This window comes from Sceloporus occidentalis, unplaced genomic scaffold (assembly GCF_023333645.1).
Source record: "Sceloporus occidentalis isolate IW3139 unplaced genomic scaffold, rSceOcc1.0.p SCAF_14, whole genome shotgun sequence".
In the NCBI taxonomy this organism is placed as follows: Eukaryota; Metazoa; Chordata; class Lepidosauria; order Squamata; family Phrynosomatidae; genus Sceloporus; species Sceloporus occidentalis.
Window position 1 is genome coordinate 16,268,028 of NW_028316994.1, and position 140,474 is coordinate 16,408,501.

Genomic DNA, 140,474 nt, shown 5'->3' on the forward strand with positions numbered 1-140,474 from the left:
ATTTGACAAATTAAGACAAGACAAAACCAGTTAAGATAATTTAGAACTATACAATACATGTGCAGATTTGAGCATGATCAATTTAGCTGCAAAGACTATTAAATAACCCCATTTTACTTGGTGCTATGATGATACCAGTGTTGGTGCTTTTCATGCCTGTATTGGGGAGGCTGTTCCAGAACTTAGGGGTCACAGAAAATTAAGTCCCATCCTATGCCCTCCCACAATGTATTGCCCTTCCCCAACTCCACACATACTGGTGGGACACAGAGGAAGGCCTCTTATCCAGCCCTGAGTCTTTGGAGGCATGTTTATGGAGGATTATTCCTTCAAGTATCAAGATCCCAATCTGTTTAGGGCTCTAAATGTCATCATCAGAACCATGAAATCAGACTAGAAGCATATTGACAGCCTGCTCAGCTAGCCAGTGTTCTGTATATTGCTTGTACCTTCAAATGGTCTAAGAAATAATTATCTTCATTAGTACTCCTAGTATTTGCTGAGTAACCTGTTCCCTCTCCCTCTTCATAGCTTGACATGGGAGAGGAAGAGGAAGTGAAAGTGGGTGAAGCATATGAGCCAAGGTTACCATCCGACTAAAGACAAGCACAGCATATGGCAGCCCCTCAAGGTCCACTGTTGAAACCAAAAGCTGCTTCTATAAGCATTTGTAGGGCTTCTCTTTTTGGAGCTGATTTTACTGAATGGAATTCAGCTATATGGAGGAAGAGAGGAGTACTTGTATTTATTTGCTTTAGGGTGTGTGTGCAAAATAACTGTTTTGGTGGCAAATATACACGCATACCTGTTAGCCTCTGACAGTGGAGTACCCTTACACCCTCCTTTCTCATCATCCCAATGCTGGTGGTCCTTAAAATCTAAATTTTAAAAAATCTAGCTATACACAGTATGAGGAGGAAAGGGGGACTGGGCATTTGGGGGACAAATGTCAGCACTGTTGCCAACAAATAGAAATCCCCTCTCTTTTCAAAGGTTGCCAGTTCTACAGTATTCTCTCTTTTTCCCCTCCCACCCTTCTCCAGGTCCTTTATCTGCTCAGCCAGATAAAACATAAAGAAGAAGCAGAGAAGAGACTTGAGACTTCCATTTCAGAACGGGAGCAGCAGCTCATGGAACGGCTCCGCTTCCAGGTAAAAGCACCACAATGTCAAGAAGCAGTGGTTCATTTTTAGTACCATCAAACCTCTGCAGGCTGCACCAGGGCTGATAGTGACAACCTTCTGGCCATGTTTTTGATTTTTCATAGTGTGGCATAAAATTATTGTCTGATTAAAAACATATAGTCATAAAATTAATGCAAATCAAATTGATTTTATTGCATTTTTTTATGATGGGAGTCACACAATCCTAAAATGTAAGGAAAACGTGTGTTTCGGCAGTTTATTAGGGGCATTTTAAAAAGAAAAACAAGTGGGGAGAGGGAGGGGAAATCAACATAATAATTAAACAAGTATACATTTTGTTTGCTCTGGTTTTGCATAGCATCAAGCAGTCTTAACACCCATTCTCATAAAAAGAACTAAGGAAAGGAAACTAAGACCAGGAATTAACGATGATCTGAATGTTACATAGTTTTTAGAAACCATGTTGGGTGGGGAGTAAATAAATGAGCACCTTGTCTTAGACATTTTACTCATCATTCTAAACTAAAATATTCCATAATCATTTTTCAAATTTTTCAAGAGAAAAAAAGCTGGAGGAGGAAAAGACTTACTCCATATTTTTATGGGCCTTTGAATCTTTATATCAGGGTTGGGGTGGTGGTGTTAAACAGTACTTACATACCAAAACATAGTTTACTTTTGGCTCCAAAACAATCATTTTGGGCTTATTAAAATAAGCATGGTCTGCATAGAACCCTGTTTCCCATCTCCTGCCCCAGTTCCACAGATCTACGGTTCCCACCCCTGCCCTCAACAAGGAAAGAAATCATTCTTTATTAGTAAAAAGTACCTGGATTTTTCTAGGGGAGGAGGCAGTGAACCAACCAGCTGAAATGCTGAATTTTATTTCTGAATTATTTAGAATGGAAACTAGAATGAAGTGGTTTCCCCAGCACCTCTGCTACTCCTTTCAGTCATTGAACAACTGGAAGCGTGGGTGGTGAGGGAGAAAAAATAGGCTTGTTAGACAAGTGGGGAAACATGCTCTTGCTATGCCTGTTTTGTCCCAAGAGTGATGCTACGGACTTTGGGTCTAGTAAGGCCTCTGGCTTCTAGGAACACAGCCTCAACAAAAGACTTGTCCACAGATTTCTCAAGTTTTCAAAAGCTTTACTGGTCATAAACACAAAAATATGAAACTGATCTCCTTTTTCTCAATAGTCCTTCTTAAATACCTTGCTCTCCTTGGTGGGTTTTATCTTTCTTCTTCTGTGGACTTATCTTTACTCTTCTGTGGACTTATCTTTGTCAAAGGAAAATACTCTCTCCAGGCCTGACTTGGCTGAAATCTTACTACACAACTGAAACTAGCTAGACTAGAGGGAGACAGCATAAGACCCTGGGATTTCCCACAATCCTTGTCTTTCTTAAAGCTGTAGATCTCTATTTTCCCTCTCAAACTGATAAACAGAAAGCCTAATATAATCTCAACTAAATATATGTCTCAACAGCATCAAAGATGCTCTGGAGGCATGACAATGCCATTATTTTCTTCCCTGGGGCTGTTAAATCAACATGTGATGTCAGCAGTCCAAAAACCGGCAACATTGAAACTCAATAAAATAAAAGAGACTAGTGTTTGATCAATATACCCTGGTATTTATACTTTTCAAAGTGATGGGTTAAAAAAATCCTAGGAACACAATCCAATGCCTAGAATTTTTTCTTCTGAAAGATGCATCTTAAGTGTTGGATTGCCCTTCTGTGAATAGGATGAAGAGCTGGCAAAGATGAAAGAAGTCTTTGAGAAAAACCAAGAGCTCTCTGAAGAACTTGATGCTGTCAAGCAGGTATGGTCGGAGGTTGCACCCATGGCCAGGGAAAGTGGCTTTGGTCCTCCCAGGAAGCTTATCTCATTCATTCATCTATCTACCTTCCCAATAGAAACTGAAGATTCTTCAAGCAGCCAGCGGCCAGAGGATCCGCAGCATTCAGCCGTCAGTCACAGACACACCAGAGTCCCCCTTTGATTATATTCCACCTAAGGTGGGTATTCTGTGTGGGCTGGAGCATAGTGGGAGCATCCTTGTTAATTTAATAGCAGATGTAAGCCCTGCAGATCTAGATGGGCTTGAATTACCAGCAGCCTTGGCTAGTATGGCTATAGGGAGCACACAACTCCCTTGTTGTCACAACTCTACTGGCAGCTGGTCTATCCCCAGGCGCAATTCAAAGTACTGGTGATGACTTATAAAGCCAGCTTGCATCCAGGCTATCTGAATGACTGTAAGATTGTAATGCTGAGCCCGTGATGTAATGGTTTGAGGATGAGAACGTGATCAAATTCTACAATTTAGGACTAGAGTTCGAATCTCCATTCAGCCATGGAAACCTTCTGGGTGGCCTTGGGCAAGTCATACTATCAGACTCAGGGAAAAGTAAAGGCAAACCCCCTCTGAACAGATCTTGCCAAGAAATTCTTGTGCTAGGGTCAACATAAGCTGGAAATGACTTGTAACACAAAAACCTACCTATATGGGCAGGCTCTATGAGCTTCAAGAGAAGTTATGCTCTGTCTCATTACCTTGCTGGGCATGTTTGGTGGAAACATGGGAGTAGAACTTCTCAGTGGCTGCTTCCAGACTTTGGAACTCCCTCCCTAGGCTGGCAAAGATGGCTCCCTCCTTGCTGTCTTTCAGCTTACAAGTGAAAATGTTCCTATTTTGTCAAGCCTTAAGAATTGACTATGATGGGCTTTTAATGGTGTGCTGTTTGTGAATGTTTTATATTCTGTCTTTTAATGAGTTTTAAATGCTTTTAATTCTGTAAACTTTGTTTTTTAAATAATTAGGAAGAGAACAAAGTGCTGCTATTTACTTATATAACATTCATATGTGAATGATTTAAATCTGTACATGTGTTATATATGTGTACATAATATATGTGTATTATGTACATACTAATTCCCAATATCGAGGAAAGGACAGGATATAAGCAAATATAACAATAGCAACATCATTGGGGGATAATGAGACTTGAAGTCCTGTATGTCGGGGACTGTATATCATCATCCCTGTTTTAAAGTGTGGTCATCCCTGATCACAAATTGCTGGACCAAATTAGGAAGATTTTGAATTCCTTGAGAGTTTGGCTTGATTCTTACTATGCACCTTTTCATCCTTGAGTAACTTCTCCCTGTCGCTCTCCCTAAATACCTCATCTGTTTGACTAGGCCAGTAGCTCTAAATACACTCTTCCTGCTAAGTTTCTGTGACTTTTAAAATATTCTGTGATTTGTATGAAGATGTCTTTATTTATTTTGGTCCTGGGTAGCCAAAGCCCCGCAGGCGAACTACTGCAAGGCCTACATCTACAACGGCTGTGGAAGACATATCATCGGAATCTGACGAATCGGAAGAAGAATCACAAGACACTGAGTGGATCCCAGGCAAAATCGCCAGAGGAATAAAAAAGACAGTTATAGGGGTATGACTTTGATGGCGGACGAAAATGACATTTTTAGGCTCTGCTGTACCTCTGAAATTACATGAGAAGCAAAGTGAAAAGGGAACTTTTACTACTGTTGTTATTTTGGACTGCAGTTCCTAGATTCCTCCAGCCAAAGTAACCATGCTGGCTGGGGATTCTGGGAGTTGCAGTCAAAAAAAGTCGCATTCTGAAAAAGACTGCATCGAGACAGCATTTCCAGTTAGCCATCTCATATATGAGCCACTGACCTCCTCTATGCGTTTCCCTATCCAATTTTATTTTTAACCACTCTCATATGGCCATTATTCCATCTTGTCTTGGTAAATTTGCGGACTTGGGTATGCCTTGAATGCCATTCAGTTGCCCTGGTCTAAACCACCTTCATGAATCTACAGGCCAGTCTCCCCCCCCCCCCCCCCACCTTGGTTTTGACAGAACTTTTCAAATTATCAGGAGTAGATGACACAGCACCAAAATTCTGAGAGAGGTCCAACAAGGGTCTTAAGTTGTTGAAAGGCCTCGCTGTTCCTGGCAAGGGAGCAGGAAGGTTTCACAGCCTGCCTGGCTCTCTAACACTCAGAAATAAACTGGGCAGATTAGCCCTTGCTCTTCCTATGTAGGCCTCTGGAAACACTGTTCTTTTAACATTTGATGCCAACACCATTGCTTTCATTTCAATACCCACCTCTTGGATTTCTGTGTGTCACCAGATTCTGTGCCAGTTAGCTAGGTTTCTTCATTCTGTGGCACAATCCACTATTTTAGGAATTGATGGTAGAAATGGAAAACTTGTTTGAAAGTGGTGGATCATAAAACTCCATCATATATTTACACTGGGGGTCCAGAAGGGCGAAGGCTGCTCCTTTTATTCTCTGGTGCCCAGTGGCAGCCAGATGGTGCCCAGACACACCTTCATTACCAATCAGTGGTTGTTTGAATCAGGGAAGGAGCAGATCCGTGCTCTACTGCTATTCCATCTGTAGCACAGCCAGGGAAAGTGGTTGCACAAGGAGGCACTAAATCCCTCCTGAAGGAAAACAGTGGCGTAACCTCCTTAGGGACTTCTGGTTTGAATCTTGGAAGGGAACAAACTACACAGGCTTTGGGACAATCTTTGACAGCATGCACGCATGCTTCTCTTCTCACGGCGCTCTCCTCTCCTAGTGCACCTGCAAAGGCCGCTGTGGAAACAAGCAGTGCGGCTGCCGGAAGCAAAAACTGCTCTGCTCTGAGGACTGCCGCTGTGAGTCTGAGAAGTGCCGGAACAGGGACCAGTGTATCTTGGTGAGTGGCCCCAGTGTAGCCTCCCTCTACAGTGCAGGAAAGATTCTGGATTAGCCTGTCCTGGCTCCTCATAGACCAGCCCTGTTAGGCCCCCCCACAACACCCTCTTTTAGCTTCCGCATTCATTGTAGAGTTAGACAAAGAAATGGAGAGTTGTTCTACCTGGAAGCTCTCAGTGGGATTGTGGCATTCAGAATGAGGCTCCTACCTTATTTGGGAACATGTGGTGTATAGCAAGTTGGCCTCTGCCACCAGGCAGATTGGTTTTGAAGTCCTTTTTAGCATCATGGCTAAACGTTAACACCTGCCCAGTGAGAGAGAAAGAGTTATTTTGAGGCTTCATGTGTTAAGTCCAGTTCAAAGAGAAATCCTACAGTGCTTCTGCAAAAATGTGGGGTTTTTGCAAACTCCAAGGGTGTCTGGGCATCAGTGGAGCAGCCAAGAGGAGATAATTCTTCATTTGAAGAACTCCTATATACACCTTTGTTTGTCTTTACATACCAGAGCAACAGGTAACGAATCTGATTACCACCATCCAAACTATCCTGTGTCCTTCTTTCCCACTCAGGAGGCGACACTTGTGGATGAGCAAATGGGAGATGACTTCAATCTAGAAGACCCCACGCTCGTGAAGGCAGGAGACACTTTCTTTGCGCCTCCAGCTGTCATTCCAACCAGGAAGGTAGGAGACTGATAGCCATGCAAGGAAGTGACTAGCCAATTCTGATAATTCCTTGGGACCTGGGGCTTTCATGAAACAGTTCTTAGTATCTTATGGGAAACAGAGGTGGGAAATTTAAAAAATGTTGAAGCCATGTGGGGGAGAAAAAAACTTTAATTTGGGGTTTTTATTGCAGAGAGGGATAATTTATATATACAAATTCATTTTCCTGTCAGTCTGAACCATATTTTGGAAAACAACTCGCAGTATTTGCAACCACCATTTGGGAGAGTTAATAGTCCAAGCTATGCTTTAATAATATGAAATGATTTGTTTGTAATTTAGTTTATGAAATTGTACTATTTGACATTTGTCAGATTTTAAAATATGACGGATCCTTCATTCTCTCCCCAGGCCTTGGGAGAAGCAATTGAGAAACAGCTTGAGAATAATGGCACTACTTCATTTGCCAATCTGAGTAACATAGATGTCGGGGAGAATTCACTGCCAGCCATTAAGAAGAGGAGGAAGCGTGTTCTGAGCAGCACCAGTGGCTTCTTCTCAGGCTGCACCCCAGTTAAAGAGGAGGGTTAATGAGCTGGAGACAGAGACTTGGTCCTGTAGATAAACCAGCCCAAGCCTTGCGTTAATATTTTTATGTATAGTTGCTGAATAAATAAAATTTGAAGAATATGAAATGTGCCTGGTTTCACTTAATGGTCCTTCATATTCCACTTGTTCAGAAACAGCCAGAATACATAAGATGTAGGGCTAGCCCCTTCTGAAACACTGAATTATCAACATAGCTTACTAGTTGTTTCAGAAAGCCAGTGTAGTGGTTTGAGTGTTGGACCGTGACTCTGGAGCCCAGGGTTCGAATCCCAGCTTGGTTATACAGATTCGCTCAGTGACTTTGGGTAAATCACACACTGAGCCTCAGGATGGGAATGGCAAACCCCCTCTGAAGAAACTTGCCAAGAAACCCCCATGTTCACCTTTGTTCTTGTGTACCTTCAAGCAATTTCTGACTTGTGGCAAACCTATCACGGGGTTTTCTTGACAAGATTAATCAGAGATGGTTTGCCCTTGCGTTCCCCTGAAGAAGCTGAGAGAGTGTGACTTGCCCAAGGTGATCCAGTGCGTTTCGCGGTCTCCAGAGCCCTAGTCCAACACAAACCACTACAGGTTGCCATAAATCAGAAATTATTTGAAGGCTCTCGATGTTGTTTCATCCTGGAGAGAAGTGACCAGTGGGGTCCCACAGGGCTCTGTCCTGGGCCCAGTGCTATTCAACATCTTTGTCAATGACTTGGATGACAGAATTGGGGGTATACTTGTCAAACTTGCAGATGACACCAAATTAGGAGTAGCTAATACTTCAGAAGACAGGCTCAAAATGACCTGAATAGAAAACGGCCAAAGCTAACAATGAACTTCAACAAGGAGAAATGTAAGGTACTGCACTTAGGGTGGAAAAATGAAGTGCACAGATATAGGATGGGGCACACCCGGCTGAACATGAAAGGGATGTGAAAGGGATCTAGGAGTCCAAGTAGACCACAAGTTGAACATGAGTCAACAGTGTGATGCGGCAGCTAGAAAGGCCAATGCAATTTTAGGCTGCATCAATAGAAGTATAGCGTCTAGATCAAGGGAAGTAATAGTCCCACTATTCTGCTCTGGCCAGGCTCCAGCTGGAATAGTGTGTCCAGTTCTGGGCATCACCATTTTAAAAGGTGTGAGAAACGAGTGTGTCCCAAGGAGGATGACTAAAATGGTGAAGGGTCTGGAAACCATGCCCTATGAGGAACGACTTAGGGAGCTGGGGATGTGTAGCCAGGAGAAGAGAAGCTTAGGAGGTGATATGAGAGCCCTGTTTAGCTCCAGGAAAAAGAGATTCCCCCTAAACATTAGGAACCTCATGGCAGTAAGGGCTGTTTGACAGTGGAACAAACTCCCTTGGATATTGTGGTGGAGTCTCCTTCCTTAGAGGTCTTTAAATAGAGACTGGATGGCCATCTGTCGGGGAAGCTTTGACAGAGTTCGTGCATGGCAGAATGGGGTTGGGCTGGATGACCCATGGAGGTCTCTTCCAACTCTAGGATTCTATGATATAAAGATCCAAGGGGGACATAGTACATTTGGTGCCAACTTAAGCCACATTTGTATATATGTGTCACCACCAGTATGCTGCCCAAAAAAGCTTCAGGTATTTTAAAAATGTTTTTGCATTTGAGTTTATTCTGACAACTCACTTTTGAGGTTTCAAATATATTCTGATCTGAAATCCCTTGGTTTGAACCAATACATCCCTGTAACTTTTGCTTTCATTTGTACATATTAGAATTACAATGTAGGACAACAACTACAATATTAACTATAGTACTGAATCTGGTCATCATATGACTCAATGGTCCCATCATCCTATTATTCATTTAACTTTCCTATTTATCGAGAGACCTATCTGGTTTCATTAATGAAAACATTTGTTCCTCTTCCTCTATTCTTAGTTCTGCAACTCCCATGTGGCTACGATGTACACTCTGAAAATGTTTTCATATGCACTGCAATGGTAGTTGTCATGTAATGAAAAACTTAGAAGTATCAGTTCTAACCTAAACAGATGTCAAACCTGTGATGATTTTTTAAATCAATGCTTCATTTCAGAGATACCATTAAACTAATGTTCTGAGTAGCAAGCATACTTTCTTTGGAGCTGATTCTATTATACGCAATATGGGAAAAGAGGTTCTCCAAAGGTCAATGAACTCCTTGGCTGGTATCTTACTACTCACACACATGCCTGTTAAGTCGCATTATAACTGCAGGGTGAATCATTTGCCACAGCACAACTGTGAAAGCACAACTCACAGCTGATGGAAGTGAACTGTGGATGTGAACAATGGCCCTGCAGGCTGAGGGATTCTGGGAATTCAAGTCCAAAAGAGCCATTTCCCTCAAGATCTGCCAGCACATGTCTTAATGGAGCACCATGCCACATCTCCAAGTTACAGACTGCATTTAATTCTCTTGCTCACATAATGTAAAAAAATCAGAGAAGATAAGCCAGCTGCACTCACAGTAGACCTGGCCTAGACTACTTCAAACATTTGGATAAAGGATATTTTTTTAAATGTGGGGAACAAACATCAAAAACTGAAGAAAGAATGCTTCTTATGACATATATAAGCAAAAAGGCTATTTATAACCTGGGATTTCCTCCTCTACAGACTAATCCAAAGACTTCACCTCATTCAAGTTTCAAATGACTATCCAACATAATGCATTGCAGGATTTCAGTTCTCAAATTCTTTAGGCCTTACATGGCCATTTCAGCCTTTCCCCATCCCCACTCTTTTCCTTTGAAGATTCCTTTAATGATCCACTTCTATACCAGGAGCAAATGGTAGAGATCTTCAAGAGCCGAGTCTGTTTTGCTCCCTGTCTGCAGGAGAGGTGATGGGTGAGATGTCCCAGTATTAACAGGGCCTTAACGGAGTGGCCCCCAAGGCTCAATCCTTATACACACAGTTCAGTCCAAAGTGTAAAAAAATTAAATAAAACTCTGGGCGCATGAATGTATAACAACAAGACATAATGTCCCTCTCTGTCTCACAAGTTGTCATAATCATCGTCATCCTCGTGCTTCCTTTTCAACACATTTGACTCGCCAGATGCACCCTGCGACTGCACCATGTTGGTGGTGATGAGGATGTTTTTGGATCCAATCAAGGATGGGTTGATCAGCACGTTCTGAACTGTCGGTGTGGTGGGAGTTGCTGGGAGGAAAAAAGAAGGGATGAGGGGAAGAAAGAGTTGATTCTGACTTTATACTGTAGCACAAGATTTGGAATCACAGAAGCAAAGCGGTGGAAGGGACCGTGAGGGTCATCTGTTCCAACCCCTTGCCATGCTGGAGTTCACAACTAGCCTTTCCCGAAAGATGGTCATCCAACCTCTGTCTAAACACCTCCAAAGAAGGAGCGTCTCCCACCCTCTGAGGCAGTCTAAGGATTTTCCTTCTGTCAGCTTTCTTCACTGTTGAGTTTTACAATCTCATCAATATTAAAGAGGAAGCCAGCTGAGCTCTTTTTAGTGTTACATCTAAAGAAATGAACCAGCTTTAGAACACAAATACAGCTGGCCCTCCTTATCTACAGATTTTTTTATGCATGGATTCAAGCATCCACAGCATGAAAATATATTTTTTAAAAAGTATAAATTCCAAATAGCAAACCTTGATTTTGCCATTTTATATAAGGGACACCATTTTGCTCTGTCATTGTAATTAATAGAACTTGAGCATCCATGGATTTTGTTATCCACGGGGGATCTTCAAACCAAACCCCAGGGGAAGAGAACCATTCAGTCTATTTTTCTCCCAAAGGACTTGGTGATACATGATGATGATCTGGAGTAAAATGAAAACGGTCGTCCAATACTCTTTCACACACTGCCACAAGGCAGCAGCTTGGAAAATGTTTTGGACTGCAACTCTCAGTGGGAAGTAGCTCTTTGATTTGAGAAGACTGATGTCTCACAGTCTAACTTGGACATACCTGACTTTACCGACGTTTGAGATGTGGGGATCTGTACTGTGAATCTTTGACCTGTCAGAGAAACAGGAGTCCCGACTTTTGCCGATACCGACACTGCCTGTGCCGAAGGAGTTCCTGAAATTCATACCATTCATGTTTAGTGTTAAAATTTACATTAGAGTCGCAGGGAGCATAGCAGAAGGACAGGAAAGAATACATTAAGTGCACACCCAAAACCACTTGAAATACCTTTCTGTCCAAAAGGGTGGATGTATAAAGTACTAGGGACAGTCTTTTGCATCAACCTAAGGAAAACTGGTAGAACAGTTCAATTTCTAGAGTACCAGTTCCTGAATCCTCTACCCAGCTAGATATGGTCCAAAACAGGAGGTTTTCCAAGCTTTGCAAGTGGCTGCCATTACTAACGGACGTCTCGGGGGCAACCCCAAATATAACTAGAACAAAATCCATTAACTTGCCTAAAGTGGGTGTGCTGGGACGGCTAGTGACAGCCCCGACACTGAGCCGTGGCACAGTTATCCTTCCAGCAGAGGAAGATACCTGGAAAGAAGGAACATTCCAGAAATATCCCATTATTATTATCAGCATTGTTATCATTGTTATAATCATCATTATTGTTAGCTTTTATTTATACAGTACTTTTAGCATATGTGGCACTTTAAAAGTAAAACAATAACAAAAAACAGCCCTGCCAAACACACTAAAAAGGAGTAATACAAATACAAAATTATGGAATACAACTGTAAAACAAATAATCCAGATAGAAATACAAAGAAATTAAATGTAATAAAATTATAAGGCAAGCTAACAAATACAGATAATCAAAACATAAAAGAGTATAAAACATATTAAACAGTATTTACATTCATTCAACAATACTGGTGTGTGTGTGTGTGTGTGTGTGTGTGTGTGTGAGAGAGAGAGAGAGAGAGAGAGAGAGAGAGAGAGAGAGAGAGAATAAAGAACACAAGAGTGCAAAGACAGATATTTGCTGTGCAAGATAATCCATTATGCATTTGGATGGAATACTTGGACATCACTACTTGTAAACCCAACAGTTTTCCATCATTCCAGCATTGTTAACATTCAGAAATGTTACCTTTTGGATTACAACCACCTGTATTGTATGGTGGGGTTATGGGAACTGTAATCCAAAATGGGTATTGTCTTGGCTGTAGACATTACGAATTAACTTAACAGGCTAGAATAAACTCCCCACTCCTGCGCAAAGATTGTTTGGATTTTGGATCTCTGCGCCAGTTTTTCTGTAATGTTGTGCTAAGAACAACAAGACAAGACAAGAGTTGAACAGGCCAACCTTTTGACCAAATCAAGACAGTAAGAAGATGAAGTCAGTTCTTTATGTCAACTGTTGGTTCACCTGAGTTACTATCCCTGCTGACAAAAGTGAACATTCTTACCTTTTTCTGTAAGGACTTCAGCCTATAATTTGGCGCTGTAAGGCAGTATCGGTCTGGTGGCAACCTTGGTCCAGAGTATGGTTTAATCAGAGGCAAAGGCGTTTGGTTTTTCTGTCTTGCAATATCTAGCAAAAACTTTTCCCAAAGAAAAAAAGACAACTGATTAATTAGCAACTCTTCTTTCCAAACCCTTGTCTAACAATGCCCTTCTAAGTACTAACACACAGTCAGAATGTTTCATTGTTCCTCTTTCTCTCTCTGTCTACTACACTTATTCCTTACCCTGCCATTCCTCCAAACCTGGTTAAAAGATGGCTGAGCAGGAGCCTGTCCAGATTGTCAGCTCCTCTGGACAGAGACCTATCTTTTCGGTTCATGAATCCTTTACAAAGAGCTGTTTTCAGAGATGGCCCTTTATAAATCCCAATATTTCTTCCCTTTCCTCCTTAATAACCAGAGCTTAGAAAAGTTACTTATTATCAATTGTTGGACTACAGCTTACAGATAGTACCATCAGTGGCCTACAAGTCACAGACACTGGCTGAGGAATTTAGGGCTTTGTTGTCCAAAAAAGAAGGACTATTTCCAAGATATGGAAAGTATCATTGTTTAAAAGGATCCAAACATACATCTCTGGGAGGAGGAGAGGTGAAGGACTGATCCGTCCGGCACTGAATGGCCAATCTCACATCATCAGCATCCACACTGGACTTCTTGGCATGACTGGAATAGATTTTGGCATCTTCTAAGATGGTCGTCACATACCCTTCAAAGAAATAAAACAGTCGGTTAGTTTGGCTGTCTGTTGAAGACACAGACCTCCAGAAAAGACAAGAACGTATTTAGCTCTAAGAGAGGCACAGTTTAGCAGGGGAGTGGATGGGTAATTGCACGGCAGGGGAATAGTGGCCGCATGCGCTTCCCTATTAATTCATTTCATTTATATCCCACCTTTCTCCTAAACTGTGACCTGGAGTGGCTTACAATATCCATTAAAACTAAACAGTTAAAACAATATGTGGGACAAAAGTTAAAACAGCATAAAACAACCAATCATTATTATTATTAAGCTTTAATCCAATTAAAACATGCATTTTAAACAACTAAAAGTACACACAGCACATATCACACAGCACACCCATTGAACATCCTACATCAGCTAGGTTAAAGGTTGGAGGTGCTCCAAATAGGAAGGGCTTTACCTGCTGGTGAAAAGAAAGCAGAGAAGGAGCCAAGTGAACTTTCCTGGGAAAGGATTTCCAGAACCTGGGAGCAACCACCAAGAAGGCCCCGGCTCCTCTGTCCTCACCAAACAAGCCTGGGAAGAAAGCCTTTTCCCAAAGAGTGCAACAACGGCCTACAATGACACATTTCTGGTGACACAGAATTTTGATTTACCAGTAGATTTTTGCCAGTCTTGGGCTGACTCTGTATTTTATTCTGTTTTCTTCTGCTCAGCGGGATCAGCCGGTTGTGGGGGCAAATCAGCCCAAACAACCACCATTTGCTGTGGTGGAGCCACACTGTACCATTGCAGCAGTCTGGCTATGTTCAAGAGATTTTTCACCCCAAAAAAGGAACCGAAAAAGCCTGGGGGTTGTCCAAGAGCTTTGAGGGTCTCAGCCACAGCTTGACAAGACACACGAAAGGAGCTGGAGGTTATACTTTCTCTATCTTGAGTCTAGCACAAAGCCAGGGAATGTGAAAGCTGCTGACCTCCACATCCCATTAGCCCTAAGCAGAGATTGGGGGGTGGGTTGCTTTTTGGACTACAACTCTCAGAATCCTCTTTCAGACCTATTGCATAAATATCCAGTCCTGGTGTACAGCACCAACCGTATTAATCTCAGTCTAAGCAAAGGGGACAGGGACGTTGCTGCTGGAGGTCTAGGAAAGGAAGAGGCAGCCAAGAGAATCAGAAATGGGACAGAGATGAGGAACTGTGGGGCTCTCTGGATGTGGATGGATTGCAACTCCCAGCAGCTTTGAAGTAACCAGCCATGTCTTCAATTTTAGGACCATGGTTTCTGAAGAATGCCATCTAAGTCTGGGCCCAACCACTTCCAAGAAGAATGGACTTCCTCTGGCATCCTACTCTTTCATGAAGCCTCAATCCTTGGAGAACAAAGCACTGAGAAACGTCCCTTTTTAATACTCAGGCCCATTTACCAGGAATCCAACCGGAAAGGAATCAAGGAGTTGCCCTCAGCACCCCAATGTCTTTTTAAGGTACAGCTGCTGTCAAGCATCCAAACCTGCAATGAGGAGCTGGAGGGTGTGGGCTATGAATGACAGACAGCCAAATGCACCAATAGACATATAGACATATAAGAAAGGACATGGCTAACTTACTGTATGCAAACTCCAGCATCTGGTTGATCACCCGCGGCTCATACTCAGTGATCCCCATGTCCTTCAGGATCTGTGCCATCACCTGTCCGTGGCAAAAGAGAAAAGGAAAGGTGTGCGGATCCAGCAGCGCTTCCTCCTGGACAGAAGGACGGGGTGCAGGAGGCCGTGGGTGCCCCCGAGGGCTGCCAAAGCAGAAGAGTGAATGGGAGACTCTTCCATGGGACCAAACTGGGCAGGTTCCAGGGCTGCCCAGGGCTCTGCCCCCCACAGGTCCCACACAAGCTGCCCTCTCTGGAGAGGGCCGTCCCCCACTTTCCTTCGCCTGGATAGCCTCCCCTTCGCAGCCTCACCTGGGCATCCTTTGGGGCGCTCTTGGGGGACGCCATTTTGGCTGCCTCCACCGCCGCCATGGTCCAGGAACTGCTGCGCGTCACTGCGCATGCGCGCCCACTTAGCGCCAAGCAGGAAGTGCACTGGAGCATGCGCAGAGAGGAGAGCGAAGCCACGGCCACTGCCCTTTCCCTGCTTTCTTCTGCCGCCCATCCGTTCGTTCGTTCATTCATTCATTCATTGAAGTGGCAGAAAGTGTTAGATAAATTACTTGGCTTACACTTTGAGATACTAAATTTCAATGGTTGCTTTTGACCCTTTCCTTCCCTCGCCCTTCTCACCTGAGGTAAAGCTTGGAAAAGTTACTTTTCCAGACTACAACGTTCAGAACCCACAGTGGCTGCAGGGATAGCTGGAGGATTCTGGGAGTTGTCGTCTGGAAAAGTAACTTTTGAAAGCCTCAACCCTTTCTATAGTCTCAGCTACAGTAGAAGTACAGAATCAACTGCTGACTGAGGAGTCGACACTTGTGTAAACCCCATTGATTCGATGGGTTTACTCTTGTGGGGGGACAATTCCCAGAATCCCCCAAGGATTTACAGTAAAGCCTGTTTATGTGCTGCGGAAATAATGCATACCATGGCTAGCTGTGTTGGCCATTTGTGAAGTACAATAACATCCAAAATCCACTAAATAGTGATGCCTTTTGGGGGGCCAGTCTAAACAATCTATATAACTTTAACTGCCATTGGCTCCATCCTTTGGAATCCTGGGAATTGTAGTTCGTTGTGGCACCAGAGCTCTCTGACAGAAAGTGCTAAATAATGTCTCACAAAACTACACTTCCCAGAATTCCCTTGCATTGAGCCAGGGCAGTTAAAGCGGTCTCAAACTGGATTATTCCTGCAGTGTGAATGGACCTTAGTCTAAGTGACTCTCGGGGCCTGGACGAAAGCAAAGACAAGGGGAAGAAGGGGAAAGGAGACAGATCTTGGGGGGAAAGTCATTTGGGGGCTGCAACTCCAACATAGCAGGGGATGCTGGGAGTTGTAGTCCATCCAGACTAAAATCACCGGCGAAGTGGGACGCAAAAGAAGGCACCTAAAAGGCTCTTAATTCTAGGAGACCATAATGAGGATATTTAAGGGGCATTTCCTTGCAACAACAACAACAACAATCCCAAATCCTTATTGAATAAAATTTGTTGCAGTGAATCAGTGAATAAAGAGATCAGAGGAAGCAAAGGAAAGTGTCCTTCTTCTCCTTTTTTATCCCCATAGGATCCTGCAGGCATAATAAGGGAAGAAATAGAAAACAGGGAATAAAAGGTGATCGTTGCATTGGCCGGGAATCGAACCCGGGCCTCCCGCGTGGCAGGCGAGAATTCTACCACTGAACCACCAATGCCTCCTTGGGAGCCTTCTTTCCCAAAGTCCCCATCTTCTCTTGGAAGAATGGCCTCGCTAGCTAAGGCTGCAATTATTATAATTACACTTATTCCTTGCAAAGTTCCAGCCTTGAGCCTTTCTGCCTCCAGATGCGCATTGGTGGTTCAGTGGTAGAATTCTCGCCTGCCACGCGGGAGGCCCGGGTTCGATTCCCGGCCAATGCAGCGCCTCCTTTTTATAAACCTTCTTAAGAAGGAGAAATGTTAATTTTATTATTAATCCTGCCTTTCCTTATTGCATCTTTGCAAAACATTCCTTTCCCAAGTAAGGTTTTATCACTGAGTGTCAGGCAGGGTGACCAGGTGTCCTCTTTTTCCAGGACAGTCCTCCATGCCCACCTCCTTCAGTCCAGGAGGAATTGCAAAATGTCCTCCAATTTGAGCAGGACTAAGAAGCATGAATTGGCATTTATATTAGTGACTAGGCGTCCTCCTTTGCCAAGACAGGTCCTCCATGTCCACCTTCTGTCCAGGAGAAATTGCAGAATGTCCTCCATTTTGAACATGACTCAGGAGCATGAATTTACTTTTACATTAGTATTTATAGCTGATATGTTATAATGCCCTACATTCCATCTGAATGTCCTACATTTTGTGGTGCCTTGTCCTCCTTGGCAGTTAGGACATGTGGTCACTCTGGTCAAAATGAACAATTCAACCCCCACCACCAGTTTCCCGTTGTTGTTGTTGTTGTTGTGTGCCTTCAAGTCATTTCCCACTTATGGTGACCCCAAGGTTTTCTATCATAGGGTTTTCTTGGCAAGATTCTTCAGATAGGGACCCGTGAGGCCGAGAGAGTGTGACTTGCCCAAAGTCAAGTGGGTTTCATGGCTACAGACCCCAAATTATCACATTTTAAAGAAACTCTGGAATTGTGTGATCATGTTAATTTCCGGGCTGGAGCCTACTGGAACCAGAAAAGAAAGCCATCCATTGAAGTAAACTATTTTGCAGCCCCATTGGTTTCAATGGGCCTGCTCTTAAGATAAAGGCTGCAACTACATTGGAGAAATAACCTGGTTTGGCACCGCTTTAACTGCCCTGGCTCAAGGCTATGGAATTCTGGGAGTTGGAGTTTGTTGTCGGGCCCAGAGCAGAGTCATTATGTTGTTGTTGCTGTTGTTGTTGTGGGCCTCTGAGTCATTTTGATGGTGACCCTAAGATCTGCCCTTCCCATGCCAAGTCTTCTTCTGATTTCTTGACCACGGTCTGCATTTTGATCATTAACCTTAGTTTAATGAATGGTTGGTGAGCCCAAAGAGAGTCATCTCCTCAACCGTTAGCCATCATCATTGCTCCATTTCTACAAAGCTTCCCTCTTCCGCTTTGCAGAAACAGCTGGATGTGGGGGGAAACTGGAATTCAGACTCATCTGAAAGATAAGAGAGCTGGGCTGAAATGAAAATGCAGGCACTGACCTTCACAGGCTGTTATCTCTCTTCCAAGCTGGGGATTTTGGCAAACAAACCACATTCCAGCCCAGTCTGCAAAGGTGGGATTTATGGGCAGCCAACCTCTCTGCAAAAAAGGCTTGTTGTAAAATTCTGATTCCAGAGACTGGGCTAAACATTACTAATAGTGGAAATCCTGCATCCAGTTTATGACAGCCGAAAAAGTCTTCCCTTAAGGATCTCAGAATTCAGGCAAGATCCAGATGAAGAGAAAAGGGTGGACTCCTCTTGGTGTCATGCACACACTTGTGTGTTTCCTTGCACAAGTTGTGATACTTTTGGGACCACTGTGCAAGTATCCCACAGTTAATGAAGTACAATCAGCCCTCCATATCCATGGATTCTTTATTACAAGCATCCATGGCTTGAAAAATATTCATAGATAGATAGATAGATAGATAGATAGATAGATAGAAATTCTAAAAAGCAATCCTTGATTTTGCCATTATAAAAAGGACACAATTTTACTATCCATAGTATTTAAGAGGACTTGAACATCCACAGAGTTTGGTATCCGCTGGGCATCCTGGAACCAAACCCCAGCAGATACCAAGGGACCACTGTCGGTGTGTTTGTGGGAATGAGTTCTTTAACAGAAGAAATGGGCATCATAAGAAAAATGGAGGTCATCCCTGCATGCATTTTGGAGAAAGACTTCAAGTAAACTTTGTTGTGGTTGTGTGCCTTCAAGTCACACTCTCTCAGCCTCAGAGGATTGCAACGGCAAACCCTCTGTGCCAACAAGAATGCCAAGAAGACCCCCATGATGGGTTCACCTTAGGGTCCCCATATATTGGAAAGATACACAGCAGCAGCAGCAACAACAACAAGGCAAACCTATCATGAGGTTTTCTTGGCAAGATTCCTTCAGAGGTTTGCCATTGCCTTCTCCTGAGGCTGAGAGAGTGTGACTTATTGCCCAAGGTCTCCCAGTGGGTTTCATGGCTGAGTGGGCAATTGGACCTTGGTCTCAATGTAGAGGGAAAATAGGACATCTAGGACTTTTATATTACCTAGATAAGTTAGCTGAATAAATGTATTAGAAGCCATGATTTTGATTCTGGGTTGGTATAAAAAGAGGAACCAGTTTCTATGGAGGTCAGACAATGGTCAGGCCTTTTGCTGAACTAGACAAAGGACAGACATTAGCTTTTGCAGATTCTGCTATAATTTTCACATACAGAAACCCCTGAGGTGGATTCCGCTTTTCTACTGTTTGGACATCTCTTGATGACCGCGTGTATGTCTGGGATGGACATTACATCCTTCTGAGGAGGGGGCTAATGGAGGCTAATGAGGTTATTGGGAGGAGAAAACACCCAGGAGCCTAATGGGAGGCAATGGGAGGAGAGAATGCTCTTCTTTGAGTAAAGAAGGTACAAAAAGCTTGGGTTTTTTTGTAACTCTTTGCACAGTTGTCTACAAATTTCCAGTGCTGTGTCTTGCATATGTGCAATAGTAAATCCTTGTATCCTGAGACTAATTGCAAGTGTTTCCTGGCTTTTAATTTGTCCTATTTCATCAAGAGTCATAGTCCAATTCTCAAAAACCATTATGCCACACTGTCTCTCTCCAAGGAGACTTTAGAAGGCTCAGAACGTTTTCCTTAAACTACGCATGCCTTTCCTGACCTGAGTGTCTCACTTCATGTCAATGAAAAGTGTGCAGAACCATGTTTAACTGTACTTTTTATTTGGGGTGGGGGTGTAGGAAGGATGGCAAAGAATATCCCTATTCTTTCCATGTTATTCAGCTCATTTCTGACCCATGGCAACCCCACCACGGGGTTTCCATGGCAAGTCTCTTCAGAGGAGGTTTGCCATTGCCATTCTCTTGAGGCCGAGAGAGTGTGGCTTCCCCAAAATCACTCAGTGGGGTTCCATGGCTGAACCAGGAATCAAACCCTGGTCTCCAGGGTCATAGTCCAACGTTCAAACCGCTACGCATGGACAATTATGATGTCCACAAGCACATCTACTCCATGAACTAAGGTCTACCGGATGTCTATACCCAAAGCAGGATAGGACTTTATATAGGTCCTAACAAGCAGCCATTTGGGTTTTGCCTGCAAACAAGCCATGCAACTCTGCAAGAGCAGCTGCTATTTTGTTCAGTCCTCACTTCCTCTCTGCAATGCCACCTCTTGCCCCCGCATCGCCTGCGGTTTCTCTCACCATGATCTGCAAAAACAAACATCTCTCATTCAGGCAGCCATAGGGAGGGTTTGGAGAGGCCTCCGCTGAGATGTGGAGGCAGAGGTACTTACCACCATCCCTCCAGTTTGTCAGGAGTTTGCTAGGTGAGAGAAGAGGTGACTCATATGGAAAGAAATCTGGTGATTTTGGCACAGTTTAAGTGTCAGGAGATTAAAAAGAAGACTAGGAATGAGGGGGGCAGCCATGAAAGAGCTAGACAAGATCCTAAAGAATAAAAAAGATAGACAACTGAGCCCTAAAGTTAGAATCGCCCAAGCCATGGTAGTCCCCATCACCATGTATAGATGTGAAATCTGGACAGTGAAAAAAGAGGACAGAAAGAAAACCAACTCACTGGAGATGTGGCACTGGAGAAGAGTGCTGAGGATACATACCCTGGGTGGCCAAAACCACAAATGGGTTCCTGAACAGATCAATCCTAAGCTCTCCCTAGAATCCAAGATGACTGCCCTGAGGCTGTCATGCTTTGGCCACATCATAAGAAGGCACCACTCACTGGAAAAGACAATAAAGCTAGGAAAGGTAGTGGGAAGTAGAAAGAGAGGAAGGCTGCATGCTGGATGGATGGACCCTATTAAGGTCATGAGCATGGATTTGCAGGACCTGGGCAGAGCAGTGGAGGACATGAGCTGAGATTGACTCAAGGCTGGTTAGCAACAACAGGTCCTTGCAGCAGAGGGCCAGGGATTCTGCAGTTTATGCAGAAAATATGATGAGGGAGGCCTCAAATGCAGACTTATCAGTCACCTTTCCCCGGGTTTAAGGTCTTCTTCTGACCAGTAGCATAGTGGCATCTGTGCAAACAGGGCCAAAGCTCCAGGCCTTCTCCTTTTGCTTTCTCCTTGGCCCTGTCCTTCCTTTCTTTTTTTGATGAGGAGGGTCTCATTTGCCACCCTCCTTGGGCTCTTCTTTCTGACTGAGTTGCAATCTTTGCACTACCAGTGGCAGCAGCAATAAAGTTAATGGGTTTTCCCAGCAACAGTGTTTACAGTTGTCCATGCTGTATTCTGTGGTGGTTTGGTCTTGGGTGAGCAACCCAGACCCATTAGCTTTACAAAAGACCTTCTCCAAATGAATAAACATTTTTAGAACATCTATCTATCTATCTATCTATCTATCTGGCAGGGGTTTGGACTGGATAGCCCTTGTGGTCTCTTCCAACTCTATGATTCTATCTATCTATCTATCTATCTATCTATCTATCTATCTGAACACAATTTTTGGTAGAATTCACATAGTTGTGTTAGTCTGGAAAATCAGGATGCAAAGGGAGAGAGAAGTTGGTAGCATGCACTTTCCTAGACTTGAGTCTTGCTTCTTCAGAGGCTTCCAACTTCATTCAGTTGGCTACATCCGCACTGCAGAAGTAATCCAGTTTCACACCACTTTAACTGCCATGGCTGAATGTTATGGAATTCTGGGAACTGTAGTTTATTGTGGTGCCAGAGCTCTCTGACAGAGAAGGCTAAATGTCTCATCAAACTACGGTTCCCAAAATTCCATAGCATTTAACTACACTAGTCAAAGTAGTGTCAGACTAGATCATTTCTGTGATGCAAATGCAGCCTTAGTCTCAAAGGTGCTGCAACATCTCTTTGCATACAATTTTTTGAGAGGAGGTCAGTTATAGAGATTGTCATGATAACAGCCTGCCCTTTGAAATGTATCACTACACCAGTGGATGGGACTACAACTCCTGTCATTCCAGTTAGCACACCTCCAACAGACAAAGATGTCCAGGGAGCACCAGAGAAACAGGCTTGAGGCAACCGCCTCACATCAGGAGTGACCCTGATTCCCAGTTCCAGTTTCTAGTCTCCTCTTGGATCTTGAAACCCACTGTGTGATGTTGGGCCAGTTCCATCCACCTGGCCTACCTCACAAGGTTGTTGTTAGGAGGAAGCGAGGACAAGGAGAGCCACCTACAGTGCTTTGACCTCTTTGGAGGAAAGCAGGGAGAAGACCCTGAAATGGGATTTCCAGGCTTCCATCCACCTTCCTAAGGGAGGCTAGACCGGTTTCTGTACTCCTTTTGGATGCTGGTTTATGACATGCTGGTTTGTGACGATAATGATGATGATGGGGTGATGGTGGTGATGATGATTTCATTTTTATGCCACCTTTCTCCCAGAAAGGAGCCCAAGGCGACTCACAATATAAAGACACTTTAGAAACTTTGCAACAAAAATTAAAGAAAAACCCCAGAATAATCCAGCTAAAACAGTATATAATCAACCTTTAAAACATACCACAGTTAAAAACATAACTAAAACACGCACCTGATATAATAGCCACCCTGTCGTGATATTAAAAAGCCTTGATTTTAAAAAAAGAATTGTCGCTTCTGAAGTTACACTTATTTGGGTTGCGACTCCAAATCCGAAAGAGTAACTTCTCTGAGATGTGATACTGAAAACCTGTAACTTCATATGTCGTTCAAGCACCTTTCAGTCTTAACCCATTTCCCTCTTCAAGATTAAATTGCAGCTGGTTCAGGCAGCCTCAGAGTTTGATCCAAAAAGTCTTTTATTAAAGGATGGCTCAGATTACAATCGCATAAAGAAAACAGCAGTCAAATACAATATCCCCCCGGCCCCCGCTGCACAGCTGCAAAATATATAATGCAAACGTAAAATACTTCAGTTCTTTCCTGTGTGAGGTATAAGTTTTCTCAGTTGTTAGTCTTCTTCTCTGCAGCTCCTTGCAAGGACTGCAAAAGGATGCTAAGAATAGTTATAGCAAAACTTACAACAGGAAAAGCAATTAAACACTTTGAAATGACAAGGTCCGCAAAGCAGCAAAGCAGTAGCCCTTAGAAGCAGATTTTAAAAAGCATAGGGATTTTCAAGTTTTTTTAGAGAAAAAAGATGTTGGATTTTGGATTTTTTAAATGGAGAATGAAAAATACAGGAATTGTGGATTTCTTAATAAAAAAAACTAACAGACATAGGGATTTTGATTGAATTTTTTGAAGTCCAAGCCATAAGAATGGTCCTTTTTTTAAAAGTAAAGGATGTAAAGATTTTGGGCGTTTTCTAAGTAAAAGATGTAGGAATTTGGGGGTTTTAAAATAAAATTTGTAGTTGTTTTTTTAAAAGAGAAGGCACAGGGATTTTAAAGAAGGAGAAGATGGGGGTTTTGCAAATTATTTTAAAAAGTGAAGCATAGTTAGTTTAGATATTTTTTTAAAGTAAAATATAGCAATTTTGATTTTTTGAAAAGTATGTCATAGATATTTGAGATTTTTTTTAAAGGAAAAGGAATTGGGGATTATTAACATTTTTATTTTTAAGTAGAAGACATAAGGATTTGGGATTTATTTTTTAAAAGTTCATACTTTTTAAAAGTATATAAAAGTTCATACTTGAACACCTCAGCTGGAATCCCATTGAACAACTCAGTAGAATGGGAATTCAGCACACAGGTAAATCCCATTGACTCTATGGGTCTACTTTAGGTGGGTCTACTTTAGCAACAGAAATCAGATCCTCCAAAACAATTTGATTTACAGACACAATCTGTAGAACCACCAGAACCACTTGAATTACCTCCCTGTTGACTTTCCTTCCCAGATTTGATTCAAGGGGTCTTCTCCACTTTGGACAAACCAGCCATGACACCAAGCCACAATTACTTTTGTCTGTCTAGAGTGGAAGGGGAAACCACAAAGCTTTACAAAGGTGATTGGACTGCAATTCCCAGCAGCCCTGGTCAGCATAGCACAATGATGGTGAATGCTGGGAGTTGCAGTCCAAACAAAACATCTGGAAGGGCTCAGGATTCTCACCTCTGGCCTAAAATGTGCTGCTGGACTCATTGCATGAGAATGACATGCCCATCCACAAGTTCTAAAATTACAAGAGAGAGATAAATGTCTCACTCCATCTTCTCCACATCCTGCATGACTCCACCAGCCTTTCTGGTGGATGCTCCCAATCACTGTCCCCCCCCCCCCACCCTACCATCTCAGCTTCCCATTCTGCCTGATTAAAACTCCCATCATCCCCAGCCATTGTAACCTTTGTGGCCCCACCATGAGAAGAAGGCTGGATTAAAAAACCCAAAGTCTTCAGCCCAGGGCTGGGTAAACACCAACCTACAGGCCATGGGTGGGCCACCAAGGCAAAACGTGTGCTGTCTTCCCTTGCATGCCTAGACCCAAACTTTAGCCCTAATTGACCACAACTTTAGCTCTAGGCCCAAACTTTAGCCTTCCCGCTCCTAACTGATGGAAGTTGCACTCCAGTTGTTCTGGAAGAGACCAGGTTGATGGCTATCCTAGGCAGTCAGGGTCTCCGCAAGCAAGGAAAGAAGTTACATCTTGCAATGACCACTTCTCTTGGTCTCAGGGCATCTTCTAGAAAAGTATGCCTGCAACCATGGTCTCCATCGGACATGATTGAGGCATTGTAAATGGACATGATCTTCCATACCTTCGTCAGGATTGTCTGGTCTCGACTGGCTTCAATGGCAGCGGGGTGGTAAATCTACTCTGGGTTTTAGCCCAAACTTTAGTGACATCCAAGGTGCTGTGCTAACTGAGGGGAGGATAAGGGGTTCAGTGCTTTTCCTTTAAAGTTTGGAATAAAACCTAGGTGGACTTAGGGCATGGAAGCCACCAGGTGCCAAGGATTGGCTTCCATATCATGGCACAAGGCACATTCGAGGTCAGGATTGTACCTGCAAAGTTTGTCTTTCTTGCCATAGAGGAGGTAGGTAGTAAAAATGGCCAGATAGAAAGGTTTCACCAGGACAGCCAGATCAATAGCAGCTTCCATGGTGTTTCCAGAATTCATTGGAGGTCACTACAATCCATCAAGCAGGGAACACAATTTGCCGATCAGCGTCACCTTTGGACGCACCTCAGGCCTCGCCAACATAACTGTTCCGGATGGCTTCCTTAAGAGCCTTCTCCAGTCTTCGGTTCCGTGCTGTATACAGCTTGCCTTCCAACTCCACATCAAACCATCCTCTGTGGTCGAAGTACCAGAAGCAATCTACAAACTTTCCCGTGTGCCACGTGGCATTCCTGACACGGCACCAGAGGTTGGCAAAGTCTCCTCCTTCGCAGCCAAAATTTCCATTCAGGAACATGGCCAGTTCTGCCTCCAAGGGGTCTCGGCCCAATTTCTTCTTCTGGACGGTGATGCCGAGGGAGCTACGTGCCACCTCCTTCACTGTGGCATCTGAACAGTTCAACAGGTAGAAGCCGTGGCAAATCACTGCGACATTAGCCATGTCCTTCAATGGCATGACTCCGTGGCCTCCGGATTCCTTGGGGATCCAAAGCTCTGTGGGGTTCTTGGAGAGATCCAACCATCTCATCATCATATCCGTGATGGTGTACTCGGCTTTCTCGAGGTCCTTCTTCGCAACGGGCAACCTCTTCAAGAGGAAGGAGATTTTGGGCAGGAAGGAGGTCTTGAGTGCATCCATCTTCTGCCAAGGGGTCTGCGGAGACACGTTGATGTCATGAGCTTCTCCCACCACTTTTTGGAAGGCCTCCTTCAAAATCTCCCGAGGTTGGCTGGGCCAAAACAAAGGGATCCCCAGATACTGGAAAGCTTGGTCTCTTTGGAGAAACCTCATGACCTTTCCCTGGATGACAAACTCTGATGAGAGGTGGCCTCTTTGGCTAATGTGAAGAGATTCACACTTCTTGATGTTAAAGCATAGGCCCAGCCAGTCAGCAGCCGCAGACGCCTTGTCCAGCATGCGTTGCAGCCCTTCCCTCTCGCTGGCAATCAATACCAGGTCATCGGCATAAGCCAGTATGTTGACCTTCTGGCCATATAAACTGAAGCCCTCTGGGTCATTGGCGACGTAGCGGATGAGTGGCTCTATGGTCAGGTTGAAAATGATTGGACTCAGCGGACACCCCTCCTTCAATCCCCTCCGGATGGTGATGGCTGGAGTCTCCCCTTCTGCCGTCCGCACAACGGTGGTGCAGCCTTCGTAGAGATCACGGATAAGGCCGAGGAAGTCTTCTGGCATGCCAAATCCCGATAGTGTGTCAAAAACATGCTGGTGCAGGACGGAGCCAAAGGCATAGGTGAAGTCCAGTTTGGCCACCACAATGTCGCACCTCTCACGCCAGACGACATCGAGTACGGACTGCAGGAGGAAATGATGCTCATGCTGGCCGTTATGCAAGGGTATGTAGGCCTTCTGCTGGGGGCTCAGGCCTCCCACTGCCCAGTTGGTGATGCGGCGGGCAAGGCACCGGGCATACATGTTGTAAAGGGTGCTGGAGAGATAAATCGGCCTCCAGTTGCATGGATCGGAGCGATCCCCACTCTTAAAAACAAGAATAGTCGATGTTTCCTTCCAGGCAGAGGGGACCCGACGGAACTGTTTGCATTTGTTCAAGATGGCTGCCAGCACCTGGCACCCCGGGTCGTATTGCTTCAGCAGCCTGAGGGAGATCCTGTTCTTCCCCCTGGCTTTGCTTTGGACTTTCTTGAGATTCTCCTTAACCTCTTTCGGGGTGAAGTCGCGACTCAGCTGCTTGAGGAGGGCAGGGGCATCAATTTTGGGCAACCGAGGCAATCCCTTGGGCCGCGGGGAAGGGACCTCAGGTTCCCTGGCACCCAAGACGTTGGTGAAGTGTCGGTGAACTTCTTCAATGGGTATCTGGCACGGTGGGGAAGGGCCTCTGCGGATCTTCTCTCGCAGAGCTCTGGGTCTGGAGTGGTTGTACAAGTGCTGGAGCTGGCGTTCTTTCTTCGGACGTCTGAATGCAGGAAGAGCGAGTATCCTGGCCCTGGCTGTGGCCCTGGCAGAGGGCACTTTGGCTCCGTCGGAGAGTTGCTTGGTGGCTTTTCGGACTATCGTCTCAAACGCCTCGAAGGTGGTGGCCCCCTGGACCTCTGCGAGCCACCTTTCTTGCCATAGCTGAGGTGCACATCTGTCGTGTGCCATGCCTCCTCTCTATTCCGTGGAAAGGGCAGATGTGGGTTTGGATTGTAGGTCCCAATACAGGTACTGGAGGTCCCAGAACCAGGGTGCCTTCCAACCTGGCCTGCAGGGAACCTCCTTGGGAAGGCTGTTGCAGAAGCAGAAGCTGCAGAGCAAAAGAGTATCCGCCTCACTGCTGAGAAGCCTTCCTCTCTGGCAGCTTTCTGAGTCTGTGATCCTGGGAAATCCCCTTCCAGCAATGGAAGGAAGCGGGGGAGAGGCAACTGGGCCCCCTCAACCACTCCTCTGAGGCTCCAAAGGTTCTTGGCCCTTCCCAAATCCTCCTCCAGGAAGGGGCTCCGGAGCAAGAGAGGCCTTGAAAGGCAACCCAAACAGCCCCCCAAAAATGACTCCTCCAAGGGAAAAACTCAAAAAGCTTCCTTCCCTGATCAAGCAGGAAGAAGTTTTGAACGAACAGGCCACGCCCCCAAGGGCCCTTCGGCCAATGGGAGCGGCCCATGCAAATGAAGGGCGCTCTGTGCAGATGAGAAGCAGCCTGCCTCTTGCTTTGGTTCTTCGATTCAGGATGCATCCGCGCTGCAGGAAATAATCCGGTTTGAGCCCGCTTTAATCGCTGGTGCCACAACAAACTACCATTCCCAAAATTCCATCGCATGGAGCCATGGCAGTTAAAACGGACTCAAAACGGATTATTTCCTGCAGTGTGGGTTCAGCCTCAGATGGGAGAGAGGCCGTTTCCGGTAGTTGGCAAAGGAAACCCTGCAAGGCTTTTTCCTTTGACAGTCAGCATTTCCTTGGTCTCCATTACTGGGTACATCTGCACTACAGGAAATAAACTGGTTTGACACCACTTTAACTGCCATGGCTCCATTTTACAAACTCCTGGGTTTTGCAAAGCACCAGCCCTTTTTGGCAGAGAAGGCTAAAAACCTTGAGAAACTACTAATCCCAGGATTCCATAGGATGGGGCTACAGCACTTAAAGTGATGTCACACTGCTTCTTGACAGAGAAGGCTCAATGCCTCACAAAACTACAGTTCCCAGAATTCCCTAGCATTGAGCCAGGGCAGTTAAAGCTGTCTCAAACTGGATTATTTCTGCAGTGTGTTTTGGACCATCATTGCAGGATTCTCATTGTGTGTTTGCCTCCCAATTAAATGTCAACTTTATGATAACCACCCCATGAATTTCATAGTTTTCTCAGGCCAAGAATACTCAGAGGTGATTTTGCCCGTTTCTTGTTCCGAAATGTAGCCTACAGCAGCTGTATTTGTTGGCGGTTTCCCATCCAAATACTAACCAGGGTTGACCCTGCTTAATTAGCTTTTACTATCAGACAGGATCGGTGTCTTTATGGGATATTGGCCCCATTCTCACCACATAAAAGTTTTCAAAGCAATTTAATAATAATAATAATCTAGATCAAGGGAAGTCATAGTCCCACTCTATTCTGCTCTGGTCAGGCCCCACCTGGAATATCGTGTCCAGTTCTGGGCACCACAATTCAAAAAGGATGTTGAGAAACTGGAGCCATGTGTCCAAAGGAGGGTGACCAAAATGGTGTAGGGTCTGGAAACCATGAAGCCCTATGAGGAACGACTGAGGGAGCTGGGGATGTTTAGCCTGGAGAAGAGAAGGTTAAGAGGGGATAGGAGAGCCCTGTTTAAATATTGAAGGGATGTCACATTGAGGGGGGAGTAAGCTTGTTTTCTGGTGCTCCAGAGAACAGGACCCAATGGAGCAATGGATGCAAGCTCCATGAAGAGATTCCAGCTTAACATTTGGAGGAACTTCCTGACAGTCAGGGCTGTTTGACAGTGGAACAAACTCCTTCCTCGGAGTGTAGTGGAGTCTCCCTCCTATCTTGGAGGTCTTTAAACAGAGCCTGGATGGCCATCTGTCAGGGATGCTTTGATGGAGAGTTCCTGCATGGCAGAATGGGGTTGGACTGGATGGATGGACCCTTAAGGTGTTCTCCATCTCTATGATTCTGACTTGATTGATTGATTCATGGCATCTTCAGTATCCATGGCACTGGAAAATAATATTTAAAAATAGACTCACACATCCCTGGATTTGTTGACCAACCTTTCAGACTGTGGAATGACCTGCCAGAATGGCTGAAAGCACGACTCCATTAAAAACAGTATTAAAGACGTATCTCTTCCGGCAGGCCTACCCAAAACAGTCAGTTTGAAATGTGACTTTTTAATTTGTATATGAACTCTTAGGAGAGTAATTTTAATGATTTTATGTTAATGTATTTTAATTGTGGGGATATGTGTTTTTAAATTGTGTTTTGTATTTTTTTACATGCTATACTCTCCCTCCAGGCTGGAGAAGAGGTGGGAAATAAATAAATAATTTATCATCATATCTTTATTATTGTTGTTATTGTTATTAATACTTATTTATAGAGTGCTGTAGGTTTTACACAGCACTTTGCATGATAAAAATAAAATGGAAATAGAAATCCTGCCAAGATTGAAACATCTCTAAAATAGTATACAATGAAGACAAGAATTATTATTATTATTATTATTATTATTATTATTATTATTATTATATCTTGCCTGCTGTGGAGAGCCAGAAATCTTGCACAGTTCCCTTAATAAAGAGAGGCCACTTAAATATGGGTTTAGAATCAGTGCCCCATAAAAGGGGCCTTTGGCGGCATCTTCAAATTTCCCGCAAATTTTCCCGCCGTCTCCTGATTGGCTAGTCTCCGACTCCACCTTCTGATTGGCTGCCGCTCCGCGTCCGCGTCTCATTGGCAGATGCCTCTCCCGCTCCTCCAATCAGCGTCGTCGCTTTGGATCCGACGGCGCAAATAAAAAGCGGCGGCAGGGACGACAGAGCATCATTCTCTGAGTCGCCGAACTATCTTTGGAGCAAGAAAAGCAGCTGCAGTAGAGCCATTATGTCCGGACGCGGGAAGCAAGGCGGCAAAGCGAGGGCCAAGGCCAAGACTCGCTCCTCGAGGGCCGGGCTGCAGTTCCCGGTGGGCCGCGTGCACCGCCTGCTGCGGAAGGGCAACTACGCGGAGCGGGTCGGGGCCGGGGCGCCGGTGTACATGGCGGCGGTGCTGGAGTACCTGACGGCCGAGATCCTGGAGCTGGCGGGGAACGCCGCCCGGGACAACAAGAAGACCCGCATCATCCCCAGGCATCTGCAGCTGGCCATCCGCAACGACGAGGAGCTCAACAAGCTGCTGGGCAAAGTCACCATCGCCCAGGGAGGGGTGCTGCCCAACATCCAGGCCGTGCTCCTCCCCAAGAAGACCGAGAGCCACAAGGCCAAGGCCAAGTGAGCGGCTCCAGGCAGCCTCCGGGGCTGCGGCCTCTAACGACCCAAAGGCTCTTTTCAGAGCCAACCACAGCCTCCGCAAAGAGCTGGATTCCCTTCCACCCTCCTCCCTTGGTGCAGGCTTTTAATGGGGTGGGTTTTATATGTGATGGCTTTTGGGGTGTTAATTGTTTTATGACGCTGTTTTTGGAATTATTGTGACCCGCCTTGGGTCCCTTTTGGGGAGAAAGACAGGAGTCGAAATTAAATGAGTAAATAAGTCCCACTGAGCAAAGTCCTGAGGCGAATCTATCGGGATCTTCTTGACAAGTTTCTAAAGTAAGTACAATAATAACCAAAATCCACAAAACGGGGACGCTGTTAATGAGTCACTTAAATGCACAAAGCGGCTGCCAGAGATGAGTTTCCTCAAAGAGTTTGCCTTTCCCTTTTTCTGAAATCGGATGACAACTTCCAGAGGAACAGGTTTTATGCCTGGAAGGAATTGTGGTTGTTCTTGTGTGCATTTATTTCTGACTTACGGCAACCCTGTCCTGGGGTTTTCTTGGCAAGATTTGTTCAGAGAAGTCTGGTCATAGCCTTCCCCTGAGGCTGAGAAAGTGTGACTTGCCCAAGGTCTCCCAGTGGCTTTCCATGGCTGTGCTGGGATTTGAACCCTGGTCTCTAGAGTCGTAATCCAATGCTCAAACCACTAACCACGCTGGCCCTTGACAGAAGTACAGTATACGATTCGTGAGTAGTGGTGTTGGCCCTATAGCAAAGAACACTAATATCCCAAATCCACAGAACAGGGCTACTTCTTTGAAAACTATGCAGAGGGTCCTTGTACTGTTTGTCTGAGCCTCCGGTTGTTAGGGCCATCCCTGGATACTCCTTGCCTAAGGAATCTATGAAATTAATGGGAGATAGCGTGGTGGAGTGGTTTGAGCGTTGGATTAAGACTAAAGACCAGGGTTTGATTCCCTGCGAAAACCCACTAGGCAAGTCACACTCTCTCAGCCTCAGAGGATGGCAATAACAAACCTCCTCTAAAGAAATCTTGCCAAGAAAACCCAGTGATAGTTCGCCTTAAGGTCCCCAGAAGTCGGAAAGGCCATAAAAGCACACACCGCGCACAGAGAAACCTGGGCAGACAAAGGGCTTGAAGGCGCACGGACCTGGCTCGATATTTTTTCAAATAAAAGGCGCGCTAAATCTGATTGGTCAGAAGAACAGCCTATGGCATGATAGGCTTGGGAAAGTGGGTGGCGCTTACGGAGATACGACTGAAGATGCTGCTCAGGTTTCCCTCTGGTCCGCAAGTTAGGTATAAAATTAGCGGCGCCTTATCCTTTTCTTCGTTTCGTTTTTGGGAGAGGCTTTGAGCATTTGCTTGTAGTAATGTCTGGACGCGGGAAAGGAGGTAAAGGCCTGGGGAAAGGGGGCGCCAAGCGGCACCGGAAGGTCCTCCGGGACAACATCCAGGGCATTACTAAGCCCGCCATTCGCCGCTTGGCTCGCCGCGGAGGAGTGAAGCGGATCTCGGGGCTGATTTATGAAGAGACCCGTGGAGTCCTGAAGGTGTTTTTGGAGAACGTGATTCGCGATGCTGTGACTTACACTGAACACGCCAAAAGAAAGACCGTCACCGCCATGGATGTGGTCTATGCCTTGAAGCGCCAGGGAAGGACCCTCTACGGCTTCGGAGGCTAGATGGTCAACATTAAATTAAATTCAAAAAGGCCCTTTTAAGGGCCACCCACATTTTCCTTTAAAAGAGCTGTGACCTCAACCTTGCATAGATTGAAGCTTTGCGTAGTAATGAAGTGCTTAGAATAGTACAGAAGGAGCAAAGATGCCTACAAGAGTGGCTTATAAAATTCCCCTCATGGTTTCCATAGGGGCAGCTAGCCTTGCTAACGAACCCAGTCAGTATCTGCGCTGCTGGAATAATGCAGCTCTGACTCTAATTCTGGGTAATTTATAATCAAATGTAATTATAAATCTTCCCCCTCTTAAACTGTATGAAAGAATTGGTCAGATTGGTTTTATTGTGCAGCACTGGGATACGTAACTAAAAACACTCTAAGGATGTCACACGAGGGACCAAAAGTGCATTAGAAATCCAGTTTGAGGCCGCTTTAACTGCCCCGGCTCAGTGCTAGGGAATCCTGGGAATTGTAGTCCATTGTGGCACCAGAGCAGCTAGTTAGGACATGGGTCCCTCTGCCTAGGAGGCATCTATTATTATTATTATTATTATTATTATTATTATTATTTCCCACACTTTTCTGGGACTCAGAGCAACTTACAATATTTTTTTAAAACAATACAATTAAAAGCACACAAAAAGGTACACTATTTCTATATAACGTAGAAATAATGTCGTTTGACACCAGAGGAAGTTAAACATCTCACAAAACTACAGTTCCCAGAATTCCCTAGCACTGATCCAGAACAAGACAGTTAAAGCGGTCTCAAACTGTATTATTTCTGCCGTGTGTCTTAGGCCCTAGTGTGGCATCCTTATAAAAAAGCGGTTTTTAGTTAAGTATTGCAGTGCTCTACAATAAAACCAGTCTAATTCTTTCATATAATTTGTGTGTGTGTGTGTGTGTGTGTATATATATATATATATATATATATATATAAATGAATGAAGCTGTTAATAGCAAAAAATATAGAGAGAGTTAGTTATATTGGTTTAGACTTCAGGACTGTATATAAACACTTGCAGCTCAATGTTAAACCCTCCTCCGCCAAATTGTTGTTGTTTCTGTGCAACCTTGAAACTTGCATCCACACTGGAGAAATAACCCAGTTTGGCACGGCTTTAACACTTTCTGGCTCAGGGCTATGGAATTCTGGGAGTTGGAGTCTGTTGTGGGCCCAGAGCTCTCTGAAAGAGGCGGCTAAATAATGTCTCACCAAAACTACAGTTCCCAGGATTCCCTAGCACTGAGCCAGGGCAGTTAAAGCAGTCTCAGACTGGAGTATTTCTGCAGTGTGTTCTGGACCTTACTGACTCTACAGACGGACACAGCAATTGTAATGACATCCAAACAATGATACCTTTATGGGGCCAACCAAAATGCACAATTGCATGTTGCAAGCTTTCGGAGTCACACCGGCTTCTTCTTCTTCTTCTTCTTCTTCTTCTTCATCAGGCAAACAGGAGAAAAAGAAACGGAAGATGTTAGTCCTGCATTTTGCTGCTTCTGGTCTTAGTCCAGATGATAGAGAGGGCTATCTTCAGGCTGGCATCTCCCTCTTTAGCCTTGCAGTCACTGGGAGATTATCAAAGTCAAGGAAATTTAATAAATAATAATAATAAAAGCAATATTTATTTTATTAATGTCCATTTGCAACTCAGAGAAGATGTTTCCTTGGGGTCCAGCATGTCTCCTTCCTTTGTGAAGGAGCCGCAGGCTTCTATATAGGTAGGGAAGACTGAATTGCTGAAGAAGTCTTCATGTTTTTGCATCAGTAAAACTTCAGGCAAAACATGCCAGTCCAGTCCCAATATTAGGAAAACACTGCTTTACTCAGGCAAGGTCCCAGTGCGCTGGCTCCCTTTTTAAAATGTCCCTGTGACGCCTAAAATGCAGTATCTTGAAATCCAAATAACATCCAAGGGTTGCCTAGATTGTCTTTGACTTCTACTGAATTAAGCATGGAGAGATCTTGCAGCACCTTTGAGACTCACTGAAAGAAAGACGTTGGCAGCAGGAGCTTCCGTATTAGACTTGTGTCTACTTCCTCAGATGCATTGAGTGGAGTGGAAGCCAAGGACAGGCGCAGATGTCTTTTTCCCCTGGCTTCCACTCCACCAAAAGCACCTGAAGAAGTGGATTTAAGTCTAGGAAAGCTCCTGCTGCCAACCTCTTTCCTTCAGTGAGTTTCAAAGGTGCTGCAAGATCTCTCCCCAGACTGATAGAGAAAACTCAGTTTGTGGCGGCTTTGTGCTTTTCGGTTGAATGAACAGTATCCGCATTTTGTGGATTTGGGGCTTTGTTGTCCCTCTCTTTAGCAAGGCCTCCCCAGAATTCATCGACACGCTCCCCATACAGAATATTCTCTATAGCCATCTCTTTCTGTTGTCTGACTGTTGATTGTCTTTATATGAGATTGTTATTTTATTGTTATAAGGGGTTTTAAGTGTTTTGTGGGTGGGAGAGGAAATGGGTTTATTTCATACTGTTTGTATTTTTACTTTTATTGTGTGCTGCCGCCTCCATCCCAATGGAGAGGGAGATATAGATAAAATATCATCATTGCCATCCTCATCTTGCCAAGAAAACTCTGAAGGGTTTGCCTTTGCCTCAGGATCACCATAAATTGGAAATGCCTTGAAGGCGGCACAGAAGGCAACACAACTCAGTGGGGCTTCATCTTAATACATAAATAATACACCATAAATCAATACATTTATTATACAATATTATGATTTATTTGGAATTGTAATATTTTATAAAATTTATTCATAATTTTATATAATAATAATAATAATAATAATAATAATAATAATATTTATTTCCCGCTCTTATCCCATGAACTGGGACTCAGAGCGGTTTCACACCATTAAAAAACAAACAAACTACAATTAAAAACATTTAATAAATAAATGAATGAATGACGTACATTAAAAAGAATTTCTAAACTGGTCCAACATCCCAGTCTGTCCTTATAGCAATTCCTTCAAGGCCTGTGTGAACAGGTAGGTCTTCACCTGCCGCCGGAAGGCCATCAAGGAGGGAGCCGTCCTGATCTCTTCCCTGGGAGATCAGGGAGTCCCAGAGCCTAGGAAGGGCAGCCACCAAGAAGGCCCTCCTTTGTGATGATGTTGGGACAGAGAGAAGGGCTTCTGCAGAGGATCTCAGAGTCCAGGCTGGTTCATGCCAGGAGAAACGGTCTGCCAAATAGTGTGGACCGGAGCCATGGAGGGCTTTGTAGGTAATAACCAGGACCTGGAATTGTGCCCGGAAACAGACTGGCAGCCAATGAAGCTGTTTCAACAGGGGCCTTGTATGGTCTCTGTAATCTGCCCCGTTAGCAGCCTGGCAGTGGCTCTTTGAACCAGCTGAATTTTCCAAACACTTTTCAAAGGCAGCCCCATGTAGAGCCCCTTACAGCAGTCCAAACGGGATGTAAGCAAGGCATGCACCACTGTGGCCAAATCTGGCTCCTCCAGGAATAAATTAATACATAAATCCATGAGGGTTGGGGGGAATCAGTGAAGTCAGGAAAGCATTACGTGTCTTGGCTCAGTGCTAGGGAATTCTGGGAACTGTAGTTCTGTGAGACACAGCCTTCTCTGTCAAAGAGCTCTGGTGCCACAACAAACTACAATTCCCAAGATTCCCTAGCACTGATCCAGGGCAGTTAAAGTGGTCTCAAACTGGATTATTTCTGCAGTGTTTTGGATGTTATGATCTGGTTTGATGCCGCTTTAACTGCCATGGCTCCATGCTTGAGAATTCTGGGAATCGACTTTGGATTGAGTGTTGGACTCTGGAGACCTGGGTTCAAATCCCAGGATGGCCATGAGCTTCAAAGAGAGTAGAGAATGGAATAGAATCACAGAACTGTTACTTTTTCACAGATATTCACTAGTCAGTTTGGAACTGTGACTGGCTTGAAGGCCAAACTGTGATTCTCAGTGACTGTGATTCATTGTTACTGAGCTCCAAACTGTGATTGTCACAGAACTGCTACTTTTTCAGTGACTGTGGCTGCATCCACACTGCAGAAATAATCCAGTTTGGCACCACTTTAAATGCCATGGCTCAGTGCTATGGAATTCTGGAAACTGTAGTTTTGTGAGTGAGACATTAGTCTTCCCTGTCAACAAGCTCTGGTGCCACAACAAACTACAAATCCCAGGAATCCGTGGGATGGAGCCATGGCACTGAAAGTGATTGAAACTGGATTATTTCTGCAGTGTGGATGCAGCCACACATTCTGCTCTTGAGCTCCAAACTGTGATTTTCACAGAACTGCTACTTTTTCAGTGACTGTGATCATTCTGTTACTGAGCTCCAACATAGTGTACAGATCACAGAAATCACAGAAAATCAGTTTTGAATCACAGGTATTTTAAAATCAGAGTAAGAGTTTTCACTGATATCTGTAAATCAGTTATTCCATTCTCTGAAAGAGAGGGAAACTCTTTGGGCCTTTCGGTTGACCCTTGAACAACAGTTATCCCCATTCTGTGGATAGTGGATGTTATTGCACTACTTTAGAAACTTGTCAAGACAAATGCCTTGACGGGGAGTTCCTGCACGGCGGAAGGGGCTGGATCAGGGCCCTTCTGGGTCTCTCCCAGCTCCATGAAAGTCCCAGGTTTGCCTCAGGCTGACCGTGAACCAGAAACGACCTGAAGGCAAACGACGCAAACTTTGCTCAGTGGGGCTTATTAATGTTACTTATTTCCTATCCCGCCTTTCTCCTGGAAGGGACCCAAGGCGCCTTGCAAGAACAATCCTAAAAGACCGCAGTGCCATAAGACAATTATAATGCCAACTAAAATCAATATAAGATACCAGCATGGAGACCCCCAAATCCCACCCCAGGTTTAGGCGTCAAAAGCCTGCCTGAAGAAGCGTAAAGGGAGGAGGGTGGAAGGGAAGCCAGCTCTTTGCGGAGGCTGTGGTTGGCTCTGAAAAGAGCCTTTGGGTCGTTAGAGGCCGCAGCCCCGGAGGCTGCCTGGAGCCGCTCACTTGGCCTTGGCCTTGTGGCTCTCGGTCTTCTTGGGGAGGAGCACGGCCTGGATGTTGGGCAGCACCCCTCCCTGGGCGATGGTGACTTTGCCCAGCAGCTTGTTGAGCTCCTCGTCGTTGCGGATGGCCAGCTGCAGATGCCTGGGGATGATGCGGGTCTTCTTGTTGTCCCGGGCGGCGTTCCCCGCCAGCTCCAGGATCTCGGCCGTCAGGTACTCCAGCACCGCCGCCATGTACACCGGCGCCCCGGCCCCGACCCGCTCCGCGTAGTTGCCCTTCCGCAGCAGGCGGTGCACGCGGCCCACCGGGAACTGCAGCCCGGCCCTCGAGGAGCGAGTCTTGGCCTTGGCCCTCGCTTTGCCGCCTTGCTTCCCGCGTCCGGACATAATGGCCCCACAAACTCTCTGACTCGAAACTCACTCGAAGAGAAACTGCGAACGCTTGACTCCAGCAGCTGCGAACCTCTCTTTTTATTTACTCCTCCGGATCGAGATTCCTCTTTCTGATTGGCTGATGTGTACTATGGAGCCTCCCGTCCAATGAGAGCGCGTCTCCGTCTAGCCAATCAGAGCGTGGAGTTCAAATAAACCAATGGCGTGGTCTTTTTTCACACTGCCCAATAGAAACGCGAGGTTTGGAGGCTTCCTATTTGCATATGCTGATTTTGGCAAAGGGGTGACGTCATGGTTTCGGAGGTTGCAGGAAATGGCGGGTTTTCTTTGTCTCTGAAAAGGACTTTTTTGGCTAGGGTTTTTTCCCCTTTAACGTATCTATGGTCTGTTTAAACATGTTTTCAGAAGGAAGAAAGCAAATGTATATATTTTCTCCCCCCAAAAAATAATATGGAAAAAAAATTACAGTCCTGGCTTCATTGTTAAATTAATTATTAATTATTAATTGATTAAAAAAACAGAGTCACTTCCTGCTAATACACACCTAAACTTTTTTTCCATATTATTTTTTTGGCGAAAAAATAATGTTACATATTTTTGTTTTCTTCCTTGCAAATTGTGCAGAAATTATGTATACAACAAACAATGGATACATTGAAAGGAAAAAAAATACTAGCCAAATTAAAAAAAATACTAGCCAATTATTATTATTGAGCGCTGTAAATTTACACAAAGCTGTACATACAATCAGTTAAAACAGATAAAATAAACCTGCCTAAGGAGTACATTCTACAAAAATAATTAAAATAATTAAATTTAGTACATATTAGTGCATGCTAACACTCAATAAAATAAGGCATACAACAAATTAAAATAACATTAGGTAGCAATCATGTAATGCCTGGGAACACTTCCCCAAACAATATCGTCTTTAACTCGGTATTATTATTATTATTATTATTATTATTATTATTTTGAGTTAAATAATTAAAAAAACACATTCTTTCTCGGTGTATACAATTCTGCACAATTTTTGAACAAAGAAAATAGAAATATATACCATTCCCCTCCTCCCCCCCCCAAAAAATAAAAAAGTTATCAGTCCTGGTTTTATTATTAAATAATTAAATAATAATTAAATTAAAATAATTAATTAAACACACACACACACTGTCTCTGTGTGTATACAATTCTGCATAATTTTTGAACAAAAAACCAAATGTGTAGCATCTGCCACCTTCCCCCCCCCCCCCAAAAAAAAAAAAACATTATGGGAAAACGTTGACATTTCTGGTTTTATTATTAAATAATCAAAATGCACAGAGTCACTTTCTGCAAATACAGACCGGAGAAGGAATTATCCAAAGTCATTCTGGATTTCTGTTCCTTCTCTGAGTAACTGGCACTTTCTCCTCCGAAGCGATGATCCGCACGCGCCGTTCCCAGACAACATCTGATATTTTATTTGTTTTAAACAGGAGCTTGAGAAGAAGAAATGTGGGACAAGGCTATAAAAGATTTGAAACACGGATTTAAAATAATTTAATTCAAAAAGGCCCCTCTAAGGGCCACCCACCTTTTCATGAAGAGAGTTGATGTCGAGGGAAATTAGTTTATCCTTATCCAAAAACCTGGCTGACTGAAAGCTAAATGGGAGTAGTACCATTTTCATTAGTGCAATGATTGGAGCATTTAGATGATTCTGGAGCCCACCTTTGAATCTGGATGCAGCCATAGAAACCCACCAGGTCACACTCTCTCAGCCTCCAAAGGCAACACCTTCCCTAGCAATCAATTAAGTTTAGAGACCCCAGTGGCCAGATTTGAAACATGGAGTGATAATGACTCCCACCAACATGTTTTTTAAAGCAGTGCCCTTTCATGTTATATTAAACCCAACAACATCCAAAATGCACAAAACAACGATGCCTTTATGGGACCAACCAAAATGCACAAAACACACCTTGCAAGCTTTTGAAGCTCCACTGGCTTCTTCATCAGGCAAGGCATTAAAAACCATACCGGGGGCGGGGGGGAATTGAAGATGTTAGTCACAGACCTGCATTTTGCTGTGTTTTGTTCTTGGTTCAGATCATGATGGAGGGCTATCTTTTGCAGGCTCCTCCTGGGCATTGAGGGTGGGGAAAGTCCAGGAAATTTCACATCCATTTGCAACAGAAAAAAGACACTTCCCTTGCAATCTAACACTTTTCTCCTGTATGGCTTTTTAACACCTTTGCCTGATGAAGAAGCCGGTGGAGCTTCAAAAGCTTGCAACATATATATTGTGCATTTTGGTTGGCCCCATGAAGGTATCACTGGTGGATTTTGGATGTTACTGGATTTGCTATATGGCCAACATGGCTACCCTTGGATGCCTGCTTATAGTGTAAACGTGTTGGGACTCCAACCTCTAGCTTTGGGGGCTCAAACAAAAACCCACCAAACAGTGTTATCTTTATAGGCCAGCTGAAATGCACAATAGACTTGTTGCAAGCTTTTTGAAGCTCCACCGGCTTCTCATCAGGCAAGGGGTCAAAAAGTCTCGCCTGATGAAGAAGCTGGTGGAGTTTCAAAAAGCTTGCAATGGCCTGTTACAGACTGCCAAAATAAAGCTGCTTTGGGTCTCTTTGGAGGTATTCTGTTTAAAATATGCATGCATCCTAAGAATCCGGAAGCTGCACCAAAGCTGCACTCCAGTGCTTAGGAATGGAGTGTGGCTTTGGCGCGACCTCCGGACTCTTAGGACCCATGCATCATTTAAATAGCATACCTCCAAAGAGACCCGAAGCAGCTTTATTTTGGCAGTCTGTAACAGGCCAATGTGTGTTTTGTGTGTTTCAGTTGGCTCCATAAAGGCATCAATGTCCTATGCATTTTTTAATGTTGTTGGCTTTAATGTAAGACGAAAGGACATGGCTTTAAGAAAACACGGTGGTGGGAGTCATTATCACTCCGTGTTTCAAATCTGGCCGCTGGTGGGTCTCTATAAACTATTGATTGCCAACAGAAAGTGCAGAGGAAGGTGTAGCCTTTGGAGCCTGAATGACCTACAGCTGCACCGATCCAAAGTTGGTCTCTAGAATCATCTAAAAGCTCAATTCACTGGATTAATGAAAACGGTACTGTTCTTCCATTTAGCTTCCAGTCAGCCAGCTTTTTCTATAAGGATAAATTAACTTCCCTTGACGTCAACTCTCTTCATGAAAAGATGTGTGGCCCTTAGAAGGGCCTTTTTGAATTTAATTTAATGTTGACCATCTAGCCTCCGAAGCCGTAGAGGGTCCTTCCCTGGCGCTTCAAGGCATAGACCACATCCATGGCGGTGACGGTCTTTCTTTTGGCGTGTTCAGTGTAAGTCACAGCATCGCGAATCACGTTCTCCAAAAACACCTTCAGGACTCCACGGGTCTCTTCATAAATCAGCCCCGAGATCCGCTTCACTCCTCCGCGGCGAGCCAAGCGGCGAATGGCGGGCTTAGTAATGCCCTGGATGTTGTCCCGGAGGACCTTCCGGTGCCGCTTGGCGCCCCCTTTCCCCAGGCCTTTACCTCCTTTCCCGCGTCCAGACATTCTAAGGAAGAACACTCTGCAAGAACAAATCGACAAAAGTGAAGGGGGAAGCCTTTCACTCCCTTTATATAAAGCACAATCCGACCAGAAAGAAAACTTAACCGCTCTAGCTGCGCTGCAACCGTATTGGTTAAACCATTGTTAGCTTTAGCCAATCAGATCCGCTGTCGCAGCCGCCCAATGAGAGCCTCTGAAACAAATCTCGCGAGCACAGCGCCCATTCTCAAAGACAAAGCAGCTCTCTCCTAGCCAATAGAAATCCAGCCTAGGAAATTCAAACCTCCTAACGGACACCCCGAAGCCGTCAGCCAATCAGAGCCGTCGGATTCGTCTATAAATTGGCTGCGGACGGCGGCTGTTTTGTACTTCTTGTCTTTCTGGGAGAAAGAGAACATGGCTCGTACGAAGCAGACGGCTCGCAAGTCTACCGGCGGGAAAGCGCCCCGTAAGCAGCTGGCCACCAAAGCTGCCCGAAAGAGCGCTCCAGCCACTGGGGGAGTGAAGAAGCCCCACCGCTACCGCCCGGGGACGGTGGCCCTGCGGGAGATCCGGCGCTACCAGAAGTCGACGGAACTCCTGATTCGGAAGCTGCCCTTCCAGCGCCTGGTGCGGGAGATCGCGCAGGACTTCAAGACGGACCTGCGCTTCCAGAGCTCTGCGGTGATGGCGCTGCAGGAGGCGAGCGAGGCTTACCTGGTGGGGCTCTTCGAGGACACCAACCTCTGCGCCATCCACGCCAAGAGGGTCACCATCATGCCCAAGGACATCCAGCTGGCCAGGCGCATCCGCGGGGAGAGGGCTTAAGGCGGCTGGTACACGGATCACACAATCTTTAAAGCAAACAAACCCAAAGGCTCTTTTAAGAGCCACTACGTCTTCACAGAAAGCGCTGAGAAGAACACTTCTGTCCCATTTATACAAACCCGAGGCCACACTTCTTCAAGTGGCTTCCAACTTGGGAACAAATCAATCCTTAGGATAAGGCAGTGTGACTTAGTTATCGCGGGTGCTTGCGGGTCACTTAGTTCCCTGCCCAGAAATTGTAATTCTGTATTTTGAGTACCCGCCTTGAATGCCATTGTAGCAGAAAGGCGGGATATAGATCTTTCTGTACTGCCTCCCAGTAAACAAGGGCTTTCCCCAGGCTAATAAAACCAATTCAGCAATAAAGGGGAGGTTTATATAGAATTAAGAACTTTCAAGATACTCCTTTTTAATCGTGTTGAAACGACCCTGTGACCTTCCTTCTATGGGAGTATCCCACCTCCCAGGCATTTGGGCCGACTGTCTTCCCAGTCTCAACACTCAAAACCAGTTTGCCACGTTGACACTTTATGGCTTCTAATCTACTTCACTGTTTTTATCCAAAGAAGGGAAAGGGCCAAACCACTTTCCCTCCGAAGGAAACTGAAGCCTTTACTTTATTCCCGCAATTCGCTTTCAATAAAGTTTAGAAGCTTTCCGCCAGATTTGGGGAAACGCTTTCCCTCGCGATCTGTTTCGGACTCATTTTATTAAAAGCAGCCCAGATCTAAAGCCTCTCATGTCTCTAGTGAAATATCAGCACTTTCTCGGAAGTTGTGGGTGGCTCTTAAAAGAGCCTTTTGGGGGTTTAAAGGACCAGAGGCAGAAGCAGAGTCGCCCTTCCTCCCTCTACTTCTTCTTGGGGGCGGCCTTCTTGGGCTTCGCCGTCTTGGCCTTGGGGGTCTTGGGCTTGGCTTTGGCCGCCTTCGCCTTGGCGGGGCTTTTGGCCGCTGGTTTTTTGGCCTTGGCGGCCGCTTTAGGCTTCTTCGCCGCCGCTGCCTTCTTTGCCGCGGCGGGCTTCTTGGCCACTTTCTTGACGCTCTTCTTGGCCGCGGAGGCTCCCACCGCCTTCTTCATCCCCTTCTTGGCCGCGCTGGCGGGCTTCTTGGCGGCCGGCTTCTTCGCCTTGGAAGCGGCAGCGGCGGGCTTCTTCTTGGCGGGCTTCTCTTTCCCCTCAGCCTTGCTCTTGTTGAGCTTGAAGGAGCCCGAGGCGCCGGTGCCCTTGGTCTGCACCAGCGTCCCTTTGGTCACCAGGCTCTTCAGGCCCAGCTTGATGCGGCTATTGTTCTTCTCCACGTCGTAACCGGCGGCAGCTAGGGACTTCTTGAGGGCGGCTAAGGAGACTCCGCCGCGCTCCTTGGAAGCAGACACGGCTTGGGTCAACAGCTCTGTGACGCTAGGGCCGGAAGGCTTGCGAGCCTTGGTGGCAGAACCCCCGGCAGCCTTCTTGGCCTTCTTGGCGGGGGCTTTGACAGCTGGCAAGGCGGCCACCGGAGCGGCAGGAACCTCCTCAGTCATGGCTCTTCCCTTCTTCTCCTTCTCTTCCTTCTTGGGCGGCGAAAGACGCTTCTTCTTCTTCTCCTCAAAGAGCACTTTCCGATCCTCTCTTCTCGGCCGCCGACGCGGAATGGACGCGAGCGAGGGAGCCGCCGGCTATTTATAGGGGCGGAGCTGCGCGCTGATTGGTCGGTTTCTGCCCGGGCTCTTTCCCTGACAGCCAGATGCTGCTCTGACTCTTTGCAACTTGCATTTTTGTGTTTCTTGATCGGCACAAAAGTATCAATTAATCGAAAACCAGACCACGGATTTTTCCCATTCCAAAAGCGATCGATAGAAGAGGTAATGGGCTTTCCAAAGAGACCCTTGCCTGGCCCCGGAAGGACGAGGGCAGCCGGTAAACGGAGGGAGAACTCAGCCTCTGCTGGTTCCTTTTGCAGGGAAATTTGCAAAGTTCTGCTTTTAGGGGAAAATGGCAAATAATCCTTTAAATCCACAGCCCCGAATTGCCTCCAGGGCAGTAGCCCCGAGGGTCTGCTTGCCCTCGGCGAAGAAAGGAGAGGTTTTCGGTGGATAACTTTGTGGCAATCGCTGGTTTCAGGGAGTCAAGTAACACATCTGACAAAGGGCTTGAGTCTAAATTGATCTATGGCATCTCGACGACTTGGGACCCAGAAAAGGAGGGGGAAATGGGATATTTTAGGGGGTTTGATATCGGGAAGCAGCCTAGTTTGCAAAACAGGCGTCCAAAATTAATATAGGTTTTTAAACTTTGTTTGCAAGATCTTTGGAAAGCCATTTAATGTTAGGCAACACTTGCTCTGCTCTCCCTCTTATTCTCTTAGGAACTTCCTTGTGCAACTGATGAGTCCTTGATCCCAAGGGCTGTAATTAGACCAATTAAACCTATTTAACTCATATGGCTTTTAAAAATCAAATTAAGGTATAAGCAAGAAGTGGGGTAGAGTGGTTTGAGTGTTGGACTATGACCCTTTTGTCTATTGTTGTTGTTGTGTGCCTTCAAGCCCTTTCTGACTTACTGCAACCCTAAATTTTCTTGGGGTTTCTTGGCAAGAGTTGTTCAGAGGAGGTTTGCCATTGCCTTTCCTTGAGGCTGAGAGAGTGTGACTTGCCCAAGGTCACCCAATGGGTTTCACGGCTGAGCTGGGAACCGAACCCTGGCTTCCAGAGTCCAGATCCAACTTTCCAACCACGATGCCACCCTGGCTTTCAGGCTGTGACTCTGGACACCAGGATTTGAATCCATTCCTGGCCATGGAAACTCACTAGGAGCCTTTGACCAAGTCACACTCTCTCAGCCTCAGAGGCAGCCAAGGTCAAACTGCCTCTCAACAAATCTTGCCAAGAAAACCCTGTGATACATTCACTTTAGGGCAGTGGTTCCCAACCTTCCTAATGCCTCAACCCTTTCATACAGTTCCTCATGTTGTGGTGACCCCCCAACCATAAAATTATTTTTCTCTCAGTTCCTAAGACCACTGACAGAGAAAGCTAAATGCATCACAGAACTACAATGCCCAGAATTCCATAGTAATGAACCATGGCAGTCAAACTGCATTATTCCTGCAGTGCAAATGCAGCCTGGGTTTGTTTCTTAACGGTTGTAAGCCACCTTGAGTCCTGAATTGAAGCCCTGTAGTCCTAGTCCAATATAGAAAAGGTGGATGATGGTGATGACAATGATAATAATAATTTTTAAAAGAAAAGAAAAAACCCTCCACATTGATATTCATCACACTCTCACAGTGGCCAGAAGAACAGAACTTGCTTATCTGGTGTATCATTAGCAGTAGCCAACACAGAACAGAGGTCCGAAACGCACTGCAGAAATAGTCCTGTTTGAGACCGCTTTAACTGCCCTGCCTTGGTGCTAGGGAATCCTGGGAATTGCAGTTTGTTGGGGCACCAGTGCTCTCTCTGACAGAACAACACTTCCCAGGATCCCCTAACACTGAGCCAGGGCAGTTAAAGCTGTCCCAAACTGGATTATTTCTGCGGCGTGTGTTGGGCCACATTTACACTTTGGGCAAAGGTTAGTTTCCCATCATCTCACCAACCAACGCATGGGTTTTGATTGCTCCCACTTTCTAGATTAGTGCTTCTGTGACTTTTTCATGTTGGAGTGGCCAACTATTTCTTTTTCTTACTATGTCAGGGACAGCTACCATAATTGGCACATAATTGGACTACAACTGTTTCTTTCCTGGAAACCATTTGGGGACCCCTGCTTGGACTTAACTGCCCTCAAGTCAATCCCAAATCATGGTGAACCTGTGGATGAGACATCTCCAAGATCCCCTTGTCCTCCACTGTCTTGCTCTTTGAGATCCAGGCCCCTGAATCCCTGATTTGAGTCCATCCATCTGGCATTTGGTCTTCCTCTCTTTCTGCCAACTTCTACGTTCCCTAACATTATTGTATTTTCTAGCAACCAATGCCTTCTCATGTTGTGGCCAAAGTACAACAGCCTCAGTTTGACCATCTTGGCTTCCAGGGAGAGTTCTGTCTTGATCTGTCTGGGGACCCATTTGTTTGTCCTTTTGGCTGTCCATGGGATCCTCAGCACTCTTCTCCAGCACCACCATCTCAGATGACTTGATGTTCCTTTTATCAGCCTTTTTTTCACCATTTCATCTCACATCCGTACGTAGTGACTGTATATATGGGTTGTATATGTGTGTATATTCTTTCTGCCTTACCAAGCATTATTGTCTTTTCTAGCGACTTCTATCATCTCACTCTATGGCAAAAGTACAATTTTTGTGGACCAATAAACGGTCCAGTTTTGACATCTTGGCTTCTAGGGAGAGTTAAGATGTGATTTGCTCTTGGAGCCATTTATTTGCCTTTATCCATGGGATCCTCAGTCCTCTTCTCTAGCAACACATCTCAAATCTTTGTTTGTATGTACATGGTGTTGGGGGATACTATGGCTTGGATGATCCTGACTTTAATACTCAGTGGTATATCTTTACTCTTTAGGATCCTTTCTAGTTCGTTCATGGCTGTCCTTCCCATTCTTAGTCTTATTCTTACCTCTTGGCTGCAGTCACTATTCTGACCAATGTTTGATCCCAGAAAGGGGGAATCTTTTATCTGTTTCAATTCCCTCATTGTGTGGGTTGAATTTATGCATTTCTTCTGTGGTTATTATTTTTATTTTCTTTATGTTCAGCATTAAGCTTACCTTTCATCTTTGGTCTTCTTTAGTTGTTGTTCCAAGTCTGTTTTCCACTAGTAATATAGTGTCGTCTGCATATCTAAGATAGTTGGTGTTCCTCCCTATCTTGGGCTATTATGGATTTAATTTATATGCCTCTTTTCTCCTTGTGTGGGATCCCAGGTGGCTTTCTTGTCTTTCTCCTTGCATGGGACCCAAGGCAGTTCAAGGCTAAAACAACAACCAACCAACCAGATGTATATATTTAGTCTTTTGCAAATGGTTTTAAACCGTATAGAACATTACATTGTTTTTTTTTTAAAATAATGACATATGTGTCTGTGTTGTTTTTAAAACACTGTGCACTGCACAACATTGCTGTATGTGCAATGGTAAAAAAATTCACCCCTGATGCAGATGTAAAGACATAACAGAACTGCAGTCTGGAAATGAAAAGGAGGCGAGAAAATCCAAGAGGGAAGCAGACGTCCCTGTGAGCTTCAAATCTAAAATATTGGGAAATATTCTCACCGGCTCCAATTGCTGGCCTCTCTTTCACACCGTTTTCTCCTTTCCCCAAATCACAGCCTGGACTCAGTGAGTGAAAAGACAAAAGTGCCTTTATTTGGGTACAGAATCAGATCCACATAAGTTGCACACAAATGCAAACACAGTAGAGAGATTCCCACACATGCGCACACACACAAACCCCTCCGAAAATAGAGGTGGGTGGATGGGGAAGGGGGACCTCTGGTTTTGTACAAAAATAAAATCTCTATCGGCACAGAAACAAACATGGTAAACGTTTCTTTTTAGTCTCCCCACCTCCATTTTTTTAACCCTGTTGTCGGCTGAGAAGTTGGCCAACCCCAACGGGTGCTTCTTTGGAAATGAAGGCAGGGAGGAAAAGGGGGCGGCAGGTTTCTTATGGCGTCAAGCCATAGCCTTGTACAAAAATGGTTATACCCTAGATCCATGTATGCTTCCTTCCAGAGGAGCAAGAGATGCTTTCCTCCCATGGCCATCTAGGAGGGAAGAAAAACACTGCTGGCGACAAGCAGCATCTTCCATTTGCCAAAGCTCCATTAAGATAAGATTCTCCCAGCATTCCAAAGGCAGGAAAGGAAGGAGAAACATTTTTTTGGGGGGGGGAGAATACCAAAAACAGAAAGTAACAATGACATCGACATCTCAAATTCAACCCTCTCTTACCTCCAAGGCACAAGGACCAAGTTTTCCTTTCACTCATGAACATGTGTACATTGCAGATCACTCTCCTTCATACACATCTGGGCCAATGACAAAAATTAGGAACCCTTAACTAAGAAATTGAACAGTGTCACTCCAGGTGTGAGCAATGTGTGCTCCTGGGGCTGCAAAGGGCCTTCCAAGTCTATTTTGGTGGCCCCAACCCATCAAAATGCCGTTTTTCTCCCTCCCCCCAATGAATCCTGGAAGCTTCCACAAAGAGCAATGTATACCTTTTAAACAGGTCGTAAGGACCTCACACCGTTTTAAAATTTTAAAACTATGCATTCTTAAAAACTAACTTCTTGCCACTTGGTGGGATTTTAAAACATTGGCAGTCTATTATGTTGCTCCCCGACAGAGAAAATATACCCCTACAGCTGCCACCAGTTGCCTGCCCCTGCTTTATACAAAGGAAAGCATGCAGAGCAATCAGAATATAAAGGATTTCTCCCCCTTGGCAATACACAATGTGTCCTGCTGACATTTGCCTCCATCAGTGTTGGGCTGAGAACTGTGAAGAGTCCTGTGAAGGAAGAGTGGAGACGCCCCACAAGAAAGAAGGGAGAAATAAATATGCTTTAATCAGTCCCATTACTAAGTGTTCCTTGCCTCAGTGAATATTTGCAGAGTCCTTAATAGAAATAATGAATTTGCTTTTGTATGCCTTCAAGGTTTTTCTTCCAATATAAAGCAACCTCATTACAGGGTTTGCATAGCATGCTTTATTCAGAAGATGTTTGCCCTTGCTTTCCTCCTCATCAGTGTGATTTGCCCACAGTCAAGGAAGAATTTGTATCCTGGTCTTTAGAGTCCTGGTCTAACACACAAACCACTACAATGCACAATACATTCAGGCCCTTTCATGTTTAAGTGCTCTTATGCTGCAGCCCAAAACTAAAAAGATAATCTATGTGAAAGATGGCACCTTCTAAGGACCCACAGCAACTGGGCAATTCACCATTGTGCACTGCCAAGCCATATTCATGCTTGCTTCTCTCAGGTGGAAAGGGAGCTCTCTTGACCCCAATATTGACTCTGGTGGCGCAGTTCTCTCACTGGAAGAGGAGCAGTCACATTGCCTACTGCAGACATAAGGAAACAGCTCACGTGAACCATCAGTTGCTAGGGTTTTTCCTCACTAAGCACATGCACAAATAATGCTTTTGGATGGATGCTACAGAGGATTAATCGGAAGAGGGAAACAGATCCTAAGAAAAAGCAATTGCAAATTTATCCTAAAGGACAAACAAGGATGGAGTCATAGCCAGCTCCAACACCCAAAATCACTGTGGGCAAACCAAAGACTCTGAAGAGGGGGATACGGCCTCCTTGCTAAGAATTTCAGTGCCCCAGTCACAGAAGAAAGGGATGCTGTTAAGCGTTCCCACTTTCTCATCAGAATAATTTTAAAATGTTTCTATGCAACCAATGTGCTCCCTTCCCTTCGTACTGACTTGCGATTGGTGGCTAGAGGCAACACTGGCATCAGGAAATATTGGGAATGGAGAAAGAGACACAGCAATGTCAACACAGCATTTTGAAGCCAATGCTTTTCTCCCAGGAGATCGTGGCTGCATTGCATGGAGAAAACCAGCCTTATTTAAAGGGCAGGATAAACGCAGGAAAGATGGCAGGGCAATGGGATCATAGTGTATTCCTTCAGAAAGGCACCAGCCTCTCCAGTGGAAGGTAGGTAACATCTAGCACCCTCACCATGATTCCTGCCGCTCCCTTTCTATGTTCTCCACAAGCTGGTTCAGAGCTGGCAATGCAAAGTCTCGCTGTGGCAAGATCGCATGGAAAAGGGAGGAGAAACACTTAGGGAAGGCTGGCATGAGTGTCCACAGGCCAGGCCCAATCACTCTCTTTTATTATCAGTGCTGCAAACAGCTGAGCGCAGCTGCACATCAGTAAAAAAAGAAGCAAATAATAATAATAATAATAATAAAGTACACACCATCCAATGATAGTTTTGCAAAAATAAATACATAAAAATTCAGGTTCCCTCCCGCCCAAAGTCAAGGGCTCTCCAGGTCCAAATCCTCAATAAGGCAGCAAGGACAGGGAGGGCTGGTCCAGGTGAAGCAGATGAAGGTCAGACGGGACACTCCCTGGAGGCACTCCAGTCCAGAGTTCCATGGCAGAACGAGCTGGTCCTTGGCTCATCATCCCAAAATGTTCTCTCTCCTGTGGAGCAGATGGCCAGCCAGGGCCCAAGAGAACCCCACAAGTCTAACCGCCTCTCCCCACGGCCATCCAAGGCAGAGGGAGGCAGAGCTGTAGCAAGAGCAGGCGGGATGCTTGCATGAGTTGCAGCAAGTTCCTGCCTCTTGCGTCCCTGTGCAGGGCAAGCAAAAGCAGCCCTGGCTTTGGGAAACCAGTCCATAGTTCAGCCAAAGGGCTTAGCCTGAGTTCTCCTCTTGCGCCTCCACCTGTGGCAGCTGCCCCCCTCTCGCTCCTCCGGCCTCCTCCTCCTCCATGGCCATTTCTGGGGGCAAGGTTGGCAGGCAGACTTGCCCTCCGTTGCCCTCTTCCATGGGCTCCAACATGCCATTCAAGTCCATGTCATGGATCTCAACATCGTACAAAGGAGTTACTTTGGAGGCTGGGTTGCTTCCACAATCAACACAGGCCTGCAGCATGAGAAGAAGAGGATAGAAGGGAGAAGGTGAGTGAGTTTATTGCTGCCTCTCTGCTTCATGCTTTTTTTTTGGGGGGGGGGGGATCTGGTTGCATTCCCACTGCACAATTATAGCATTCTGATTCCACTTTAACTCCCATGGCTCTAGATTTCCTAGATTTCTAATGTAGGGACTTAGTGCATTTCCTCAAATTACAGCATTAGAGCTGGCAGAGAAGTCACAAAAGTACAAATCTTGGGAGTTTTATAGGATGGATCCCAAACAACTAAAGTGATATGAAACCAATATAATAATGTAGTGTGGAAACCAATATGACTCTCACATGAAGTTTAGGGTCGTTGTATCTGTCTAGATTCTGGATAACAGGATTTTACCCTTGGATTTTAGACAGCACATCCAGGATAAAATATTTAAACCAGAGCACACACACATATGAGTAATAGAAACCAATGCATAAAATGTGATTGAGAACAAAGGCCAACTTGCTAACATTTCTAAATAAGAGTGGGGCGAGAAGCATAGAGCACACTAGAGCTTGCTGGACCACAACTCTCATCATCCCTCGGGAGCAAGGCCAACATTCAGGGAGAATGAGCAGACCATCTGATTAGGATTGCTTTTGGACTCCTCCCTTCTGCACATACTCCAAATTTGCTGGCTATCCCATTCTTTTTGGATTGATCTTGAAAGCTAACCAGGGTCAGGCCTGGTTAATACTTGGGAGACCACCAAGGAATACCTGGTGCTGTAGCTTGTATTTGAGAGGAAGAAGAGACAAAATCTAGAGAGTGCCCAATAGAATTCACAGGCGAAAAGGGAAACACGTCTCCAAGTGCTCACTATTTTTATTTTGGAGAAGGTACATTTTGGCCTATATAGAAAGGAGGCGGATTTGTTCTCTGTTGCCCCAGAATGTAGGAGCAGATCTAATGGTCGAAAATTACAGGAGGGCAGACTTTGAGTAACATTATACAGAACATCCGGATGGTGAGAATGGTTGGGCAATGTCACTTTCTTGGGATGTCTTAAAAAAGAAGCTGGACAGCTCCCCCCTGGAGATAGGTGCTCTAGCTGGAGTCCCTGCATTGAGCAGGGAGTAAGGACCCTTTCCAAGTCTATGCTTCCATGATTCTGTTCCTCTGCTAAGTAATCCCAATGGAATTCATGGGTTTGCAATGCGTCAACAGGCACATGGCATCAAAGAAGAGAAGTCTCTTTCACTGGGAGTTGGAGTCCAGAAACACCTGGAGGACCACAGGTCCTCCAGCCATGCTTGCTCAACGACACATGCATCGTTCCCCTGCCTACACTGTACTCTTTCCTGTGCCCACAATGCACCATTGCATCCCTTACCTTGATGTTGATCGCTTTGGGCAAGATCCCCTTTTGGACCCAAGAGTGCACTTCGGCCAACTCCTTCTTCTGCTCCTCCGTAAACCTGGGCTGTCGCTTCTGCATCTGCTTCAACTTGTCCCGGTCCTCCTTCAACACCGTCTCTATGTCCCTGCAGAGTAGAAGTGAGCAAATGGGTCAGGAATGGTTGCAAAGGCCTGTGTTCAAATGGAGGAGACGCCTCCTCGCTGTGGTACCAAGAGCCAAAGAACTGGCCCCACGGACTGTTTGGGGGAGGAAAACAAAATAGTGAGAGAGTCAAAGTCTGCCCCTCTGAATTTCAAATCCCCTCCCTTTACCAAACTATACAAGCCTTTAAAAAGAAAGTAAAAAAACTAGTAGACCTATTCAGACTCACTGACCACACTTCTAAATGATAGCAACATAAGCAGATGCTTCAGTTTTACTGCTTTTCGTGCTTTGTCCTCTGTTTGCTAATTCTGCATGTCACAAAGTTTTGTTTATTTATTTAGAGAATTTGTAGTCTATTCTTCAGCCAAAAAGGCTCCCAGAGCAGCTGAAAATTTGCTAATTTGCCAGTTCCCTGCCCCTCGGCCTTACAATTTAAAAAGAAACATAAGGAAAAGAGAATGGCAATGGAGGGAGGAAATTAAGTCCAGGAAGTACTGGCTTCTGTTCTCTCCCTCAGAAGCCACAACAGAAAATGAACTTTACAATACTGCTCAGGTCGTTTGAGGATTAAATTGGCACTACACTGGTTTGCATAAGTTAGCTGCTCAGAGGAGGCCCACCCACAGCTACTTCTGCTGCAAATCAAACTTGCAACTGCTTCACTGTGGTAGCAACATTCTCCACTAAGTAACCCCACAGCTAGGGTTCAGGGATGCAAAGCAAAAGGGACAGTGAATGGCAGAAGAAAGTCCCAGGGGAATGGCTGACAGAAGGACTGGAGCTATCCAGCCATGATATGGGATTTGGGTCTCCTTACCTGGAAGGGAGCTGATAGGTCATCATGACCTTGTCATCAGTGTTGGCCATCAGCAGCCAGATCGGGTCCTGCAGGACATACTTGATGAAATGTTCATTGTCCTCTACCTCTGTGTGCTTCTTGCCTCGTAGGTCATTCTCAGAGGAGTCAATGCTGCCAAAGTATTTGCTGGTGTTGCTACTCTTGCTGCTGGCTGAAAGGATGGGAAGGAGGGAGGGAAAAAAAGAAGCTTGTCAAAACTCATCTGTGTGAGAATGAGAAATCTCACACAGCAGAGCCATTAGCAATAGGGCAGGACTAATCAGCTAACTGGCACAAAACAAGTCAGAATCCTGGTGTTTAGTACATGCATGGATGGAGCTTCTAGGAAATGAGAGACCTTTTTTTAACAGGGACAAGAGGCAAATGATCTACATCTGTGCATCTCAGGCTGATTTAGGGGACCAGTAATTATGTTTTTCCAATGTGCCAGGAAACAGCACCTGGGCACAGTTGCATTTTTCCATAATGAAATGTCACCTGGGACCAAAGGCAAATGGCTCAGACTGGTCCAGGGACCACTACCTTTGAGTAGTATTGGTCTACAAGACTACATTAATCTGGTAAGCATCCATTCATTGCACAATGGTTGTCGGGCCTTCCAATGAAAATGCAGGAGTTGTCTGGACATTTTCAGCCACAAGGTGTGCAAGTCCCACTCCCACGACACACAGCAGCCTAGAAACAAGCATACAATGCCAGCTGGTGGTCCTCAAACCTTCCTCAGTAAGTGGCTAAGAATATAATCCTCAGAAGCCCTTTTCATGCTTTTTAGATAACAGTTGAGAACAGCAGCACCATAACTAGGAAAACGTTTCCTCTGCATTGACTAGCAGCTGTAGTTCCCTGGCCCTGCTCCTCAAATCAACTGACATTAGAAGGGGAGTTGAAGAGCACAGCCCACATCAGTCGTTCAGTACCGAGAGCTCTGGCACCAGGACAACTCCACTCCCTTTGTATTGTATTGTATTGTTTTGGTTTATTTATACCTCACATTTTCTGCAAAGCTTTACCCCATTTTGCTACTGGAAATGTCAGAAACTGAGTCCAAGTGAGCACAAAGTAAAACAATGCTGGAAGCTGGCCTGCAAAAAATAGCAAACAAACACATAAATTCAGACTCAAGGAACACGACTTACTGGTGCCACTAGCAGAAGTGCTGCCCCCATTGGAGCCGGAGCCCATGGAGTCAGAAGCAGCTGAGCCACTGCCTGATGCAGCAGACCCCGTGCCAGAGCGTGAGTCCTCCTGAAGGAGTAGATCCAGGAGATCACTGGAACTGGACAGAGCATCGTTGTTGGAGGAGTCGTGCGCTTCCACCTGCAAGGGGATGGTAGGAAGTGATGGAAAAGGATGAGAAGAGGCTCCCAATAGAAACAATCCTGTCCTTCTCACCCCAACCATCACACCAGAATAATGCCTCTCACATCCTTTTCAAGTTCACCACCCTCATTGCTACAACAGGGAGGAGTGGGACACAGGAAGGACAGCTTTAACCATACAGCAAAACACCCCTATTGTACACTGGACCCTTGTGCTTGGCTGCTTTTTTCCCCATGGAGAATGAAAACTGCTCTGCCTCCCAGTCTTTAATAACCTGGGGCCAGAAGCAGCAAGGCTTTGAAAGGGAACTCTTTCAGTGAGAGCTTCCCTGCCACTGAGCAGCCACATGACTGTAGCTTCTATTCCTTCCGTGATTGTCAAATCCAAATCTCTATGTCCTCACTTGTTCTCTCCCCAACATCCTCATGATAGGAAATTTTCCAGATTTTGGTAGAAAAGCTGAACCTAATTTGTTACACAACTCAAAACAATTGAAGTACAATAACATCCAGAATCCACAAAGCAATGATACTTCTATTCGTCCAACCAAACCACATAAAATACATGATTTTAAGTGTCATAAAAGTTTGGTTGACCAAAGGTATCACTGTTTTGCAGATTCTGAATGTTTTTCTACTTCACTATGTTGCCAGCATGGCTACCCCTGAATATGTTTCCTCAAAACAATTAAATTTTCCAAACCCTTAAGATCAGAAGGCTGAGAAGTACCTATTTTCTGTTTGTCAAAGGCAGCACAAATTCCAAGCACAATTTGGTAAGTTACTCCTAGTTCTTTAAACTACAATCCCTAGACTCCTCTAACCAGTAGCCAATATTGGTTAGGGATTCTAAAGGTTGTAGTTTAAAAGCATAACTTTTACAAGCTCAGAGTCCTAAGATTTCAGGTTACTTGATCCTTCCTTTATATACCAAGCCTGAACCCTGCTCCAAAGAAGGAACATCACTCATAAAGACTGACTGTGACCCAGAGGCAGAAACACAGTTCTACTTCCCAGTTTCTTTATCAGAAGACAGGTAAATGAAACTCACCATACATGTTTCTTTTTGAGTGTTGAGTTCTTCTGTTAGGCTCTGCCCACCACTCACACCGGCCCAGTCTGTGGGGGCTCCTGTTGGCCCTGTTTGGCTGCTGGCAGCCACTTCTTGGCGATCACACAGCTTTGGCATCTCTTCCATCTGCAGCAGGTTCAGTTGTAATGGGGAACTGCAGCGTGACTCAAAGAGGGGTGACTCAGGCCGCTCAGGTTGACTCACTGAATGTGGGGTGGAGGAGCGAGATGGTGCCTGTGTCCCTGCCTCAGGCCCAGGAGTTGCTGTGCTCCCTCCTGGCTGGGGGGCAAAGGGGAAAACAGGCCCACCAGGGAAGTAGGACTGAGGGAGAGGGCTGTTCATCTGCGGGAAAACATAGTTCGGCAGGACTAAGGCCACCATGGGAGTGACCAGAGGAGCAGAGAACTGGGGGGCAGGTAGAGTGTTTTGAGCAGGTTCAGCGGTTGAGGGTGCAGCAGGTCGAGGGGGAAAGACAGGAATTGGGTAGGTGGGCATGACAGTCGGGTAAGGCATAGTGGGGAGGCTGGCCTGTGAGTTGCCTGAGGGAGGCCAAGAGGTGGAGCCAAGGGCACAAGGGAGGTGGGGAGGAGACACTGAGTTCTGGGGGGAGCTGGTGCTGTCTGAGGACTTGTTCTGCTTGATACGCTTGGCTTTGGACTTCCGGCTCCTTCCACGACACCCTGGGCCTCGGGTGCCCTGGCGGGGACCTTTGGGGTATCCTGAGGGACCTAAAAAAAAAGAAGGCAGGGTAAGGAGAACGGACTCCCTTCAAATTTTCATTTTATTTTACACTAATCTCAAAAACAATAAACGACATCACATTTTAACAAAAACAAGAATAACTAACACAGGCAGAAGCAAAAAATATATAGGATAAAGCACAAAAAAGTAAAAATACTGTGTCCGCAGCTTTTCTATATCTCTACCAAATATACCTTTCATTTTAGTTTATAAAGCTTCTTTTCCAAATCTTTATTTTTCTAGATCTCTTTCATACGAGATCTACATGAACCTATTTCACAAAATGTCTTGCCAAAGACAAGAGGACTCGACTTGGCAGTCAAGAAAGGACACACTTCCTTCAGCATGGTGTCCCAATCCCATTCATACCCTTGAATCAGCCCCCAGGCCAGAATTACCTCGGTTGGCATGGGGCCCAGGATGGTGCCGCTCCTGCCAGCTGAGCCCTGAGGGCGAGTTGAAGACGTGCAACTGGCTGAGGTCCTTGAAGCGTGTGAGGAAGGCCTGCTCCTCCTTCTGGGTGTGGATAGAGAGCACTTCTTTGGTCAGCCCCACCTTGCGGTAGTGTTGCTCCCTATCTGGGGTCATACTTGGGGGAGGTGCTGGAGGGGTTGCACTGGGCGCTGCCTCCTCCATCATTACAATATCTGCGAGAGAGACACAAAATGCAGAAGGACATGGTTAGTCTGACAGCTGTTTTCTCCTCACAGTAATCTGTTCCATAAAAATATCTGTATTTAATTCTCAGCATTATATGCAACCATTCTTAGAAACAAACTCACAAATGGACACAAACACACACACACACAAAACTGCCATGTCTCCATGCATGCTGGGATCTACCCCCCACCCCCGGCCTCTGATTAATCAACACCAGTCTATGTTACTAACTGCATGCTCCACAGCATCCAACCCAGCTTCCAATCTCAGGCACGGCTGTATTAATAAGATCTCATTCATATGAACGTATTGCTCATTAAGGAAACAAACGGGGAAGGGAGGATTAGAATCTTTGCTCCAACGATGCTGCAAGCCCATCTCTAGCAATTTCCTGACATTTCCAGCTGCCAATCACTCCTGTTGCTTCCAAACAGCACAGGGGTTAAAAATAAAAAGAACAAGGCAACCATAGACATTTTTAGAATATGTTTCCAAAGTTAAAAGTTTGGAAAAAATTGCATCCTGGGATAGGGAAAAGATTGTGAAGATATGGTTCCTGTTTAAAATTTTCTTTGGTTTAAATTTCAGGCAGATTTGCTCGCTAGGGAAAATCTATAACATGAACTGTGCCTATTACTAAAAAGGCCACTTTTGTATTTCAAGTGTTTAAACTTTCCCCCCTTCTGACATGATAAATTTGTACCCTCAAAGGCTCAAAACAAGAGGTTATTTCTAGCAGCTAACCATTATAAGAAAGCAACCCAGCTGAATGTTCTTCTTGGAAATTAATGTATGCTGAGCTGGAACTTGCTGGAACATATTGTTATGTCACAGAGGGTGGATGTTAAAAGAGCCAAGTGAATCATGTCTAAAGAGAAAGATTGTTCTGATGACAGAGGCTAAGAAAAGTAATGCAGACCCCCAAAGGAGAGGCATCACTGCAAGAAGACAATGCTGCTACCATCTTCATACTCTAAGGGGGATGAAATGTAATCTTGGAACTGGTCCTTTTAGCCCCATCTTGACAGCCACGGTAAGTAAACAAGAAAGATAGGATCAATACAACACTGTGAGCTGCAATGTTCCAATTGCTGTTAGCAACTGAGGGCAGTCAGATGGAGACAAAAGAAAGTGCATTCAGCAACAATCTTGAGTATGATCCCATGTGTATATACCCACAAGGGCAGTAAGTCTGCAATGAAGCCACCAAGGGTGGTGTAACATTGAAAAAAGGGACAGAAAGAAATTAAGGAGAATTTCTTCAGGCTGCCTGATCTGCCTAAATTCCACTGGATATTACCATGCTATTGAAAGAAGTGGAAGGCAGGGCAGTGCAAGCAGAATAGAAGAAAAAATTAGACAGCATTTGAAGCCAGTCTAGATGAAAGTACAAAGCCTGCCCCCCTCTGTCTCTCCAGCTAACCATGGAATGCCATGGCAGGCAACCTCATCCCCAAGAGGGCAGCACAAATGGAAATGCTGAAGCCTTAGAAGACCTCCCTGGTAAAGGGGGCCTGATATTCCACCTAAGGTGAAGTTGCCAAACAGGAACCAAATGCCCCACAGGCTGATAAGAGCAGAAATCCAAAAATAATTTCAGTTTTCCCTAAGAAAACTTTTCTGCTACTCCCCTGAAAATGTACAGTTTGGTCAGTAACAGATTTAAAAAGAAAAAGTGGAGAGAAAATAGCCCATCTTCAAGCTGCAATGGGTAAGAGCTAAATGCTTTCCCTTGCCTAACTAAGGCCCGTTACAGACTGCCCAAAAGGGGCGGTCTTGGGCCGCTGCCAGTTGCAGCGCGGAGGAGCCGCAGCAGCCAAACCGCGTGACTCCTCCACGCTGCAAAAAAGGAGTGCAGAAATCACACTCCTTCCGGCAACCCGGAAGAGCCGCCGTATGTGCCAAAGCGCGCACTCGCGACGGCTCTTCCAGGTTTAGACGTCCGGACGCTGCGCGTCCATTACGTCAAGATGGCCGCGCCCGTCTGTATAGGGCGCCGCCATCTTGCTGTATGGAATACGCATGAGGGGCAAGGCGTGTCCGGAAGCGCCGCCCCTCGCGCGTATTCCTGGCGCAACGACGGCGCCGCTTAGGCCCGTCTGTAAGGCGCCTAAGTCCCCATCTGGCTGCCTCAGGTCAAGTTTGTGGTTGACAAAAGGATGGAGGACACTTCTTCTCACATTTGTGGCAATTTTCCACTTCTGGTCCTCTGAAAGGAAACATTACATGAAGAAGTAGTGTGGGCCTTTTCCACCAGCTGGTCAGAGATTCCAAGAAAACTCCTATACAAGACATGAAGAATGGGGAGGGGGAACTGACTTTGAACATGAGAGGTTCAATGTTGGTCTTAAATGGCTGGTAAGAATCTGAAAGGTCCATTTATGTCTGGAGTTATGTCTGCAAAATGACCATCAGAACATCCAGTGGCAATGAATTCCAGGAGCCAAATACGAACAGCATGAAAGGGATCTTCCTTTTCCTTGTGCCTCAAAGCTTCAGGAAAGCAAGAGACCTAGGTCACAGAGGAAGCAGTGATGGATCCTTCAAAAACCCTCCACCCACCCATTCCATATTCCCCCAACATTAAGCTGCCCACCCACCCACTTACTCTGCCCCAACCCTTCCCACCCACTTCCCATTGCCCAGAAAAATCCATCATCCCCCTCCCATACCCGACTCGGGAGGCTTCTTGTCTCCCACGTGGACGATGGTACTGCTGAAGCTACACTGACTGGTCACGGAGACCACGCTCTCGGCTTTGCTAGGCAAGGCCAGCGGAGTCAGCGGGCCTCCCGCCACGGCAGCTGCTGCCGTCCCAGGCTCTTCCCTCTTGGACTGGCTCTCCTGGGTCGATAGCATTTCCTCCGGTGCATCTGTTCAAAAAGACAACGGTGGATTAGCATTTGGAGATGGTGCAGTGAATTTGAGGGCAATGGGGGTGAATGGGCAAGGCTGGGGCATCTAGAGCCCCCCCCCTCCTCAAGAGTGCCGACCGGCATGAGAAGGACGTCAAGGAATTTGGAAGTTCAGCCTGACTGGGTCCTGCTTGGCAGAATTGAAAGGGAAATTGTGCAGCAGGAGCACAGGGAAAAAGCACCCGTCTGGCTGACCGCCAACATCAAGAGCCCTTCCAGCTATGAGTGGGCAGCTCAGCTTCCTAGAATGGACCCACTAAACCTAATACCCCCCCCCCCCTTTATACAACAGCCTTAGAGCCAGAACAAAGATCCAGATTCCAGGTAAAAAGAGTCAGCAAAGCTGGGCTTGCGTAGGGGGGAAGCAGGGAAATCTGTCTGCTTTCTTTTATTGAGGAGGGCATGCGGGAAGGATGGAAATAGCAACTCAAGCAGGACACTAGAGATTGCTTGAAGTACAGGGAGGGAGAGGGAATCACCTTTGCTTGAACAGGCTGCCTCTTCGCCAGCTTTTTGCTTGTCGTCGTCAGAGTTTGAGGATGTAGTATATGAGGAGGAGCCACATTTCCGCTTCACGCGACTTGGAATATTGCAGCTCTCCAGATATCTGTTTTAAGGGAAGATAAAAACAATAATGCAGAGCAGAGAGATTAGTAGAGGTGAAAAGCCTACACCTTGGGGGAAACTCAAAAAACTATCTCTTCCACATCACTATTTGCAGTCAGAAAATTAGAAAAGTAATAGCAGGACTGGTCTCAAATAGTAACAGGAGATTCAAACAGGGAAGGAGATGGTGGGCACATTACAGATTCACAGAGCTATTAACCAGACAGCCTTTTAAAAAACACCACTGAAGAGTTCTGTGTAACCCCAAGGAGGAACCACCACAAGTAATATCACTTCACCTGCTCTGCATCTCTAAGACCCTAACCAAAAATCTTGGTATACTGTATATACTCGTCTATAAGTAGTTTAGCAAGAAAAAGCCAAGCAGAAAGAGTCCTAGATGACTAATTGATACTGCTGTTTAAGAGTCCCCCTCCCGCCTACACATCTGGCTGAAACGAAAGCTGAAATGATGAAAAGCATCAATGAGAGTCTCTTGTCATACACACACATACACACCGAAGGAGCCTCCAAGTTTTACCCTCGACCTATCCATGGGTCATAGCAAAATCCATAATTTTGGCCCCAAACCTGACCTTGACTTATGAGGTTGACTTATAGTTGAGTATACAGTGGTTGTTTTCAGATAAATAATTCCTTCCAGCAAATTCATATTGGTCTAGTGGTGAATCAACTTAGGCTCAAGTACTCTGTTTCCATTTGACTTGCATATAATTCTTCCCTATGGTGGAACAGTTCCTTGAAATTCTCTTCAGACCTCACCTTATGATGCCATCCAGGCAGTTGATCTGCTGGTAGGAATAGTTGGAGGGCTCTTTCCTCACCGACTCCTCAGAGGTGGCTGCCTTCCCTGACTTTCTCTCCAAGTCCCGCAGGGTTTCCAAAGGCTGGATGCTGCGGCTGATTGGCACTTCCAGAGCTAGAAAGGGACAGGCAGGAGAAGGAGTGTGAGAGCTATAGCTGATGCTCCTCACAGCAGAGGGGAATGGCAAGCTCCCTTGGCAGCCCCCCACCAACTTCTGTCTGCCAAAGCTCCATCAAGCACTACCAGGAGATCTTGTCTTTGGCAACTCCCTTGTCAGAAATAGGCAAAGTGGCAAAAGGAGAACCCAGAAGACACAGGTGTCAAACATAAGGGCACAGAATAGCACTGGGATGGGAGTGCTGTTAGTTAAAAGCAAACACAGGTGGCTGCTGATCATCTCACCTTGCTGGGAATGTTTGGGAGGCTGTGGTTTGACTCTGGATTCAATGAAGACCTGCTGGCCCTGGTTCTTCACCATATGCACATCTTTGCAGATCTCCTGGAAAGTCATCTGGGATAAAGACAAAGGAATCATTCGATCAGCTCACAGGCTCCTCCACAAACTCCTCTTCCCCAAGGTGAAGCCTTTTCAGGAGTACCCAGCTCTAGTATACATTTTCCTGTCCACAGGAACCTGTGGGATGAACCTCCAATTGTTCCTTTTCACCTAACTTTACAAAACTCTTAAGGGGTGTGTATATTGCAGTGATAATTTGCTCAGGTACTTGGCTGGACAATCTATTTATAATGTGCAGCTGGACTCTTGTCATCATCACACTAAATCTCTTGCCTCTATTAAAGCTAAGAGGCACATTTCATTCACTTTTTCCCACAAGTCATTACTCCCATATTACAGATGGGAGCAGAGTGAGATTTGCCTGGTGGATGCAAACAGAATGCCAAGTCTTCCAGAACAAAAGTCAAAACTCCTCATGTAAACTTTGGAAGCTTTATTGTTACTGTGTACTTTCAAGTCGTTTCCAATTTAGGGCACCCCTAGGTGAATTCATCACAAGATTTTCTTGGCAAGATTTGTTTGTGTGTGTGGGGGGGGTAGCCATTGCCTCCCTTTGAGGTTGAGGGAGTGTGAATTGCCCTAGCTGAGTGGAATTCGAACCCTGGTCTCCAGAGCTGTGGTCCAGCACTCAAACTAGAACACCACACTGGCTCTCCCAGAATCATGTGCTCCATCTGAATAGGCCCTCTATGATGGACACCCCAACTTCTACTACACTCACCGGCCGAATTGCTTGTGCCTCCTCATTAGGGATGCTGTTGCTGTCGCTAGATGAGGCGATGCTCAGGAACTGCTCATGAGAAGCATTGCTGCCCATGCTGCAAAGACCTGCGGATCCATTGCTGTGTACTGGCTGCAAAGAGGGAGACAGAGCAGGATAATGACATGGAAGAAGAGCTGAGGCTTCCAGGAAGGAGAAGCCAAGCAAAGGAGCAGGAGGGAGTTCCTCACCTGTAGCAGGAGTCGGTGAATCTGCTCTGACAGTTCCTGGATGTCCGTTTCCATTGGCTTTGCCTTCGGGACCTTGGGGGCTGTGAAGACGTCCTCATTGAGGGGGCCACTGGAGAATGCAAGTGGGAGAGGAATGGAATCAGAGGGGTGTATGGCTTTCTTTCAAGAAGCAAAGAGATTCTGCTTTGGGGCATTCCAGTCATTGCCCTCTCCCCACTATTTTTCAGTTACTCTGGCCCAACTTCGTGATTGGGTGGGCTATAAATACATATAGTACACCATCATCATCATCATCATCATCATCATCATCATCATCATCATCATCATCATCATTATCTTTGCAAGCTAAGAAATCCCCTCTGCAAGTCCTCAGGCTCATGAAAGCTACATCTTTGTCAATCCTTGCCCACCCACCACCACTGCTGCTTTCATCTTGCCCCAAAGGAACATCCCACCCTGTGGAGCAGAACCAAGTCACCTTCTGTTCTGCAATCTAGCAGGTTATGACAAGAAACATTCTGCTTCTGGCTTCCTCTGGCACATAAAAGTCATCCTTTCTCTTTCTCTCCATGATAGCTTAAGTTTCCCATTTTGAAATAAATCTGTTCCTTCACCACTTTATAAACACACACACACACACACACACTCCAGGGACTGGCTACTCACGTCCGCACTTTGTGCCTTCCCATGATGAAAGAGACTTTGCGGCTCCAGGGGTTAACGAAACTGGACCAGCTAGTGTCAATGGTGACGTATTCACCATTGCGAGCACAGAAACGAATGGGTGAATGGTCAAAGGGCTGGCCGCCATACTGCAAAACTGAGAAATAGGAGAGGGTGAAAAGAAGGAAAAGTAACCAGTACTACCATCAAGGGGCCTTTGGGCTGGAAAATTGCTTTACATAGAATTTTGACTCAGGAGTGAAAATTTCAGATAGATTATTTACTAGATTTCCTAATGAAAACTGACAATTGGATACAATCAGATGAAGTTTTAGGTCTGCAAAACAAACAATCCACCCTTCCCCGTCCTGCTGAGCTCTTTGGTTTTATGCTTACTTTTTTTGTGTATGGCCAGCATAAGAGGCCGATCCTCAGGGTGCAGATAAAAAAGGACAGGGGTTCCAATCAGGTCCTGAGGAAGATAGCCTAGCAGAGGAGCAGCTCTTTAAAACAAAAAAGGAGAAGAAAGTGGTTGTAAACAATCTGCAAAAAGAAGGAAAGGAAAGGAAAAACTATCCTCTGCAGAACTCTACAAGTGGAAAAATTCACTCAGATGGTTCAAGTGGAACAGAGCCACATACAACAAAAGTTTTCGCCTATATCCTTAGCCTAAAGTCTGACATGGGGAGAGCAAGATAATAGATGTACAACTCTTCTCTTGCTTCCATGAAACTTGGCATTCTTGCTCAGGAGACACCTCTCTCAAGCACAGGGGGAAATGCACCTTTTAAACTTTTCCACTTCTAGAAGACAAAGCTAGAACTGCCTGCCAGGTCCTCTCTCCCCCCACACATCACCTCATCTCTCCTGTTTGAATTCCAGATCCTTACCGTTCATCCACATCCTGAAATAGACAGCTGGGGGTGTGTCTGGTGGTGAAGATTCTCTTATCAGGGGGGATTCTGGGAGCTGAAGCATAAAGCACAACACAGTTCAAGGAAGGCATTCCAGGAACCAAAGACCAACATAGACATAGACAATCAGGCTTTAAAAACTTCTCTTGTTTTTGCAATCTTTCTGGTTTTTCCTCTCCATACTCTTATAACCCCAGCAAACTTCCTGGGGATATCCCAGATTCTGGCTTCTCCAAACAACTAAAAATCTGGGGCTGGGGATGGAGGCCTGGGGAGTTTTCTACAGTTCAGTCTTCCTCCACTTCTTCCATGACAATTCTCTCCTGCCATCTTGTGGTCAGACTGGACAGCACATGGTTTAAATTTAATTCCAAAATGGGCTCCAAGCAACAAAAGGCTGTTGTAAACTGAAATGAGCAGCTAAGAAGGGACATCCTGATAAAGAAGAAATAGCCAGTAAGCTGTAGGCTGCTGAAGGGGCATCTGTTTTCCACTCTCTGTCAGAAATCTTTAAAATAACAACCTGTGGTAATAGCGGTGGTAGTTGTTACATGCCGCCAACTCAGCTTCAACCTGTGGCAAACCTATGAATGAGAGCCCTCCAAGAGCTCCAGTCATCAAGAGCCCTGTTCAGGTCTTGAAAGCTCAGGGCTGCCATTGGCTCTTTCATGGAACCAATCCATCTGTAATGTGGCTTTCTTCTTTTCCTACTGCCTTCTACCTTTTCCCAGAGTGAGAATATTTTCCAAAGAATCTGTTATCTCAAGATATGTCCAAAGTACAATAGCCTTTTGTTATTTTGGCTTCTACATACTGCTTGGAGAGATGAATTCCCCATATCTCTCTCCCACACACTCACAAAACATATGCTGGCTTTCTCTTACCTTCATAGCCTGAATGAATGCGCTCTGCAATGAGCAGGCAGCAGGGCCGTCCCTCGGCACTGTCTGAGTCGCGCACTTTGGTCAAGTAGGGGGTAAGCCGGAAAGGGTAGTAGCGCAGTTTGCGCCCGCTCTCGTGACCTCCGCTGAGAAACAAATGCCTGCAATAAGACCAGAGGCCAGAGGAGACCAGGACAACCAGGAGGGAGCAGAACAGCAAGAGACCAGACGTGGTTTGGGAACCTGGGAGGCCACATGAAATGCCTGTCCACCCGCCCATCACTCCACGCTTTCCACCCAACCGCCCTGGGTTTGGAGGATGCCAAAGTCATCCATGAAACAGGAAGAAGGGGGGAGGGAGGGAGGAAGGGAGTAGCTGTTCCACTTTGTCACCAGCTAAATAGTGGGTAGGAATTCTCTCTACCCAGCTGGACTCTGGGGCATCTTCTCTTTGTGGCCTTTGGCTAAGTTTATCCTTTCTGTAAAACTTTTAAGAATCCAGTAGAATTCCTGGGTCTCTTCTGGCCACAGTCATTATTTTGTAGAATGTTTAATCAGGATTTTTTTTAAAAAATCAGGTTCCCTCTGCTATGTGCAAAGTTCAAATCCTGCCATCTTCAAGAATGCTATGGATGTAACCAAAGGGTCTGATGAAGACAAAACTCACCTGATACGACAGAAGACAGATTTCTCTTGGGTGTAATCCATCGCAGCAGCTGCTAGAGGAAAAGATTTAGTTGGAAGAATAGGGATCAACTGAGATACATTTGAAAACAGTTCTATCTTTCATTTGACATCTCCCCATTCCACACACACTGTCTCAGCTGCTTCAAGAATTAATATCTTTTTAAAAACACTTGCCTTCCTCCCCCCCCCCCCACCCCCACAAAGGATTTGGACACAACTTGGGAAAAATATATCACAAGAATCCAAATAAAGAGAACTCTTGCCTGCTACTCTGAGACCCTGCTTTGGGATACATGCCAGCTTGTACAGTGCAGCAGAAGCTCAGATACAGCTAAGACACTCACTTGCAGAGGTGCAGGCACTCCAGGAGGGCAAGTGGTATGGCGCTGTAGATCCATAGAAGATGCTGACATCTTGTGGAGCCAGGAACTCTGCAAACTTGGCCCCCTTGAAGACATCTTTTTTGCAGCGGAGAATGAAGGCTGCCTGGTCCGAGATGTAGACAATTTCCCCAGTGATGAAAGAAACGGCCACAGAGAAGGTATCCTTCCAGAGCAAAACAGAGAGTATAGTATCATGGAAGCCATTTTAAGGAGGAAATCTCCCATCCCTCCAAATGTGGTGGAGTCAGTGTGCTACAGTGGTTCCACTGTTGGAAGTAGGATTCCGGGAGACTAGATTTCAAATCCCAGCTGTTTCCACTGGCATGAAAACCCAATGTGTGACCACAAGTCTCACTCTCTCAGCTTCAGAAAAAATCAATAGCAAAGTTCCTCTAAATAAATCTGGCCAAGGAAACCTTAGGACAGACTGTCAACTACGTACAACAGAAATGTGGACCTCTGCATGTTAAAGGACTGCTGGTATAATCTGAGTTTATTCCTGATGTTTCGCCAGCATCTGTGGCTGGCATCTTCAGAGAATCTGAATTCTTTAGTTTGTTTTGAATACTCAACAGATGCCTTAAAAATTTTTTTTAAAGAAGGCAAATGCCTAGCAGTGACTACTGGCCACAGCTACTTAAAGGGAAACAGCATATCTGGGGTACTATAAAGTGGTAAGAAACAATGGAGAATGGCATTCTGCTTGTGAACATCCCAGCAACTTCTGGCAGGTCCCTCTGAAGATGGCAGGATGCTAGAATAGATGAGCTGTGGTCTGACCCAGCAAGGCAAGGGTCAACAGCTGTGCCAGCAGTGCCATCTCTGAGAATGTTGAAGGAGGGGGCATGTGTGTCCAGATGAATGCTTGAAACCCATGCTGGATTCCCCAGAGACAAATTTTTTCAGTGACAGATGCAAGACTTCATTGGAAGGAAACAGAGAAAGCAGCAAAGGGCAAGACCATATACTCACAGGGTTTTTGAGAGTGTACTCTGAGGTTATGTTTTCTAGCTCCTCAATAGTGCAAGAAGACATGTCCAGATTGCAAGGGTGGCTGTCATCAATGGTCCACTGCTGGTAGTAATCCTGGCTCGCTAAAGAAAAGGAAAGCAAAATTAACAGGAGCACCTGAATATCCACAGACAAGACACCCAGCAAAGGAACGAGTATTTCCAGACTACTGTGCTTTATAAAAGGCAGTTAAAGACACAGATTACAGAACCTACCTTGGACCTGTTTGACACAAGACAGTGCATACTGCAGGGTGGCCAGAGTCCCCGACTTGCCCTTGCTGCGTTTCTCAGAGGGCAGACGGATCTTCATCTCCTTCAGGGCCTTCATCAGCTCTTTCTGGGTCTTCACTCGTGCAGACTGTTCACTGCTGCGGTGGCGGGAATTAAAACACACATCTCAAGTCATGACGGCTGCAGTAGCAGATCATATCCCCTTGGAGTGGTTCCCACAGATTGGCCGAAATGACCTTCTCAAGTCCCTCTCTCCTTGTCCAACTGATACATGTGCGCACATGTATACACACCCCTTATCCGAGGGCCTGATGTAGAAAGAAATCAAACCAACTCAGAATTTGTTGGCTAGATTTATTTTCCCAAAAAGTCAAAATGCCAGTCTGGAGTTAAAAACCTCAAACAAAACTTATATAGTCAACTTTTTCCCCAATTCAATTTTAGCTGGGCAATCCATGTAAAAGACCCTTCTCAACAGCCTCTCAATTGTGCATATTTCCAGTATGATCAACTTTAAAGGAAAGAACATGAAAAATGGATGCACATTTTAAAGATGATCACCACCCTCCAACAAACATTTCAGTTGTCCATTCTAAAGAATTTGGTGGATTTTGTTCCACATATCTAAATATGGCCTCCCAAGAGAATATAAGGGCCGGTACAGACCGGTGGCAAAACACCGCCCCTCTTTGCGGCATAGAATTGCCGTGGCAATCAAACTGCAGGGCAACACTGCACAGCAAAAAAGAAGTCACCTAGAGCGGCTTCTTTTTTGTCGTGTCACAAGCAGGAAGAGGTGCCACCATGATGCCACTTCTGGCCAGCGACGTCTGTATGGATGGGAGGTCACCATGATGTATTAGGGTTTGGGAGTGAAGAGGTCGCTGTGTGCTCCCGAACCCTAAAACCGCCACTGCCATGCCACAAAGTGCCCGTGTGTACCAGGCCTAGGATTGTCCCCCCGCCACCCCCCATGCTTACCAAGCCCTTGCTTACCTGCAACCGCTGGTCGATGGGTTGTCTTGTTCAGAGCTTGCACTCAGAAGGCTGTAGGCAATGGAGCTGCTGGGAGGAGATGGACTTTGGGAGTTGGAGCTGAGGAGAGATGCAGAACACAGGTTTATTTAGCCAATCTGGGAAGCCAGTGAAAGTGTGTTCTGTGACAAATGATGCATGCTAACACAATAAACCCACTGACTCCACAAGGGACTAACTTCTCAAGCTGTTGGAGCAACCACCACTTTGTCATACACAAAGAAAGAGTGTAATGGATGTTCACTAAGGAAAGGAAAGCAACAATCCCTACCTTGTTACCCTCTGGATATGTTGCATAACAACACTCATCCTCTCCAGCCAAGGCTGGGGAAGGTGGAAGTTGTTATCCAAAACTTCGGAATAGCCCTAGGCCAGGGAAGTGTTCACAGAACAAAGCAGAAGCACAGTGAAGAAGTCAACTACAATTAAGAAGACTTGAACACAGACTTCCAATGCCAGTTTTTAAAAGAATGTTGCTCTTAAAAACAAGGAAGTTCCTAAATTTTGTTCTTCGTAGGACAACTGCAATTAGAATTCCCTGCCTGAAGAAGACCAGCACTACTCTCACCCATCTCCAATCCCAATGCATAGTACCTCTTGTTGCTTTCTGTGGTCTCCAGCAGGGCTGAGTCTTTGCCGTTGCCACTGCTGTGGGAGCTGCTGTGGGAGTCACCATGTGACTCATTGCCGCTAGAGCCATTGCTGTTGATGTCCATATCATCATTGGCTTGGCCTTGTGCTTCACCCCCTCGCTGGGCCCTGGCTCTCCGGGGGGCTCCAGAGCTACTGCCTCCGTTACCTCCTCCACCCTCAAAGGGGTTTTGCCCAGGCTCACAGCCAGTGGTCATGATCAGTTCTGGGGCATGGGTCTCTTCAAGGAAATGGAGGGAAAAGGCGGAAAAGGTTGGAAATCCACCAACTGCTGAAGCAGAAGACTTTTCTGGAGAAAGGGGATTCCTCTTTAGCTTGAGTTATCCAAACAGGTGCTTGATCAAAGGAGAAAGACGTCTTAGGAAACACCTACAAGGTGAGAGAAAAGGGACAAAACAAAGTGTGAAATTAATTCCCTAACAAGTGGGGATCAAATGGGACATCAAGTATGCTATGAAGTGAGCCCCAGGTGCCTGCATCAGACACAGTGGGCAGGTGCTTCTGGATACAAAGCCTGAAACATGAGATTGGCTGCCTTGGAAAAGCTACCCTGACTGCCTGTTGTGGTGAACCCTCCATGTGGAACTGTGGGCAGAATCTGGCTGCCAGGTCACTAAATAAGTCACTCAATAAGCATCAGGTGTCTCCTGCTACAGGCTGAAGCCAAAACACAGTAATGGCATCAATGGCCAATTTTATCTGACCTGGTATCAGAAGCAATCACCAACCTTCTTATAATGCACACAAACTAGCATTCAGGTGTTTGAAAGGTGAAGATGTCACAAAGTTATTTTGGATGAGCTACAGCTCCCAGAACCCCCTTCTCAGCCAGCTGTAGCTCCTCCGAAATAACTTTTCTAAGTTCTATGATTGAATGGGTGGATCAACTTCTCCCTCTTTTGGATGGAGGGAATGGTGAGGGAATATGAGATTATTCCTAAGAACTTTTTATTCCATCTCCCTTTGTCACATCTGATTTCTGACTCTTGCTTTCTGCTGGGATGTGTCAACCCTTTTCTGTTCCATTATTGTTCTGTTCTTTCACATCCCATTCCTCCATCAGAGAGCATACGGCAATAGTCAACAAACCATAGCAAGAATGGACAGCCCTTTGCAAGTGTGAAAGCTTCCCTTGCCTTTCACTGCTGCCTTATAGTTGCACGATCTGACTGCACTTTGTTGCTAAGTTGAAAGGAAAAATAAATATATAAGGCCAGGCAGAAAAGAAGGCACAGCCAAGACATGCAATTCTCCTTCTCTTCTAAATCAAGAGCAATAAGGCAGGTCGCTGCCAAGTGTAGAATGCCAAGAATTCGCTATGAATAAATGGTTTTAAAAACAAAACCAAGCATGACAGGTTTTGAACAGACAGTACCAGGAATGTGCAGCTTATTGGGTCAGATCGTAAGTGGACAATAGGCTCTTAAATCCTTCCTCCTCAAGTACAAATTTCCAAACTTTCAATATTATTAACCTAATCTCCCCATTTGATGAACTGCCTTCCCCGCCCCATCAAATTATTTGATTCCCCCCAAGGCAGGGACAACTTTGGGGGCATCTGCACTGCAGAAATAATGCACTTTGACACTGCTTTGACTGCCTTGGCTCAGTTTGTAGTTTTGTGAGATATTTAGCCTTCTCTTCAGAGAACTCTGACACCACAACAAACTACAAATCCCAGGATTACATTGGCTGGAACCATGATAGTTAAAGTGTTGTCAATCTGCATTATTTTCGCAGTGCAGATGCAGCCTTGTCTTCAACAGCCGTGCACTTGGCAGAAATTTAACAGGAGGAGCTTTCCCTATTGTTGCACCTCCATGTTTGAGTTGCATTCACAATCCTTCACCCCCTTTATCTCAATGTAACAAAAAGAAAACAGAAATATTGTAAACCATATCCTAACCCCTGGTATATGAAGAAACTCATTGCAGGGAGGGAGGGAGGATTAGAGGCACATGCTTTGATCATTCGTTCAACTTGATTCCACAGTAAACTGGAAATATTTGAAAGGATTGGCATAGCAATCGTGGCCCAGTTCCCTCCATTTCCCCCTTTTCCATTCAGTAGAAGCCAGGTTTTTAAGTAGTATTTAATTGTATCTTAATTCCCTTGGGCCCCCATTTAAACTACCTAAGTCTTAGTGCCAGTGCTTCAAAAAGAAAAAAGAAAAAAAAGAAATGCTTCGCAACCTGCAACACACAGGGCTCCTATTTCTCAGAAAGGTCTCTAGGCTTGACTGGCTATTGTCCTAGCTGTGCTATACTTGCCCCTTTCTAATTTTGGTTGCTTACTATTTTTAATCTTAAATACAGAACAGATTCTTGTTTACAAATGGCTTATGGCAAAGCTGATGCATCCAGTGGTCAACCTGCTAAAAGGGGTATCACCCCTTGCCCCCAGGGGCCACCTTGGTACATCTATGTTTAGATTCCTATTTTAAAGACCATTTCTAATCGGCACTGCTCACCTTTTTCAACAAAGTGTGCACTTATGTTTTGATAGGCATCAGCTTTCAGAAGGACAAAAAGGGTATTCCTTTGAGTGAAGGTAATATTATTCATCTTGCCAATGCCTGAATGTAGGATTCTGTATTGTCCTAGTGACCACAACTACCCAGTTCAGAGGAAAGCTTGACCATCCACCCCAAATCTGTACAGCATGGCTGAGCATCTTTTAGCACTTCAGATGTATCTGGACTAAGCACAGCCAATTGTGAGGAGTGCTGGGAGTTGCAGTCCAACCACATCTGGAGGACCACACTGAGTATCTCTGCCACAAAGAGATCACAGAAACTCAGGATCCTGGCAGATGAACAGAATGAACATTTCACCATTGCAAAAGAAGCATGCGTTTGCCCTCTCTTCTTACTTTGCACTTTCACTTTGAAGATGTTTGCATTTTTTAAAAAAATCCATTAAGTTTAGACTTTAGAAATGCATTCTTGAATTCTAAGCGGCAGCATTTGAAGTCAGAGTTTTACATCCCATTGTGTTTCAACACAAAGAAACTATCATTTTAGACCACAGTGCAAATTTGGACTGAGTCCCAGAGAGCTTTTTCCTTCTGCATGAAGCTCACATGAAACTACACTAAAACAATGAAAGACATAAAACATCTTGTCTCTTGGGACCAGAACGCCAGAATTTTAAGGGCACTTATTCAAGAAGGGATTTGCATTTTTACTAATGTTTTACTTCAATGCTGAACAACTTGCAACAAATTTATTCCCTGGATGATACAACAGATACACAAGGCTCCTGAGAAAGATAAACTGCAGTGGAAGTGACTTGATCAGCATTTTAAATTCCAGATAAGTTGTCTGATGAACAAAAGCAACAGAAATCCTCTTGTGCACCTTAACTGCTTTCTGACATCTGCTTTCATAAGCAAAAACCTGTTTTACAATTTCACATGACATTAAAACAAAGTTTAAGTATTGTAGATTAATCCCTTGTTTAAAAAAAACATGTAGATATTTAAGAAAAAAGTATTTTTAAAAACATCCAGGTTAGCATTGCAAACAGAAGTAGTTTCTTCTTATTTTCCTGCTTCTCCTCCTCCATCCACCTACCTTTCAAGAAAAAATAAACAGATCAGTAAACCATCAAACTGCTGGCCAGTTCTTGTACCTTCTGCCATAAGTTTTCCAGAAGAGCTTCAGTGGCACAGGGCAACAGTTATCATGTGCTACTCTACGAAAACAAGCCATACAAGTTACAGTAGGAGGAGCTGCTAGCGACCACAAAGCTGGGAGCTCATTGCCAAAACAATGCGGAAGTGGAAGTGCTGTAGAAACACACCGTAAGCAAAGCCACAGGTATCCGAAGAGTAACAAGCAAAATTCACACATAGTTGTGTCAGGGCAGAACAGCACAGAGGTAGCCAGGAACAGCAATTTTGAACATTGGAAGAGGTGCTCGTGTTAAGCCTCTGACGTACTATCCAAGTACAGTTATCATCACCATCATCATTATTATCAGGAGCAGCATTGTCATTATTGTCATAACATATACTTCATGGCAAACATAATTACAGGGAAAAGAACAAACATTTTCTCTTGATGCAGCCACTGCTAGATGGTTTTATCCTAGCATCTAAACTGACAAGATGGGGTTTGCAATCCACTGGCAAACCAGAATCAAACCCCTCTGTTTTGAAGTGGCTTTGCAGATATGCTTTGGACTATTATGTGGCTTGTTTGTATCAAAAACTAACAAACAAGACCCACCCCATGACTTGCCCCTGCATCCAAACTGCATGAAAATGATACCAACTAATGCTAGATAAATGGATAAAAAAGTGAATACTGATGAGACTACAAGCTTTTAATTGGTTTTGCATATTAAAAAGAAATCACAGCCTTGTCAGAATCAAAGTCTTGTGAGGTGGGGAAAATGTGACAGCAAAGAAAACACATTCTCTCAAAACTAACTTGTAGTTTAGAGCCATTCCTAAGCAGTTTTAAGAGCCAGCAATGTGTTGGACTAGGATTTTGGAGACCAGGGATTATATCCCAGTTCTGCCATGTAAACTCACTGGGTGACCCTGGGTAAGTCACATAGTCTCAGCCTCAGAAGAGGGCAATGACAAACCCCCTCTGAAAAAAACTTGCCAAGAAAAACCCAATAGGCTCACCTTAAGGTTGTCATAAGTCATAAGTAACTTGAAGGCACGCAACAACGTAACAAGAACAACACACTCCTTAGGATTCAACAGAAACTCTTTGTCAAAGACAACCTACACTATGACTATCTATCAGCAAATACAAAGCCAGAGACACAGATATACACAGAAGGAACAACAGACCAGCAAGCTCTTCCTACTGGGCATTCTCCAGATGTGTTGGACTGCAACTCCCATTAGGGGGTGTTGGGAGTTGTAGACCAACATATCTGGAAGGCATTTGACTGGGGAAAGCTGTTTCATAGTGTGGAAATCATTTCAAGGTTCCTCACCCCTTTTCTCCTTGTATAAAGAAATCAGCGAGTTATCATACTTCCCCCATCTCCCTCAAATTCAATTTCTCCCACCCTTGTCCCCCATGCAAAAGAGGGAGAGAGAGAGGAAAACAAAAACGGAGGTCTCACATTTTGGACCAACCTTCAGCAAAGCAGCAGACAGGATCACCAGAAGAGACCCACAAGTGTGGTCCTTTGTAAAACACACCATCCATGACCCGAAAGCTATACTGCAGGCCAAGCAGATTCCCTCCACAGGGTCCCTCCCTTCAGCAGCAGAGAAATCCCAGAGCAGGAGCACAGAGCTGGGTACAGTCACCCTGCAGAGGTGGCCCACATCACCTTCTCAAACGTTGCCTGGCAGCCGTTCTCTCTCTCTCACTTGTGGAAAAAAGGACACTCCCCTCTTGCCTGCAACACATGCAAACTCATGTGCTGCCGAGAGAACCACCCACATAGCCAGGGTAAAGCAAGGCAGATTACCAAGCCAAAAGAAAGGGAACATTTCGTTCCATGCTGGCCCACGTGACCGAGGCAGGTCGCCCGCCACTGTGGAACCTTTAGGTAGTGCAGAAGAATGCATCCACACTGCAGAAATAATCTGGTTTGACACTGCTTTAACTGCCGTGGCTCCATGTGATAGAATTCTGGGAATCATAGTTTGTTGTAGCACCAGAGCTCCATCGTATGGAGCCACAGCAGTTAAAGTGATGTCAAACCAGATTATCTCTGCAGTGTGGATGCACACTAAACTAGCCAAAGCAGTACAGGAAAAGAGTGGAAGCCACTTTTGCAAAAGGGTGAGAGAGAACCTAAGAGGGTCTCTATTAAGCAAAAGACCTTCTAGTTTACTCACCCATGGAGCGAAAGTGCAGGTCCTGCCTCTGCAGAGAGGTTAGCCGACACACTCCTGTGATGGGGAGAATTGGTCTCCGGTTCCTCTGGACCAGCCAGTGGTGACTCTGCTGCTGACCAAATACATCCTTTCGCCTCCGGCCCACTTGCAAAACAGAAAGCAGGGAACCCAGCAGACCGACCCACGGCTACGACAACGAGGGGCTGTGGACAGGTGGAGTGGAGTTAGCCTTCCCTTCGGAACAGCGTCTGGCTCTTAACAGAGCAGGCAGAGAGGCAGCGCATTGTGTAAGTGGAAGGCGGAGCAGGACTGGGCAGGAGTGTGGTGATGTCAGTAAGCCCACAGTTACACACTCCGCACGTGGACGGTGGTGCTGCCACCAGAGTCCCTGGGAGGCCCTCATTGGCCAGATGGCTGGGCCAATCAGACAGCGAGATGCCAACTGCATAATCGCTTCCACCAGAGGCCCTTTCACCAAGGGACCATCCAGGGAAGGGAGCAGCAGGCATGCATGCAGCAGCCTGGAGGAGGCAGATGCCAAATCCCTGGTGGGCAGAGCAGCAAGCTGAGGAACCACAAGGAACAGGTGCATATCTCAAGAAAGGATTTCCCAAACTCTGTTGTTCTTGTGTGCCTTCAAGTTGTTCCCGGCTTATGAAGACACTAAGGCCAACCTTTGCTTGGCAAGCTTCTTCAGAGGGAATCCTCTGAGCCTGAGAGTGTACAACCCAGTGGGCTTCCATGGCCAATCTAGGATTCAAACCGTGGTCTCCAAGCATCCTAGTCCAATGCTCAAGCACCATGCTTTTTCTGGGGCTGAGAGTGTGTGACTCCTTCAGGGTCACCCAGTGGGTTTCCATGACTGAGTCAGGATTTGGACCCTGATTTCCAGAGTCATAGTCCAACACTCAAACCACTATGCCACGCTGGCTCTCTCACTTCATCCTAGCTGCCCCAACTCTTCCCTTATTCCATTCCTCCCTTCCTTTTGCATTTCTCCTCTGTTCTCTCCCTTTTGCCCATCTAGTGCCCACTGTCATGTCATAGGCAGCGTTAGGTAAATGTTTGGGTACAACGCTTAGTATACATACAAAGTAAAATAAATGCTAAAATTAAGAGTAGCAAAAGCAGTTGTTAGCAACAGTAACAAGTGAGATTTTCTGCATAAAGTTTGACATCACTTTTACCATCATGGCTCAATGCTATGGAGTCCTGGGATTTGTAGTTTGTTGTGGCACCAGAGCTCTCTGACAGAGAAGGCTAAATATCTCACAAAACTACAGTGCCCAGAATTGCACAGCATTAAGCCACGGCAGTTAAAGTGGTGTCAAATTGGATTATTTCTGCAGTGCAGATGCAACCCAGCTAGACTTTCAACATTTAAAGGGTGTCACAATTTCTACTTTGAACTCCTCCTGGTGATTCCCTTTGATGGATGGGTTTAATTTCTTATTGGGGCTAAAAAGAGACTAGGCAAAAGAATATTGATTCTATTTCTTTCCCAGTGCTGAACAATCTGGGGAAAACAGAAATACATGGAAAAGCCAGAGGGGAGAAGGAGACCGCTCACAACTGAAACAGTCATGAAAATACAACAGGGCCTCAGAGTTCATTGAAACCTACTCTGATAAGAACAAATACCAAATCCTTTCAGTAACACAAACACAAAGCACCATGAGGTGCCAGACATATATGCATGGTGAGGGATGAAACAAAGAGGAATAGTACAAACATATTGACTCTAGATGTATGTGTTAACTGGCCATCTCGCCTCATTACTTGGTGATAAGGCAATTCCAGCATCTGCCTGTGCACCTTCTGGGGGAAAGATCAATATTTGGTTAGCAGGTATATCCAAAGAAGAAAGAAGCCCTCACTAAAATGGTTTTTGTTTTGATTGTCAACCAACGTGCTGCGACTTGGGCTCAAATTTGTCCTCCCTGTTGGGAAATTGCCAAGGGCTTCCAGGGCTCTGTAGCAGACAGAAGAAAACAGAGGCACCATTTTGCAAGCTTGGCCAGTGAGTCAACATAAATGTGCTGGTCCAGATAGCAGCCCAGTTGTTTTTAAGTGTAAAATGCCAAAGCCTGGTTATCTGGGCAAGAATCTGTTCGCCACAGTGGAACAAGGTTGATTTATTCTCACTGCTGTGTTTACAGGCTTGAAACCCTCCTGAAAAATCTTTCTAAATCCCAGCATGTGTACTGCCTGACACTTTGGAAATCTATTTTCGGTGCCTTAGTTTGCCTTCACTCGCTTTATTTATTTTTCTTAAACCCAAACTATTTTTTACATTTTTTTGAAAGTAGACTCTGCTCAGAGACACTTTGAGACTAGGCATCTCCTTGTCATGTTCCTGTACACTGATGTCTAGAATTATATACACACACCTAAAAATTAGGTATATTATGTAACTGTTTTTTTAGTTAGCACAAATTATTTCCATTTGTGGTTTGTGCGCATTCATTCTGAGATATGGATAAGGAAAGAGATGCTGTACAAGAGCTAGCATACAGGTAGAAATGTTATCAAAAGGGGGCTTTGAGGGGCAGAAATGCACTGCAGAATAGTACATGCATAAATGGAAGGTTTGCAGTCACTGGATGGAAGTGAATGGAATAGATTCATTTCTACGTGAAAAATTAAGCAGAAAGACACTTTTATCCTCTTCCTAACCAGAAGTAAAAGCGGTAAAGATTTTTTAATAGAAAATTAAAGAAGACTAGGTTTTCCAAGAGGAAAGTAAGGCCCTTCCTTCCCACTACAAACCCACACATACACACTAGGATACAAGACAAGCAACTATTGTACAGGCATACTTCAGTTAACAAAACCTTGGACAAAGAAACTCCTTTTTACAAAGTCTTTTTATGCCCATCCAGATCTCATCTTTTTTTCCCCTCTTTGTCTGCCCTGGAGAAACCCAACACCTGAACTTTCTTTCTAAAAATGAGCCAACTGGATACAGGAAACTGGTGGTACTGGTTATGTGTTCATGGCTGCTAGCAGATGGGACAAGCATGCAGGTGTGAGCCATTCATTAAAATATGTTTAATAATTATTTGCACCCAGTTCTGGTACGGCTCAGAATAGATCCCTTAAATATTTGAGGGGCACTTTCACCAGGACCTGCAGCTGTGATCACTTGAGAAGGGGGGAAATAATGATTTTGAGACTACTGTAGATCTCCAACTTCAATCAGAGAAAATAAAGGCACAGCGGATGTTGTCTTCCACTTGCTTTTGTCTAACACAAATTATCTAGGCTTGTGTGGAGGCTTCAGGGCCAGGAAGGATGCAAAGCCACCTCTGACAGCTCTGGCTCTCTCTGGATAAAAGAGCACACACACAGGCACACCTTTATACTCTCTTAACAAAAGGCTCTCTGCTTTCCATTGTGGCAGCCTTCATCATCCGGAACAGCAGGACATCAATGGTTCTCCTATTCTATTCTCTCACACCTAAGGTCCTGGCCAAGCACCAGCAATAATGGCATTCTCCACTGGTCCTCTGATGTGCTTCCATGAGTGCTGTGGGCCTCTTTCTGACCTCTTTCTCAGTGGGAGGATAGAGAGCCCTCCTGCTCAGCCACTCATTCCAAAGCAGGCTGAGTGATCAATGGAAGGAAAAACAAAAGCAGAGGGAGTCACATACTGCAGAAATAATCTGGCTTGACACTGGCTGCCATGGCTCAATACTATAGAATTCTAAAAACTGAAGGTTGTTGTGGCCCCAGAGCGGTCTTATAATGGACATTTTTTCAAAACTCACCAAAAAAATAAATGCTGGAGGCAAAAAATGTCTAGATTTGATTGAACAAAAAGAAATGCCAAGAGTGTAAAAATATACAAAAAAATGTGCTCAGCTGCATCTGTAAATCAGGAAAAGCTCTGCCAAAGATAACCAAAGAAGAACACAGTCCTTTAATCCAGCTACCTATACAAAATGACTGATTCAAAACCCTAAGGGGAAGCAATAGCATTTAAACAATGACATCACAGGAAACTTCTTGTCAGCTGGAGAAAGGCACTGAAAGATGGACTGGTCTAGTTCTGGGATGAGTCAAAAGAACAAGCTGGAAGCTGGATGGACAATAAACTGCCCATTTATAAACTCCCACAGGAGGAGACCGATAGAAAAGAACTGTCCTCATTCGGAAATAGCTGCTAAAGCCAAATGGTTAAAGATTTTAGACCAATAAAGAAAAGTGGAATTCACTACCACAAGTCTAGAAACGGCTGTCAACTGGTACAATTTTAGAATTAGGATTTGACAATTAGGATTTGACAAATTCATGGATGATGGCAGCTAGTCAAAATGGATATTTAGTTCTTCAAATACTAAATGGAATTTGCAAGGAGAGAAAGGATTGTTCAGTGTCTCCTCTGCACCCTACTCCCCCCCCCCAAAAAAAAACACAAGCAGCAAAATTCTTGTCACATCAACGTAAGTATGCCAACTATGTTCACAAAATGGAAGTGGTGGAGGAAGGAAAAAAATCCCTAACCCTGTCAACAAAACTAATTCCTCATACCCAAGGTAGGATCCCATAGCCAAGTTTCCTGCATCTGTAAACAGGAGGGTGGCAAAGCTTCTTAGCTATTCACATTCTTTGTAACAGAAACTAGTACTTCTCTGGGGCAGAAATATGCATACTTTCATATTACACAGCATCCTTCATCTGGGAGGATTCTGTGTAAATCAACAACCCACATAATCCCACAAAAACTACACCTCTGTCCAAACAAATTCTACTTAACAACTTTGCACATATTCATCATATTGTAGTTGGGAAATACCACCTAATAAACCAGTCCACCAGTGATTCCAGGTCTGCTGACATGGCCAAATGTTTCCTGTATGAGGAGAGCTCTAAAAGAGAACTTTCAACTCCACAGATAGGAGGGAAGAATATACATCAACTCAGAAGCCTCTTTATTTAGTCACAATTAAGACAGAAATGGAAGAAGAAATCTTCAAAATGTGTTGTTCTAAGCCTAGGTCTTGATATTAACTGAGATCTGCAGACAGGCCAAACTCCAAAACCATGCCTCCACTCCTGCATAATATATTCACTCCCACCACAGTTATAGGTAAGACTTTCTCAATTAGCATTCTGAACACCTCCAACCTCCAGTTATCACTCCCAAATGATTTCACAAAGACCAGTTATGACTCCCAAATGATTTCTAGTTCTTTGAATAACAGTCCCGTTCCCCCAGCCCCATTCCTTCTCCAAACTCTCTAGTTAGAACCATGTGCCCCATAGACCAAGAGTCCCAGTCCCATCTTCCCTATGAGACTCATTAAACCTAGAAAGAGTACTAACATTACAACCTTGGTCCAAAACATACTGCAGAAGTAATCCAGACTGAGACGGCTTTAAGTGGCCTGGCTCAATGCTAGGGAACTGTGGGAACTGTAATGTTGTGAGGCATTTATCCTTCTCTGTCAGAGAGCTCTACAATCCCCAGGATTTCTCAGCAGTGAGCCAGCGCAGTTAAAGCGATCTCAAATTGGATTGTTTCTGCAGTGTGTTATGGACCTTAGCCTCGAGTGTGGTGTGTGGAAAATTGGAAGGTCAGCCTTTAGTTTTCCAAGGCAGGCACCTGCCCCCTCTGTTGCTGTTGCAAAGAACCAGTGCATGCTCCCGCCCTATTCTTCAACTGACTAGCTTTGGAGATCTAGCCTGTCCCCTTTGCCTCTGTTCCTCTTTCCACCATATTTCTGTCTCCTCCCTTCCCCGCCTAACTTGGTAGGCTGTCAGCCTTAACCAGAGCAAGGGCTGCCTTCCTTCCATGGAGTGTGGGCCAAATTCTTCCCATAACCAGGTCATCCATTTGGGACAGCTGGTCCTTGCGTTGCTCCTCTCCTGTCCACAGGTCTTATGTAACACTTCCCAGCCAAGCTCAGCCACAGAGACACAGTGGTGTTGTACAACAGCACAGCAGGCAGAAGGGCTGGCTGCATGAGGGGGCAGAGCCAGTCCCAGGAGCTCCTCCCTGTGCTCCTCTCCTCTCCCGCACACACACGCAAGGGTTATTTCCATACAGCAAACTACAGGAGGAGGAGGCAGCAGCCATAAAAGACTAGGACACTGTGTTCTTTTGGCTTACTCAGTAGGTTCAACAGACTGCCAGCTTCTACTCCCTTGCCTCCCAACAGCTATAGGCTAATTTGTTCTTCAAATAAAGGGGGACGAGAGAATATGGCAGCAGCAGAGCAAAGAAGAAGCAAAGCACACCCCCATGCGCCTTCAAGCTGCCTATCAACTTGTGGCAACTTCATGAATTTTTCAGACATTTCTTATGTAAGGAATACTCAGAGGTGGTTTTGTTAAGTTGTTCCTCTGAAATATAGCCTACAACTTCTGGTATCATGTATGGGCATAAGTGACACACTTCCATCTTACGTGGAAAAGCATGCTTTTTAAAAAGCTCTTCATCTCAATTCTAGTGATTAGTTGTCTTGCTGGAGCAAAGAAAGGGTGTGTCCTTTAAATCTGCAAGCTGTGGGGGTCATGCCAGCCATGGTTACCTCCTCTCCTCACATACCTTTACAAACATGTTTGACTGACAAAGAAACGTTTGGTTATACACTCTTGCACAGAGACTGTTATGTCAATTTTGGCTGGCCTAAAAAAGCTACTATCATTACATGGGACTCTGGAATTTGCCTTATTGCTGTGGCTTTGAATTTTGCCTCTTCTCATGCCGGATGGTCTTCTAGTTGACCTGCCTAGCAAGATCCCTTGAGTGTCTTGTAGAAATTTGCATTCTACAGCTCAGACCTCTTACAGACAGCTGGCAACCCCTGGATAAGACCTTCAGAAACTGAGTTGCTGAAGATACACTGCCATCCCAACCAGTCATTCCATATCACTTGATGACTCCAGAAACTGGTTACAATGTCCCTTGAGGGCATCAGCTTGTTTCCAAAACAGACAGGGCCCTCCCATTTGTTCAGTGTCACCTTTCTGGCTTCTCTAGTTTGGGGGGAAATGCTGCCCCCTGCTGTAAATGCCCAGCCTCATCCAAGCCTGTGCACCTGGCGGCAGGTTTCTGCAGGAGTAACCTCACCAGATACATATTTTCTATGGGACGTCCTGTCCCAGACAAGCTGAGCAGAACTGGGGCAGTGCCTTGCTGGGGGAGTAGCCATAAGAGAGGCCCCGGGAAAACAGGCTCTGCATGTGGACCAGCACTCCTAATACATACCTTTGGCCTTGGCCCCAACGTCAGCAAAGGGCCATTACCACCAGGAGCTGCGTCACTGTCGCCTCACCCAGCTTCCCCAACCACCTTTGCCCTACTGTATTTTTATTAATGGTCCATGGTTGCCCAAGCCAAGATTTCCATAATTCTACTATAGCTGGCTGTGCAGGGAGAGTTCCAAATTCCGACCTCAGAATTTAACAGGCATACATATCTAATCCCATCTGTCTAGTGGACTCCCGTTTGCTTCTTCATATCCTGCTCTTAGCCCCAATAATATTCAGGGCTGAGCTTTTCCCACCAGATTCAGTTCCATAGTTTGGCCAACACTAAACCTGATTTTCTATAAAGATCTGAAGAAAACTCACCTCCTGATTCTATAGAGAATTGAAGATAATTCCACCTCAGGATGTAATGATACATTTTAATAGTGTATTGTAGTACTTTTAGATAATATATTGTTTTAAATTATGTATTTGAGACAATTGTTATTGTAATTATTATTATATAGAATGTTTTGGCTGTAATCCCACTTCGATCCGTCGGGAGAGGCGGGAAAATACAAATAAAATTTATTATTATTAAATGGTCCTGAATGATGTCTGCATTTAATCTGAGATATGCCTGAAGAAAGGCGCAGTGAGAATTGCTTTAGCTAACAGACAGTATTGTTGGCAGCTGTTCTGTCCTCCATGTCCAGTACTAATGTTCACTTGATTCTGATGATTTGCTATGACCCCTCCTGAATTTCAAGTCGCTGGCCTGTCTCCTCCCAGATGGAGTCTCATTAATTCCCCTGAACCTAAATTCTCAACTGCTTTTCTTAGACAAAAAGAGAGCCAGGCACCTCTATCTGGGTCATTCCATGAAGTGCCCATCACCTGCAGGAACTTGTGAACTTGGCAACTCTGTTGTCACGATGGGATGTTAGTCATTCCTACTTTAAGCACACACAGCTGATGAAGTTTTAATCCAAGCACTGGTCACTGTTAATTATAAATGTTCTAGCAACCAGGGCCTTGACCTTATGGAATTCCTGAGACTAGGAGGATGTTCTCAGCAGAATAATCCTGCGGCCGTTTTGCTCTCTGGAGCCTGCTCATCTCCTGTCAAGAGTTAAGCTTCACTTCAGCTGTTCCTTTTCTGAGACTGAATTTGTACCACTGTGCGCCTGTACAAACAGCTCAACACGTATCAAGTCTCTCCACTCAACCCAACTGATTTCCTGGGTGGTTCAATGATGGAGGGATTTCTGGTTCTTGTCTACGTCTTTTGAAGATAGGATGGTTTTATATACAGTTTACACATTTACACAGATTTGGCTTCTGTTATGGAAAGCCCATCAACAGGTAGATGCTCAGGCGCCTTTCAGAAATAACCTTGACAATGTTCATGTTCCTTTTTCAAGATGTTTTTTCTTAGAATGCACTCAAACCTGTTGCCTTGCTAGGTTTTCACCATAACCAAAACAAAAAATTATTCCCAGATGAGAGAAGTGGACACAATAATGTGTAACCCAGTAATTTTTCTGGAAACTAAAGAGTCAGGGAGGGGACTATACTGCAAAAGGAAACAGTCAGAAGAGAAGGAACACAGTTTGTCTCACATGATCACAGTTTTAAGGGGGGAAGTAGGGATGTTTCTCCTTCTTCAGAAGGAAAACCACCTTGGAGTATTCCTTGCCTAAGAAAATCCTGCAAGTTCAACAGGTCGCCATAAGTCAAGGGGCAACTTGAAGGCACACACACACCCTCTTCTTCCAATCAAGTGCCTCATATGTTTCAGAAGAGAAGAAATCCAAAGCCTTCCCCAGAGCCAAGAAGCAGGACAAATCTATGACTCTATACCAAAGGAGCAAGGAGGAGCCAGCAGGACCAAGGGAGGGTCTTTGGAGGAGTGGCTTTTTGGTTTTAGCCACTTGTAAACTATTTCAGACTTCCAGATCAACCCAAGAGATTTAGAGCAAAGAAGAAGCTATTTTGGCTATAAGTAATTCAAAAACCTAATGCCTCAAATAATTCAGTACGGAGAAAAAGTTGTGAATAGAAGGGGAAAGACAGCTTTGAAATCAAGATGGAGATTTAAAGGATTTCAGCTCTTTCCTCAAGAGGATTCAAGAATATCCTCGGAGGCTGTCTCTGTCCTCCTTTCCTCATAACTGATGGCTCTTTTTGGATATATTTTGCTCCAAGAGGAAAAGGGTGGAGCCAAGATGTGACTGCACACCTAGAAGAAGTATGAGGTGGGACTTGCAGAATGATCTGGGCATGTCTGAGTAGCTGAAGCAAAATTCCTTAATCCTTGGGGAGATCACTGAAATGTCAGATCTGCTCCTTGGGGAGATCACTGAAAACTGCAAGTAAGAGTATGATCAATGGCAATCAAATAAAAGAGATTTCAGATGGTGGGTGCGTGGCAGACCGCTAAAGATGAAATCTCAACTTGTACAGATTTTAATTTACTTAATCTATGGCTCTATTTCATTACTGGCCATTTTGGTCTATCTAAATATTGAGTCTATGTTGTTTCTTTCCCTCTCAGTTATTATGCTGCACAGCATTTCTCTTCAGAAACATTCTGGGATCTGTAACTAACTTCCTAAGCCTAAGAATACTGTTTGCCACTAAACTGCTTACATGCATGATGATTATATTCTACCTGCTAAATAAACAGAAAAATTAAAAGGACAGTAAATTGACAACTTGTTTGCCATGGGCATGTCATCCGTTTGTCAGCACATCTTCAGCCACCAACGCTGTAGCCTTTTCCCATCCAGACCAAGAACGTGGAGAAACATTATCACTGCCCATCAGAAAACATTAAACAAAGCAAAACAGGTGAAGCCGGATGATATAATGAATCATCCTCCTGAGGAATAATATTACATGAGCAAAATCACCCAGCCGCCCAGCAGCTCTCTCTCCTCTCACCACTTGTTACATAACTGGCACCAAGGAACTGTGCAGCTTTGGGTATTTACGGGCATTATCTAATCACAGAGTTCTTACGAAAGACACACGTAGGAGGCACATCCCTGCCCAGCTCTAGATAAAGCCATTTCCCAAGGTTCCTGGTGTTCAGGGGGGAAATAGACCACAACAGACAAACAGCTGAAAGGAAAAGCCATTTAAAAAGAGGACAATTGCTGCCACGTCAGACTTCTACGTTTTGGAGCTACTGAAAAGAAAATTCTAGACTTCTCTACTCAATACAACACACGACCCAGACAAAGAAAAAGCAAACAAGGCAAAGCCTGGAACCAACTCAGAGACCTTTAAAAAGCAGAGGATGACCCCTGGCCTTGTGATCTCACAAAACAGCAGAAAAATCCCCCCAACCGCAGCTTCATGTTCTGTTGTTGTTTTCACAACGAATCACAGGACTTTGCCCTTTTATAGATGAGCTCAAACTAACCAAGGAACACAGACACCAGAGTGTGTGTTGTAGACAGAAGCATTCTGGTTTAATCATCATCTCGTTTTATTTCCGTGTCCCTGGCCAACGCATCGTTTCCTTGTTTGGTCCCTTGTTTGGATTTCGTTCTGTCATACTTAGCTCTTGTAACCATCTCTTCCGCAACACATCGCACATATTGTGTCACTAGACCAAGAATCTTCCCCTCTAAACTTCAGACCTAACACATAACTTTGTTAACACAAAATTAACAAGAAAACCGCCCACTGCTTCTCAAGCTTCTAACTCCCTGTTATCATCTACTATCTTTCAACCCTCCCTACTATCTTGGAGGGTCCTCATGTACGCTCTTTCAATGGTACTTCCCCACCCTTTCTTTTACTACCAGTCCCTGTTTCCTGGTGTCTTCCCCAAACTACGCCTGGTTGTATTTACTCTCCACTGAAGCCCTTGCCGTTGCTCTGCCTCTGACTCCATCTTTCACAGCTCAAGGCACCCGCGTCCGGCACCAGTCCTCCATTTCGTACAGGCCGCCGTCTCAGAAACACACAACAAGGAGAACGTTTTTAAAAATGCATTTATTGACAATAAAAACTTTAAGAAGGTTAATAAAAGTAAATTCAGGCAGAAAAACGAGCGCAATCCTCCACACATGCAAAGCCACACACCAAGTGCCCAAACCCGACTCCCAATGAGTCACCAGAATCATTGCTATCCATTTGGGACAAAGCAATGGCAGGGAACATCACTCCTCGCCCTGGATCCCAAAACCCATTCTCTAAAGCCCTAGGTTGCCTCCTCTTCTCAGACTTTGTTGCTGCTCTGTGTAAACTGCAGGCAGCCCTCCAGATCCAAGGATTCTTTATCCACTTTTATTGAGCTAAATTCAATATTTAGCTCAACGCAGATGCAAATTTTACACATAAGAAAAGTTTGGGAAGGGGCAGAAGAGGAAGGATCAGAGTCTCTCAGTCTCTCTCTCTCTCACCCCTTTGGTCCCATCCAGGCGTCCTCCTTTTCCAGGACATTTCCTCCATTTCAATCTCCTGTCCAGGAGGAATCCCCAAATGGCCTCCATTCTGAGCATGACTAAGGAGCATGGATTGACATTTAACTGGAGTGCTTTGAGCTCCCCAACCCCACCCTTGATGGCCCTACGTTTTGTGGCCCCTCGTCCTCCTTTCCAGTTAGGGACATGGTTTTTATTATTGTAAGCCGCCTCGATCTCATAGGAGAGGCGGGGTAGAAATAAATTATTATTATTATTATTATTATTATTATTATTATAAAACGCAATACAATTAAAAGCATACAGAAAAGGGGCGTTCTTTCTACACTATAGAAAGGAGTCGGTTTGACACCGCTTTAAGTGCTCTAGTTCTGTCCTATGGGATGCTGGGATTTGTAGTTTTGCGAGGTCTTTGGCCCTTTCCAACACTTGAGAACCACGGGAGTCCACACTGGAGAAATAGCCCGGTTTGGCACCTCTTTAACTTGTCTGGCTCAAGGCTATGGAATTCTGGGAGTTGGAGTTTGTTGTGGGGCCCAGAGCGGAGCGGAGCTCCGCTCTGGGCCCCACAACAAACTCCAACTCCCAGAATTCCATAGCGAAGAGTCAGACAAAGAATCAAAACGGTGCCAAACCGGTTTATTTCTCCAATGTGGATGCAGCCTAGCTATGGAATCCTGGGATATGTAGTTTCCCAACTCTCCTTCCCTCCTAGGGCCCTTTGCTCGGGTGTCTCCTTCCCAGACATAGCCCCTAACAAAGGCATGATCCCACCAAGGAAAGGATTTCAGGGCCCCCTCCTCTCGACTCGATCCCCGGGACCGACTTCCGCCTCTTACCTCAAGCGCAGCTCGCTCGTTCTTCTCTGAGGCTTCTCCTCCAGACCCAACCTGCCAACCCCGCTTCAGCACCATGCACTCGTCCGCGTGAGCCGGCCTCTCCGAAGTCACGCCCCCGGCTCCCTCCACCAATAGTAGCTTCTCCCCGCCCACTTCCCGCCCCCTCATTGGCTGCTCCTCCCCGCACGTCTTCCATTAACCCGTTTTTCATTGGCCGGCCGGCGCCGCAGCCATGCACGGAGCCGCGTGACAACCCTCCGCCGCCTTCAAGGCCGCGCTAAATGGGGCGCGCCGATTGGGCCACTCAGCAGCAGCATGTAGGAGTCCGCGTGCCGGAGGCCACGCCCCTTCCGAGTGCCCATTGGCGGCCCCCGCCAAGCTTGGTCCCGATTGGCTCGCTGAGAGCACAAGGGGATACACGTGAGGAGGAGGCTCACGCGGCCGCGGCTGCTGTGGATGGTTACAGTTTTTTGGAAAAGGAAGAGGGGCGTGGCGCGAGAGAGGGCGTGGCCTCGCGTTGACGGCGTTGGGGCCGAGGGGCGGGGCTAGAAGCCTTGAAGGGAAAAATGGGGGAGGGGCGGAAAGAGATCTTGGCGCCTCTTTATCTGAGGGGATTTTATGAGGCGATTTTAAAGCCTCTTTTCCCTCAGAAATAGATGTCCAATAAACACATACATTTATATTTTGAAGAAGGGTCACTCCCAATTCCTTCTCAGAAACATTTACTATGCGTTACAAATAATTTTAAATTACAATATAAGCATCCCAAGAGACCCTTTAGTCTCTTTTTCTTCAAAAAGATATATCCTATATATATATATATATATATATAGAGAGAGAGAGAGAGAGAGAGAGAGAGAGAGAGAGAGAGAGGTTCACTCCCAGGTCCTCCTCAGAAACATTTGCCATGTATTGAAAATATTTTTTTAATTATAAACATCTTAATGTTAAAGGACTTTTTACTTTCTTTTCCCTCAATATATATATATATATATATATATATATATATATTCAATTCATATATTTTTGTATTTTGAGGGATTCCTTTTCCGAAATCTTTGCTGTGCATTGAAAATAATTTTTAAGAGATCTTTTAACCTCTTTTCCTTCAAAAAGTCTCTTTTTCTTCAAATATATATATATATATATCTGATATTTATATTTTAAAGGCCACTCTCAATTCCTTCTCAGAAACCTTTGCCATGCATTGAAAATCATGTTTACATTATAAGCATCCCAATACTCAAAGCGACCTGTTAAGTCGGTCACAGATTTATAGCTTTATAAAGGTATATGGCTCCATAAGGACAAAATAAAACAAATCAAAATCCCAAATCACACACAGGGAGATCATGCTCAGAAAGTTTTTGCCACCACAATAAGATGTCGGGATAGGAAAATGCTTCAAACAAATGCGTCACACAACGCAGAGCGGGTGGCAAACCTTGGCAACGTCACATGCGCAATACAGAGGAAATGTGCATTTGGTGCATCTTTGCCTTAAGTATAGATGCTCACTTTGACTTCATGTGACGCAGCCCAAAATGTGCCTAAACTGTGGCTCCCGTGGATGAGAAGGAAGTCACTTGGGCTGTATCCACATTGGAAAAATAACTCAGTTTGGCACCACTTTAATTTGTCTGGCTCAAGGCTATGGAATTCTGGGAGTTGGAGTTTGTTGTGGGCCCAGAGCGGAGCAGAGCTTAAGGAAGTAGACCACAAGTTGAATATGAGTCTACAGTGTGACGCAGCAGCTAACAAGGCCAATGCAATTTTAAGCTGCATCAATAGAAGTATAGTGTCTAGAACAAGGGAAGTAATAGACCCACTCTATTCTGCTTTGGTCAGGCCCCACCTGGAATATTGCATCCAGTTCTGGGCACCACAATTTAAAAAGGATGTGGAGAAACGAGCCATGTGTCCAAAGGAGGACAACTAAAATGGTGAAGGGTCTGGAAACCATGCCCTATGAGGAACAACTTAGGGAGCTGGGGATGTTTAGCCTGGAGAAGAGACGGTTAAGAGGTGATATGATAGCCCTGTTCAAATATGTGAAGGGATGTCATATTGAGGAGGGAGCAAGCTTGTTTTCTGCTGCTCCAGAGAATAGGGCACAATGGAGCAATGGATGCAAGCTCCAGGAAAAGAGATTCCAGCTCAACATTAGGAAGAACTTCCTGACAGCAAGGGGTGAACCACAGATGGAAAACACTCTTTTGGAGATTTTGATGGAGTCTCCTTCCTTGGAGGTCTTTAAGCAGAGGCTGGATGGCCATCTGACATGGATGCTTTGATGGAGAGTTCCTGCATGGCTGAATGGGGTTGGACTGGATGGCCCTTGTGGTCTCTTCCAACTCTAGGATTCTATGATTCAGGGCAGCTGAAGCAGTCTCAAACTGGATTGTTTCTGCAGTGTGTTTTGGGCCTGAGCAGCCAAAATAAATGGGCCATCAAAAATACTTGCACTTGTGTTCCCATAATTCCATACCATTGAGCCATGGCAGTTAAAGTGGCATCAAACCGGGTTATTTCTGCAGTGCAGATGCAGCCTGTGAGACCAAAGTTCTAATCCCCACCTGGGCATGGAAACCCACCGGGTGACGGCAAACCCCTTCTGAATCAATCTTGCCAAGAAAATCCCATGATAGGTTTGCCTGAGGGTTGCCATAAATCATAGAATCCCAGAGCTGGAAGAGACCTCAAGGGTCATTCAGTCCAACCCCCTTCTGCCATGCAGGAATACACCATCAAAGCTGTGACAGATAGCCACCCAGCCAATCTTTAAAAACCTCCAAAGAAGGAGACCTCACCACCCTCCGAAGGAGCGTCTTCCACTGTCTAACAGCTCTTACCGCCAGGAAGTTCTTCCTAATGTTGAGGTGGAATCTCTTTTCCTGTAATTTGAACCCATTGCTCCCTCTCCTAATCTCTACAGGCCACTCTGAAGCATAATCAGATTGATAACTGAATATGATTGAGGCCAATTCTCCATACTATCAGAAGCACCAACGCAGTTTCAAAAAGGATTCTCCCTTCATCCCATTTCCCTACAAGTATTGTAGTTTCCTAGTCTGGTGAAAAGAGGATATTGTGGAAAGAGTTCTGAGATATCAAATCCCATGGGATTTCCCCTAACCCCCTGAAAACATCATAGAATCCACGGCTATCAAGGGCCGACTGTATTGCTCTAAGCAACGTGGCTGACCAATATCCATAAATATAGGATTCTTGGCATATTGTTTAACGCTCACAGAGAAGCAGCTTTCCAAGCCACCAGTAAGGGAGATCCCTTGCAATACAGGACACCTGGCAACCCTAGTTGATCCCTTGGCGAAGGATCCATTGGCGCAGGCCTTGATCCCAAAGCACATTGTGCTCCTCCCAGGCAGGCGCCCATGGCATTAGGCCTTTGCTCTCCTTTAGGGCTGCGTGCCATTGCCAGTTTAGGGACAGGCTTATGCCTGCAATTACACTTAGCAGCCTCTCCCTGCATTCTCAGCACAGGAAAGATGGGTCAGGAGGGGAGGCCATTTTGTTCCTGTCTAGCTGGAATTATTAATAGCTAAGCTTCAGGGCCTAGCCGTTCTTCTCCACCCACAACCAGCTGGAAATGCAGTTTCCGCCTTCTCCTTCTCTCTCTCTGTCAATCCGTAATTGGATGGAGCCTCATTGATGTGCTTTCTTTTCACACTTCACATCTAGAGGAGTGTTTTTGCTGCTCCATTTATTTTGGTTGCTCAGATCCAAAACACACTGCAGAAATAATCCAGTTTGAGACCGCATCAGCTGCACTGGCTCAGGAAAGTCTGGGAATTGTAGTTTGTTGTGGCACTGAAGCTCTCTGACAGAGAAGGCTAAATGTGTCCCAAAACTACAGGCCCCACAGAATCCTCTAGCATTGAGCCAGGGCAGTTAAAGCAGTCTCAAACTGGATTATTTCTGCAGTTTTGGACCTTTATTTCAGTTGGTACTTTAGTTAAGTGACCTCAGCCTCCACATTTTGCCTATAGAGACAATTTAGCCAGGCGAGAAGCCAAATATACCAAATGTATTCACCTTCAAGACAGGAATGCACCAAGTGCCAACTTTTCTTATGCTGGCTAGTGCTGATAAGAGTTGCAGTCTAACAATACAGTGGGACCTTGTTATCCGCTGGGTTTGGTTCCAGTGGATAACAAAATCCATGGATGCTCAAGTCCCATTAAATACAGTACAATCGCAAAGCAAAATGGTGTCCCTTATATAAAATGGAAAATCATGGTTTGTATTTGGAATTTATACCTTTTCTGAATATTTTCAAGCCGTGGATGCTGAATCCATGGATAAAACATCCGTGGATAATGAGGGCCGACTGTATTTAGAGGGCAGGAACTTTGCCCATCTCTATCTTAAAGGCTCACAAGATGCTTTCAATCTTTTTACCACTCAGCTTTGGTTCTTCTGATCCCACTGTTTGCTCAGCAGCAACTGGTAGCAAAGCAAATCTCCAGATCACTTCAGTAAGCGAGCCAAGTTTTGTTTTGGAAAAACAGCTGGGAAACCTCACATGATGAAGTGTACACTGCTCAGTCAAAACCATTACATAACTTTTATAAGGGATGTACACTGCTGGATGTATCATTGCATCCCAACCACGACCATCACATCTCATTCTATCCCAAGATAGATAACATAAGTATCCCACCAGCTCTGAGCATAAGATTGACAGGAATAAACCTATTATTTCCTGGAAGATGCACAGGATGAATCCAACAGCTTTTGCATCAAAGCTATGGCATCTTCCAGAAAATTATGTAAAGTTATGTTTAAAACCAATTTTCCAGACTCAAGAGGGAAATTTGTTTAGCTCAGATCTGATGGGGTAAGACCCCCACACTCGGCAGAGGCTTGGCACCCACTGCAAACTAAAATATAAAAATATATGTATTGATATTGAACTCCTTCATATGATAGCAAACTGAGACTCCAGATTCCCAAATGATTTTGGAATCCATGTGCCTTAACTTGATTTCTCAGTATCAGACATAATTGTATTTGCAGCACATGGTTAACATATACACTTATATAAAAAGGAATGGTTTGTGAAGTTCTCAGAAACTGTAGAAATTTACAAACTGATGGACTTGGTCCAAAGGAGGAGCTGGAGCTTTGCAGTAGTGAACGAAGGACTGCTGTGATACCTGCTAAAAGCAAAAATTGGCCTCTGCAAATCAAAAATGTGGATTTGTATAATACCTTTAAGAGGTCAAAGCCACTCCACCGATGTGGATACTGGAATACCTCTATTTTAAGACTATTAGAATAATGCTACAAAGGGGCTTGGAAACAGTATCTACAATTATCATTATGCTCAAGAGAATCACACTGTAAACAGGAATCTTTTGTGCTGTTTCAATTCCTTTAAAATAAAGCCATGCCATTTTCCAGCCCACTTTTTCCCAAGTGGATCCCTTCCAATTGAGTTGAACTTCAGCTCCCATCAAGGACGATGGGAATGACCGTTATGAAAAGGGGACCAAACTGGGAAGACAATAGTAGCAGATATATTTGAGCTGCTGTACTGTAGCAATAGTAGCTGTTTCATTTTTAAATAGAAATTTCCATTTAACAGAAAACAGTTCATAACTATTTCTCCTCCCTACCATAGGTCTAGCCCTAGATGCAAGGGCATGGTGAAGGGGTGGCCTGAGATGTGAAAATAAAGTACGAAGGGTATGGGTGACCATTACCACTTTGGCCAAATTTAAGACAATAGCAGCAGCATTGGATCTAGAAGAGGAAAAAAGACATAGAGCCATAGAAGTCAATAGGGCAAGTTGGTTTTGATTTCAGTGGGTTGAGTAAAGTCAGTAGCCAACTCAATGTGAAAATACTATTATGATAATAATCATCTCCTCCTTCTCTTTTTATTTTTAACACAGGAATGGAACCACACTATCCTCAATATTGTTTGACTACAACTCCCAACAGCCCTTGCCAACATACTTAATGGTGGGGCATGTGGGAGGTGCAGTTCAACAACATCTGGAGGGCTGTGCGATTTCCATCCTGATTTCCCCCATGTCAATGGTTTCAGTTTTAAACATCATAGGAGACACAATACCCTGATACCATAAGACCTAACCCGATGCTCCTTTAACAAAGGGTATATTTGTAATTGCCATCTGAGTAATACTAAAGCCTTTATACAGTACTTTTGAATTTAATAATCTAGCAATCAATACAAGTGTTGCTTCTTATACATAAATGCATTTTTTGTTTAGTAGGGGTATTTAGAACTGAAATGAAAACAGATTGTTCCATATTTAAATTCCATTTTAATCCCAAAAATCCAAGGTGGGGTGGGGCAAACTTTTTGGAGATGTAGCATCTTTACTTAAGTCAGGTAAATGTTTGTGCTAGTGGCAAAATACAGTTTTGTAGATTTGTCCTGTCAAGCCCACTGTACCCTTTTGTCTTTTTCGTGTGCAACACTGGCAGAAAGAGTAAATCAAAAATTCACCAGACAATGACAGCTTTCTTGGGCCAGTTTTTAATTTGCTCTATGGCCAACACGGCTAACCCTGACTTTTGTATTTTTATTTTCGGGCAGAAAGAGCATTCTCTTAAATCAGAGAATTACAACTGAAAGGGCGTCCCATCCCTTGCCATGCAGAATCATCCCGGAGAGAAGCGGGAATGCTCTTTTGCTCCAACACAAACCAGGTCAACCTAGAAAGAAAAGACAAGGAAACCAAGAACTTGGGCGTTCTCCACAGAACATTCATTTATTGTACTTTGTTTTTTGACTTCCAAATTTCAATACATATGTTTGGTTTTCACAGCATAGTCTCTCCCAATTCTGTCAGCATGAGGTCCCACCCCTTCCAGCAAAACCCAGGCCTGCTGAGGAAGAGGGGAGGGGAGAGGAGGAGGACTGGGCAGCAGACATTAAGGAGCCATCTGAATGCCCCTGATCCACCAGGCCTACTTTCAGAGATTGGGGCCAAAGGCCAGTCTTTTGGGGCTCTCTTTCTCCCCTTCAAAAGCCCTCATTCTTTGACTTAAGTGAGGAAGTGGGAGGGAGAGACTGGGTCCAAAGAAGCTGGACAGCAGCAGTGACACCTGCTGTCCAGCTAGAGAACTGCAGCCCCTTTTCCTTTCCCCTATCCTCAACGCACACCTTTCTCCACACAATATATGGAAGACGATGTGTCAGGGACCTCCACTACCACTATCACAGCAGCTCTGTGAGCCACCTCAAGCGTCACCACCGCCACCACCCTCCCCCCTGAAGGCAGCCCCACCTCAAACCTCTTCCCCAGCAGTTCACACTCCAGGCTCCCATCCAAGAATGCAGTCCCCACCAACCCCATCCTTGGCAAGGGAATGGAATAGGGGAAAGCATCAGCCACCAAACCGCCCAGCTCCCTTGTCCCTCCTTGTTGGGAGTGAGGACGGCCTCAGGCTTCTGCCTTCATCCTTATTCCAGCCCCTTCCCACCCCCCACAAATGCAACACTCCTTGTCCCACCACATGTTCTAATCACTGCCAGCAAGACGCTCAATGCACAGTCTTCCCTCCAGACTGGCAAGGGTGTCCTCCAAGTCTTCTTTTGCCTTGATGCCACAACATTTAAGGTCGCACCTCTCCTGGGGCTCTTCTTGGAATTCCTTGGCCTTTCAAGAGAGCAATCGGTACAGAGAGAGAGAGAGAGAGCGCTGACAAGGGAGAACCATTCCTCCCCTCTTTGGGAGAGAAAGGCGAAAGAGACGGGATGGGAAAGAAGGGACGAGGGGATGGGGTGGGGTGGGGGAGAGATGTACCAAAAAATGTTTTAAAAGTCACAAGTTGCTGACGTTATAAACAGGCCACAAAAGATGGCAGTCTGTGCTACACAAGGGAGTCGGAGGGTCTCACTCGGCACAATATCACAAGTACTACGTTTGCAAAGTTGAACCAGCTGGTTTGGGGCAAGGATAGAAAAGTGGGGCTACAGAGGAGGGAGGGCTGTTCTCGAAACAAAATTACACAAGTCTCCCCCCTCTTACTCAAGTCCACACACGTAACATCTCCTAACCCCACTTTGCCTGCAGTTTCATCCACAAATAGAGAGAGCAGACACAAAAATCATTATGTTACTACAGGGTACAGAGGGAGAGACGAGGATATAACACATTCATCTAAATGTAATCCCCAGGGCCAGGGGAGGAGCGCACCTTTTCTAGCCCTGTGGATTTAACTGTAAGGCTCCCTGCCCCCCCAAAGTTAACCCCCATCACCCTATTCCTGTATTATACGACATCAGATCTGGAGAAGTCAACAATGTAACTCCCCCCATCACTTCTGAAAGGAACCAAAGCCTTGATTCCCCGTTTCTAGCCCCCCAGCATACACTCCAATTCCCTATAGATAGGCAGTGATTGCAAGGAAAAGTTTAATAGGTAAGTTATTCTGGGAAGTGGGAGCAACTGCCCCTGCTCTCCCGCTCTTAAAAACATTGCCTCCATTACAGAAGAGGTGTGGAATGTACATATTATTTATTACCTTGTTGCGTATTTTGTTTTTTAAAAAAGAGGCAGTTTCATTGTAGAATTGTACTTATGGCAAGAAAATCAGTTGCCTCTGCCTTGTTCAGAGGGGGAGGCGAGGAGAGGAGATGGCTGTTGCAGTAACTCCATAGGCTGGCTTCCCCTCCCCACAGTATCTGATGGGGTTGTAAGGTGACTTTCAAGTAGACACAGCACAACTCCAGGAATGTTACAGAAGATCACAAAGGGTGCTGACTCCCCCTCTTTCCTTACACTGAAAGAGGAAGGGGTTGAAATTAAGGAAGGGTGGGCAAAGACACTCATAACACCCAACCCTACAGCCCAGTCAAAAGTCACAGGCAGCAAGGATTAGGTGCTTCCGAGTAGGTGTCTTAAAATTTTGGAAGAGTAGGGGATGGGCGGAAGGGGTCTACAATTCAAGACAGGCCACTATTCACCATTAGCATCCAGTTGACAATTTGGGGGCAAAGGAGGGGTAGGGAGTGTTTTAAGAGCCCACCTAATGGGGAGAAGAGGAAAAGGAACTTGAGGTCACAGGAAATTATTGGTCCTCAAAGATTTCAGTTAGAAATCAAGACATGGGGGGGAACACTGTCAGACGTTAGGGTTGACAGAAGAGAGAGCAGGTGAGATTCCATGACACATGGAAAGTCTAGTAATAAATCTACAGACAAAATATATTATATTATATTATATATATATATGTATAAATAACAAATCAGGCTATTTACAGGACACCCACACGCAATGCACACGCACGCACACACACGGGGGAAGGGAGAACTGGGCAGGGGGTGTAAGGGGTGCATGGAGGGAATGAGGAGGGGCTGGAAGATATGGCTGAGATCTAGAGGAGGGGGGAATGCTTCGCCCCTCGTGCCTCTCCCGGCCGCTGCTCTTGGATGGAAATGGCTCCATGTATTCCACTAGGTGCTGAAGTAAACTGCAAAGAGTGGGGAGAGAGAAAAGCAGAAAAGGCTGGTTAGCACCCTGGGGAAGGCTCAGCCATCCTTACAGCACATCACTTCGAAGACTTTGCCATCCGAACACCCACAGCAGCCCTGCCCTGAGAGCTGGGTAAATGGAAATGAGCCCTTCTTTCTGCAGAAAAGCCTCCCTCCACATTTGCTGACTTGAGTGTTTTGAAACAGAATGGAAGAGTGTAACTATTTTAGAAGGAGAGAAATAAAATTGAATTTCCATGGCTGTGTCACAAAGTCTGCAGGAGGAGGTGGGATTTGAACCCAGACTAAGCATCACACTGGACAGGGCAGACAGTGCCTCTCCCCACCCTGCCATGTGCCCATACATACATCCACACACCATCTCATTCCAGCACGTGGCACTCACCAATGATAAAATAAAATTGAATTTCCATGGCTGTGTCACAAAGTCTGCAGGAGGAGGTGGGATTTGAACCCAGACTAAGCATCACACTGGACAGGGCAGACAGTGCCTCTCCCCACTCTGCCATGTGCCCATACATACATGCACACACCATCTCATTCCAGCACGTGGCACTCACCAATGATAACGATCAAGACAATGGCGCATATCACCCCCAGAATTATCATCATCTGAAATTGGAAAGGAAGAAAGAAGAAGTGTGAGAGCAGGAATTGGTAAAAGCAGCAATAAGACTGCAGCTACTTGCTGGAGCCAGCTATAGAAAGGACACTGTATACTGTATATACCCATGCATAAGTCTAGAAATTTAGTCAAAAAATTGATCCAAAAAACAAAAACAAAAACCCTGAGCTAACTTATCCATGGGTTAATGTAAATATTGTATTATAACTCTTATCTTTTAAAAAAGGAACCATCCCCTGGTGAAAGGCAAGAGTGTAATCTGACACCCCCCACCTCCAATCCATCCAACCTTTAGTGTGAGCACAAACAGTTATACCTGCTGCAATTTTCTAAGTTTTCTAGCATTGTTTTCTTCTGCTTTGTCCTTTTAGATTCTTTGTTATATGCTCCTAGGTTTTACCCCAGACTTATCCATGGGTCATATCAAAATCTGTTAATTTTGGCCTCAAAATCCTGATTTATAAATGAGGTCAGCTTACAGTCAATTATATACAATACTAAATAAAACTTATTTTAAGAGAGATACTAGGGCTTAGCCTTGTTTGGAAGCAATGCTCTCAACAATGGAATTTTTTGCCCTTTCTCAATTTCCTGCTATTTAACCAGCAATTGAAAATCTTATGTTCAGAGGCTGTGTCTTCCCCATTCTGTTTCCATTTTTCCAGGGATGAACTTGAAATTAAATTTAAGACTCCAGTGCTGAGCATTCCAATTAAATCCCAGGCAGCCATTTTGACACAAGGACAAGGATGTCATGGGGCACAAGGACCTCTGGCCACAAACTAAAATCTCTCTCCCAGCAGGTTAGGATGAAACCCTTCAAATGTCATTTACCTTTAGGTTCTTCCACCAGTATTTGCGTTTCAGCTTGGCTGCACTGGTTTCAAACTGGGATGCTCCAGCCTGCAGGGCGTCAGCACGGTCATCCAGTTCTGAGAGCTTCTGATCCCTTTCGAGCACCTTGTCCACATTGACTCGCATGATGTCCACTACCTGAGAGGGGGAGGGAACAAAGACGTATGGAAAGAAATTGTTCAGATGTATGGGCAAACATATACAATTGCCAATTATGTCTAAATGGTTCCTTTTGGTGGCCATTTCCTACCAACAGTCAACAAAAAGGGAACAATCCCCCCAACCTTTCATGCACTAAAGCAATAATCCTCAAACATTTTACTCTTGTGACCCCCCCTTTACATCTACAACAGATGTCCCCCTGCCATGTAGTGTATGAATAAAAACATTTTGTTTGTTTAGCGTGCGTATTTTAATTCACACATTCACGTATATTCATACTTTAACATCTTATAAGGAAATAACTATTCTCCTCCTTCAGGCAGAGGCTTCAAGTGCCCTCCTTGCCTTTCTCTTCATCTCCAGGACAGAAAAGATTTGGAAAGGATCAGGACCGACAAGTCTTTCAGAAACTCTTGTGTCCACCCAGCGGGGGTCCTGCACCAGGTGTCACACGGTGGAGAGGGAGGTGGGACTACTGGTGGGCAGGACTTCCAGTGGGACTTCCAGGACTGGAGAAATGGGCAGCTGCATGGCCCGGAGCAACACCTGCGCAGGCCGAAAGAGCGCCTGCGGGGAGCAGGGGGCCAACCAGGTGTCACCCCCTCTTCTTGGGTGTCATCCCTCTCTTTTGGGGAGTCACCCGGTGTCTCCTCCCAAGTGATGCCACTATGTCCACCGCACAGTTTGAGAACCTCTACAATAGAGGATTTCATGGTGAAGAAGATCCTGTACCAGGGGCCTCTTCACACTTTTCCACAATAACTACCATGGCTGCATCCTATGGAATCCTGGGATTTACAGTTTAGGGAGAGTCATTTAAAATTCTCAGCCAGAGAGCTATAAGGCCCAGATTCCACAGGTTGCTGCCATGGTTGTTAAAGCAGAATACAGCACCATAATTGAGTAGTGTTGAACTGGAACCAGCTCCATCTGGAAGATAACCTCATCCCGACTCATGTCCAAGGTCAGCCTGATGACAAGTCCTCCCACACAAGCTGAGAACACAGGAGGGCAGGCAGCTTTTCTCTTGACTGCAGCTAAGGACAGATTTCTTTCTACAGGCTATCACTTTGCTAACGTAATAATAATAATAATAATAATAATAATAATAATAATAGGGTTTATTTATATGCCGCCCAATCACTGGGAATCTGGGCAGCTTACAACAGAGGGGATAATAGACGGTTCCCTGCCCTCAGGCTTACAATCTAAAAAGACACGACACAAAAGGAGAAGGGAATGGTGGGGGGGCGTCAATGCAGTGTCTAATCTTCCTCCACCTATTTTTACCAGTTTAGCATTATGGTTTTATGTGGCATTATAAGCTGTTTTAAATACAGAGACTGGAAAAAAGGAGAAATAGGGTGAACATCTTATTAATAAAGAATGTAGGGTTTGACTGGTTGACTTTTTAATGTTTAGCCTGGAGAAAAGAAGGTTAAGAGGTGATATGATAGCCCTGTTTAAATAGTTGAAGGGATGTCATATTGAGGCGGGAGCAAGCTTGTTTTCCTTCCTTAGAGGTCTTTAAGCAGAGGCCAGATGGCCATCTGTCGGGGATGCTTTGATTGAGAGTTGCTGCATGGCAGAATGTGGTTGAACTGGATGGCCCTTGGGGTCTCTTCCAACTCTACGATTCTATGATTCTTTAACTTGTTTTAATTTGTTGACATGTCTAATATGTCTTTAATGCCTGAAATTATTTTAATCTATTTATATTGATTCCACTTATACACCACCCTGAGCTCTTGTGATGTAAGTGGGGCATTCATCTTTTAGTTGATAAATAGATAAGCAAGCCAGAAGTTACCCAGAAAATCATAATTGTTACCCAGTTTGCCTTTACACAAGCCCTGAAAAGTAGGCCACAGCGGGGGCTGAAGGCTCCCTTCAGAATGGGATGGTAAATTCTGCTCTGAGTTTTAAGCATGAACTTTAAAGGAGCCTTTAAACTGTTCCTGTTTGGGTGATAAAGTTTAGCACCTTAAGGAGACTGGGCTAAAACTCAAGACACCCTCAACATGGAAGCCACCAACCACCACTGATAGGCTACCCCTGTGGAATAACATTTCAAACATGACACTGTGCCTTCGAAACACGACAAACCACTTTATCTTTGACTCCTCTCTCCTCTTAGCCACAGAGCTTGAAAAAGTTAATTTAGGGGATTAAAACGCTCAGAAACTGGAAAGTTCTGAGCATTGTGAACTCCAAAAACAACATTTCCAAGCTCTGCCTTAAGAGGGGCAAGATAAGGAAGATATATTACAAGGTGCTTTGAGTTTCTAGGGTAAGGTAGAGAAAAATGCCACCAAATTTTTAAAAGTCCCTGGCTCTCATGTTGAGATAATAATCACACTTCTCTCTCTCAGCATTCAGTCTGAATGACTCAAGCTAGGATCTCACATCCCTACCTGTACAAGTCAAAGGAAGAAGCGCAGCCCTGTGAGCAGACCACATGCTTGGCACAGAGAGGGCCCCATCTATCCTGGCATCTCCAGTTTAAAAGGGTCAGTGAAGAGATGATGGTGAGAGGTCTGCAAAGCCCCTCCTAACAAAAGGACAAATCTAAAGAGTTTCCTAAATATCATCATCCATGTTCTAAAATCTAAGCCAGTTCTGTAACGAGATGAGATGAGACCTGCGGAATCAAACTGGAGAACTATAAATAGCCCTGTATCTTGTTTCCTGCTTTCAATGGAGTCAACTGAATGGGAGACTGCCAATGAAGACCAGGTGTTGTAGGTATTTCTTTGGATTTGTTAAGCATTCATTTATTGAATGTATATGCCACCTTTCTCCTGGGATACCAGTGAGCTTACAACAGGCAAGGCACAAGGATGACAGCTGCTTCTCTCTTGTGTTCTCCAGCAACTGGCATTGAGAGACATATGAACTCTGGCTGTGGAATCAGCTAACCCGCCCCTTTACGTACTTATATTCTGTCCTTCCCCACCGGAGTGCAATTCAATGGGGCTTATGGAATAAAAAGAAACTCAACTAACACCAAAAAATAAAATTAATAATAATAATAACATAATTTTAAAGCACATATGTTTTATATAATGAAATTTCTGTTTTAGTGCTTCCCTGTTTTTAGCCTCTGCTTTTAAACAATCAATTCCCATGCGCCTGCTAGCACAGAAAGGTCTTCTTCACCTGACAAAGAATGGAATGCACCAGCCTTGCCTCCCTGTGAAGGTCCTGGAATAAGAGAAGCATTGTCCAGATGAGGTTTGCCATTGGCTTCTTTTAGGCTGAGAGAGTGTGATTTGCCCAAGATCACCCAGTGGGTTTCATGACTGAGCTGGGAATTGAACCCTGGTCTCCAGAGTCATAGTCCAGCACTTAAACTACTACATCATGCTGGCTCTCACATTAAAGCCCAAACTCATCCCAGCATTAAAGCCTATTAAAAACACTTTTTGAACCACAGTTGGAGAAAACTCTTAAAAATTGTATGAATCAGAGATCATGAAGAAGAACATGAACAACTGAGGGAGTTGGGTACGCTCAGCTTGGAGAAGAGAAGACTGAGAGTAACAAGACAGCAATCTTTAAATATCTGAAGGGGTATCATATTGAGGATGGAGCAAGCTTGTTCTCTACTGCTCCAGATGCTGGGACTTGGAGCAATGAATTCAAACTACAGGAAAAGGAATTCCACTAAAAATTCCACTAAAAATTCGGAAGAATAGACTGCCTCTGAGGGTGATGCACTTTCCAACTTTGGAGGTCTTTAAATAGACATTAAATTGGCATCTTTCAGGAGTGCTGCAGTTGTGTAGCTGGTTTGGATTACATCCCCCTTGCACTCCCTTCCAACCCTTAAGACTCTAAATATTTATGAGGAAAATTATTCTATTGTCTCCTTAGAAGACTAGCTTATAGCTTTGGAAAATTTACTCAAAATTTATTATCCTATAACAGTAATTTTATAAAACTGCTATTTTGTGATTGTTAAGACAAACCTATCACAGGGTTTTCTGGGGCTGAGAGTGTGTGCCTCACCCAAGGTCACCCAGCGGGTTTCTATGGCCAAGCAAGGAATGAGACCCTGGTCTCCAGAATTGCAGTGGAGAAAAATAACTTTTCCTGATTCACACATGCACAAACACACATAAAACAAAAGGGTTGTAATCAAATAAAAATGGACCAAGACCAAGTTTCTTAAACGTGCTTTCTTCCCAGACGTGCTGGACTACAATTCCCATTACTGGCTTTGGTGGCTAGGAGTGATGGAAGCTGCAATACTTCTCACGAACACCAAGGTAGGGAAGGTTGAAGTTGATTTAACGGTGTGGGGTGGGGAAAGCATTTATGCTACACTTCCTGCCCACTTTATTCAGAAGTAAAGGCACCCACTGCTCCTCACCTCATCCACTTGCGCCTGTGTTTGCTGGAGCCTTCTGTTGCTGGTGAGGTTGGGGGGTGGAGGAGGAGGGCCACCCCCCTCTCCTCCGGCAGCAGGGGGTGCGGCAGCAGCAGGAGCCGACCTGGACGGGACAGAGAGAGAGAGAGAGGAAATGATCATTCCCACCACTTCAAGATAAAATGAAATAACATCTCTCAGGCTACATTTTTATAGCTGGTCTTATGGAGCTCAGTATACTACGTGAGAATGAAGCAATATATGTAAGTCACAACAACCCAAGCAGGGTGGATGTGCAGGGTTCAGGAGTCAATCCCCTGTAGGCCATAACATGTACCCCTCCCTAAACACACACAACACAAGCCCCCCAAACTCCATTTTATTCTGTAGTCCTTCTCAAAACAGTGCCAGGAAGTGATGCAACATCAATTCCTGACACCATTTTGAGAAGGTCTGCAGGGGGAAAACAGAGGTATTTGGAGATAGTATGGGATTGTGGTATATTTACCCTGGTGGCGCAGTGGGTAAATGCCTGTACTGCAGCCATTCACTCGAAACCACAAGGTTGCGAGTTCAAGACCAGCAAAAGGGCCCAAGCTCGACTCAGGCTTGCATCCTTCCAAGGTCGCTAAAATGAGTACCCAGACTGTTGGGGGCAAATTAGCTTACTTGCTGTTCACCGCTATGATCTTTGGAATAGCGGTATATAAATAAAAAAAACAAAAACAACAAAACAACAACAATATTTGCAGAGATATTTCTGTGTGTTTTGACACATTTGGCAGGCCTCTTGCATGCTTTTCAGGCAAAAAGTGTCTGAAAGTTATTTTAAAATTTGAAGAATCAAAGAGGTTATGAGGGACTGATGACAGGCTTCATGGCCACAAAGTAGTGTCCAGGAGCTTAGAACAATTTCAGATAGAGACAGAACAGAAGAGTGGATGGCTTCAATCCATTTATGCCATCTTCCGCTTTCAGTACAATTTAAAGAGGTAAATTTGGTAAGGAGGAAAAGGTCTTGAGAAACCTCACAGTTCAGTGGAGACTGGTGCCTCTACATGTCCTTCATGCAGCCCAGAACTGCAACTACCACCCCAGGTTTTTCTGAATTACAATTCCCAGCATCACAACGCCTGTGTTGGCTGTAGGATTCTGAAGCTCTAGTCAATTGGAGTAAAGATTCACAAGCTCTGACTGAGTACAACTAGCAGTACATTGCAAATGAGAGAATACAGACCAATCCCAGAAGCTGAAGATTTTACAGGTCCTCAATAAGTTTACAATAAGTAGACTTTGATTTACTTATTGTAGACAGAAATGTGCTTAATCTGGACCCATTGTTTAAACCCCTGGGACCAGCCAAAAGGCTCACAGAGCTGTTGAGATGATAAAAAATGAGATAAACTTCCAGAGGAATAATCTCTCCTCAATAAAGTGTTTTGGATAATAATCTTGCAAGAGTAACCAAAAACTACCTCACTGGGTTTTTGAGCTGATAAAAATGGGATAAACCTCCTGTGATAAAAGTGTTGAATAATAACCAACCAAGGCTAAAAGCAGGGGTAGGCAATCTTTTTGAGCCGGGGGCCGGGTTGCTGTCCCTCAGACAACTGGGGGGCCGAAGCCAAAAAATAAATAATTAAATAATTTTTTTTAAAAAAAATTAAATATATAAATAAACCAGGACAAATGTAGGACAAAATTTTCAAATGGAAGACACTTTTTTTAAAAAAATGGAGGACACGCAAAAAAATTTTACTGATTTTTTAAAAAATGTTAATATAAATGCATGTTTCTGAGGCTTCTATAGACAATTGCTCCCCAAAGGCCCCGGCAGCAATCGGCGGCAGGACTGGGCTGGGGCCGGTCCCAAGGCCTCGCCGGGCCGCATCCGGCCCACGGGCCGCAGGTTGCCTACCCCTGGCTAAAAGTGTTGCAAAACAAATTGTTACAGCTGAATCAGAACTTACAAAAACTGCTAGAGCCATCTTAGAAGCGCTCTATTTCCCCATACAATGCAGGTAGGTAGAGAGGTGTGTGTGTGTGTGTTTTGTTTCAAAAAGGGCTCCTGCAGCCAGACACATGCCCAACCTCTAAATGCAAGGAAACCTTCAAGAGCAAGGCTTTCAATAATATCCCAGGGGTTCTGACGTCTGCACTAGCATCTCCAATGCATTACACAAGCACAAGCGGCACAGCCTTTCCAGTGGTTGCCCCGTGGGTCTGAAATACAGGTGATGCAGCAGGTCCTTTTCTTTGCTGTATTTTAGAGAGAAACTGAAAACATTCCAACTGGCTTTTAAAGTAGGAATGAACAGATTTCATGCTCATGAACTTCTTTTGCCCTCAATCCCACCCAAATCTTGAAATCCACCTACTGGAGATGGGTGTGAAAGATACAATCTTCAAATTAAAGTGTTCTGAAACCAGGATTTTGTTTAATTCTTTGAGACTTGTGTGTGTGCACCTTCAAGTCACCTGTCAACTTGTAGCCACCCCACAAATCTCATCAGGTTTTCTTAAGCAAGAATCACTACGGTGGGTGTGCCACTTCCTTCCCCTGAAATAGAACCGACAGCTCTTGGTATTCATTGGCAGTCTCCCATCCAAGTACTAACTAGGGCTGACACCGCTTAGCTTCCAGGATCAGATGGGATCTAGTGACAAAAGCTTAATTTGCCATGTACACATACATCAGATTCAATTTATTTCAGTATGGAATTTGTGGGACCTGGTCTAAAAGTGCATGTAGTACAGAGGCCTGTTGCATGAAGAAGGCTTGTTGCTCAAGCTCAAAGCAGGCCTGGATTTGGCCAGCATGTGAATGAAAAAGACACCAGGAAGCCCCTCAAATTCCATTACAGAAGTGATGCAAAAGGAATAAAGTATTTTAAAGCACAAAGGATAGACAGCCCCATCTATTACTGTTCTTGTGCCTGTCACTAACATAGTCTTCTTCCATCAGTAACTGCACCTCAACAGGTATTCCTTGTTGTATACTTTCAAATCATTTCCAATATATGGTGACCCTAGGCAAACCTATCACAAGATTCCTCTCAGGCTGAGAGAGTGGGAGTTGCCCAAGGCTACCCAGTGAGTTTCTATGGCTGAAGGAGAATTTGAACCCTGGTCTCCCAGAGTCTGAATCTAACACTCAACCCACTACACTTTCACCTTGGCTCTCTTCCAAATTATACTCAACATTAAACAAAAACTAAGCAAGTGCTGTGTTTACAACAAATCACATTTTGTGTGTCAACTACAATACCCAGAGTCCATGCAGACTTGATTATTTTTAAGGGGCAACATTTTAAGCATCTTTTCTTTTTTGTTTATAGGCTCAAGCACAAGAAATCCGACCTGCATCTATTCCCCACCTCAGAGGGTCCAGCCGGGGAGCAGAACTATAAATACAGTGGCAGGATAAGACAAGGAGGTGCGTTATTAGAAGCAGGGGGATTAAGACCTGGACAGAGTTACACAAACCAAGATTAGCAGCAGAATGGCCAAGCTCTGCAGACGTTAGACAGCTTAAGAACTGGCACTCTGCAGGGACACCAGCCTACAATTCCCACAATCCTCCAGCCCTGGCAGCTCAACACATTTATTTATTTATTTATTTATTTAATGCCCTGTCTAACGCTAAAAAAGCAATTAAAGAATTTATAAAGTTAAAAATGTTAAACATTAAAACAGATATAGCTGCGTTAGTCTGTAGAATCAGTACATAAAGAGATCTTGCCCCTTTTGAGACTAGCTGCCAATTTATTTATTTCCTTTAGTCTCAAAGGTGCTACAAGATCTCTCTGTGTACAAACATTAAAACAGTACAATGTGACTTTACATTTTTAATTGCACAGCATTTAAAAGCCCAACTTTTGTCAGTTTGAAAAGGCCTGTATTTTTACCTGTTGCTGAAAGGTGAGCAGGGATGGGGGCCATCCTGGCCTCAAGTCTGGCAGCAGCCCACCAAGAAGGCCCTCTCTCTTGTTCTCACCAAATACGCCTGAGAGAGCGGTGAGTGATCTTGGGGCTCTAATGGGCTCATAAATAGTGATACAGTCCATCCAATAATCTGGACTCAAGCTATACACATTTAGAGAAGATCAGGTTGGATTATAGCTGGTCTGCAGTGTCAACAAAAATGATTTGGTCATCTGGGACAAATGGAATTCCCAAATACTGCAACCTACAAAGACTGAAATGTTCTGTATAAGAAAAATAAAGTTTATATATATAAAAAAACCTGAAATGTTCAAACAGGAGATGAATTACTATGTGCTCTGGTTTCATCTGTACACAGCAAATGGTTCATAATGTTCTAAATGTGCACCCATCAAAGAGATCAACTTAGTGGATGGGATTTTGGGAGATGTATCTGAAAGACTGAGGAATCCCTGCTGAGGGACTCTCACATTGTCTCAAAACAGTAACTTTTCCAAGCACTGGACACAAGATGAATGAATATAACAAGGAGACTCCAAAGATGTCTTTACTTCCAATCTGAGGTTAGACAGATTACCAAATCAGGGGTCTTTCCACACTACTCCATTACAGTGGGCCCTTGGTATCCACTCTGGTTTGGTTCCAGGACCCTCCGTGGATACCAAAATCTGTGGATGTTCAAGCCCCATTAAATATAATGGCATGCATAAACAGTGTGTGTGTGTTTGTGTGTGTCTCACAGTGAAATGGTATCCTTTATGCTAACAACTCTAAATATCCCTCCTTAACCTGTATATCCCAGGATTCTGTAGGATGGAGCCATGCAAGTTAAAGTGGAATCATAACACTACAACAGAGTAGTGCAGAAAGGCCATAGGAAAGGGTTAAGCAAATACAATGCACCCGTGCCATATGCGGGTGCACTATACACAGCTTTCAGCATACGCTGAAAGCCGCAAGGGAGCCTGCGGGAGTGCGCGGGGCGCAAGCGGCGGCATGCCCCATTACTTTCAATGGGGCTTGAGCATACACAGGTTTTTTTTATGCGGGGTGGTGGTAGTGGTCCGGAACGGCTCCTCCATGTATAAAAAAGGCACACTGTCCTTCAAATTCCATGACAGCATCAATTTCTTTAGTTCTCAATATAGGAACCAAAATAAAGGAACTTCAAAAACTTGGATTTCATCAACTTATTCTCCAGAACATATAGGCCTCTTTCTATGTAAAAACCACCCTCCAAAAACCCAAGGATATGGTTTGTTGAGGTGATCCTATGGTTTAAAGGGTAACTTTTTCTCTTCTCTTAATTTTGAACTCCCCCCCTTAAGATTATACACTTGTCCCTCGACATTTCCGGCTTTGACTTTTGCAGATTTGATTTTTCATAGATGTTATTAATATGTTCTCTCTAGGAATATCTAGATCCTTCAGCACAACTCTATGGCCAATGTCTGGCAGATGTTGACCACAGAGTTGCACTGGAGGACCTGTCCTAAAAACAACCTAAAGAGGTGTTCTAACAGTGTTCTGTTATTTGAGGTTTGTCCACATTCACGGGGGTCCTGTGCCTCTAACCCCACCAAATGTGGAGGGACATGCGTAGTGCCATAGTGCAAAAGTATCATTTCACCTTGTATCACTGTAACTCTTTTAAAAAAAAATTAAAGAGAGGAGGAAAAGAATGATATTTATTTCTGATACAGTTCAGAAATAAAAAGAAATCAACTCAAAGGTGGGGAAAAGTTGCAACTGGTGCCATGAATTGCCAGAAAATAGCCCAGGGCAACAGAAATCCATTTTTTTTACAAAACAAAACCACAAGAACTACATTGCACAATCCCATGACATGTTTGGCCCTTTGAGGAGCCAACAGAAAATCCATCAGGAGAAGAAGGATGAATGAAGTGTTTATAAGAAAGACTAGGAAGCTTCCCTCCCAAAAGCCCCATTCCCAAGAGGCTCCTATTCTCTGCGATGACGATGATGCCATCCCCGTCTGACAAAGGCAGTCACGCTTTGCAGGGATGGAAGACAAGTGTCTCAGCCAGGATCATCCGGTCAGAGAGAGAAATTGCTCACTGAACAAAAATGAGAAGAGCTTTCAGAGGATGGCACAGAATAATTTAGAGGGTTTTTTTTAAAAAAAAAATTAAACCAAACCAACAATGTTTTAAAGAGGAAAATCAAGACCATAGACTGCAGCTTGGAGACTAAGAAAAAGACAGAGGCCTGTTACAGACTGCCAAAATAAAGCTGCTTCAGGTTTCTTTGGAGGCATGTTGTTTAAATGATTCATGCACCCTATGAATCCAGAAGCTGCACCAAAGCTGTACTCCAGTGCTTAGGAATGGAGTGTGGCTTTGGCGCAACCTCCGGACTCTTAGGACCCATGCATCATTTAAATAGCATACCTCCAAAGAGACCCGAAGCAGCTTTATTTTGGCAGTCTGTAACAGGCCAGAGAAACACCGAGGCTATGCTCTTTCCTGACTTTCCTCTCCCCAAAATGTATGAGCCAAAGTATTTCCAGAGTACTAAGAAGGTATGAAACATAGGAGAGCCAGTGTGAGGTGGCAGTCTGAGCACTGGACTACAACTCCAGAGATCAGGGTTTGATTTCCCGATCAGCCATGGAAACCCACTGGTGATCTCAGGCGAGTCACACACTCTCAGCCCCAGAAAACCTTGGAATAGATTTGGCTTAGGCTCTCCAAAAGCTGGCACACAACAACATGAAACATAGTTAAGATGCTGTTTTTTAATTACATTATTCAGTCCAAAGACTTGGCAGAATCAACCCATCATGCCCAGAAAACTGTTGTTGTTATTTGCCACCAAGTTGGTTTTGATCTATGGTGACCCTACAAATGAGAGACATCCATGAACCAAAGTTATCAACTGCCCAGCTCAGGTCTTGCAAGCACAGGGCTACATCTTCCTTAACGGAATCAACCTACCTAATGTAATGTGATTGTTTCTGCTCCTACTGCCTCCCAATTTTTCTAAATGTATAATAGTGTTGTTATTTGCTGTCAAATCAACTTCAACATAAGAGACCCTGTCTTTTTGGCAATCTGTGGTAGCCACAGAACTCTCCCCCAGCACCACATTTTAAATGAGTTGATTTTCTTCCGATCAGATTCGTCTAGTGTCCAGTTTTCACAACCAGACGTAGGAAATGGAAATACTATGGCCTGCATGATTCTGACTCCGGTACTAATGATTCCAAAGCTTTCTCTGGCAGAGCAATGATGATGTTATTAGAATAGAATTAATGATGTTATACTGCACTCTGAACATTAATCCTATATTACTAATAACATCCTCACTGTTATATGGGGGGTGGGGGAGAGCAGAGAGACAGAAGGTGTTGCCACAGAAGTCCACACTTGAGATTCCCCCCCCCTTTAAAAAACAAAACAAAAATGTCCTGCTCTTTAAACATTTTAAGATGGGGATGAAGAACGTGTAGCCCTTGAATCAATGTAGGACTACAACTTCCATCGTCCCTCATCACTGGCCATGCTGCCTGGGGCTTAAAGGAGTTGCAGCCCAGTATCAGAAGAGTTTTAAGGCTTGACAACTGGTTTTTAATACACCTTCATTTTGACTAAGGCTGTAAACTGTGCCAGAGATTCACGTGATGAAATTTCCCCCATCTCAAACGTTGTGCAAATAAAGGTCAGGCAATCATGTTAGGATTCCTTTCCCTGACTTGCTAGCTTTCTATAAACAGAGAATATATTTTCTTCATGTAGATGCTGTTTCCCCTTCTCTGTCAGTTGTCTGAAATGGTACAGTCCCACTTCAGGGTCACGTCATGTGTGTCTGTTTAGCATGGCTAATGGCTGGCAAACTCTCTGCAGCTGCAGAAGGGGCCAGATAGTGGAGGGAGGACTTGTCTTTCTAAGGGGAAGCAGGCTGAAGGGTTCAGTGCTCTGAAGTGAACAGTGAGACAATAAATTATACAATGTAAGATAGCATCCATAAACGCTCACCCCTAATCTGCCAACATTTCAAGAGACACAGGATCCTTCCCCCTGGTACTAAATGATGAATTTATGATGAGCATCTGAACTCCTTACTCTTTCATTTCAGTCAGCATTCATTAAAGACAGCAAAAGATATCCTCCCTGTATTCAGCGTCTGTCTCCACCTTCCTATCATTCTTGTTTAAATTTTAACGTCAGACCCAAGACTGAGACAGGATTTGCAAGGAATATGATAGTTATAGTGTAACAGCTTCATGGCATAAGATCCAGAGAATGCTTTGTGAACTGAACAGGAAACACACAAGGTCATGTGTGTACTGGGCCATTCCATTTCAGCCAGCACATTGCCAGGAATCTTGAGGAAGCATTATGCTGGCATAATTCTGGATTATGCCACTCCTTGTATTTTTTCCTATGCTTGCATAAGGAGGTATTCCTCTTACGCAAGCAATTCCCCTTTTGTCCACAGTGTAAGTGGACAATTTAGAGTGATCTGATGTGTGGAAAAGGCTTCATCTATCTCCCATGCACAAGGAACAGCCACAGGAATGGCCACTGAAGAGGCTGAAATGGTCACTGAAACCCTGGTACTGCGTAAATACGCTTACAGAGCTTTATGTTCTATTGGTGTTGAACATGATTTCAACTTGCATCTTTCCAGAACAAACATGGATGGCAGGACATTGCCACCCCTATGACTTCAAGCGAGTGGCACTGGCCAAAACAAACCCCGCAAAACCCAGTGGCCTTTTATAAAAAACCCATTTTAGAAGCAAGGCAAGATAGTATCTCATTTACTACAGCCTAGATCAGGCAAACCTGGTCAAGACTCTTTCCTAAGGATCTATCACAAAGGCAAGCTATTCTGGATTTACACCAGAGCAGCAATGAAACCATCTCAATATATAACAGTGTGATACGTTGCCACCCAACTAAACATGGTGGTGAAGATTTCTATATTGCTTGACAGAGAGCAAGCAGAATGAAAAACATCAACTGGAAGAGAACACTCAGGTTGCAAGGAATCACAGCCTGAGGGTGGGATGGACTCTGGAATACCTTCTACCACACCCAGCAAGTGAGAACTACCTTCCTTATTGCTGTGCAAGCTTGTCTTCCTGTTTTGTGCTAGACAGTACTAGCCTTGCAGTGTTGTTGTTGTTTTAAAACCCTGTTTGGAGAAATCTATGAAATTCCAAGTCACCAGTCCTCACAATCGGGGAGAAAACATTGGATGGCACATCTGTTCCCCACCCACCCACCAGCACTCGCTTCTTCAAAAGCAGCTTTCTTCAAAGCAGGGACTGCATTTTGGATATGAACGTTCTGCCAATTTAAGACTTATATATATATATATATATATATATTCCGGAACTTCACATTAAAAAGCCAGAAGGCAAAATTAAAAAATTTCCTGCTGACCTCTGTACCCATTTCCTCCCTTGTGCCAATTATTCTATTATTCACAGAAGGAGCAGAAGATGTCCAAAAGTATTTGCTCAACACACTAACAAGAGACTCAACATGGCATCAATTATTATGGATGATAGGAGCCAATGCAGTCGTGTACTTTTCAGCCCTCCATGTATCTATGGAAAGGTACAGAGAAATAGAAGAGGGATCCTAATTCTGTATTATCCCAGTACATGTTTTGCACGGAGAAGGTCAGAGGTTTGATCCATGGCACCTCTAGATAAACAAAGATCAGGAAAAAAAGTGGTGGGGAGAACCTTCTCAAACACCCTGAGACACTATTAAAACAGAGCAGAGCTTCTTAAGCAATCTGATGTAGGGAAATGGTAATTTTTAACCCTAATGTGCCAGAGACCAGTACTATATATCTGCCCACTGGCAACATTGGTTTCTCCAGGGAGTGGCAGCTAATGGCTCATGGACCAACACTGGTTCATGGATTACCTCTTTGAGCCGCAGTGTGGTAGACAACAGTGGAGTCGGAGGAAAAATAACTGATATAACTTCTCATGTGACTTAAGATCAGAAATGTTACCTTCTTGGACCATATCTTTCAGAATCCAGGGACCATATTGGCTGGAAGATTATTCTATACAGTTTATAATCCAAAACAATAACTTTCACAAATTCTCCAGAGGAGGGAGGATCCCAACATTCATCTTGGTACAAAATATGCATTAGGAAGTGTGGCGCTGCCAAGATTTTTTTAAAATGGCTGCTGATAAGCACAAGGAATTCATTCCTCAACTGAGAGACTCACACAGACATCGTTCATGAGTCAACAGGGACTAAATAACCAGGCTGCTAGGGTAAATATATATAACTACATCTAAAGTGAAATACTTTATATTAAATACTTTTTATACTAAAATGCCTTCTCCAAACAGCAACTTCCAAACATGCGGCACTACAATTCCTATTATCCCCAGCCACCAACAGAAAGCTGCATTGTACTTTTGATAAAGGCAAGAATGAAGGTTGAAAAATAGCTCTCCTAGGGTGAGCAACAATCTCTCCCAGGCAAGCAAGACTACATGTGAACTAATTCCCAGAGAGACTGCCTTGTTGTTGTGCTTCAGGATAAAAAGGAAGGAAGCAATCTTTGGGCATCTTTAAGACTGATTTATGGATTCCTTTTATGGATTCCTGCCCCAATCCACAAACTCTGAAATAAACTGGTCAGTCTTAAAAGATGCCACACAGGCCCCTTCCATCTCTGAGCTGCTAGGTCTTCTGGGGTTTATCTGCAATGGGGACAGACTTCGCACAGCTTCAGACCACAAAAGAAGGTGACTTGAATCATCATCTCCTGGCAATCCCTTTGTTCATCTGGAAGAGGCAAGGTCACAGAAAGGATTGGGAGGAGGAACAGTGAAAGAGCCTGGAGCTTGACTTGTTTACCAACTGCTTCAGAACAAAAGGCTTTGTTTGTTCTCCATTACAAAAAGCCTTGGACTTTCTCCCCCCTCTGATTTGTTTAGGGTTAAGCAATTTGCTGAGGTTTTATACCAAGCAAGGTACATCATCTGCAGCCTTGGAAAGCCCAGGATCCAGGGAGCCACACAAGCCAGGAATGACTGCATCCAGGGAGCCACAAAAGGTGACAGCTAAGGTAGCAAACACTCTCAAGGGCTAGTAACTCTGGCAAGCTTATCTGTCAGGCTTTTATAAGGTGGGAGTCAGTAGGCAGAGGAAAGGGTGTTCATTCAAGTATTTCCCTTCCTAGAACTGCCAGAGGGAAGCGCAGCCATCCCTCCCATTGCCTTCCCAAATCACTCACTGGCTAAAAGAAACCCGACTGTTTCTAAGAAAAATGGGGTTAATAAACTGAAAGACAAGGGAAGAAATAAAAGGGCTTTCGTAAAGCCAGAGGGAATTATTTGTTTCACAGACTAACCTACTCTTCTTTATTTAAACCAACAGGATCCAGACACACGCCATGGAAATCCCTAGGATAATTCAACTCCTCCTTCTAGGACTGGGAAAATATTTTCAGTCCCAAGCCCTAGCATCAGAAATGTTCGCATTCTCAGGTTGCTAAGACTCCTGCAATTTTGATCTATGTTATTCTTTAAAACCCTGATGACTTTCTGCTGCAAGGACAGAGCAGCCATTTTGGACTGCCAGCGTGATTTCAGCAAAAAATGGAAAGACCAAAGCAGAAGCAGGGTTTCTTGAAGAACAGATACCTCTAAAGATGGAGGGAGAGCTAGGAGAGAAGGAGAGCAAAGACTTCCCAACACAGAGGCCATCTCTGGGGTAGGAAAGTGGTCCAAAGAGGGAATGTGGCTTCAGATGGGAGACCATAAGGCAAGATCACCAAGGAAACTAACAAACGCTTAGGAAGAGAATGTCAGATTGTATGACTGGGTTGCATTCCCTCCTTGTAAATATGTATATAGAGCAGAAGTGAAAGGGAAAGAGATGGAAAAGATAGTGTTAAAATAGCTGGGACTATGGGAGACTATGTGTCCCCAAAATGGCCATTTTTAAAAATTTATTTATATCAATCCAGGATATTTCATTGGCTTTTAGTGTTTTAAAATGGTGAAATTTAGCTGCTTCAATGGTAGCTAAAATGGTACTTTTAGCTTTTTCTTCTATGGTCCAAAACACACTGTGGAAATAATCCATCTTGAGACCGCTTCAACTGTCCTGGCTCAATGCTAGGGAATTCTGGGAACTATAGTTTTGGGAGACACTTAGCTTTCTCTGTCAGAGAGCTCTGGTGCCACAACAAACTACAGTTCCCAAGATTTCCTAGCACTGATCCAGGGCAGTTAAAGTGGTCTCAAACTGGATTATTTCTGCAGAGTGTTTTGGACCTATGTGAACCATGGCTCTTTCAATTCAAATGCTAAACCAGCTTTCTCCAAGCCAGCAGTCTCCAGAAATTGGACTACAACCTCTATCATCCTCACACAACTTAGTCACTGGGGTGGTAGAGATGAGGCTTGTAGTCCAACACAACTGGAATATACCCAGTTCAGGAAATCTCTCCAAGACAAATCATGTCATTGAGGAATCTTCCAATTAAGCAGGAAATTCAGATCAATAGGTATGTGTATTTTTAAAGAAGATTGAAGTGACTTTAGCAAAACCAGGTTAAGAAGAGGGAAGCTGGTGGCATTTTATAGATCAAGTATCTCCATATGTTTTAGAGGAATGATATGTATACCTACCGGTACAAAAAAAGGCTAGTCAAATAAGAAAATTAAAAGTAATTTAAAAACCAATATAAGTTTATTCTTTATACCTGTAGGGATTTTATTTCTTTTCCAAACCTTGTTCCCAGAATTAAGCAGCTGGACAAGGTCACAACAGCCCCCAAAAGAGAGAGGAGGCCCACGTCTCCCCAAGACTTGGCATTTATGCTTTCTTATTGAATATATGGTCTCTACATAGCTGAAAATCTCCAGCAAAGTGCAAATAAAATCAGTTTACAACAGTTTAAAGGCAGCTAGCTAGATTTGCCCAGAACACTATATCTCAAGAATGGCCAGCCTTCAAGATAAAAAAATATCAACGGTCCCTTTAGCATCCACCCTTCGCCCTCAAAGCAATTCAAGAACAATGCCACTGCGCATGTGCAGAATGCATTCTACTTCCCTATAAGTACACTACAGGATTTCTGTTCTGGAGCAGGGTCAAGGCAACCACCCTTGAACCTTTTTTCCCCCTGTTTCTTTTAACTTAACCAACAAAAGCTTTCTCAAAAGACTCTACCTATGTGCTATATTTCCCCTTACCTACCTCTTCAGGGAGTGGTCCCCAAACTGTGCTCTTTAAGGGATTATGGACTTCAGCTCCCAGAATCTCAGGCTTGGCCAACATGGCTGAGGCTTCTGGAACCACTGCCTTAAGAGATGCACCCCATATTCTTCAAGTGCACAAATGCAGTTCCAAACCACACGTTTTGGGTGTGGGTTCTGTATTACATTCCTCCCAGGGGAGGTTAAGGGACATCTGCCTCTTTCTATCATCCTTCTGACAGCAGGCAAAACCCCTTTCCATTCAGGCAGGCCTTTCCCAAGTGACTGCCATAGTAAAGATAAAAGGTGTTTTTCCCAAAGGGATGTGCTGCTGGATGTTTTACCATTTATCATCTGCGCTGGGTTTCAAATTTAATGTAGGGTTTTAAGATATATTTATTTATATAATATCCAGCTTTGCCCCCAAAGCAGCCATTTCTCAAGATTATAATTTCATCTGCACTTAGGTTTTTAGTCTAATTTATGTACAAACTAGAACACTTTTTTCATTACACTGCGCAGAATCCTAGGGTTGGAAGAAAAATGGCACATGAATGAAGCAGATCAATAGGAATTCAAGGGCGGGGGCTGTTGTTCCAGCAATCCCTCTTCTTTCTGGCTGATTTGCCCGTCTGGGTTTCTCTTTTTCTCTCTGTTATCTCCATAAGCTCCATGCTTGTACCTGAAGCTCGGACCCCACCCTCACCACCATTTCTCAGCCTCCTGTATTCTTGTTTTTTCCACTACAAGGGCTTCAGACAGGAGACAAAATGGGTGAAAACCCATCTCTCCATAACCCTCACTTTTAAAGGGAATAGAAATGGAGTCATCACACATGTATCCCTCACAGTATCTCATTATTGGTTCCCCCCCAAAGGGTGCCATTTACCATCATTTGCCTTCTCCCACTCCCACCCCACCCCCCAAAAATACCCACAAAGGAACAAACTGCAAAGGTTGAATGGAAATCAAGGCTGTCATATCGCCGGCGGAGAGAAAAACATGGATATTTTTAGCGTCATCCATCTGCCTCTTCTTGCGTGTTTGCAAAATCTAAAAATACTCCATGAGGTAAAGGAGGGGGAACACACCTGCCTTAAAAATGCCCCCACCCACCCCCCAAAAAATCCTATTTCAAAGCCAGTGGGGCTACTTCTAATGACTACCAAATAAAAAGGTTAAAAATGGAAAGGGGGAAAGAAAGATCCAGCCATTTTCATCCTTTGAACTGACCATGCTTTTTCTAGCCTCCTCTCTTGCCTCTTTCCACTCCAAACCATCGGGATTTTTGGCTTTCACAGCTGGAGGGGCGATATTTCAATAACATCCTCACCCCCCCCCCCCCATCCGCCTGGACCTTTGGTGAAATGGGGGCAGATTCTGATCTCAATGGGAGGAAAAATCCCTATTTTCTTTCTAGTTTTGGTTGTTAAATCCCCCTTTTTACACAGCTGACAGGAAACCTGTGAAGCCACCCCTCCTCGCAGGTGTTTCCATAGACAGAAGGGAAGGGTCACAATTGGGCATAAAAGGCCACTTTTCCTTCTGAAATCTGACATATAGATAGATAGATAAATCTGATCAAGGAAAATAGCCCCCTCCTCACAACAGAGTTCCCCGCCCTAAAATGAGGGAGGGACCCTATAAAAGGACCTCATTTATTCCTGTCTTTTACTGTATTGTACTATAGCCTCTGTGATGTGGATTTGCTTCAAGGAGGGAGGGGGCACAGTGGGGTTATTTCATTGTATTACAGGGTTTTTTAAAACTAACATAAGCCGCCTCAATTCTGTTGAAGAGGCGAGATAGATTTTTATGATGATGATGATGATGATTCTTGCTACTATTTTGCATGAATGTTCTCGCCTTTCCCAGGGAGATGCAGCAGGGCAGACAGCTGGTGCTTTCCCCCAACATCATCAGCCTCTTTCCTTTGCCAGTTCAGAGGCAGACATCGCATTCGCTTTGGAGAAAGGAAAGGAGCATTCATTCAAACCCCTTCCACGAAAACAAACCAAGCAACCCAGCCTTGCATTCCAGGAAGCCATCCAAAGCCCCCTTCCATCTTTCCCAGCCTTGATCCCTCTTCCCCACAGCTCTCCTTCCACAAAATCGCCTTAGCTTTTCGATGTGTGGGAGGGGGAAGACACAAAAGGGACAGGGTCGGCCATTTCAAAGCAGGACTGCAAAAGGGCTGCAAAAGCATAGGCTCGCCTCCTCTCAATAGGGAGGTGCATTGTTTTTAATGGGGGGAAGGAACAAGAATCCCCCCTTGATCTCTTATGCATAATGCAACAGGGAGGGGTTCCTTGCACCGCACCTATTTCCTTGCAATGACCGCCTGGTTGCATCAAATATTATGCATAAGAGATCAAGGGGGGGGGGGTTCTCTTATGCATCATGCTTAATACAACTGGGGCTTCATTGCACCGCATCGATTTCCTTGCAATGAGCCTCCTCTTGTTTTTAAACACAGACACAAAAGGAAAGCAAAGCAAAGGACGCAGGCGAAATCTGCAATTGCGTGGGTGTCTTGGGGGGGAAATGGGGAGGGGGAACCTGGCACCCCCCTCCAGGTTCAATGCTGCCCTGCTGCGAGCATTGCAAGACCCCCGGCTTTCTGCATGACTTACATCTTGGAGGGGCTGGAGGCGCTCAATGGAAAAGGCTCTGCGCTTCAGCTTCAGCTTCAGCTGCTGCTGCTGCCTCGCAACTTGGGTCCAGGCGGGAAGATAGCGGCCGGAATGCTCCACATCCGGGCACTTCGAGAGGGGAGGGGGAGGGGGAGGAGGAGAGCGGGGCTCAGGAAAGGAAGAGGGAGGAGGCCTCAGCCCACCGCCGCCATCTTGGCCCCTCTCTCTCTCTGCGTTATGTGGGGAGATGTGGAATATGTGGTTTTTTTCCCCTCACAGCATTTCTGTTTTAAAATGGAATTCCTTTTTCCCCTTGTAGGGAGGGAAACCGACTCTGTCCTAAAGAGAAAAAAGGAGGGAGAAATAATAATAATAATAATAATAATAATAATAATAAAGCACACAAAAAACAACAACACCAAAAACACACCAGGCTTAACTGAGAACGATTAATCGTTTCCCCCATTTAAAAGTGAGGGAAACACAGATACCACCAGAGACTTAAAGGAGGGACAACACACACACACACACATATCTGTACTATAATACAGATATGTTTTACCTCCGTAACAACTAAGTCCTGTTCTTGTTTTTCCTGGGGTGCTTTATTTGTGTGTATACACACACGCACAAATAAAGCACTCCAGGAAAAACAAAAACAGGACTTAGTTGTTACTGAGGTAATTCTATAGAAGTGTGAATACATAAACTCCTTGAAAAAGAAGGGAAAGCTATTCCCACCCCTCAGAGGGGTAAAAATAGAGGGAGAAAAAATATATACACAATAAAAATAAAGGATGTATAAAACAACACAACCCAGGACTTTACTGAGAAAATTCTTTAAAACTGTGAATACCTAAACTCCAATTTAACAAGGAAGGAAAGCCTATTCTGCATTTGGGGGAGGAGGGAGAAAAATATAAAAATAAATATAAAGCACTTACAAAAAACAACCAACACAACCCAGGATTTTAGCTGTTATTGAGAAAATTCTATTAAAGTGTGAATAGCTCCCATTTAAAAGACAAGGAAAGCTATTCCCACCCTGCTGTTGGGGAGGAAAGGAGGGAGAAAAGGGAAATAAAAAATAAACATAAAAGACACACACACAAAAAACCCAACCCAGGATTTTAGTTGTTTCTGAGAAAATTCTATGAAAGTGTGAATACTTAAATTCTCATTTAAAAAGGAAGGAAAAGGAGACCACACTTCAGAAGGGGAAAAAGAGGGAGAAAATAAAAATCACCCTAGAAAACAAAACAAAACCAAAAACAGGACTTAGCTGTTACTGAGAAAAATCAATGAAAGTGTTACTATTTTAACCTCTAATAGGAATTGGTAAATTCAGTGTTTTTTAATGATGCATGAATATTTTGTATTATTTGTATTATTTTGTATTACTTACTGCTGTAATCCTGCCTCGATCTTTGGAGAGGCAGGAAATATAAATAAATTTATTATTATTATTATTATTATTATTATTATTATTTAAAAGGGAGGGAAACCGACAGCACCCCACAGGGGGAAAAGAAGAGAGAAAAATAAAATAAAATAAAATAAAGCACACACAAAAATACCATGATATAGCTGTTACAGAGAAAAATCAATGAAAATATTAATACTTCCCCCATTTAAAATGGAGGAAGACCCATACAGAGATAGGAGAAAAGAAAGGAGAAATATACAATGAATAAAGCAGGCCCAAAAGGATCAGGACTTTGTTCTGATACTGAGAATCCTGAGAACAATCCATTAAAGTGTTAATATTTTCCTCCATATTTAAAAGGGAGGGAAACAGACACCACCCTGAAGGGAATAAATGAGGGAGAATAATCAATAATCAACAGTAAATAAAGTGGGGCCAAAAACACCAGGACTTAGTTCTGACCAATCTGCAAAAGGATCTTGTAGCACCTTTGGCTGGAAAACAAAATGAAAAAGGTTATTACTTTCTCTCCATTTAAAAGGGAGGGAAAAGGTGGGAGAAAAGTAAAATAAAATAAAATAAATAAAGCGTGCACACAGAAAAACCAAGAGTTTGAACAATTAATTACAGTATTAATATTTTCCTCTCCATTTAAAAGGGGGGAGGAGAGAGAGGGGGAAATAACTAAAAAATGCAGAGGTTTGGGTTTAATCTCCAAACTCTGGGATTTCTACTTTCTGACAAAGAAAGCTAAATACTGTATCTCCCAAAGCTACAAATCCTAGGATTCCATAGCACTGAGCCGTGGCAGTGTCAAACTGTGTTAAGATGCAGCCTTCGTTGGAATTTATCCAAAATCACTGTTTGGTGGGTTCTGACTGTTATTATCCTTTTTGGTATATGGCCAACATGGTTACCCCTGAATAGGTTTCTATGTTAATATGGAAAACAGTCAGTTGTTACTGAGACCCATCAATGAGTTAGGTCCTCATTTCAGACTAAAAATAAGAGTGTGTATAAACACAAATATACATCCTCAGCATTGTCACTGCCCCAGGTGTGTTATACTTGGTTGGCCTTATAAAAGGCATTGTTAACACAAGATGTGGGGTTTGTATTAATAGCCACCATGGCTACCATCCATACTGCAGAATTAATCTGGTGTGACACCACTTTAGCTGCCATGGCTTAATGCTATGGAATTCTGGGAATTGTAGCTTTGCTCTGGTGCCACAACACAGTTCCCAGAATTCCATAGCATTGAGCCATGGCAGCTAAAATGGTGTCACACCAGATTAATTCTGCAGTATGGATGAGCCTTAGGTAAAAAAGGACCGCTAGCCTCACCAATTGCCATTTAAGAGACCACCACCTGGTCCTCAATGAATTTGCTAACGCCATTTTAAAGCCTTCCAAATGAATGGTGCTAGTAGTATAGTTAATTTCTTGGGGTAGGCCCGGCCCAAGGAACCTTTCCCAGAATTCCATAGCATTGAGCCATGGCAGCTAAAATGGTGTCACACCAGATTAATTCTGCAGTATGGATGAGCCTTAGGTAAAAAAGGACCGCTAGCCTCACCAATTGCCATTTAAGAGACCACCACCTGGTCCTCAATGAATTTGCTAACGCCATTTTAAAGCCTTCCAAATGAATGGTGCTAGTAGTATAGTTAATTTCTTGGGGTAGGCCCGGCCCAAGGAACCTTTCCTGCCTGAGATAGATTACAAAATGCCTCTCTGCTCCCCTCATATTATGGGGAGAACTGAGATATAAGACCTACAACATCAACCCAGAGTTAAGGTGGACAGTGGGTCAAATCCTGAATCTGTGTGGAAAGCTATCTTTCTTGGACCAAAGCGCTTCCCTTCCCAAACAGGACAGCCTTGCAGTAAAGAAGAACACCTTTATTAGAACAAATCAAAAGTTTAGACACTCGCATTGTGACTTTTTTCCCTGCTGTTGTGTGCTTTCCAGTTATTTCCAGCTTATGGCAGCCTAAGAGAGAGTGTGGCATAATGGTTTGAGTGTTGGACTATGATTATGGAGATCAGGATTCGAATCCCGGCTCAGCAATGGAAACAGCCTTGGGGAAGTCACACTCTCTCAGCCTCAGGGATGGCAATGGCAAACTTCTTCTGAAGAAACCTGCCAAGAAAACCCCCATGATAGGTTTGCCTTAGGATCGCCATAAGTCAGAAATGACTAGAGGGCCACACAACAACAACAAAGCAAACCTATCATGGGGCTTTCAGGGCCTGAGAGAGTGTGACTCGCTCAAGATCACACCGTGGATTCCATGGCCGAGCAGGAAATTGAACTCAGGTCTCCAGTCATAGTCCAAAGCTTAAACCAGGTTGCAAAATGTAACAGAAAATGATACATTTCATACTATCAGTCTCAGTGTCTCTGGTTGACTGAACTGGCCAAAGTCATCCCTAAATTTAACAGCAATACAGCTTTGCTTAGGTTCACAGCTGATTTAAGACTTATGACCCTTTAAGAGAAGAAAATGTCTTCAGCAGCTGCTAGAGATTCAGTTCTGGAGGGTATCTGGTCTACTCCTTGTCAAACTGGGAGCTATCCATGGTGCTAGAAGTCAAAGACACCACTGTTTTAGTCTGGAAAGTCAGTATACAGTGGACCCTCCACATTCTTTGGGGTTAGGAGCACAAGACCCCCACAAAAGTGGGAAAATCTCAAATAAAAACACTAATTTTTGGTACCTGAGAGAACATCTCTCCAGGAATCTCTAGGTCCTCCAGTGCAACTCTGTGGTCAAGATCTGACAGAAGTTGACCATGAAATTGCAAGTGCCATGGGAAATATTCTCTATAGAATCTGTGGGTCCTCCAGGGCAAGTCTATGGTCAAAATTTGCCAGAGGTTGACAACAGAGTTGCATTGGAGGACCTAGAGATTCCTTGAGAGATGTTCTCTCAGATAGCAAAAATAGTGTTATTTTATTTGCAGTTTTACCATTTTCATGGGGGTCTTGTGCTCCTAACCCCAGAGAATGTGGTGGGTCCACATACTATGTTGCTTCAGTTCAATGTCCCCAATACATTTAGACCTTTTTACGACAGACATAGCTCTAACTAGATTGACTCCAACTGCACCAAGTTTTAAAAATCCCCACAGCTAGAAAACTCAATAGCATTTGGCCTCCCCCCCCCCCCCCCATATTGAGATTTCGTTTATCTTCATGTTGGAGCAGCAGGCCCTTAGGCTTGTGTGAAACTGACAATAAAAGGTACCTCTCCCATGTAAATGATTTTGTTTGCTATCATCATCAGCCCTGGATACCAGTAACAGTGGCACCATGTTTAAGAAACCTAATCCCATAAATCCACTTCTACAGCTGAACTTCATAGCCCAGCCACACAGACTTGAAGTACTTCCCCAATGCATGTTTAATGTTGGGCTTTAAAGCTATACAGTAATTTGAAGGAAACTTCAAACTTGTTAACTTGATGCTTTTTTCTCCTTTTCTACAGTGAAATAATCTGCTCCCGTTGCTGTCAGTATTACAATGTTGCGAGATAAAATTCTCTCCTCCTTCCCTTGCCCTACCACTTAAAATTGCAGAGGCAAAAGCCTAATTCTTACTGAAAGTAACACTATATGCAACACATAGTATACCCTCAAGAAGAATTAGAGCTTTAGTTAAATTATCTCACATTTCTCCCATAACATGAGGCAGCTTACAAGTTTACCTCCATTAACAAAGTAGATGTGCCCCTGGCCTTTCTGTCTTTTTCAAAGCTAACATTAGAAAGAATCAACCCAATCAAAAAAGTTTGCACGTTAAAAGCATTTCAAATTTTCCAGAGATTAAAAGTATAGAGAAACAAGCAAAATAGTATTCAAGTGTTTATCAAAGTTTATTAAAGTTTATTAAAGTCACAGAAGTCACCACAAAGAAACATATACACAAAAGAGTATACTACAAACCAAAATTGTTGAACAATCTGAACAACTACAGGCTTACTCAAGAAAGAAAACTATGAGATTAGTGCCAAGTCTGGAGGTCCAAGTTGATGGTTACCCGTTTTCACTATGAAGCACATCACCAGGCACAATGCAGCAATTCTGGGCACCAAGGCCACCTGAACAACCACCCTCCGGAGGTTTCATGGCTTGAATATGATATTTCACTGGTAGGCAGAAATAAACTGAACTCCCTCCTTTGATATTCCAGTGAAGACTTCTGGGAGAAAGAATTTAAAGATCTTGCAGGAAAACCCTTCTTCCCCTGCTCTGCCCATTTAAAATGCATCAAGGGCTGAAACAGATGGCCCTGAAGGAGCGGTGTCACGCTGCAGGGTTCAGGCCGCAGCAATTGCATGACATGTCCCCAACCTGGCAGCAACTGCATGACATGTCCCCAACCAGCTCAAAAAGGAAAGCCGCTCCTTTTTTGAGCTGGTAAAAAGCTGGCTTTGCTGCAGTGGTGGCGGCTCTTTAGCGTTTCTGCGGTATGGCACATGTAAATGCTGTGTCACTGAAATGCCATGCCCTCACACTGCTGGCACTTATTGCCTGCATGTTTTAGCCCCAAGTCTGCAAAGTTTAATATGTTCATGGTTCAGGTGTGTGCAAATGCTCCTTGGGGGGGCTTTTAACATTGTGGGTGAAAAACTGGAGGTAGCACCCGCTTGGAGTTGGCTTTTACCCAAGGGTGCTCCATCACAGCCTTCAAAGGTAGCCGCTCAGCTGGGTCATGGCGAAGCAGCTTCGAAATCAAGTCCCGGGCGCCTTCAGGCACAAACGGTGGAAATTTGAGATCCACCTGTTGTAAGAAAAAAGAAACAGAACCTATTATCAGACCACAATTAGAACCGAGAGACAGGCAGGGAAGGGGAATTTAGCAGTCTGAGAAAGAAATAAAAAACCTTGTTTCCAAAAGCTGCTTTCTCTCTCCCTACCCTCCACTCAGAGAGATATCTGAGACCAGCCTGGTTAACATTTCTGGGCAAGAACCAAGTTTCTGCATGGCGCCTAAACAGCTTAATACAGGTCCACAAACCCCACAGAGAACCTTCTCTCAGGTAGCAGATCAGGGCCTCACTCTTTCACCTCAAGGAAATCTGTTTTAAACTAGGTGTTACCCAGTGAGTTGGATGGGCAAGGAAGGGTGGGGACAGCCATAAAGAAAACATTCTTTGTAGGGTTAGCTAGGCCATGAAGGAAAAAAGCTCAATGGCAACCAACAAGAGGAAGAGAATAAGATATGAAGCTTGGCCCTCTCATTTTAAGTCAGGGGTAGGCAACCTGCGGCCCGCGGGCCGGATGCGACCCGGTGAGGCCTTGGTACCGGCCCCAGCCCGGTCCTGCCGCCGCGGCATTTGGCCTCTCGCGTGCAGGGGCAAGGGGGGCAATTGTCTATAGACGCCTCAGAAACATGCATTTATATTAATATATTTTTTTAAAAATCAGCAATTTTTTTGCGTGTCCTCCACTTTTTTTAAAAAAGTGTCCACCATTTGAAAATGTTGTCCTACATTTGTCCTGGTTTATTTATTTATTTACTTTTTTATTATTTAATTATTTATTTTTTGGCTTCAGCCCCCCAGTTGTCTGAGGGACAGCAACCCGGCCCCCGGCTCAAAAAGGTTGCCTACCCCTGTTTTAAGTTCAATACTGCCATGATTTAGACCAGGCTCTCATTACAAGACTCACCATTTCCCAGAGGTGTCAACTGAGGCTAGGATTCCTTAAGAGGGTGGCGAATGAATTTAATCTGAGTGGAACTGAGGCTAGGGCCCTGGGGAAAGTGTCAGGAGTGCAAGGTTGTGCCCGAAGGCAGTACAACAGTTTACACTGAGGGTGGTACAGACTGTATCTCTCCACTTGAGTCTGCCTAGGCTGCGAGATCCTCAGGGGATGTGCTTCTTTCTCAGTCCCACCAACCTCACAGGAAGGCTAGAATGGCCCCCTTTTTGCAGTCTTTCCATCAGCAGCCTAGGCATTGGAAAATGGAAATCTTATAAAGAAAAAGCTATTAAGATGATGTACTTTTCTTTTAAACTGCTTTTAGCATTTTTAACTATATGCTTTAAATTGTTTCTGACTTGTTGGCTTTAATGTTAATTAGTTAATTTAGTCAATCAATTAATAATTTCACTATGAAAGCCACCCTGAGTCCCAGTTTGGTGAGAAAGGCAGGGTAGAAATAAATTCTAACAAAAACAAATTAGGCTTAGCTTAGGCTGCCATCATACTGCAGAAATAAAGCAGTTTGACACCACTTTAACATCTATGGCTCAATGCCATAGAATTCTGGGATTTGTAGTTTGGTGCACCAGAGCTCTCTGCAAGGGGAGACTTAACAGCTCATAAAACTACACATCCCAGAATTTCATAGCATTGAGTCATAGTAGTGATATCAAACTGCGTTATTTCTACAATGCAGACAAGACTTTAGAGGTGAGGAGGAACAGCAGCAGTTTTTTATTACCTTACAGATCGAGAGAAGACTGTACTGCCCAGTAGCTTTGAAAATATAACTCAGTGGCCCTTTCCCTTTCTCTAATCCTCCTGTCTTGAAGATATTAGGCAGTTGTGTTTTCCTTCCCATTTCCTGACCCACAAGTAACTCTGAGGCTAGAATCCACAGCACCATGTCCCAGAAACCTAGTATAGGCTAGTCTCATCCACAGTACAGCAACACTACACATTGGTGGCATGCACAAGGCACTGGCCAAAAGGCCCAGTTGATAGGATGGCTTCCTCTTCCCAAGGCATGCTGGGAGGATGCAGCCTCACCGAGACGATGCGGCGGTACGTCTCCGTGTGGGAAGTGCTCTCAAAAGGCGGGTGGCCCACCATTAACTCATAGCACAGGATACCGATGCACCAGAGGTCAACATTCTCATCATGGGCTTTGCCTTCAATCATCTCAGGAGGCAAGTAGTCCAGAGTTCCACACATTGTCTTCCTCCTGAGGCAGAGGAAGAGGTGGGTGTAAGAATTAGAACAGGAGAGACCAAAACCAGAGTAGCTGTTCCCAAAAGCAGTACTTGGGGGGCTTCCACATCCCATTTTTTCTCTAAAATTGCCTTCAAATGCTCCTTGGGAATGTGGGAAGCAATTCTGGAACATTACCCACACACACCCTGGTCTAGTTTAGACCCCAAAGAGGCCTTTTTCCCAACTGAAAGTAGGGCAGAAGCTGAGCTCTGGGTTATTTTCTGGTCTAAAATGTTCCAAGGAGGGTCAACAATATGATGCAATTGACCCTCATACCCCCTTTGAGGGTAAAAAAAAAAGTTTCAAAAATTGGGAGGGATATCAGGAGGTAGCCCCCGAAGATCCCACGGAAGGTCAATGCAGCTTCCTAATCTCAACAGTTGTCCTTCCTGCCCAAAGCCATCATGCACTTTGGGTACCACAACATTAGATGGCACTTACCTGAGGGAGGGAGCATGCACAGACCAGCCAAAATCAGCAATCTTCAGCTCCCCTTTGAGCCCCATCAACAAATTCTCTGGCTTGATGTCCCGGTGGATCACCTTCTTACTGTGACAGTAGATGAGGGCATCGGCCAACTCTTCCATATACTGTATCCAGGAAGCAAAAAAGGGCTAGAGTACCTTGAGATGCCACAGTCTGGACAGACTTAACCCACCAATCCTGTTCTGTTGGTGCATCGTGTAATTGGAGAGAATTGGGGCCCTTTCACATTCTACAATAATATTGTTATGATTCCACAATAACTGCCATGGCTGCATCCTATGGTGTCTTGGGATTTGCTGTTTAGAGAGCGGTATTTAAAATTTTCTGCCAGAGAACTCTCAAACTACAAAACCATGGATTCCATAGGATGCAGTCACAGCCGTTAATCTGATAAAGTGCTGAAGTGGAATTGCTTCTCTGAGCCACACCAGGAGAGATTAACAGGAAATGCTGGTGAATCAAGGATCCAATTTTACTTAGAGAAAGAAATGCATTTCTGTTCCTCTATCCTGACAGACCAGTGTCTGAAAAGAACAGGAGCCCTGAACGCTTACATTCTCATATAGTCTGCCAAGGTTGCCAAATCGCGACTGCCAAGTGCATGTGCTGGGAGAATTCCATGAAGTGAATGAATTCAATAAAAGTATCGACTTCTAGGTGTCAGTTGGTCTTGTACAGCCTTCTGTAAGGTAAGCTCCCCAGTTTCTTGGCGTTGTAGGGGACAGAATATGCTGTGTAACCTTCACAGGGTCAACTTGTTCTTTTTGGAGAATTTCCCTAGCACCAGGATACACAAACAGCAGAGATATAAGCATTTAGGGTTCCCCTTCAGTGACACCATAGTGCTATAGCTGTATAGCATGACAGGATCCTGTTCACAAACCACTTTCTAAAACTGGAAGCTAAATCTATTCAATTCCTTTATTTCTATCCTGGACTTTCCCCTCTCCCACAACAGTGGAACTTGAAGCAGTTTACAAAACAAAAGCAATACAGTGCACCTGCACCACACGCAGCGTTCAACTGATGCTGAAGCCACATGACAGAAGGAGCAATGGTGTGCATGCCCACGCCGTGCGTGCCATGTTGCATGCGCAAGCCCCACTGTTTTCAATGGGGCTTGAGCATACATGGTATTTCCTTTACGCGGAGGGGTCCAGAACTGATCCCCATGTAAGCAAAGGCCGACCGTACAAGAGAGAGACTGGGCACCAAGAAGGCCCACCACTCCAATTACACTTTGACAAGCTGTGTGTGGGGTGTGTGTGTGATTACTTCTCCCTGCTTCCAAGCTTGGAAATGATTTTTTGAACTACAATTCCCAGAATCCCCCTGTCAGCATGGGCCACTGGCTCCTCTCAGAGAACTCCTTTAGTCTCCAAAGTAATATTTTCAATATTGCCTCTGCCAAGGTGTCTATATCTTTATGGGAGCTGATGGTTCTTCACACTCAAAAGAGAGGGAGCGCTCACCGTGGCAGTCCTCCTCTCGTCGAAGCGCTGGTGCTTCTGCAGATCTTTGTAGAGCTCCCCACGAGGGGCATACTCCAGGATCAGGTACACACGCTTGCGATCATGGAAGTAGTTATAGAGGCGCAGAATATTGGGGTGACTGCAGAAAAAGGGAGGGATATCTGAATAGGCCACCAGGAGGCAGCAGAGAAAAACAAGTACGGAGAAGAAGGCATGAAACAATTCAGGCCAGGAGGCAGGCAGGAAGGGGGACATCTTTCAAAGAGAGTCACAGAAAGAACAAAGAGCAATGCTTCGGGGGCTAACACTTCTCCAGATTTTGTGACTCAGTTCTTGGCTTCAAGAGCATCCCCAGATGGGGCTACACATTTTAGGATCAGATACATCTAGAAAAGCTTAAAGTCAGAAAATGTACCCAAAAAGATGTACTTCAAATTGTAGGCATTTTTAAAAGGGAAGATGAGTGCAGAATGACAAATAGACTTGTGAACAAATCTGAAAATGATATACACAGGAAGGAGGCCAATCGGTGCAAACCTGACAGTTGCACAGCACTATGAAACTGCTGGGGTTTTAAAATCCAAAAGCACACTGATGTAAAATTCTTCAAAGAATAAGAATGAACAAATCTTTTGCCATTTTGCTGGTGGTGGATAAACTGATGTGACTGGCTTATTCTGGTAAGAAGAAGTAAACCATTATCAGAAGTTCAATACTGGCTACTGAAGACAGTGTTGACATGTGTTTGGCTCTTGTTTTATTGAAGGCTTGTAAAGATCTATCAATCTGCCTCTGGTTGAAGATTCAGGTCCAATGGACCTTTACACCTACTAAATTATTTATATTACAGTCCCCCCTCCATTTTGTGTGTGTATGTGTGTCCAGAACAGATCCCCTACAAAAATGGAGGGACGGCTGTATGTTTGTATATGGACTACTGATTGTTTGACAGACAGATTTAATATAACTTGCTAATATTTGTTTGTTGCATGCATATTTATTTCCTGACTACTTGTTTGCTTTTTGTGAGATGGATCCTATTTCCCTTTTTTTCACAGAAGTAACCATAAAGGATTCAGCGAGGGAAAAAGCAAACCTAAGGCACAACTCACAATTTTGGAACACTATGAGCTGTGTTCTCCAAACAAGATCGATGAACATGCAATTCTAAGCCAAGAAATACGCAGCTTTAGCCAATGCCATTCCAATATTCAGCACATCAGAGAAGAGTGCTTTCCTGAATTTCCTAAACAATGTAAATTTTCTAAAGTGTGAACTATCTTAAACATGTACACACACTACTAACAACTGGAACAAAGAGATCAACTTTGACAAATTGGTGTTTTTTTGCTTTCAAGGAAGACGACATGCTCTCTCGATCCTTGTCCTTCATGGCTGATGCTGTGCCGCATAATTAATACATCGTTTAGTGAAGGGCAATTTCCATCTAATTTAAAATTAGCAGTAGTTAGACCTCTGCTAAAAAAAGCCCTCTCTAGACTCCCTGATTCGAAACAACTATCGGCCTGTGTCGCTGCTGCCTTTTTTAGGGAAGGTAATCGAGAGGGCAGTTGCCTTCCAGCTTCAAGCGATCTTGGATGAAACAGATTTTCTGGATCCATTTCAAACTGGCTTCCGGGCGGGCTATGGAGTTGAGACTGCCATGGTCGCCTTAGTCGATGATCTCTGTCTGGGCATGGACGGGGGTAGCGTGTCCGTTGGTGCTTTTGGACATCTCAGCAGCTTTTGATACCATTGACCATGGTATCCTTCTGGAACGCCTGAGGGAGTTGGGTATCGGGGGCACTGCGCTCCAGTGGTTCCGCTCCTACCTCTCGGGTAGATTCCAGATGGTGCAGTTGGGGGACGTCTGCTCCAATAAGAGGGAGCTTACATCTGGCGTCCCTCAAGGAGCTATTTTGTCCCCCATGCTATTTAACATTTACATGAAACTGCTGGGAGAGATCATCCGGAGACACGGGTCGCGGTGTTATCAGCATGCTGATGACACCCAAATATGTTTCTCTGTGTCTCCGACTGTTGCAGTGACTAGGGATGGCATCTCTCCTCTAAATGCCTGCTTGGAGTCGGTAATGGGCTGGATGAGGGAAAACAAACTCAGTCTGAATCCAGAGAAAACGGAAGTACTTGTGATAGGCTCCCCAGGCCCAGGGAAGGAAATTTATCCACCTGTCCTGAATAGGGTCACGCTCCCCCTAAAGGACTCAGTTCGCAGCTTGAGAGTGCTTCTGGACTCGTCGCTCCAACTGACATCTCAAGTGGATGCGACGGTCAGAAGCGCCTGTTATCAGCTTCGGATGATATGCCAGCTGCGACCCTATCTGGGCGGGGGGACCTTGAAACAGTGGTACATGCTCTGGTAACCTCTCGATTGGATTTCTGCAATGCGCTCTACATGGGGCAACCCTTGTACCAAACCCAGAAGCTTCAATTAGTGCAGAATATGGCAGCAAGATTGGTCGCTGGATGTTCCAGCACCGACCATATAACACCTGTTCTGCAAGATCTTCATTGGCTGCCCATTCGCTTCCGGGCACAATACAAGGTGTTGTTTATTACCTATAAAGCCCTAAATGGCTTGGGCCAAGGCTACTTGGAGGACCACCTCTCCCCATATAATCTGCCCCGCACACTCAGGTCAGCCAGGAAGAACTTGTTGAGGGTTCCAACAGCGAGATATGCATCAACCTCGCAAAGGGCCTTCTCCATCTCGGCCCCTAAAATTTGGAACACTCTTCCCGATGAGTTCCGTTCCATCACTTCCCTGGATTTGTTCAAAAAGAAGCTTAAAACCTTTTTTTTCCACCAGGCTTTCCCCCATGTCCCTTGATACTATGTGGCTTCCCCCTATATGTACTGGCATCATGAATTAACAATTCAGCTGGCTTTGATTTGGGGTAATTGGTTTTATTTGTTTAATGTAATGTTTTAATATAGTGTTATTGCTATGTTTTTATTGAAATTTTTATTCTGTATTGTTGTTTTTATTGCATTTTCTGTACACCGCTTTGATCATCATGGAAAAGCGGTATAATAAAATTTTATTATTATATTATTATTATAAGTCATTTTTGACTCATGGTGACCTTGGTCAAGGAACATTTTCTCAGCCCCAGAAGGTGGCTGAATATATTTTGCCAAGAAAACCCTATGATAGGGTTGCCATAAGCCCGAAACGACTTGAGGGCACACAACAACAATCTGTAAGTGGCAGAGCTTTCGTCACTTGGTTTTGGAATCAAGGCTCTCTTTTATGACAGCTTCCTAATTTGAAGATGAGAACTGGTACATCAGTATAGTTTCTGCTTTGAGATGTCTAATGGGACCTTTGGCAGCTTGGCTTGTATCTGATCCCTCAGCCAACCTCAGAAGGTCTTGGAAGGAAATTTCTCTCTTGGGTTTCTAAAAGCTTTCCCCAACTAAAATGGCCAGACATCTCCAAAAAGGCTCTGAACACTAACCCTTCGCCGCACTGTTACCTGAGGTGACACTGGATCTCAATCTCTCGGCGCAACTGATGTTCCACGCCTTCCTTCTCCATGTGAGATTTGAAGAGTACCTTGAGAGCCACAATGAACTTGCTCTCTTTCATCCGGGCCAGGTAGACATTGCCAAACTTCCCTTTGCCCAGAGGCTTCCCGATTTCAAAATCATCAATGGTCAGCACTCGGTCTGTCCTGAATTCCAAGATAATTTGACAGATTGCAGGAAAAAGGGAGAATGGGAGCACTGAAGTCTGAATGGTAGCCAGAACATGCAGAGCCATTTCTTCTTCCCCAGTCCTCTTCAAAACTATTAAAATTTAGCAATATACACTTGTCCCTCCATATTCGCTAGGGTTAGGGGCACAAGACCCCTGTGAATATGGAAAAAATGCAAACAACAAAAACACAACGTTTTACCTCTCTAGGAATCTCTAGGTCTTCCAGTGCAACTTTTAGTTAAAGTTGACCATAGAGTTGCACTGGAGGACCTAGATATTCCTAGAGAGAACATATTAATCAAATTTGTGAATAATCAAATCCGCAAATATCAAAGCCACAAATACAGTGGTACCTCGGGATACGAATTACCCAGGTTACGAAATTTTCAGGATACGAAAAAAACCCATATGAAATTATTGTTCCGGGTTAAGAAAGTTTTTTCGGGTTACGAAAAAACTTTTGGTGCTTTTCTGCGCGATTTCACACCAAATCGCGGCTTTTCCCCATTAGCGCCTATGGGGATTCGGCTTGCGAAAGCCTTTCGGGTTACGAAATTGACAGCGGAACGAATTAATTTCGTAACCCGAGGCACCACTGTATGGGGGACTGAGTGTACTTCCAATAGGTGCTGATGATTACATTTAAAGTCTTAAATAAGCTTGGAATCTCAATTCTTGAATGAGAACCTCTCCCCATCCCACCTGCCCATGGATTGAAGGATTTTGGAGGTGCCCTCCTCTGTCTTTCCCTGGTGGGGGCAATACATTGTGGGAGGGCATGGGCTTTCCCTACCATGGCACCCTTGTTGTGGAACACCCTTCCCCCGGAGACCCAACTGGTGCCAGCATAGACTTCATTCTGGCACTAGGTTCACACACATTTATTATTATTAAAGCCAGGGGAATGTCTCTAGTGCCTTATCTGCTTTGTATACATCAAACGCTTTCAAATGTGTGCAACGCCATAAAAAGTTTTTAGGCTGCAAAATATATTTCAGTTAAATCCTTGAAAAAATAAAAATAGATTCTTTTGCATTTTGAATTGATTTTATTCTATTCCACCCTGAGGCTCCATCTGCACTGCAGAAATAATGCAGTCTAACACTGCTTTAACTGCCATGGCTCAATGCTATGGGATTCTGGGATTTGTCGTTCTGTGAGATATTTAGAGAGTTCTGGTGCCACAACAAACTACAAATCCCAGAAATACATAGCACAGAGCCGTGGTAGTTAAAGCAGTGTTAAACTGCATTACTTCTGCAGAACAGATGCATTCTACAAATGCTTGGTAGAGGTGCTAGCTGAAATAAGGACTTTTGTCCCTTTACTAGTTGTCCACAATTAGCAGCATCTTCTGAAATTTCCTCTTGTAGGCAACCATTAAAGGAATAGGAGCCCCATTTCGCCTGGCATCCCTAATCTTTGGAGAGAAGGCTGGATACAAATATTTTAATGAACAAAAGAAAAGGAAACTCACTCAGAGCCTTCTTCCATTGAAGGGGCAACCGAATCTGATTCCATGGGTACCCTGCCTGCGAGAGCTGTAAAGACAGAAGACAAGGTCAGAGTATCCTCCCCAAATGCTAGCAAGACCAACTCAGAGATCAAAGGAACTAACAAATTTGTTCTAGGGAACCGGCTAACATATACCCTCCAACATTTCATAGATGAAAACTGGGAAACGTGTTAACAAGCAACATTAGAATGTAGGCAACATGGCAAAAGTTAGTATTCAGGAAGAGCAAACAAACTCTGGAAGGCTGCAGCAGTTGGCTTTTGCCAGAAGAGACTAGGAAATACAAGACTGCTGAGTTAACTGAGTGCACATTACTTCTACATTGTAAACTCAGTTTGCAGGAAGTAAGCAGGCTGAGGACAACGGGGGAAAGTGAAGAAGAGAGAAACCAGCACATTTTAAGGGCAGCTGAAAAAGTGGGATGGACTGTCCCCGCCAAATCAGGACTGTGAGATGGTATGCTCCTACTCTGTTGATGGATGTAGGAGGCCTTTTTTCCATCTCCATCCAATAAGAGACCCAGCCCAGTATCCAAAACCTCCATAGCTCTCCTACCCGCCCGCTCCACTCCCAGACAAACATAAGCCTCACGTGGGTTCGGGGCAGAGGGGGTCCTCAGGCTGGCCTTCGCGCTGTTCGTAACAGCCCTTTGCATGAAAAGCGATCCAGAAGGTGTGCTGGATGCAGCACTGTTAATTTTATAGGGAACCCGCTGAGGGCCTGACAGACTGCTGTACTGGTACTGCAGGAAAAGAGGAAGACAAGTCAACAAGAGATTGTTCCTTTTGATTTAAATGGCATCTCTAGTCCCAACATTCTAACTGATTTTTATGAATTCATTACGCTTTCTGCAAATTATTTGATTTTGACTTGTTATGGTCCTAGGACTAATACAATTAATGTCCTACTACAATAGCTTCGAGTAAGGTTTAACATTGTAGGCCATCACTGGAGAAAACTCAGAAATTGCAGGCAAGGGGAAGAGAAGAGATATTGCTTCCAACAGGCAGAAAACTGGGCTTCAAACTAGGATCCAAGTTTATGCTTGCACTGAGCATCATGAAATCCCCCAGGAAACATGTTCCACCTCCCATGCAGCCCCTATATGGCTTCAGTATCTGCCTCAGAGATGTTGGGCATCTTCTAGAGCAGAGCTTTGAGAGGCATAAGGGAAAGAAATCACTTTCTCCATAAGCCATCAGCTCAAGAATCCAGATGGATCCTGACCTCAGTATCTGAAAACCTCCACTTCTCTCCATACCTTTCTTTGTTAGACATAAAGCACAACACTCATTACCTATGTCCAGGGCTCCTGTCCCTAAGTCTCCAGTTTTTATGGGTCATCTTCAGACAGCAGACAAGGGTACCAATTTTCCAGTTTTGGGGAAGATGGGCTTAGCTCCAGGCATGAGGGGCAAATATCCGGCTTGCCTAGGAATCCTTCTGTGGGGCAGGGGCTATGGATTTTGTTAGCTTCCTTCCCAATCGTTGTGGCACCAGGATTCACCCTCCACTCTACTCTGTATCCACCTTATGCCTAGGAGAAAGGAAACTAGACTCTATCTGTCTCCCTAAGTAAGTGAGTAGGAACAATCCCCTCATCTCACCTTAATCTGGGAACAATCCCTTCATTTCACCTTGATTTGAAAACAGCCCCTTTAGATAAGATTTCTGTCCAAATTTCCAAACAGGAAAATCTGTCTGTTCTCTCCTCTCTCACAGACACATTCTGTGGGAGTTTGAATAAGCTGTCAGGAACTGTCGGTGATACTTAACACACAGAGTTTAATAAATCCCATTGTGGGAGAAAGGCGAGATATAAATCCTTGAAATAAATAAATAAATAACATCACCAGGGACCAGCTCTAAATCCCTGGCTTTGTCTTGGAAACCACAGGAACTGGGACTATCCTGGAATAGGAACTTGACCCAACATGTCTCTTTTCTTCATGTCAAAATTTAAGCACCTGCAATTTAACAGCCCCCTCTGAAAAATGCTGCAGATCCACTCCCACAATGCAGCCAATATGGGCAAAAGCAGAGCATATCTTACTTTGGAGAGGCTACTGTAGATACTGCTCACGTTCTCTTTATTTGCCATCCTGGACGTTGACAGATCCTTCTTCTCCACGTCAAATTACCAAGCCCCAAGGAGAAAGACAGCCCTGGTGCCCAGCACCAAGCCAGGAGGAACACCCCCAAAATTCCAGCTGCTTCAGCGTCTCAAGTCCTGAAAGGCTCTCTGCCACTCAGTGCAACACAGGTCAAGTTCTGGATCTGTGGACCAAACAACAAACCTATTGCCACCAGAATAATTGTGAGAACAAAGAGCAGCATCCCGCGCCCAAGGACTATGAAAAAACACAGTCTTTGCTTTCCCATCAAGTGGCACAAGAAGGAAGAGGCCAGGCTCAAAATACAGAATTCAAAGGGACCACAAAGACCAGCTAGCCAATCCTCCTGCCATATAGGAATACACAACCAGGTCGCCCCTGAAAGATATCCATTGAGCTTCTGTTTAAAGACTGCCATCTCTGGGAGTCCACCATCCTTCAAAGCCGTCTATTCCATTGCTGAACAGCTCCTGCAATTTTTTAAAAAGTTCTAATGTTTCAGATGAATCTCTTTTTTGGATCTGAGTGCATTGGTTCATGTTTTAGCCTCCGGAGCAGAAGAAAACAAGTCTGCTCCACCTGTAACATGACTTCCTTTCAAGAACACACACAGTGTCATCTCACCCTTTCAATCCAAAGCAATAAATGCACAATCAAGAATTCCTCAAGCAGCCAGCCACAGCATCTGATTATGAATTAAAAATTATAGGGAAAAGGAAGCCATGTATTATGTATGAACAACAAAACAGAACTATTTAACAATAACTGAAGCAGAAAATATATCCAGGGATAGCCATGTCAGCCATGCAGCAAAATACAACAACATCTAAAATGCACAAAACAACAATACCTTTATTGGGCCCAACCAAAAATGCACAAGTCCGTACGTCACACAAGTTTTTGAAGCTTCGCTGGCTTCTTCATCAGGCCAAAGTGTTAAAAACCACACAGAAGAAAAAAACCAGTAAGTGTTAGTTTGTCAAGATGTTGTTTTTGTTGTTGTCAGTTAAGATGGTCTGGTGGGATATTCATGCACACAGAGGCCACTGCCCTCTTTGGGCACATGAGCCCCGGGAAAGAGTAATAAAAGGCAAGAAGTACCATTTAAAACCCATTAGCATCAGAAACAGTAACATAAGGGAATGCTTGCCCAAGGATTCCCCAATGTATAACCCAATGATTGTCTAAGGGCAAGCATTTCCCAATGATTCCCTATGGGCAAGTATGGTTTCTCTCTGGGCAAGTACTGTCATTTGTTTTAAGATGTCCTTACACAGAAATATGTTAGTGACAGACAATATGACAGTTCGATCATATATAAAGCAGCAAGGAGGGGCTACACTCTTGGAAACTAATGTCAGAAGCAACCAAAATATTGAACTGATCAGAGAGAAATCTCAAATCAACACAAGGCATGGATTTGAAAGAGACACAGAACAACAACAACAAAGCAGATGATCTGAGTCAACATCACATCCATCCTGGGGAATAGAAACTGCAAGTGGAGGAGTTGAACAGGTTACCCAAAATATTCAGTCCATTCAAGATGGATTTCTTTGCCAAATTCTCTATTGAATTCAGAAAAACTACTCAATAGAGAAGGAATAGATGCATTGGACAATCACTGACTAAAAGGGATACTGTATGCAGCTTAATACGTGCATTTTGTGTGATGATTGTGTTTTAACGATGCTGTAACCCACCGTGAGCCGTGAGCAGAGGCAGGTAAGAAATAATCATCATCATCATAATGATGATGATGTATGCTTTTCCTCCAATGAAAATCATTCAGAAAGTACTCTGTTTTCAGCAGGTTTGGGAAGTAAGACCAAAGGGTAAAGGAGTAAGAGGTTTTTACAGGAGTAGGAAGAAGGAGGAACAAAATACATTCTTTACTCCTTGTTCCTGATTACCATATAATCCGAATTCTGAAACGCAGCCTGAGGAGTCATGTGGAAACAGCGAGGTATATATTTTATTCAGGAGTATATAACAGGAGCAGGACTAACATTAAGAAGATATATCTTACTCTGGAGTAGGACAAGGAGTAACCCCACAGTCGCTACTCCTCCCCAGCCCTGGTTTTTAGTACTATGTTTTTAGACTCTTTTATTTGTGTGGGTCCCTTTCAGGCAGAAAGGAGGGATAGAAGTCAGCTCAGATCAAAAAGTAATACTCAACAAGATCCTCGGGGATACAAATGATGACAACTATTGTATCTTCTTGTTTTGTAATTCAGGTTTAATGATAATGATAATAAAAATAATAAATACTCAAGAAGATGCAGATGGAGAAGGCTCACGTGCTTCTCATTTATTCTTATTTAATTGGTTTAATCACTCTATCCCATTCGCTTCCGGGCGCAATGTAAGGTGTTGGTAATGACCTATAAAGCCCTAAATGGCTTGGGCCCAGGATACCTGAAGGACCGCCTCTCCCCATACATTCCGCCCCGCACCCTCAGAACATCTGGGCAGCAACTACTTAGGGTTCCCGGGGCGAGATTTGTCTCCACTACCAGGAGGACATTTTCCATCGCCGCCCCGGCCCTTTGGAACACGCTGCCCATAGAGCTCCGCTCAGCTACCTCCCTGGCCCAACTTGAAGACCTACCTGTTCGGGATCGCATTCCCTGAATAATGTCCTATAGCCCCCCCCCCGCCGCACTGGCAACGGGATTGGCTAACCTGGGGCCTTTTATTTTTACGTTCTATGTAATTGTTGCATGTTTTTAATGTTTATTGTTTGTATTTTAATTGCTGTGAACCGCCCTGATCTGATGGAAGGGCGGTATACAAATAAAAATTTTATTTATTTATTATTATTATTATCCCGCCTTTCTCCCCGAAGGGGCCCAAGGCAGCTCACAGTAACCATCCTAAAACCAGAGTACAAATGGCAATAATAATTAAAGCATCAGCTAAGAACCATATACAATTATACACATTAAAACCACAATAAAACCCCAGTACCCCTCCGCTGCACTTAATCGGCCAAAGCGCTCTTGGTATCCATTAGTTAAAAAAAGTTGTTAGCAAATCGACCACTAAAATTAACAAAAACACCAGATGTATTAACAATACAATAAACGTTAATGGCAACTGCTGCCCGGCGCTTAGAGTGGCTTTACCTACTGCAACATCCTTCTCTATCCAGCTCCAACAGCAGACTGAGCGCCTTCGCCTTTCAAATCTACAATCTCGAAACCCCATTGGCTGCTGCGGCGTTCCATGCGTACGCCGGACAAAACGCGTCTCCTCATTGGCTGACAGAGAGCTCCTCCCTCTTTACGCGCGGCTAGTCCTCCACTGCACGCTCCGCCCTTCTGTCACCCTATTGGCCAAGCGTCTTAGGGACCAAAGGATTCTGAGGGGAAGGGCGGGATTTAGGAGAAGATAAGAAGCCTGTCACGATTGGCGGATCTTTTAAACCTTTGAAGAAAGCTCGCAGCTGATTGGTTAAACACTTGAGAACCGCCCAAGGTTTTTTTAAAAGGAGTGATATGTCAGTCAGCGAAGGTCAGCCAATAAGAGGCGAGGAAAGGCCAGTGTAGGCGGATACGTCGGCCATTTTGTGAGTTGTTAACGGCAGCGATTGGAAGGAGAGGACAGGGGGAGGGTCAGGCCGCAGTGAGAGAGCGCGCGCCATAGAAACGAGGGGGCGGGGCTCAAGCGAGCCAGAAAGGGCAGCCAATCGTAACGAAATGACGTCAGCTGCCAGGCGGAATGCAGCCAACCCTGAGAGAAGGCGGTCCTTGGCACGAATGATGGATGGATGGATGTATTGTCCAATCAGAAAGAAGAAAAGGGGAACTGTAACTCTGGCTGCATCCACACTGCAGGAATAGCAAACTGCAACTCCCAGAATTCCATAGCCTTGAGCCAGGCAACAAGTTAAAGCGGTGCCAAACAGGGTTATTTCTCCAGTGTGGATGCAGCCTTGGAGTGCCTTCAATTCGTTTCCAAATGGAATAACAAATGCCAGCCGCCCCATGAATTTAATAGGGTTTTCTTAGTCAGGAAACTCTGAGGCAGTTAGAAACAGAGCCTAAGAGCGCCTGGGACTCCGTGGCGGTCTCCCATCCAAGGGCTAACCACAGCTGGCCCTGCTTAGCCTCCAAGAT

General features: G+C 44.6%; 10 protein-coding genes and 2 non-coding genes across 18 annotated transcripts in view; 4 read left to right on the top strand and 8 right to left on the bottom strand.

Moving 5' to 3' along the window:
* LOC149304263 (chromosome-associated kinesin KIF4-like) overlaps positions 1 to 7,256 on the top strand; it is a 31,442-nt gene extending 24,186 nt beyond the window's left edge. For 3 of the 4 annotated variants that reach the window (XM_089480016.1, XM_089480017.1, XM_089480018.1), the window contains 7 exons: positions 1,044 to 1,151; positions 2,897 to 2,974; positions 3,069 to 3,170; positions 4,458 to 4,610; positions 5,778 to 5,897; positions 6,466 to 6,579; positions 6,973 to 7,256. In XM_089480016.1, coding sequence (XP_089336142.1) covers positions 1,044 to 1,151; positions 2,897 to 2,974; positions 3,069 to 3,170; positions 4,458 to 4,610; positions 5,778 to 5,897; positions 6,466 to 6,579; positions 6,973 to 7,152 — 855 coding nt within the window. In that variant the 3' untranslated portion in view covers positions 7,153 to 7,256. The remainder of the gene's footprint in view (positions 1 to 1,043; positions 1,152 to 2,896; positions 2,975 to 3,068; positions 3,171 to 4,457; positions 4,611 to 5,777; positions 5,898 to 6,465; positions 6,580 to 6,972) is intronic. The other variant, XM_089480020.1, reaches the window with a different exon arrangement.
* Positions 7,257 to 8,779: 1,523 nt separating this feature from the next.
* LOC149304264 (transcription initiation factor TFIID subunit 9-like) lies at positions 8,780 to 15,302 on the bottom strand. Its single transcript, XM_089480599.1, has 7 exons — positions 15,241 to 15,302; positions 14,891 to 14,972; positions 13,168 to 13,304; positions 12,539 to 12,673; positions 11,576 to 11,657; positions 11,118 to 11,231; positions 8,780 to 10,337 (listed from the first exon to the last, which is right to left on the bottom strand). Exons 1-7 carry the CDS (start codon positions 15,298 to 15,300, stop codon positions 10,171 to 10,173), a joined length of 777 nt encoding a protein of 258 aa, XP_089336725.1. The 5' UTR covers positions 15,301 to 15,302; the 3' UTR covers positions 8,780 to 10,170.
* Positions 15,303 to 16,556: 1,254 nt separating this feature from the next.
* TRNAG-GCC (transfer RNA glycine (anticodon GCC)) lies at positions 16,557 to 16,627 on the bottom strand. The gene has a single exon. It is a non-coding gene; the product is annotated as a tRNA-Gly (tRNA).
* A 134-nt stretch (positions 16,628 to 16,761) lies between these two features.
* TRNAG-GCC (transfer RNA glycine (anticodon GCC)) lies at positions 16,762 to 16,832 on the top strand. The gene has a single exon. It is a non-coding gene; the product is annotated as a tRNA-Gly (tRNA).
* A 13,340-nt stretch (positions 16,833 to 30,172) lies between these two features.
* LOC149304267 (histone H2A type 2-C) lies at positions 30,173 to 31,000 on the top strand. Its single transcript, XM_089479761.1, has one exon. The coding sequence runs from the start codon at positions 30,173 to 30,175 to the stop codon at positions 30,560 to 30,562; it is 390 nt and encodes a 129-aa protein (XP_089335887.1). The 3' UTR covers positions 30,563 to 31,000.
* A 938-nt stretch (positions 31,001 to 31,938) lies between these two features.
* On the top strand, positions 31,939 to 32,250 carry LOC149304268 (histone H4). The gene has a single exon (XM_089479716.1). The coding sequence runs from the start codon at positions 31,939 to 31,941 to the stop codon at positions 32,248 to 32,250; it is 312 nt and encodes a 103-aa protein (XP_089335842.1).
* A 2,885-nt stretch (positions 32,251 to 35,135) lies between these two features.
* LOC149304269 (histone H2A type 2-C) lies at positions 35,136 to 37,688 on the bottom strand. The gene has a single exon (XM_089480122.1). The coding sequence runs from the start codon at positions 37,643 to 37,645 to the stop codon at positions 37,256 to 37,258; it is 390 nt and encodes a 129-aa protein (XP_089336248.1). The 5' UTR covers positions 37,646 to 37,688; the 3' UTR covers positions 35,136 to 37,255.
* Positions 37,689 to 40,859: 3,171 nt separating this feature from the next.
* Positions 40,860 to 42,181, bottom strand: LOC149304270 (histone H4-like). Its single transcript, XM_089480121.1, has 2 exons — positions 41,918 to 42,181; positions 40,860 to 41,240 (listed from the first exon to the last, which is right to left on the bottom strand). The coding sequence occupies exons 1-2, from the start codon at positions 42,007 to 42,009 to the stop codon at positions 40,913 to 40,915; spliced, it is 420 nt and encodes a 139-aa protein (XP_089336247.1). The 5' UTR covers positions 42,010 to 42,181; the 3' UTR covers positions 40,860 to 40,912.
* A 258-nt stretch (positions 42,182 to 42,439) lies between these two features.
* LOC149304271 (histone H1.01-like) lies at positions 42,440 to 43,642 on the bottom strand. The gene has a single exon (XM_089480115.1). It carries the CDS (start codon positions 43,544 to 43,546, stop codon positions 42,878 to 42,880), a length of 669 nt encoding a protein of 222 aa, XP_089336241.1. The 5' UTR covers positions 43,547 to 43,642; the 3' UTR covers positions 42,440 to 42,877.
* Positions 43,643 to 47,308: 3,666 nt separating this feature from the next.
* Positions 47,309 to 87,426, bottom strand: LOC149304272 (period circadian protein homolog 1-like). 4 transcript variants are annotated; one of them, XM_089480061.1, is made up of 23 exons: positions 87,340 to 87,426; positions 68,991 to 69,416; positions 68,358 to 68,456; positions 67,344 to 67,498; positions 67,090 to 67,211; positions 66,079 to 66,280; positions 65,715 to 65,763; positions 65,051 to 65,193; positions 64,143 to 64,221; positions 63,649 to 63,755; positions 63,256 to 63,409; positions 62,590 to 62,698; positions 62,360 to 62,491; positions 61,524 to 61,632; positions 61,079 to 61,235; positions 60,169 to 60,296; positions 59,447 to 59,647; positions 56,513 to 56,761; positions 55,353 to 56,101; positions 54,119 to 54,299; positions 52,941 to 53,133; positions 51,953 to 52,103; positions 47,309 to 50,590 (listed from the first exon to the last, which is right to left on the bottom strand). In XM_089480061.1, exons 2-23 carry the CDS (start codon positions 69,242 to 69,244, stop codon positions 50,360 to 50,362), a joined length of 3,954 nt encoding a protein of 1,317 aa, XP_089336187.1. In that variant the 5' UTR covers positions 69,245 to 69,416; positions 87,340 to 87,426; the 3' UTR covers positions 47,309 to 50,359. The 4 variants fall into 4 exon arrangements, with proteins under 4 accessions (XP_089336187.1, XP_089336185.1, XP_089336186.1 ...); XM_089480059.1 differs by having other exon boundaries at positions 65,715 to 65,766; XM_089480060.1 differs by lacking the exon at positions 87,340 to 87,426 and adding an exon at positions 74,865 to 75,149 and having other exon boundaries at positions 65,715 to 65,766.
* A 6,654-nt stretch (positions 87,427 to 94,080) lies between these two features.
* On the bottom strand, positions 94,081 to 118,746 carry VAMP2 (vesicle associated membrane protein 2). The gene is made up of 5 exons (XM_089479819.1): positions 118,645 to 118,746; positions 102,853 to 102,973; positions 98,295 to 98,453; positions 97,396 to 97,447; positions 94,081 to 96,813 (listed from the first exon to the last, which is right to left on the bottom strand). Coding segments are annotated over exons 1-5 (351 nt in total). The 5' UTR covers positions 118,647 to 118,746; the 3' UTR covers positions 94,081 to 96,796.
* A 5,199-nt stretch (positions 118,747 to 123,945) lies between these two features.
* LOC149304274 (aurora kinase C-like) lies at positions 123,946 to 137,277 on the bottom strand. Its single transcript, XM_089480199.1, has 9 exons — positions 137,202 to 137,277; positions 136,291 to 136,514; positions 134,829 to 134,979; positions 134,199 to 134,262; positions 132,498 to 132,695; positions 128,998 to 129,136; positions 127,481 to 127,629; positions 126,836 to 127,010; positions 123,946 to 124,859 (listed from the first exon to the last, which is right to left on the bottom strand). The coding sequence occupies exons 2-9, from the start codon at positions 136,336 to 136,338 to the stop codon at positions 124,689 to 124,691; spliced, it is 1,095 nt and encodes a 364-aa protein (XP_089336325.1). The 5' UTR covers positions 136,339 to 136,514; positions 137,202 to 137,277; the 3' UTR covers positions 123,946 to 124,688.
* Positions 137,278 to 140,474: the final 3,197 nt, after the last annotated feature.

Bases quoted from the DNA above. Each gene is read 5' to 3' on its own strand.
- LOC149304264 (XM_089480599.1), bottom strand. From the start codon at position 15,300: ATGGCGGCGGTGGAGGCAGCCAAAATGGCGTCCCCCAAGAGCGCCCCA. The intron at 13,305-14,890 runs GTAAGTTAGCCA...ATTTCTTTGAAG, and splicing joins GATGCTGGAGTTTGCATACA to GGTATGTGACGACCATCTTA. The intron at 12,674-13,167 runs GTATGTTTGGAT...CTTTGGGAAAAG, and splicing joins CCTCTCCTCCTCCCAGAGAT to TTTTTGCTAGATATTGCAAG.
- LOC149304267 (XM_089479761.1), top strand. From the start codon at position 30,173: ATGTCCGGACGCGGGAAGCAAGGCGGCAAAGCGAGGGCCAAGGCCAAG.
- LOC149304268 (XM_089479716.1), top strand. From the start codon at position 31,939: ATGTCTGGACGCGGGAAAGGAGGTAAAGGCCTGGGGAAAGGGGGCGCC.
- LOC149304269 (XM_089480122.1), bottom strand. From the start codon at position 37,645: ATGTCCGGACGCGGGAAGCAAGGCGGCAAAGCGAGGGCCAAGGCCAAG.
- LOC149304270 (XM_089480121.1), bottom strand. From the start codon at position 42,009: ATGCGCCTGGCCAGCTGGATGTCCTTGGGCATGATGGTGACCCTCTTG. The intron at 41,241-41,917 runs GTAAGCCTCGCT...TTGTTCTTGCAG, and splicing joins TCCTCGAAGAGCCCCACCAG to AGTGTTCTTCCTTAGAATGT.
- LOC149304271 (XM_089480115.1), bottom strand. From the start codon at position 43,546: ATGACTGAGGAGGTTCCTGCCGCTCCGGTGGCCGCCTTGCCAGCTGTC.
- LOC149304272 (XM_089480059.1), bottom strand. From the start codon at position 69,244: ATGACCACTGGCTGTGAGCCTGGGCAAAACCCCTTTGAGGGTGGAGGA. The intron at 66,281-67,089 runs GTGAGTATATGG...TTGCTCTGGAAG, and splicing joins AGTACACTCTCAAAAACCCT to GATACCTTCTCTGTGGCCGT. The intron at 62,699-63,255 runs GTGAGTAGCCAG...TGCATTCTCCAG, and splicing joins GGAAGGCACAAAGTGCGGAC to TGGCCCCCTCAATGAGGACG.
- VAMP2 (XM_089479819.1), bottom strand. The intron at 98,454-102,852 runs GTGAGGAGCAGT...TCCCCCTCTCAG, and splicing joins CACAGGCGCAAGTGGATGAG to GTAGTGGACATCATGCGAGT. The intron at 97,448-98,294 runs GTAAATGACATT...TTCCAATTTCAG, and splicing joins ACTGGTGGAAGAACCTAAAG to ATGATGATAATTCTGGGGGT.
- LOC149304274 (XM_089480199.1), bottom strand. From the start codon at position 136,338: ATGGCAAATAAAGAGAACGTGAGCAGTATCTACAGTAGCCTCTCCAAA. The intron at 134,263-134,828 runs GTGAGGCTTATG...CTGTCTTTACAG, and splicing joins CCCCTCTGCCCCGAACCCAC to CTCTCGCAGGCAGGGTACCC. The intron at 129,137-132,497 runs GTAACAGTGCGG...CTTTTTCTGCAG, and splicing joins GAGATCCAGTGTCACCTCAG to TCACCCCAATATTCTGCGCC.